The sequence below is a fragment of the Scyliorhinus canicula genome, chromosome 19 (assembly GCF_902713615.1).
Source record: "Scyliorhinus canicula chromosome 19, sScyCan1.1, whole genome shotgun sequence".
NCBI lineage: Eukaryota > Metazoa > Chordata > Chondrichthyes > Carcharhiniformes > Scyliorhinidae > Scyliorhinus > Scyliorhinus canicula.
The window spans coordinates 64,648,246-64,792,424 of record NC_052164.1 but is presented as its reverse complement, the minus strand read 5'-3'; the positions used below and the strand labels follow the sequence as shown (position 1 = coordinate 64,792,424).

The following is a 144,179-nucleotide window of genomic DNA, read 5'->3' as shown; positions in this document are numbered from 1 at the left end:
ACAGCGCAGTACAGGCCCTGCTAAATTGCCCTTAGTGTCCAAAAAGGTTAGGAGGGGTTACTAATCTATGTAGTTAGTAAGAAGTCTTACAACACCAGGTTAAAGTCCAACATGCGTGTTTCAAACACTAGCTTTCGGAGCACTGTTCCTTCCTCAGGTGAATGAAGAGGTATGTTTCTGGAACATACTGCTTTAGGAGCAGTGCTCCGAAAGCTAGTGTTTGAAACAAACATGTTGGACTTTAACCTGGTGTTGTAAGACATTTTACTGTTCTCACCCCAGTCCAACGCCGGCATCTCCACATCTATGTAGTTGGACAACGGGTTACCTTCAAAATAGAAATGGTTCAGACACACTCGAGGCATATGCTTTCAAAAGGGAAAGGTAGGGCAAACAAATCCAGAGTTCCCTAGACGAAAAGGAAGGTAGAAATTAAGATAAGGAAGAAAAAATGTGCTTATGACAGGTGTCAGATAGAAAATACAATTGAGAACCAAGAAGAATACAGAAGATTCAGATTGGAGGTGAAAAAGCTCATTAGAAAAGCAAAGAGAATTTTGGGAAAAGACTGGCAAACAGCATAAAGGGGAATCCGAGAGTCTCATCCAGGCAAATAAATAGTAAAAGGCTGGTAATTGGAGGGTTAGGGCTGATTCGGGCCCTAAAAGGGAATTTACACCTTGAGGCAGGGGCCAGGGCTAAGGTGCTAGAAGAATAGTTTGCATCCATCTTTACCAAGGAGGTAGGCGCTCCCAAGGGCATGGTGACAGGTAGGAAATCCTGTCCCTTGGAGGGTTCAAAATTGATCAAGAGGAAGTGTTGAATGGACTGTCGGCATTATAAATCAACAAGGCACCAGGGTCGAATGAGATAGAGCCAATAATATTGAAAGAAGTGAGAATGGAAATTACAGAGGTGCTGGATTTAATCTTCCAGTCCTCTCTGGACTCAGGGGAAGTGCCAGAGGACTGGAGAATTGCAAATGTTACTAGCAATTACAGACCAGTCAGTTTAACATCAGTAGTGGGCAAGCTTCTGGAAATAGTTATTCGGGATAGAATTAGTAGTCACATGGAAAAATGTGGTTGATTGAAAGAGCCAGCATGGTTCTAACTTGCTGGAGTTTTTTGATGAGGTAACAGAAAGGGGCGCTGAGGGTAATGCTGTTGATGTGCTGTATTTGATGTGCTGCATTCGATATGCGGATGACACAAAAGTTGGAAGTATTATAAACAGTGAAGATGAAAGTGTGGAACTTCAATAGAACGTAGGCAAGTTGGTGGAGTGGGCCGATAGCTGGTAGATGAAGTGTGAGGTGTGAGGAAAAGTGTGAGGTGATGCATTTTGGTGGGAAGCACATGGGAAGATAATTTAAAATAATGGTTAAAATTGTAAAAGGGGCACAGGAGCAGAGAGACCTGGGGCACGATTCTCCGCAAATGCGGAGAGTCGTAAAGGCTGCCGTGAAACTGACCGTGTTTCACGGCAGCCTCCGCGCCCCCTCCTGGGACCCGATTCTCCCCCCCGGTCGGGGCTAGCAGCGCGGCCCCGCGAAGCACGTCATCGCAGGCTTAGCGACCGTCGCTAAGCCCGCGCGCCAAGGGTCATGGCGGCTGACGCGCACGATGAAGTCAGCCGCGCATGCGCGGATTGGACGGCTCCAACCCACGCATGCGCAGATGACGTCATAGACATAGACATAGAATTTACAGTGCAGAAGGAGGCCATTCAGCCCATCGAGTCGGCACCGGCTCTTGGAAAGAGCACCCTACCCAAGGTCAACACCTCTACCCTATCCCCATAATCCAGTAACCCCACCCAACACGAAGGGCAATTTTGGACACTAAGGGCAATTTATCATGACCAATCCACCTAACCTGCACATCTTTGGACTGTGGGAGGAAACCGGAGCACCCGGAGGAAACCCACGCACACACGGGGAGGATGTGCAGACTCCGCTCAGACAGTGACCCAAGCCGGAATCGAACCTGGGACCCTGGAGCTGTGAAGCAATTGTGCTATCCACAATGCTACCGTGCTGCCCTTTCACACATCACGCATATGCATCAAACCCATGCATGCGCGGGCCGTCATGCCCCTCAGCCGCCCGCGGACTGATCCTGCGGGGCGGCGGAGGAACAAAGAGTGCGCGGGTTTCGGACCCGCTGCCCGCGATCGGTGCCCACCGATCGCGGGCCCATGCCACCCTTCCGTGCTAATCCGTGCCATGGTTGTCGGGAACGGCACTTTGCGGCCATTTTCACGAACGGTGAGAGCAGGTGTGTTTTGCGTTCGTGAAAACGGCCGTAAAGGCCTGGGAACTCAGCCCATCGGCTAGGGGAGAATCGCTGTTCGCCGTAAAAAACGGCGAGCAGCGATTCGTGTCATGGGGTGGCCGTGGGGGGGGGGGGGGGGGGGAGGGGAGAATAGCGGGAGGTCGGGAAAAATGTCGGGAAGGCCCTCCCGCTATTCTCCGACCCGTCGTGGGCAGCGGAGAATCGCGCCCCCGGTGTATTTGTGCATAGGTCACTGCAGGTGGCAGGACAGGTGGTAAGAACAGTTAATAAAGCATATTGTATTTTGGGCTTTATTAATAGGGGCATAGAGTGCACAAGGAGGTTATGTTGAATTTATGCAAGACCCTATGTTAGACCTCAGCTGGAGTATTGTGCACAGTTCTGGGTACCACATTATATGAAGGATGTGAACACATTGGAGAGAGTTTAGATGAGGTTACAAGAATAATTCCAGGTATGAGAAACTTCAGTTATGAGGATAGTTTGGAGAGGTTGGGACTGTTCTCCTTGGAGAGAAGATGATTTGGAGTTGGGGACCAAGGGCAATGTGTCCAAGTTTGCAGATGACACTAAGATGAGTGGTAAAGCGAAAAGTGCAGAGGATACTGGAAGTCTGCAGAGGGATTTGGATAGGTTAAGTGAATGGGCTCGGGTCTGGCAGATGGAATACAATGTTGACAAATGTGAGGTTATCCATTTTGGTAGGAATAACAGCAAACGGGATTATTATTTAAACAATAAAATATTAAAGCATGCCGCTGTTCAGAGAGACTTGGGTGTGCTAGTGCATGAGTCACAGAAGGTTGGTTTACAAGTGCAACAGGTGATTAAGAAGGCAAATGGAATTTTGTCCTTCATTGCTAGAGGGATGGAGTTTAAGACTAGGGAGGTTATGTTGCAATTGTATAAGGTGTTGGTGCGGCCACACCTGGAGTATTGTGTTCAGTTTTGGTCTCCTTACTTGAGAAAGGACGTACTGGCGCTGGAGGGTGTGCAGAGGAGATTCACTAGGTTAATCCCAGAGCTGAAGGGGTTGGATTATGAGGAGAGGTTGAGTAGACTGGGACTGTACTCGTTGGAATTTAGAAGGATGCGGGGGATCTTATAGAAACATTTAAAATTATGAAGGGAATAGATAGGATAGATGCGGGCAGGTTGTTTCCACTGGCGGGTGACAGCAGAACTAGGGGGCATAGCCTCAAAATAAGGGAAGTAGATTTAGGACTGAGTTTAGGAGGAACTTCTTCACCCAAAGGGTTGTGAATCTATGGAATTCCTTGCCCAGTGAAGCAGTTGAGGCTCCTTCATTACATGTTTTTAAGGTAAAGATAGATAGTTTTTTGAAGAATAAAGGGCTTAAGGGTTATGGTGTTCGGGCCGGAAAGTGGAGCTGAGTCCACAAAAGATCAGCCATGATCTAATTGAATGGCGGAGCAGGCTCGAGGGGCCAGATGGCCTACTCCTGCTCCTAGTTCTTATGTTCTTATGTTCTTATGGCTAAGAGGAGATTTGATAGACATGTTGAAAATCATCAGGTGGACAGAGAAATTTCCCCCTTGTAAAAGGATCAAGCACCAGAGGGAACAGACTTAAAGTGATTTATAAAAGAAGCAAATGTGATGTGAGAAAAAACTTTTACCCACAACAAGTGGTTTGGGTCTGGGATGCATGGCCTGGAAGTGTGGTGGAGGCAGGTTCGATCGAGGCATTCAAGAGGGCATTGGATGCAGGGGTACGGGGATGCTCATTCGAAAAGCCAGTGCGGACTCGATGGGTCAACTGGCCTCTTTCTGCGATGCAACAGTTCTATGATTCTGTGGGTGCCAGAGTTGAGTGCTGACTCCCCAGTGGAGCATTCACAGAGGGGACCATTTCTCAGCGATGAAAATGCTGAGATTCCCCAGCCAGTGCTCCCAGAATGCATTCTGCTGGACGGAAAAACCCAACTGGTTAACCCCAACCCAGTAAGCCTGGGGCGAAAATCACCGAAGTCCATCGTGACGCCCTTGACCGGCGGCCAAAAACGGCGCTGGTGACTCAGGCGTCGGGGCCCGCTTATCAGCCCGAAATCTCCCGTCCCGAAAGGGCCAGCAGCGGAGTGACGCTGTACGCGTCAGTTTCACCCGCTGCGGAAGTGGCGCGTCGGTTGACGTCGGGCGACATCATCAACGCCGCCCGGCGAAACATGATATAAATAGCGCCCCCCCACCCCACCCCCCCACCCCAATGAATGGTGGAGCAGGCTCGGAGGGCCGAATGGCCTCCTCTTGCACCTATTTTCTATGTTTCTATGTTTCCAAAACAACAGCTCTTTAACTGGAAACATCTAAAGGTGCTTTTCATGGCAGTTTAAGGAAGTAAATAAAAAATAGGATGGGGTGGCACGGTACCTCACAGTGCCAGGTATCAGGGTTTGATTCCAACCTTGGACGACTGTCTGTGTGGAGTCTGCACGTTCTCCCTGTGTCTGTGTGGGTTTTCTCTGGGTGGTTTGATTTCCTCCCGCGGTGCAATGATATGCTGGTTAGAGGGATTGGCCATGCTAAATTGTCCCTTAGCGTCCAAAAATATTAGGCAAGGCTACAGGGATCGCACTGGTGCTTGGGCCTAGGTAGGGTGCTCCTCCGGCGGGTCGATGCAGACTCAAAGGGCTGAATAGCCTTCTTCTGCACTGTATGGATTCTATGAGATAAAAGCAGAGTGAAGGTGCTGGGAAAGGTGAATGCAAACCTGGTCCAGAAGGTGGGTTTTTATACATTGAAGGAACAATTGGCTCTGGTTGAAATTTCGGTCAATTCTCCTTCTTGCTTTCTTCAGCCGGGCGGTGGATCCCGCTGGTGGTGGGTGGGGGGGTTCCTGTAGGTAGTGATGCACTTTCTGCAGTGTGTGCGCTGCAACCATTACAGCCGGAATTTAATGTTTTTTTTCAAAGTGTTGTCTCGAGCGGGAAACGAGGAGGGCTGCCTTGCTGACATTTCCCATCAAACTTTCAAGTACTTTGAAAAAAGATGGAATGGGTGGGACTTACAGCCCTGAACCTGTCCAATGGAAGATCCCCCTGGACTTCCCCCTGGCACAGCTCCGAGCAATGCCCAGGCGCCGACAGGGGCAAAGGCAGGGTACTGCTTCAGCATTTTCTACCAACAAGGCGTCTCATCAAACACTTTCTCAAGATTCAAACACAGCATTTCTTTCTGTCATCCAATGATCACTTCTCCTAAAACATTTAACAAATTGTTTCTGCCCTGTACCTCTGAATATTTGCTCATTTGTTTTTTTTTCAAACTCCGATGTGAGTCTGAAGATATTAAATGTCAGAATAAGTGATCTGCAACTGCTTACTTAAAAATAAATTGCTTTTGCAACTCACCGGTTCCACAGAATAAGGCAAGACTGAAGGATTGTGGGGCTGGAGTCACTGCTATCTCCTGTCTGATGCCTTTCAACAGCCTAGGGTTTCAGGGAACAGGGCCTGGTGACTTTGATCTCTGCTAATTTTTCCAGAACAATCCCTCGTTATGTCTGTCAATTTTTACTTTCAGTAGATCACAGAAACTTTAGAAATCATACAGTGCAGAAGGAGGCCATTCAGCCCATCAAGTCTGCACCAACAGGAAGAGCAGCCTACCCAGGCCCACTCCCCCACCCGATCCCTGTAACCCCACCTAAGCTTTGGACACTAAGGAGCAATTTAGCATGGCCAATCCACCTAACCTGCACATCTTTGGGCTGTGGGAGGAAACCGGAGCACCCGGATGAAACCCACACAGACACGGGGAGAACATGCAGACTCCACACAGGCAGTTACCCGAGGCCGGAATCGAAACCGGGTCTGTGGCGCTGGGAGACAGCCGTGCTAACCACTGTGCCACCATGCCGCCCAGACCAATTCCTTTCCCTTTTATATGCGAATTCCAACAACTTGCAAGGTGTGAGAAACAATTTCAAACTTCAAATGACATGGCATCTGATTGACTTCCTCGATTGCTACAATCAAACACCCCATCAAAAAAGCTCCTACTAAAATTGTCAGAAAAGATTTGCCTTTAACCAAGTTGCACTGACTGCCCATGAGGTAATTTTCTGTTCACAACACTTGAGCATTTTGCTTCCTCCCAACTCTGGGCCTGTCTTCTCCACACCGCCATCGCCAATGTCTGATTCACACCACACCTTCCGCGCCCCGCGCCCCACCGTCATTGCCCTTCAACTGAGTGGCTTGCTCGGCCATTTCAAAGACATTTTCGGAGTCAAGCACATTTCTCTGGCTCTGAGTCACATGTCAGCCAGACCAGGTAAGAAGGACAGTAGTGAACCAGATGGGTTTTTAGAACAATCGATTATAGTTATCATGATCATCATTACCGAGACCAGTTTTTTTCCACATTTATTAATTGAACTTAACTGAAAATACAACCCTCATTCAGTAACAACCCAATGCTGATGAACTCTCTCTCCAGAAACAACTTCTTTCTGTACCTCTCATTCTGAGAGACTTTCTTTAATTTGAATATACAGGGATTTGGGAGATGGGTCAGGCTGTATGGGCAAAAGTTAATGGGAGACGTATTTAATGCCACAATGATTTTCACGAATGTTTTAACCAGTGACCTCTACTGCCGAGAAGGTCAAGGGCAGCAAATTCATGGGAATATCGCAACCTCCAAATTTCCCTCCAAATCACACACCAGTGTGACTTGGAAATATATCGCCATTCCTTCACTGTCACTAGCTGAAAATCCTTGAGCTTCCTCCCTAGCAACACTGTGGGTGTACCTACACCACTGGGATGGCTACAGTTCAAGAAGGCAGCTCACCACCACCTTCTCAAGGGGGCAATTAGCGATGGGCAACAAACGTTGGCATAGCCAGTGATACTCACATTCTGTGAAAAAATTAGAAAGAAAATGTGGCTTGGATTGTGAGGAGCTGCGGTTAATAATCTCTCCAATTCAGTTGGACCATCAGTCGAGGATAAAGTAAAAAGCAAAACTGTATATGATTTAACAAAGTGCCCCAGTGCATTCGGTTGCTCACTAAGCCTGGTGATTGATTACGTTGGCACTCCAACCCTTTAAATACATCGAGTACTCCCTTCTCCACTGCCATTGAAACCCTTGGTGATGGGACAGCACCTGCGGTTATTGAGACCCGGGTAACTCGAATGCAAAAATTAGTGTTAGATAAAACAATCTGCCATCAACCGATCAATCATTCGCTGATCATGTGGTCAGTCACACAGCACATCATCTTTTACACATGTTGAACAGATTTCCAAGGACAATTTTCACTCTGTTGCTGGGGCTTTGCCTGAGCATCACTGAGTGAGGGATTGACCTCCAGGGCCATTCACGGTAAACCCTTTCAAATTGCATCATTCGATCAGAAGGAACCAGCTCACAATATTCCCTTCCTTAATTAGGACCTTTAATGGAATGATTTTGCTCATATTGCTCTTAGTTCGGGTTGGCCAGTTCAAGAGAAATCTGTGCACGAGGGCCCATTTACTTAGTGACAAGTCACCACTGTTCACTGCTCCACTGCAACCCCTCATAAATCGGCAAGAGACTCTGCGCCGAGTGTAACTACTTTGAAGATTTACATTTCAGAGTGGAACCAGGGGAGCTCGTCTTCAGTTCAAGAAGGAAAACTACTGAATATCTACAAAAATCTGAGGCGGGATTCTCCGTTAGCCGACGCCAAATCGCAATGCCCCAGCACCTCGACAGCGGCGTCAATGCGTTCTGGAACGCAGGTACAGTAAACACCGTTTGCAAGTCATTAGCTGGCCCGATCCAGTACTCTCCAGGGCCTCCACGATTCTCCGCCTCCGATGGGCCAAGTTCCAGATGGCGCGGGCACTTGCGCTTTTAAAAATCGTGAAACCGTGGCACTGAGGGAGAGAGAGGGTGTAAGGAAAGTGTCCAACGTCGCCATAATGTGCTGACAGTTATGTTGCTGGCCATGGGGCTTCTACCAGGGCCGGGGTGTGTAGCAGTGAGTAGCCAGAGATGGCTGTGGGCTCTGGGTGAATGGGCATGGAACACCATTGCATCTGCGCACAGCGTTAACAGCCCATTTTGAACTTAGTGCCACGGGTCGTATCGGTGTCCCGGGCGCTCTCTGGTCCCAGCCGACCCATCAGCTGTCTGATCGCCCTCCAGCACAACCAATGCCAACTTGTTGGCTGGGATAAGTGTCTGTGGGAGTGTAATGTGTATATGCGGCTGCAGCTTGTCAGCCTCCTGAGTGTCAATCGCGGACCCACCGAATCACGCACCGTTTTTCATTGGCATCAATTGTGTTCCATTCAGCACCGGTGCTGGTCCCTTAATAGTAGCAATTGGTCCTGGTGTAGTGCCAGATTTTCTGTTGTGAAAGTTCACGAATTTTGCGTTGTCGTCAACATTTAGTCTCAGAAACGGAGAATCCCGCCCTTGGACTGTAAAGTTGCCCATTAAAGATTGGGTTGTAGTGTATAGGCAGATCCAGCAGGTGGTGGTGTGGCCACATGTACCAGGAATACTGGTCTCAGAATGACAGCAAACACACATTCTGATCAATATAAAGCTGTCACTGTGACAGACCAACTTCAGCCCCACAGAGACTCAGAGCTCAACCTCCAATCAGACCCTGCCCCGATAAACATAACCTTGTGTTATTTAGTGATTGCTTAAATTGAGTCAATGCAGTCACAGGATTAGTGACAGTTGAAGAATAAAGTACCTGGTAAAGAGCAGGGAGGGAGGGAAGAAGGAGTGAGGCAGAGAGTGAGAGAGGGAGAAAGAAAGAGAGAGAGCGAAGGAGAAAGAGAATGGGTGGGGAGAAGTGCAAGTGGGGGAGGTGAGGAGGGGGAATGAGACAGGGTGGGATTTTCCTGTCAATGGGCATTTTTCTGGTGATGGGCCCTGTCAGAAAAACCCTGGCCAGAGTGTGGAGAGAGGGACTTGTTGTGGGGCGGGGTTTGTGATTTGAGGTGAGGTTGGTGTTTGGGGACAGGTTGGTGTTTGGGGAGAGATTTGTGTTTTGAGCTGAGGTTGGTGTTTTGAGGTGAGGTCGGTGTTTTGAGGTGAGGCTTGGGTTTAGGGACAAGTTTGTGTTTTGAGGTGTGGTTGGTGTTTGGGGACAGGTTGGTGTTTGGAGACAGATTTGTGTTTTATGGTGTGGTTTGTGTTTTGGGACAGGTTTATGTTTTGAGGTGTGGTTTGTGTTTGGAGACAGGTTTGTGTTTTAAGGTGTGGTTTGTGTTTGGGGGCAGGTTTGTGTTTTAAGGTGTGTTTTGTGTTTGGGGACAGGTTTGTGTTTTGAGTTGTGGTTGGTGTTTGGGGACAGGTTTGTGTTTTAAGGTGTGGTTTGTGTTTGGGGAAAGGTTTGTGTTTTAAGGTGTGGTTTATGTTTGGGGCCAGGTTTGTGTTTTGAGGTGTGTTTGGTATTTGGGGACAGGTTTGTGTTTTGAGGTGTTGTTTGTGTGCCAGGAGGTCTCCATCCAGGAGGATTTAGTACTATTTCCCCAACAATGATTTCACAGGCAGGAGACACATGCATTTCTTGGATGTGATTCATATAAATTTTTACCCAGCAGTTTCACACTGTTGTGAGAATATTGAACATTTTGGGAGATAAAACTGATGTTTAACCCGTGGTCAATTCTAAAAGACCAGCTGGATTTGTACAATCGCTCAGTCGCCCATCCCTGTTCTCCCAAACCACACTCACCCTCACCAGTGCTGAGACGTGGCCTTCTCCACTTCTTCACTGCCAGAATTGTCTTCAACCACCTTGATTCTTTGTTCTCTTGTTGACAAGTCCAGAATTTGTTGCCCATCCCTGATTGCCCTTGGACCAAGTAGCTTGCCAGGCCATTTCACAGGGCAACTAAGCATCTGCCAAAGTGCTGTGTGGTCTGGAGTCACATGTAGGTGACCAGGTAGACGGATGGCAGGATTCCTTTCTTCACGGACGTGGGTGAACCTGCTGGGTTTTCGCGACATTTGATAATTACTGTTATGAAGACCAGATTTACACTCGTGGTTTATTAACTAAATTCAAATCCTACCAGCTCCACTGGTGGGTCTTGAACCCAAAGCATTAGTGAGGGCTTCTGAATTATGTATCCAATGACATTATCACTCTGCAGCATCTCCTGAATAGGGTGCCACACACTGGGCTCCACTCCACAAAACCTGCTTCCTTCCCCTCCCTCCTCTTCTCACTCTTACTCCTTTGACTGAACGCATTGGTCTCTTCCTGAATTTTCCGCCTTTGTTTCACTCTCTATTTATTTTATGCCTTTGTGAAATGCCTCAGGATGCAATTCCAAGCTGAAAGTGCTGCAGAAGTGCAAGCTGCTTTTGTAGAGTGTTTAACTTGTTGAAAATCCATTTGAAAGCGTGGAAGGTGTCCTGTGGGAAATGTTGGAGCCCCAATGTGCCTCTGTGAATCCAGGTCTTCAGATTTTTTAAATATAGAATCCCAACAGTGCAGAAGGAGGCCATTCGACCCATTGAGTCTGCACCAACCCTCCAAAAGAGCACCCGACATATGCCTATTCCTGTACCTTATCCCGATAATCCCACCTAACCTGCACATCTTTGGACTGTGGGAGGAAGCCGGAGCACCCAGAGGAAACCCATGCAGGCATGGGGAGTATGTGCAAACTCCACAGTGTCAACCAAGGTGTGAATCTAGTAGACAATCTGAGTGGAGGGACAGATTACCAGGGCAGCAGTTTTTTTTTGGGGGGGGGGGGGGTACCCTACAGGAAGACCAATATGGGACCACTTATCAGAAGCTTGGTTGGGGGTAGGGATGGGGGGGTGTCAGAGGAAGGTCATACTAGAAGGAACATTTTGAAAGTGAGAATTGAGAATGAACATTAATAACTGGAGCCCGTCACGTACGGAAGCTGTTTTTTCTGCTGATGTGGATCTAAGTTTCTTCAATGAGTTCGAATTTTTAATCTAAGTTGGTCAAGTACTGATTCAGTAGTATTAGTGATGAAGCCAAACTGACTTAACTGCAGTGTACGTGAAGGTCCAGCAGGTGGTGGTGTGGCCAAATTAACCAGGAATACTGGTCTCAAAATGACAGCAACCCACATTCTAATCAATATAATGCTGTCACTGTGACAAACCTTCTCTACAGGGACTCAGAGCTCAGTCACAAAACAGACCCTGCCATGTCATAACCTTGTGTTAATTGGTGATTAACTGTTCAGAAAACAGAGCACCCGGAGGAAACCAACACAGACGGGGAGAACATACAAACGCCATGCTACGGCCGGTATTGAACCCGGGTCCCTGGTGCTGTGAGGCAGCAGTGCTAATCACTGTGCCACCGTGCTGCCTGTTTACAGAGTGATGCCGAATGCAATATTATTATGATTGCTGGAGATTCCCTGGAATACAGCTAATTTATGGGGCAGATGTGTTTAGTCCTAGCTAATCAGGGCATGGAACGGAGTGGAATACAGATGATGTAATTAATGGGAGGAGCCAGGTATGTAGCAAGCAGTTTCGGCTGTCGGATTTGTTAGTCTGACAAAAACAGAGGGCCCTGCAGGCTCCTAAAAGGGTCTCTCTTTCTCTCCAAGCAGTCTTTCCATGAAAACTCTGCACAAGTGTTTGCAAGTATCCCTGGGTTTGCGAACTTTACTAACAAGTGGCTTATGTATTCTAATGGAATTTGCTTAATTGGAGATGGAGAAGACATAAGTTAATGGTTAAAGTGTTTCCTTTTTATTTTAACAATTGCTTAACTGTTAATTGAAAAGTTATTTTCTGTGATGTTAATATAGTTACCCCTGTGTTAATAAAGTTTGTTTTAATATAAAATATCCCTATGTCAGCGGAATCACTCCTGGAGCGAAGTATCCTTTCCTCACAGTTTACAAATTGAAACATTGTTGGGGTTTTGTCCAGTTTCCTAATATAAATAGTTTTCTGGTCCAGGTACCATAACACCATCCCCTGAACCCCTTGTTGAGTCAGTCACAATCATCCCTGGGCCAGAAACAGGGAATGAACACCCAGCCAGGGTTCCTGCTCCTGAAACTACAAGGTCAACCTGTCAGTGAAAACCGAGAACAGTGCAAAATGAATGACTTGTACAGCAGCTGTGTTTCAGAATAAGAACAGAAAATGCTGGAAACACGCAGCAAATCAGGCAGCATCTGAGGAGAGAGGAACAGAGTAAACATTTCAGGTCAAGACCTTTCATCAGTATCGGGAAAAGTTAGAAAAATAACTGTTTGTGTGCAAGACGAGGGTGGGAAAAGAACAAAATGATGTGGCCGTCACTGGTGCAAGAGTGGAGAGGTTAAACAATAGAAGATTTAGACCTGCAAGTTTAAAGAGACTGATAACAGGGCAGGTAAAGGACAAAGGAAATGTCTGGAGCAGGTGCCTTTTGCCCCATGAGCTCTAGTTAACGCCTTCTTGAAATTGCACATCGTTTCGGCCTCAAATACGTTTTATGATAGTGAATTCTTCAGATTCGCCACTCTCTGGGTGAAGAAATTTCTCCTCACCTCAGTCCTAAAAGGTTTACCCCTTATCCTCAAACTATGACTCCTAGTTCTGGACACCCCCACCATCGGGAACATTTCTTCTGAATCTCGCAAATCTAATAGGAAGATAAAATTGGCACCAGCTGAGTGACTAACTCTTCTGCCATTTAATCTCTACTGTCTTCCACCCCATCACAAACATTCCCTTTTGTTATTTTTTCCCTTATCTCTCCCTTTCACTTGCTCACAAACTGTTACATTTCTAACTTTTCCCAGGACAGACGGAGGTCCGTTGCCAGACCTGCTGTGTGTTTTCTGTTTCTATTGCAGATTTCCGATATCCACAGTTATTTATTCGTCTGTGTTTGGAACTGTTCCGCGACAACAATCAAGTTTCCTTCAATTCTTTATGCTCAACCGAAACTAGGTCAGAAAAATTTAGGAGCCATAGTGCTACCAACAGAGGCAAACTTACATGGGCAGCAATTTGTTAATGACACACTTTAGCTTGAATGCTCCTCCTCTACAATGACCCAATTCTGTACCATAACACACACGCTAGCGCGGGTGAGTGGCCGACTCGGCAACACCCAAAATCACGTGGAAAGGCATCCGGTGCACATCCTGGCATTATCACACGAGATCCAGATTCTACAGGTCTACGCGAGGTCCCTGGGCAGCTTGCACGCTGCCTACATACTGCGTCACTCACAAATCCCAAGGCTATTCAGTACTCCAGCTCACCTTGAAGGAAGGTTGCTGGTTGAAATGCCAACCTGGTGTAGTGATATGCATCACTGTAAATACACAAGGGGCTAATTTAAATACATTACGACTAAGTAAACACTAGGGGACACAGCAGAGACGTCATGACATGCAGACATTCAGCTCATGAACACATAGAATAGGACACGACCAATGGGCAGTCAAGACACCCAGAGGTGACACTACCACAAGGGGGCATTACACAACCCATATATAAGGACAGGGCACAAATGCTCTTTCTTTTTTTCACAGGCGACACTTAGAGAATAGGACAGGGGCAGATCAGAAGCATCACATCCACCACGTGGCTTAGAGCAGACTAGTTAGTTAGACTGAGTTACTATAGCACACACTCATCCTCGTCGAATGCAGAAGATCATGGAACCTTTTACAGCACTGTATCTACGTGTGTGGCTGCACATTGTACCTACTGACCTTGGCTGCCACCCCTGTCCAGGCCTCCTTGGTTTGGTGGGGTGGCCTCCTCTTGCCATCCTGTGGCATTAGGATGCCATGCCTGGTACTCACTGCCTCCACGAGAGCGCACAGGCAGTCATCTGAAAACTGGGGAAGGTGGGGCTGACTGCCCTCACGCATGGCCCACCCACCCGGCATATCCTCTGGATGCTGCTGCCTTACTGACTCCCTGTACCTCTTCCGATGTCTTCTGCGGCTTGACTCAGCCGCTTTTAAACTTCCCGGCAAGACCCATTGAACCTGCCCTCCCGCCAATGCCTGGATGAATTTCCCGCAGGACGGCCCTCGATTGGCCCTCAATATCACACCTTGCAATTAATCGAGGGAGGAAGCGCTTCCAGTCTCAACCACTTTGCTTGTCGGGCATGGGTAAACATTAAAACATTGTGTCTCATCTTCTATTAAAGCAAGGCCCAGTGCCAGCTGTTGTCTCTCGCCATTGGCACTCAAGTTTTCCCCCTGGTGCCACCATTTTCATTTCCTTGCTATAGACATTTGAAAATGGTTAGTCTCAAGCTGCACCATTTCTTCGCCAAACCCCAAGAATCCTCACATGGCACCCAGATCCTCACCATTCAGTCCCAATCCTCGTTGAAAAAATCAGTGATGGTACCACATCCATCTCTGGTGGTCTTACTGTCCAATTCCTCAGTGAAGATTAAGGCGAAGTTGATTGTCCTAAAAATCCATCTGGTTCATTAATGTAAGGAAATCTGTTGTCCTAACCTGGTCTTGCCTACATGTGACTCCAGACTCACAGCAATTTGGTTGACTCATAAATGCCCTCATGGTTGGGCAATAAATTCTGGTCCAACAAGCGATGCCCATATCCCTTGAACGAATAAAAAAAACTAATTTAGTATCTGACATTGTCCCACTTATGAAGATTATTTCACTCATATCAGTGTTTCTTGCCCAACTTGTGCATCTGCTCACAACTAATGGGTCTAAATGGGTGAATTGGGGAGGGCGTAGGTAAATAATAATAAAGAGAGGCATTTTTAAATTTATTCTTTCAGAGGATGTGGGTGTCTCTGGCAAGGCCAGCATTTATCTCCCACACCTAATTGCCCTTGGGGAGGTGATGGAGAGCTGCCTTCTTCAAACGCCGCAGTCCCTGTAAGCTGTTAGGAAGGGAATTCCAGGATTTTGACCCAAAATAAACAAACTTATTTATTGCTAACGCGACACTAAAAAAATAGCAAAATGTTTAAGATTAATACAGTTGGAAATAATGGTCTAACGCTAACTTACACGAAGATATTACAAAACTACTCTAATATGCAACTGCTACAAACTCCTTAATAGCTCCTTCTCCTGGTACACATGGGGCAAAATTATTTGTTTCCCAACGCTGATTTCGTAATCGTCGATTGGGCGGAGAATCCACTTTTACGACGGAATCGGCACCTGTTTTATGCAGGTCTTGCAATGCTCCGCCCCCTCTAAAACAGCGTAATTGCACCGCACGGCATTGCGACGGCCTCAGGACATCACCTGAACACCCTCCCCCGATGCTCCGCCCCCGATAGGCCAAGTTCACGATGGTGCGGGGGATGTGTGGTCCCAGCTATGCAGGACCCGGTATGGCAGCTGCGGACTGTGTCCAGAGCCACCACTGTCAGGCGGGAGCCTTGCTGCTGGCCAGGGGAAGCTTCCACGAGGGCTGGGGGGACTGGTGGGGGTGGTCATGGGGGGTCCAGGGGGGTGTCCAGGGGGCCACTATCTGGCAGGTAGGGTCCGCGCTCGGCTGGCGCCATGTTGTACGACACGACCGCTGCAGGTCGCTCCCCTCCGCATGCGCGGCCACGGGCCCGGCAATTCTCGTGGATGCTGGCCGTTTTACGTGGCGCGAATGGTGGCCCTTCACCAGCCGCAGCATCGGTGAGGGGATGCCGCCAATATTTTCCAGATAAAACGCCATGGATCCTCCGTATTTAACCATTAATGAGATGGAGATTGGCCTTTAAATTGATTTGTTCTCGACACGCCGAGGTGAGTTCCGGATTCCGCCGATGAGGGCAAGCCATAACGATTGCAAAACCCTCCTGTCCAGGTGAGCAGATCTTGCAGAACGTATTCTGTTTGAAGTAATCTTTGTATAAAATGTAGGCACCCGATGCTGGATCACAAAACCCTGACCTGAACAGAAGCTGGTTACATTGGCAGGTGGAGGATAGGAAGAGGCAGAGGTTTGGACAGGAAAACGTGAAGGTCTGTCTTTTCCTCCAAACTTTGGAGCTTTAATTAAACTGTGTGTGTCTTTTGTCTTTGCCTGGATCCCTGCCCAGGGGTCAGGCTGATTGACAGAATTGGCTTCCAGTCTGGTGAGGAAGATCCCACAGCAGGTTGTTGCTATTTGGAGTTTGGGATTCCAAACCATTACCCAGAAGCTGACCCATTTTGTGGGGAACTCTGATCTCTGGGAAGGGACAATGTTCCAATCTCTGACCTCTCCACACCAGGGGATGACATGGTGTTGGGTTTGTGTGGTGGGGAGGTGTGTGACAGGAGGAGGTGTCGGGGTGGGGGGGGGGGGGGGGGGGGGGGGGGGGTGCTGTAATCTGTTGGGAAAGTGTTCAATCCTAGGGAGAAAGTTAAGATTGGTGGGGGAGCCAGGAAATCACTCCTTCTCCTGGCCCACGAGAAGTGCTGTAAAGTTCTTTTACCTTTTCCCTGAAGTGCTCCTCAGCTCAGCTGCTGATTTTCCAAGAGCCTGGAAAACCCAAGTCCCGACTGTAATACATTGAAATGTTTACATTGCCAACGTGCTTTCTGGAAGTGGTTTGTACACCCCTCATCTCACCTCTGTTGAACTCAGAAATGGGCAGGTTGGAGACATGGTTGAGACTTCTGAAACATTTAACATCTCCCCTGACCCAAAGTCATCCATTTATGAAGCTTAAAATTCACTTAGCATCATAGAGCTGCACATTTCACAATAGTGAATGTGGGAAATAGGATGGACAGACTCTCTTCAGAGACAGTTTTCCTGAGCCTGGTGAAGTGGAAAGTAATTATTTACACAAGTTACGGGTACACTCTCCATTCCTTGTTCTCGCTATTCTGTTCCAGAGAGACTGACACGAATCCAATCAAAATTAGGTAAGAGCCAATTACACATTATCACATTGGTTAGGGCACAAGGGAAAGAGACAATGGCTCTGATTAAACTGAACACAGCATCAGGCAGAATTAGTAAACGGGTACATCTAATATTTCCACTTCTTTACTTTTCTCTCCTTTTATTCCTCTTCTTTCATTCCTCCTTTAATTATTTTGTCTTTTCCCATTCGGAGTTTCTGGGAAAGTCAGGGCGGCATGGTAGCACAGTGGTTAGCACTGTTGCTTCACAGCACCAGGGTCCCAAGTTCGAATCCCAGCTTGGGTCACTGTCTGGGAGTAATCTGCACGTTCTCCTTGTGTCTGCGTGGGTTTGCTCCGGTTTCCTCCTACAATTCCCAAAGATGTGCAGTTAGGTAATTTTGACATTCTGAATTCTCCCTCCGCGTACCTGAATAGGAGTCGGAATGTGGCGAGGAAGGCCTTTACACAGTAACTTCATTGCAGTGTTAATGGAAGCCCACTTGTGACAATAAAGATTACTATTATTATTATTACCCGGCCGCTCACTGAATCAATGCTGCTTTCTTAAAAGCCTTATCTGTTGAACATAGAGACAGCGTGGCAGTTTAGGGGTGCCCCATTGTCATCAAGTGCCAAACACACAGACTGGTACAAAATATATTGCCATTCCTTCAGTGTCACTCGGGCAAAATCCTGGACCTCCCTACCTAATAGCACAGAGGGTGGACCTGCACCTCAGAGACAGCAGCGGTTCAAGAAGGCAACTTACCACAACCGTCTAAAGGGCAACTAGGGGTGGCAATAAATGCGAGTGCCCGCATCCTGCAAACATCGCAGCTCAGATCTGAAGATCAGTGCGACACAATGGAATGAGGACTGGATATGGATAGTTAAATGAAAAATGTCGTAAATTCATCTGAAGTATTAAGTAAAAATGTAAATAAAAGTACAATTCTGAGTAATCTTGGCAGCAAGATTGTGTATTGGATGGATTCCAGTCAAAATCTCTGTCGGATTCTATTTAACTGTGATTAGCTCAGATAGGATTTATGCACAAATTCTATATGCTGGTTTGGTTTTAAGGATGAGATCCTCTCTTGCATGTAGTATGTTCCGGAGCCCTCGATACCCACAACCAGGAATGTTCTCGCTGGACCTCTGCATGCAAGGAGCTGTTGAACCGTCGGATTGATTGTTGAGAGTTACAAAGGAGGTTGGAGTTAGCCCGCGATCTCCGACACTGACACCGTTGAGATGGAGTGACGGATTGAGGCTTGAGCTCATCCGAAACTCTGTTGGCAGTGTTGTTACTCACAGCAATCCCCATTCCCACTCATCCCTGTGCTCACTGACTTAGATTAGCTCCTGGTAAATGGTATCATGCTACTTTTCAGAGCCCTCTGTGGCTGCGCTTCTCTGTAATCTCCTGCTAAAACCTTCCAAAATGTCTGTGCCACTTTAATTCTGGGCCCTCATCCATCCCCAATTCGAATCATTCCACAATTGGAATTGTTTCCTTCAGTTGTCTTCGCACTAAGCTCTGGAATTCCCTCCCTAAACCTCAGCATCTCTCGCTCTCTCTCTCCTTTAGGATAGTCTCCTTTGACCAAACCTTTGATTATCCATTTTAATGTAACCTTGGGCAGGATTCTCCGTTCCTGCAACTGCTTGATTCTCAGTGGCGTTCGCTGGCGGCGGGAGTCTCCACTCCTGTCGCTTGAAATGAAATAAAAATCGCTTATTGTCACGAGTAGGCTTCAATGAAGTTACTGTGAAAAGCTCCTAGTCGCCACATTCCAGCACCTGTTTGGGGAGGCTGTTACGGGAATCGAACCGTGCTGCTGGCATGCCATGGTCTGCTTTCAAAGCCAGCGATTTAGCCCAGTGTGCTAAACAGCCCCTTGTCAATGTGATTTCCCCTTGAAGCCACCCTACACCACCAGGAAGCCCGCAGGCGGGGGGGGGGGGGGGGGGGGGGGGGGGGGGTGCGCTGCCGGCGGGAAAAGAGAATTCCAACAGCCGGAGAATTATAGTCCTTATGTGGCTCGGTGTCAAATTTAAGCCATAGAACCAGGGAAAGGCAGGGAGAGGCCATTCAGCCCATCGTGTCTGAACCATGAAGCAAATTGTGAAAGATTTTACAACACTAAAGGCACTATCTGTCATAATATACATCCAGGTATATAATGGAGTGCAGACAGGCAGTGATTGACACACAGGATGACCAGTGAGCACACAGAACACAGCAGCCAATCACCAGACAGGACACGGCCACTATAAAGTCAGAGGGCACCAGTTTACCCGCTCTCTGGGGATCCAGCCTCTGAGACAGTCAGAGCTCGTGAGCAGCAGCTAGTACAAACACCATGTGGTAGTCAGTTAGTCTGGTCAGGCTAGCCTCAGGTCTCCAGTCAGTATAATGTCAACCCACAGTTAAGCATGTATTATAGTTAGTTGTTCGATAAAATCGTGTTGCATCTCATCAAATGCTGGAAGCCTGTCTCTCTCTACACTGCATCAAGCGCAATCCACATAGACCCAGCCAGCGCAGCACATCACTATCTAAGTGTAAGTCGTTACTGTTACGAGGATTCTCCTGTCTAATTGTCGTCACTTTGCAGGGCACTGTGGGAATTCCAGGCAGACGGTCCACACCATTCTCCCGGGGTTTATGACAATTCTCCACTGAAGCAACCAGAGGAGTAGGAGAATTCCAAATGAAATTCATCCCCATCCCACAGGAGCAGGACCCAGCCTTCACATCAGACTGAATGAGGGGATGCTCTGCAATCAATTTGAAAACAATATTGAGCATTTTTGTGCCAATGTTTTGAATGACGTAGATATTGCAGCAAATACGGTTTCGGCCAATTGTTTGATTGACTCTCTGGATTGGCAACATTGTCCTCCTGGTAGGGTGGTGTGGAACTATGTGCTGGTAGTGTTTCCACAATGAGGCGGGTAGAGAGATTATGTTTACTGACCCTTTTTCCCTGTTCCCCATGCCACTAACCCCATTAAATTTAAAGAACTCATGATGAAACCAGGCCAGCTTTAAAGCAGGTTTCCTACAGGCTCTGCCTGCAGCTATAACTAGTTAATTAAATAACTGGCTTAAATGTGTTTTCAGAGGTGGGATTCAGATAGTATAAAAGCAAGCCATCTTATCGTGCTCACTTTTATTCCACTGGAGTGCTACTTTGGGCTGCAGCAAAGTGCTTAAATTGGAGTTTAGTGACTGAGGGAGTTTGGTGAAGAGGAAGTGAGGTGTTCCTTTCATTTCCTATCTTTCCTCAGAAACCATCGGGACCACCAACAGCACCATTCTATGGTGCTGTCATAGTTCAGAGAGTGACGTAGGACCAGTGGGGGCACCTCATTAGTGAGTAAGCCCTGGTTGGTATTTTCAAACTAGATTAAATTGTAAGTCATTGTTTTAGCAATGGTAGGGACTTAATTGATTTAAAAAAACATGTCTTCTGGAGCTTTTATCTCAAAGGGATTTAGTCATAGCGGGAGAGCTCAAAGCAGTGGTTTGCTCCTCCTGCTCTATGTGGGTAGCTGTGCACATTTCCAATTCCCGTTACCAAAATGTGTTCAGGAAGTGTGTCCAGCTACAGCTCCTGGAATCTCAGGTTTCAGAGCTGGAATGGTGTCTGGGGACACGGTTGGAGTATCCATGAGTCTGAAAGCATCATCAATCACATGTTTAGACAGGTAGTCCCACCGCAGCTGAAGGAGACTTGAGGAAGGAATGGAAAGGTTGAACACCAGACAGTCCAAGAGAAACAGGCAGGTCGTTCAGGAGTCTCCTTGGGACCCATTTCCAAATGGGTACTCCATTTTGGAGACTGATGATGCTGGTTCCTCTAGGGAGTGCAGACAGAGCCAAGCTTCTGGCACCACAAGCATCCTGTCTATACAGGTGGGGGGAGGGGGAGAGAGGAAAAGCAATAGTCATAGAGGATTCTATAGTCAGGGGAACAGATAGGTGCTGCTGTGGCCATCAACGTGACTCCAGGATGGTCTGTTGTCTACCTGGCGCCAGGGTTCGGGATGTCACTGAATGGTTGCAGGGCATCCTGAAGGGGGAGGGCGATAAGGCAAAGGTCATGGTACATGTGGGTACCAATTACATAGGTAGAAAGAGGAATTCAGAGAGCTAGGCAGTAGACTAAAAAGCAGAACCTCTTGGGTTGTAACCTCTGGATTATTCCCAGTGCCATGTACAAGTGAGCACAGAAATAGGAGAGTAGCACAGGTGAATGGTGCAGGAGGGAGGGTTTTAGATTCCTGGATTACTGGCACCATTTCTGGGGAAGGTGGGACTTGTGCAAGCAGACGGTCTACATCTGAACCAGAACGTGACAAATATCCTTGTGGGCAGGTTTGCTCGTGCTGTTGGGAGGAATTTAAACTAATTTGGCAGGGGGAGGGGGACACACTGTTAGCAGATTAGGGACACAGCATAACACAGAAAAACAATCGGGTCAGAGCGAGTATAGCAGTGTAAGTTCACCACACTCTACAGTTTCTTGCGATCTTGGACCGAGCAGTTGGCATACTAAGCTGTGATGCAGCCGGATAGGATGCTCTTTCTGGCACATCTGTAGAAGTTTGTGAGAGTCGATGCAGACATGCCAAATTTATTTAGCTTCCGTAGGAAGTAGAGACGTTGTTGGGCTTTCTTGGCTCTTGCATCAACGTGGGTGGACCAGAACGGACTGTTGATGATGGTGACCCCCCCAGTTACTTAAAGCTATCGACCATCTCCACTTCGGAGAAAGAGCACCCCACTTAAGCTCACACCTCCAACCTATCCCCATAACCCTCTAGCCCCACCTAACCTAAGGGCAATTTAGCATGGCCAATCCACCTAACCTGCACATCTTTGAACTGTGGGAGGAAACCGGAGCACCCGGAGGAAACCCACGCAGGTATGGGGAGAACGTGCAGACTCCGCACAGACTGTGACCCAAGCCGGGAATCAAACCTGGGACACCTGTGAAGCAGCTGTGCTAACCATTGTGCTATTGTGCCCCCCAAGAGGTTGTTCTCGGTGCACCGTGCAACCAAGTGATTTATCTCCCTTCTGCAGTCTGATTCATCATTGTTTGAGATACTGGCCACCGCAGTCGTATCATCCACAAACTTATAGATTGAGTTGGAGTTAAATACACAGTCATGTGTGTATAGGGAGTACAGTTGAGGACAGAGCACACATCCTTGCGGGGTCCCGGTGTTGAGGACTATTGAGGAGGAGGTGCTGTTGCCTATCCTGACAGATTGCGGCCTGTTGCTGAGGAAGTCAAGGATCCAGCTGCACTGGGAGGGGTCAAATCCAAGATTGCAGAGTTTGGTTCTAAGTCTTCTCGGGATAATGGTGTTGAAGGCGGAGTTGTAGTGTATGAACAGCAGGCTTACGTAGGTATCCTTGTTGTCGAGGTGTTCGAGTGTTGATTGTAGAGCCAGGGAGATAGCATCTGCTGTGGAGCGGTTGCGGTGATAGGTGAAAATTGGCAGGTGGATCCCGCTGCTGGAAAGGACGTGCCCCCCAGGAAAACACAGCTGGTGGACCGGAGAATCCCGCCCGATATCTTGGAGGGGGCATGGAATTAATCTTTGTGGACAGAGTTCAGGGTTAAAAAAAGGGACAACCACATTGCTGAGTGTTTATTATGGATCCACAGATAGTCAGCGGGAAATTGAGGAGCAAATGTGTGCGCAATTCATGGAGGTTGTGTAAAAATAACAATAATAGGTGAGTTCAACTTCCCCAACATTAATTGGATAGGCATAGCTTTTAGGTCAGTATGTGGAGGGCCCAACAAGGGGTGGTGCAGTGCTGGACCTAACTCTATGGAATGAAGCTGGACAAATGGAGAAGCATTTTAGTGGCCACAACATGGTACAATTTAAGCTGCTGACAGACAAAGAAATAGACATGTTGCAAAAAAGGTTTTGGATTGGGAGGGGACGGAGTTTAGTAAAAGAAGGCAGGAGCTGGCCAAGGTACACTGGGAACAACTACTTGAGGGAAAATCTAGAGAGTTCAAACAGGAAAAGGGGAGCGTACAGGACCAATATGTTCCCTCTCGGGTAATAGGAAGGTGTAAAAAGGTCAGAGACTGATGGATGCCCTGAGATATTCAGGAGATGATGAGAAGAAAAAGGAGAGGCTTTTAGCAAGTACAAGGGGAGTAAATCAGCAGAGGTATTAGTGGAGTACAGAAAGTGCAGGGTGGGGCTTAAGAAAGTAATTAGGAGGGCAAAGAGGGATATGAGAAAGCTCTGGCTGGTAAAAGTAGGATAAATCCCAGGATATTCTATAAGCATATCAATGGGAAGAGGATAACCAGGGAAAGAGTCGGGGCCATTCGGGACCAAGGGGGAAATCTGTGGGTGGAGCCAGAGGACATTGGTCGGGTGTTGAACGAATACTTCACATCCATCTTCGCCCAGGATAATGAGAATGTTGGTATGAAACTCAGGGAGAGAGACTGTGAGGGCCTTGAGCAAATTGACACAGGAAGCGACAAGGTATTGGAGGGGTTGGTAGGCTTAAAAGTAGATAAGTCTCCAGGTCTGGATGAATTGTGTCCCAGACTGGGAAGTGAGGGCGGAAGTTGCAGGGGCTCTGACCCAAATTTTTAATTCCTTTCTGGCCATGGGTGAGGTGCCAGAGAACTGGAGAACAACTAACGTGGTTCCACTATTTCAGAAGGGTTGGAGAGATAAACCAGAGAACTACAGAACAATGTGTCTCACGTCAGCATAGGTAAACTATTGGAAAATATTCTGAAGCAGAAAATCTATCTCCACTTGGAGAGGCAAAGTTTGATCAGGGATAATCAGCATGGCTTTGTCAGAGGGAGGTTATGCTGAACAAACTTGTTACTGGAGGGAATAAGGTGTATTAATGAGGGTAGTGTAGTTGATGTAGTTTACATGGATTTCAGCAAAACCTTTGACAATGTCCCACATGGGAAACTTATAAAGAAGGCAAATGAACATGGAATACAGGGTGATTTGATAAGGCGGATTCAAAATTGGGTTATTTGTAGGAGACAGAGGGTGATGACAGGTGGATGCTTTAGTGACTGGAAGCCAACGTCCAGTGGCATACCACAGGGATCTGTGCTGAGTCCCCGATTATTCGTCATTTATGTGAATGTACAGATGACTATGTGGGGTCCATAGAGAAAATGCTGGAAAATCTCAGCAGGATTTGAGATTTTTCAGCATTTCCTCTTTGGTTTCCGATTTTAGCATCCGCAGTAATTGACATTTATGACTATGTGGGGAGGTAGGATCAGTAAGTTTATAGATGATACAAAGATTGGTCAGGTTGTTAACAGTGAGGTTCAGTGTCTTGGGTTACAGGAAGATGTAGACGGGATGGTCAAATGGGCAGATTAATGGCAGATGGAATTTAACCCTGAAAAGTGTGAGGTGATACACTTTGGAAGGAGTATTTGACAAGGAAGTATTCAATGAAGGGTCTGACACTGGGAGGTTCTGGGGAACAAAGGGTCCATAGATCTCTGAAGGCAGATGGGTGGATTAATAGGGTGATGAAAATGGATATGGTACACTTGCCTTTATCAATTGAGGCACAGATTACAAAATTGGGAATGTCATGTTGGAGGTGTATAGAACTTTGGTGAGGCCACAACTGGAGTACTATGTTCAGGTCTGGTCGCCACATTATTGATTGATTGATTTATTGATTTATTGTCACGTGTACCGAAGGGGAGTGAAAAGTATTTTTATGCGGCCAAGGGAACGCACACAGTTTGTACATAGTAGACAAAAAGAATAATCGACAAAGTACATCGACAAATAGTGATTGGTTACAATGCGGAATAAGGGCCAGACACAAGCAAATACATGAGCAAGAGCAGCATAGAGCGTCACGAATAATGTTCTTATAGGGAACAGATCAGTCTGAGGGAGAGTTGTTGAGGAGTCTAGGAGCTGTGGGGAAGAAGCTGTTCCTATGTTTGGATATGCGGGTCTTCAGACTTCTGTATCTTCTGCCTGATGGAAGGGCCTGGTCATGGTACATGTGGGTACCAATTACATAGGTAGAAAGAGGTGGCCCCCCCAGAAACTTAAAGCTATCGACCACCTCCACTTCGGAGCCATTGATGTAGATGGGGGGGGTGATGTACTATATCTCCTGAAGTCGATGATCAGTCCCTTGGTTTTGCTGACATTTAGAGAGAGGTTGTTTACGGGACACCATTCAACCATGTGATCTATCTAACTTCTGCAGTCTGATTTGTCGTTGTTTGAGATACGACCCACCACAATCGTATCATCTGTAAAGTTAAATCTTGCCATACCGTCGTGTGGGTATAGGGAATACAGTAGATGACTGAGCGCACATCCTTGTGGGGCCCCAGTGTGAGGACTATTGTGGAGAAAGTGCTGTTGCCTATCCTGACAGATTGCAGTCTGTTAGTGAGGAAGTCAAGTATCCAGCTGCACAGAGAGGGGTCAAATCCAAGATTGCAGAGTTTGGTTATTAGTCTTATCAGGATAATGGTGTTGAAGGCAGAGCTGTAGTCTGTGAACAGCAGTCTGACATAGATGTCCTTTTTGTCGACGTATTCGAGTGTTGATTGTAGAGCCAGGGACATAGCATCTGCTGTGGACTGGGTGCGGTGATAGGTGAACTGCAGTGGATCGAGAATGTCTGGGAGGCTGGCGTTGATCCTTCTCATGACTAGCCTCTCAAAGCATTTCATGATAACAGATGTCAGGACCATTGGTCGGAAGTCGTTGAGGCAAGCTACCTTGTTCTTCTTTGGTACTAGTATTATGGTGGTCTTCTTGAAGGAGATGGGAACCTCGGAGCAGAGAAGTGAGGTGTTGAAGATGTCTGCGAATACACTCGCCCGCTGGTCTGCGCAGGATCTGAGTGCTCACCCAGGGACTCTGTTGTGGCCCGTCGCTTTCCGTGGGTTCATTTTCAAGAAGGCAGCTGTTACGCCTGAGGCTGTAATAATGGGTATGGGTGTGTTCAGGACTGTTGGGGTGGGTGGCACTAATGTATTAGCTGTCTGTTCAAAGTGGGCATAGAGCATGTTCAGTTCATTGGGGAGGAATGCTCCAGCCCCAGAGATTCTGCCTGGCCTTGCTTTATAGCCCGTAATCTCACATGAGCCCTGCCATAGACTGCATATGCGCAGTTCCCAAGGTGCACCACACATGCGCAGTTCCCAATGGACACCGCACCTGCACAGTATATTCTGAAATCCAAAAAATTCCCAAATCTGATATACTCTCAGCCCCAACCATTTTGGATAAGGCATTTTCAACCTGTAGTAGCAATAGGGTGCATGAAGAAGGTTTAAAAGCCATTAATTCATAACTTTCTACTTTGAAAAAACAGCTTTATCTACAGCGCCATAAAAGTGTTAATCAATCAGACTCATCACTAGCAGAAACTGCAAGCACTTGACAGCTCTTTAGCTGAATGGAGCACTTTACAAAATATATCAAAGGACAAGAACAATCAATCAAACAATGTCTTCCCAGGGGCACAGCTGTTTCAATAGTCTCATGGAAGATGGGCTCGAAGCATAGCTTTGTTATGCATTTTTAGTTTGATTGACTGGTCGATTACTTGATTAAAAATCTCTGATAAGTTATGTCAATTGCACAATATGCATTTCTACAAAAGAAATGCTTGCGGTTTCTGCTATTGATAGAAAGTTCTGAATGAATTATGCTTTTTTAAACATTCTTTGACATTCTCGGGTTCATTTATTCTGTACAGAGTATACAGCGGCTGAATGAGCATGAATGTGCCATAAGTTGGCACTGAGGGTATGGGGAGCCATGGGGGTTGGGTGGAGGGCGTAGGATGGTAAAGATCTTTTAATGGATCATGCGGGATGGGGATGAAGTTGGCATTGATGGTGCATGTGGATTATGTCGGGCTGAGAGGGTATGTGGGGTGAGGGCTATTCTTTGTTGTGCTATTGTTATTGCACTGGGACAAAGGTGGTCTGTTTCAAAAGCCTACCTCAGTCCAGGTTGCTGCCTCCAAACTCTTTCTGGGGGTGAGTGGCTCAACTTCTACGATAAGACCCACCCCCCCCCCCCCCACCCCCCTCCGCGACCAACCCCGGACCGGAAATCCCAACTCCTGTTGTCCGCCTCTTGGATGAATATCCAGCCCTAGAATTCCGAAGTACTTCACTGGCTTTGGGACATCCAGAATTTGCAGAAGCTGCTGAATAAATGTGAACTGTTACACAAGAGCTGCTTTCAATACCCAAATTAAAGTAACTACGCTATAAGGATCACAAATTAACTTTGTATAATTACTGGCGAAAAGAACGTTAAGCGTGACTAATCGATTCATTCTTTTTCCTCATTATGGATTGAGATTCCCAGGAATATGAGTCTGAACTGCTGCTTAGCATTAACCAAACCAGTCCAAAAGATCGGGCAATTTCAAGTGCAAATTATGTCCAGTGTAAACTGAGTTTTCAATTATCGTTTACAATGGATTGATGAACATTGCAGCAAAAACCAGCCCTGCCTACAAAATCTTGACACTCACCCTATCCCATTAATGATCATTGGGAGTTTCCAGTGACAGTGGCCAGTTGAAGCCTTTGAACATTTCTGGGCGCAAGGACACTGGGGGCGGCAGGGTGGCACAGTAGTTAGCACTGCTGCCTCACAGCGCCAGGGACCCGGGTTCGATTCCAACCTTGAGCGACTGTGTGGAGTTTGCACATTCTCTCCGTGTCTGCGTCAGGTTCCTTTGGGTGCTCTGGTTTCCTCCTACAGTCCAAAGATGTGTAGGTTAGGTGGATTGGCCGTGCTAAATTGCCCCTTAGTGTCCAATGATTAAGTGGAGCTACGGGGATAGATTGGGGGAGTGGGCCCAGGTTGGGTACTCTTTCGGAGGGTGGATGCAGACTCGATGGGCTGAATTACCTTTTTCATCACTCTAGGGATTCTGTGATGATCTTTTTTAAATGCTGCATTTAAAAATACTAACATTTTTATCTACCTAGAAACTGACTGACACCCATGAAATGAGCGAATGTATCTGCCTAAATGATACAGTATCAGATTACCCAGAGCTGGTGGACACTGAATAACATGCTTTTCTGTGATAATCCCCCTTCCAGCTTTATTCAAAAATACTGCACCAGGTTACATATCTTAAATATTTCAAAGGATATTTGTGAGTGGGTATCTGCATAATTTTATTTCCAGATCACCAATCGCATCTGAACCAGAAACTTTACCTTGTGGTGTTTGGTTTCAAGATGACATTTTGCAAAGTTATGTCAGAGTACCTGTGAGCAGTAAGTGTAACTCAATCCATCAAGGGCAACCCAAAGAAAGGAGGACAAAAGATTTTGTCTGCTCAACGTTTTCATTAACATTGTAAAATAAGATATAGTGAGAACAGCTCCCGTGTGCATTTTCTGATGGGGCACCTTCATAACTAGCAGCTGACTGACCTGTGGGGCAAGTGACTCATACATAGGAGGCCTTGTTTAGTGCTTTGCCCTGGTGGTTTTTGAGAAAGCACTGCAGCTGTGAAGAGATGGTACTTTCTGCCAACACTCAACAATGAGTCGTCTGGGCAGCCACACTGGTGAAAAAAGATATACATTTCCTGTACGTCAAGGAAGCAGTAATCACGGGAGCAGACAGGGTCAAAACAAGTCCATCAGGACAAAAATCTAGAGCCCGCAAGATTCAGTGTAAACAGAAAATGGGTGGAGAGTGAGACAGTCTTTAATGTCAGCCAACAACTTGAAGGCAAATCTCCCCCGCTTTAAATAACACACAAATGAGGCTTTTAAAGAATTACCTGATTGAGTTTACAGAGGCACACTAAAGAGGCAGAAATGTAAACATCTCTTTCTGGCCTCCTCTCATGACTCTGTATAAACACATGATTATGTTTAGAATTTAATACATATTTTAAATATTTGTGGAGTCTTTAATTGCACTAACCTCCCCCTACTACCCTCTCCAGCCACACTGGCTGCGCAATCCCAAACGATAAAGGGAATTTGCCATTTTATCTTGCTTCTGCTAAATCAACCCCACCCCGTCGGTCCACAATTTTCTGTGATAGTGCTTGTTTATTCCAAAGTGACCAAGTGAAGGCTTTGAAGTGGAAATGAAGATTATCACTCTGCTGCTGAAAGAATGAAACAACACATTGCCACAAATCATGTGCCGCTCCCAATTCTTCCTCCCAGATGGTTTCTCCAGATCAGACCAATTCCACCTTCATGAGGTGGCCGCCACACCCATTGCCCACATCCGTGTTTGATTGCGGTGGCTGGGCGGGAGATGTGAAGGTGATTCCTGCAACCCCATTGGAGAAAAGTGGAGGGTGCAGTGGCCGTCTCGGAATCAACCCTCTCTGGAATTTCTGTCAGTTCGCTGATGACTTGATGGGGAACTGCGCCCATTACATTTACCTTAAACAGATGATTTGTATTTGTTCATGCTATGTGGGCTTTGCTGGCTGGGCCCAACATTTATTACCCATCCCTAATTGCCCTTGAGGAGATGATGGTCAGCTGCCTTCCAAATCATGTGGGGTAGATACTCTCACTCTGGGATAGGGAAGGAGTTTTTGACCCGCGATAGTGAAGGAACGGTCCTGGTGAGGAAGGCAAGTTTGAGCTGCACCACTGACTGAGGCTGGGAGTTGTTCAGTCTTCAGTGCAGACTAGAATTCTGCTCCAGTATTTGGTCACATGTCTGGCATTCCTTAAAGTCTTACTTAATCCTTTACTATCATAGGGCAGAACGGTAGCATAGTGATTAGCACTGTGGCTTCACAGCGCCAGGGTCCCAGGTTCGATTCCCTGCTGGGTCACTGTCTGTGAGGAGTCTGCACGTTCTCCCTGTGTCTACGTGGGTTTCCTCCGGGTGCTCCGATTTCCTCCCACAATCCAAAGACGTGTAGGTTACGTGGATTGGCCATGCTAAATTGCCCTTAGTGTCCAAAAAAGTGAGGAGGGGATGTTGGGTTAGGGGGATAGGGTGCTTAAGTGGGTCGGTGTTGACTCAATGGGCCGAATGGTCTCCTTCTGCACTGCATGTTCTATGTTCTATATTGAGGCATGAGCAAATACCCCTTATGTTTGTCTTTATCCGTGATGGCAGTAGCAGTTTGCGGGAAGGGAAGGAGGGAGTGTGATAGGGGCGCGTGGGGGCATAGCTATGAGGTGGAGCCAGAAGTCTGTGTCTATTTTGTGTTGGCCGTTGTTGGCAGTGCGGTTCTCCATTGCCGCTGCTGGTCACTGGGATTTCCCATTGTAGCCAACCAACGGGGCTGAGAAACCCTCCTGCTGGGCCTGCTGGGTTTATCCAGCACTTTCTGTTTTTATTTCAGACTTCCAGCACCCTCAGTATTTTGCTTTTACATTTGTTCCCCATGTTAAGCAATATTGGACTTTTTGTACACAGTAGGCAACACACAAATGCAAATCATTTTTGTTTGACACATCTGCAGATGCACCTGACACCTCATGGTCGATCCCAATATGAAAGTTTAGATTGTGTGGAGAAGTTGGGCACGATCCAATGGCTGAGCTGCGCCCGAAAAGCATCTCGCAGCGGCGCAGCGTGGCCGATAGAAGCCGGGAGATTCCGCTCCCCGGCTCGCAATGCCTTGCGAGATCCAACACGATCTTGTGAAACGTTGCGATGTAAATCCCGCCCAGTGTGGGCAGGATCACATTCTTGGCAAATCTACATATTAAAGCGAGACAGCTAGTCTCACTTTGATGTGCAGATTCCCGAGGTACGCGAGGCGTGTGGTCTATCTCCTTTGCTTCGGGACCTTGGGTGAGCGCCATTCAGCAGCACTGGTCTCCACAAACGCAGTCCAGACCGAATGGCACTCATGTGGGTCTCCCAGGAGATCGGAGTTCCCCAGGTGTTTACCCTGTCAACCATTGTGTGAGGAATCCTCGGCTGAGGGAAAAGGAAGATATGTGAGAGGCGCCAGTATGGAAGGTTGTGACGACAGGGGCAAAGAAACTGAAAGAGTAGCATAGAGCCCTTATAATAATAATAAGAATATTCATTAGTGTCATAAGTATGCTGATATTAGACTGCAAAGAAGTTACTGTGAAACGCCCCTAGTTGCCACATTCTGGCGCCTGTTCGGGTACACGGAGGGAGAATTCAGAATGTCCAATTCACATAATGAGCATGACTTTTGGGACTTCTGGGAGGAAACTGGAGCACCCGGAGAAAACCCACTCAGACACGAGAAGAACGTGCAGACTACGCACAGAAGTGACCCAAGCCGGTAATCAAATCCGGGTCCCTGGTGCTGTGAAGCAACAGTGCTAACCACTATGCTACAGTGCCGCTCCAGGAAGTGGGAAGTAGGAAGTAGAATGTGAGGAAATGTGATTGACAAAGCTGTGAGAATCCGCCAGCCCCTATTTTCAATGGAGTATACTCTCCAGGTATATAAAGGCCATCAAATTGCTAACTTTGCTTCCACCTCCACATTTCAAAACGTAAGCACGTGCTTGACCAATCTTCTTCAACTTTTTCACAGCGTCACTGAAGAGAAAACAAAGAATAATGCAAAAGTTGTGTGATACAGGGACCAGTATTTATTATTTGTTTTCCATCCCTAACTACCCTTGAGAAGGTGGTGGTGAGCTACCTTCTTGAACCACTGCAGTCCATGTGGTGCAGATACATCCACAGTGCTGTTAGCAAGGGGGTACCAGGGCTTTGACTTAATGTCAGTGAAATTATACTGTTTTAAGTCTTTTTAGGTGTGTGTCTTTGAGGGGAACTTGTAAATAGTGGTGATCCCATGGATCTGCATGTATCCCTTGTCCTTCTTGGACAAGAAGTCCCAGGTTTGAAAGATGTTGGCGTGCATATTACAGATGGTACACACAGCTGCCACTGTGCATCAGTGGTGGAGGAAGTGTTTGTTGAAGGTGATAGTTGGGGTGCCAATAATGTGGGCTGCTTCATCCTGTATGGTGTCAAGCTTTGGGGCGGCACAGTAGCACAGTGGTTAGCACTGTTGCTTCACAGCTCCAGGGTCCCAGGTTCGATTCCCGGCTTCGGTCACTGTCTGTGCGGAGTCTGCACGTTCTCCCCGTGTCTGCGTGGGTTTCTTCCGGGTGCTCCGGTTTCCTTTCACAGTCCAAAGATGTGCAGGTTAGGTGGATTGGCTGTGATAAATTGCCCTTTGTGTCCAAAAAGGTTAGGTGGGATTACGGGATAGGGTGGAAGTGTGGGCTTAAGTAAGGTGCTCTTTGCAAGGGCTGGTGCAGGCTCGATGGGCCAAATGGTCTCCTTCTGCACTGTAGATTCTATTATCTATAAACATGCAGGTACAGTTGGCAGCTGGGAAGGCAAATACTATTTCTAGAGGGCTAGAATACAAGAGAAGGGATGTACAAAGGAGGCTGTTTAAGGTTCTGGTCAGTTCCCATTTGGAATATTGTGAGAATTTTGGGCCCTGTTTCTAAGGAAAGATGTGCTGGCCTTGGAGAGGGTCCAGAGGAAGCTCACAAGAATGATTCTGGAGGGCTTGTCATATGAGGAGTGGTTGAGGTCTCTGGGTCTGTACTCAATGAGTTTAGAAGCATAAGGGGGAATCTCATTGAAACATACAGAATACTAAGAAGCCGAGGTAAAGTATAATAATAATAGCTTATTGTCACAAGTAGGCTTCAATGAGGTTACTGTGAAAAACCCCGAGTCGCCACATTCCGGCGCGTGTTCGGGGAGGCTGGTACAGAAATTGAACCCGCGCTGCTGGCACTGTTCTGTATTACAAGCCAACGATTTAGCCCAATGTGCTAAACCAGCCTGACTGGTGGATGCGGAGAAGATGTTTTCACTAATTGGAGAAACTAGAACCTGAGGGCACAGAGATGAGGAGGAATTTCTTCAGCCAGAGGATGGTGAATCTGTGGAACTCATTGCCGCTGAAGACTGTGGAGGCCAAATCACCGAATGTCTTTATGACAAGGATAGACAGGTTCTTGGTTAATACGGGCATCAGGGGTTACGGGGAGAAGGCAGGAGAATGGGGATGAGAATGGGAAAATGAGCAGCCTCGATGGGTCGAATGGCTTAATTCTACTCCTATATCTTATGTTCTTATGGTCTAAGACCTGGATAACAAGTTTGAGATTAATGCAGCAAGTAATATTCGCCCTGCAGCAGTAACAAGCAATGACCATTGGCAACAAAAGAGTCTAACTATCTTCCATGAGATTCAATGGCATTTGTATCATTGAATTACCGACCATCAACAATCTGGGGGTCACCATTGACTAGAGGCTGAACTAGATCAGTGATATAAATACTGTGGCTCCAAGAATAGGTCTGAGGCTTGGAACTTTGTGACAAGTAACTCACCAAAAGACTCTCCAAAGCCTGTCCACCATCTACAAGGTACAAGTCAGGAGTGTGATGGAATAGTCTCCACTTGCCTCCTGGATGAATGCAGTTCCAAAAACACCAAAGATGCTCACACCACCCAGGACAAAACAGCCCACTTGATTGCTACTCCTTCTATTAACTCCCTCCACCACCGTCACGCATTAACAGCTGGATGTACCATCTACAAGATGCACTGCAGGAACTCACCAAGGCTTCTTGGACAGCACCTTCCAAATCCACGAGCATGACCATTCGGAAGGAATAGGGAAGCAGTACATGGGAACACCACAACCTGGACATTACTCTCCAAATCACTCATGACCTTTGTAAAAATCCTGGCACTCCTTTCCTAACAGCATTGTGGGTGTACCTACACCACAGGGACTGCTAGGGTCCAAAAAGGCAGCTTAGCAGCACCACTTTCTCAATGGCAATTCGGAATGAGCAATTGATTCTGACCTAGCCTGCCCACATCCTATTAATTATTTTAAAAAAGAAGGTTGAATTTTCAGTTCAGGGGTGATGGTAAAAATGGCAGTCATGGTAGACACCCTCTAAATACGTTAGGGGCTGCTGGCTGCAGTGTTGGGCTGAGCAAGGGCGGGCTAGGCACCAGGGTGGGCTGGGCACATGGGAGAGCTGGGTGTAGGGACGGGCTGGGCACAGGGGCAGGCTGGGCAGAGGGCGGGCTGGGTGCAGGGATGGGCTGGGCGCCGGGGCAGGTTGGGTGCAGGGATGGGCTGGGCGCCGGGGCTGGCTGGGTACAGGGGTGGGCTGGGCGCAAGGGCGGGCTAGGCACCAGGGTGGGCTGGGCACATGGGAGAGCTGGCTGCAGGAACGGGCTGGGTGCCGGGGCTGGCTGGGTGCCGGGGCTGGCTGGGTACAGGGGTGGGCTGGGCACATGGGCGGGCTGGGTGCAGGGACAGGCTGGATGCCGGGGCTGGCTGGGTACAGGGGTGGGCTGGGCACATGGGCGGGCTGGCTGCAGGGACAGGCTGGGTGCCGGGGCTGGCTGGGTACAGCGGTGGGCTGGGCACAAGGTGGGCTGGGCACATGGGCGGGCTGGGTGCAGGGACGGCCTGGGCACAGGGGCAGGCTGGGTACAGGGACGGGCTGGGCACAGGGTGGGCTGGGTGCAGGGACAGGCTGGGTGCCGGGGCTGGCTGGGTACAGGGGTGGGCTGGGCACAGGGTGGGCTGGGCACATGGGCGGGCTGGGTGCAGGGACAGGCTGGGTGCCGGGGCTGGCTGGGTACAGGGGTGGGCTGGGCACAAGGTGGGCTGGCTGCAGGGACAGGCTGGGTGCCGGGGCTGGCTGGGTACAGGGGTGGGCTGGGCACAAGGTGGGCTGGGCACATGGGCAGGCTGGGTGCAGGGACGGCCTGGGCACAGGGGCAGGCTGGGTACAGGGACGGGCTGGGCACAGGGCGGGCTGGGTGCAGGGCGGGCTGGGTGCAGGGACAGGCTGGGTGCCGGGGCTGGCTGGGTACAGGGGTGGGCTGGGCACAGGGTGGGCTGGGCACAGGGCGGGCTGGGTGCAGGGACAGGCTGGGTGCCGGGGCTGGCTGGGTACAGGGGTGGGCTGGGCACAGGGTGGGCTGGGCACATGGGCGGGCTGGGTGCAGGGACAGGCTGGGTGCCGGAGCTGGCTGGGTACAGGGGTGGGCTGGGCACAGGGTGGGCTGGGCACATGGGCGGGCTGGGTGCAGGGACGGGCTGGGCACAGGGGCAGGCTGGGTACAGGGACGGGCTGGGCACAGGGCGGGCTGGGTGCAGGGACAGGCTGGGCACAGGGGCAGGCTGGGTACAGGGATGGGCTGGGCACAGGGGCGGGCTGGCTGCAGGGACAGGCTGGGTGCCGGGGCTGGCTGGGCACAGGGGCGGGCTGGGTGCAGGGACAGGCTGGGCAAAAGGCCACTCTCGGTGCTTTGGCACTTAGTCAAAGCTATTAGAATAAACAATAAAACATGAAGAGACCCTCACCCTCAAACTCCCTCAGCCCCACAAACTCCCTCAGCCCCACAAACTCCCGTGCTCCATTCATGCCAACCCATGTCACCTCATGACCCCCACCCAGCCCCATGATCCTTTATCATCATTTTGCCAACTTAGTGCTAGTATGCCAATCCCAGCCCCTTTGCTTTTACATCTCCAGTACCAACTCACCCAGTATCTACCATGAGCAGACTTCAGGACACATGACATTAAATAAAACTCTTCAGTGCCGACTGATGAATTCACTGTTTCAAAGAAAGGAACACTCTCATTGATAAAAAAAACATTTGCTATATTTAACTTTCTTTAATCCCTTATGAAAACAAGCATTTGTATTCATAGTCCCACTGCAAGAGTTGTTTGATGGTCGTGAGGCAATCAGACACATGAATATAAACTTTATGTATGGAGAAGTATGATTGATGATATGTGACACACAATTCCTATATGCTATAGAGACATTGTAAATGCAAGAAATGTCAGACATTTAGTTATACAGAGAAGCAAGTTGACTGGAGTCATTATCCACATGAGGTTACTTTGAGTCAATTCCGCTTCTCAGTTTCAATGGGCAGAATCTTAATGTATCTTTTCAAAGTGTCAGACTCAGACTGAAACCTGGAATGTAGCTCTCCGGCTCCTCAGATGCTCAGACCAGTTTTCTATCCAGATCTTGAGTTTCGCTGTGTAAAACAAAAATGAACGGGTGTGGTTTACACCATCTCTCTGACGGGGTAGGGCCACATACTCAGTTCACTTCAATACTCTCCACAGAGATCAGGGCGCCATCTTTAAAGGGCACCGCAATCAGCACTGAAGTATCTGTGACTCCGTCCCACCCAGACAATCATTGGGGGTCTTCCCCCACTGCACAGTCTTTGGGGGCTCCTCCATTGCACGTTGGAAGCATTGCCGATGGTTCCCCCTCACTGCCCACTCTCCCTTGTGCCTGCAAGTTCCTTCCTCACTACCCACTCTCCCCCCTCTCACCCCACCATACTAACTGGAATCCCCCACGGGGCTGCCACGAGGGCCCACCCTGGGCACTGTCCTTTGGCACAGGTTGGCACTGCCAGGTTGGCACTGTGCCAAAATGACTGCAAACCTGGCATTCCCGACTTGTGCCAGGGCACTTCCCAGAAACATTTCTCTACCCAATTCTATACTATCTTTGCGAACCTGGATGGATGCCTTCGACTGAATCTGATCTTTCTGAACCTGTTGTACACCTCGCTGACGTGATGTCATATTAGTGAGGTTTGAACATTCAGTGTCCGGGGGGGGGGGGGGGGGGGGGGGGGGGGAGTCATGTGGTCATGTGGTAGAGGAGCTGGCTAATTGTATTAAAATTTAAAGAATGTCCATTAAAATTAGGTTTTCGCCCTTTGTGGGTGTAAACCTCATGATGTCTCCGGCAAAGGGCGTGGAAAATCGGGAAACAAATTCTCTCTGGATTTTCTACCCGTGTTCTCTCTGACGATGAACACGGGCTGAATGTCACCCCCTAGCCCTTGCTCTATTTTCACATGTAGCAAAACAGTGGTTAGCTCTGCTGCCTCACAGCGCCAGGGACTGGGTTCAATTCTAGCCTGGGGTCACTGAGTGGAATCTGCACGTTCTCCCCGTGTCTGTGTGGGTTTTCTCCAGGGTGCTCCACTTTCCTTCCACAGTCCAAAGATGTGCAGGATAGAAAGGTTGGCAGTGTTAAAATTGTCTCTTCGTGTCCACAAAATGTGCAGGTGAGGTAGAGTTATGGGATTGCAAGGATAGGACGGGGGTGTGGGCCTCTTTCAGGTGCTCTTTTAGAGGGTCAGTGCAGACCCGATGGGTTGAATGGCTTCCTTCTGCACTGTAAAGAATTGCATGAAAACCTAACAAGATGCAGCTCCCATGGACATTTACCCCTGTCCCTGTTAATACTACCACTTAAATTCTCAAGGTAGTTCTCACTTTAATTCTCAGTTCTGCGTCATCATATATTCAGGATAAAGCTGCTGAATTGTCTGCAATGTCAAATACAGTGCAGGAAAGACAACATTGCGGGAGAACCTGTGACTTAAACATAATTTCTTTAAAATGGATTGAGTTATGGAGTCCAATGAGTAATTGAGAAATCCCAGCAATCTGGGAGACGGCTTATGATTGTGGTTCTGATAAGTTTCTGTAGCTAACCCGGTGACTCCTAACTCCCTTTGATGTCTGCCTGATATCAGACGTCACACCCTGATAGAAGCTCAGCTTCTAAGCATTCCTAGAATTTGCTTAATTGCTCTACTGCGTGAATTGTTGAGGACCATGAGTTTTATGAAAGTAAACATGTGTCAGCACAAGGAGGAAAATCTGACTGGCTCCACAAGTAAGCATTCCTGCACATAGAGCATTACTATCCAACCCAAATTTAAACCAGAGAGAACAACGCGCTTTCAAAAAACATCATGAGATTGGAAAGCTCCTGCATGTTTTCCTTGGAAGCAGCGTCTGCATATTTTAGCCATGTGTGCCTGAGGAAAAAGACTCTTGTTTTTTTATTCGCTGAATCTGGCTGATGTTGGACACCCCGTAGAAAGTGGGTGTGTGAAACAGTCACACAGTCAAGCTGCGGAGAGCCGGTTAAAACAAACTGCATTCAAAGGCTCAGCAGCCAGTCATATCAAATGGGAATGATGGCAGGAATCTGCTGGATCTGCAGTTCATCTCCAAATGCTGCTCATTTTTCTGATGCTTTCCCTCCTGAATGACACACACTGGGGTGCTACAACTCTATCAATGGTCCTCGACCTCCGCTCAGTTGAGCGATCGCCCAGATGCTCTGTCCTTGTGGACAATGAGAATCACGGTTGACTCCACATCCCACCCTTATCCTTGAAAACCCCTCACTGGTGTATGAGGGCTGGGAGACAAACAACGGGGATGCTGATGAATTCTACCTCTCCCTATAATCACCATACTGTGTTCAAGTAATCGTCCAACCCAGCTGCAAGCAGCTAATTTATCCCAGGCCAGGGATTTAAGCAGGAACCTTCTCATTCTGTGTGACTCAGTATCATGTGACATAGTTACCTACTCAGCAAAAGTACAGAAGGAGTTCAAAACTGTATAATGTGCAACAGAGCCGCCATTCTCAATCACTGAACATCGATGCATGAAGACAATTGACGTATTTCTGGCTGAATCTATTTTTAAGTTGAGCTACAAATTATATGGTCTTATTGGATGATTGCATTGACATCGTGACCTTGACAGAGAACTGGCTGAGGTGTGGTGACACCTTCCCTCTGAATGAAGCCTCTCCACGTGGCTCTACCTTCCACCCTTTGCCCCATCCAGGCTGTCACAACAGCTGTGTGGATTTGATCACCCAACTGTGCCCCCACCTCTCTGGTACTTTTCTGAGTTTCTCACTGTGTTCCACCACCTCGTGATTCTCATTTAAAACCCTTGTCTTCTGCTGCCCACTCCCAAAATCATAACAATGTTACCACTGAGGTATCTTCAATGTTTCCATCTCAGCCTCTGAATGTCAAGGTTATCAACCTTCACGTCAGCTCATTATGTTCTGTCCCTTTGAGTTCACATCTTCCTATCCTCCTTAATCTCTCCTGCCATCCATATAAACTCCCCAACCATTTTTCATAGACATGCCCTTCACACTGCCATCTCACGTGGCCTCCCTAGACACATTGTATCAATAATTGATCAGGCCAACTGTGATCACTTCCTTGTACCACTCTGCACTACACATCCTCCTCAGCTCAATGGAATTGAAGGGATGATGATTGCTAAAGTTGCCAGTTGGGGCTCAGGAAAACCCAAAGGCACATTCAGTGTCTTAGCTGAGAAGATGGATTGATGCCTGTGTTTAGACACTAGAGCGTGCAGCCTGGTCAACACTAGGGGCACCCAGTCTCAGTCGGAGGTTAGCTCAGTTGAAAAAGAAGACAAGAAAGAATGGCATAGGAGTACATTTGAGGGAGATCTGGAACAGTACGCCTTTTGGGCTAAGATTATACCGTGGAGCTCGGGTAGATTAAAGTTGCCGTAGCTAGCACTTTGAAAGAGAGAATCTGAAATCCCTAAGAAGCAAGAGAGAGTTTGAAAGATATTTTGTGGTTCACTGACCTCTGGGTGAGTTACTGAGTAAATTCGGATGACCTATCTTGGTTGTTTCTGCCATGTAATGTCCAGTTTGTGGAGTGTTCAAGCGCAATTCGTCTGTTGTTTCATGTTCATTCTGGATATGAGAGGATAAGATACAGAGTATTGTCTATTTGCTTTGTTAACTCATGTACAGTAACATTTCTTCTTGTTTAAACTGGAATTTTATGGCTTTATTCCTTTGGTGAGTAACTGGGATTTAAAATTGGGTCTATTTTCATAATAAAACGTTTCTGGTTTGTAACCAGATTGTGACATATTTTGGGGTCTCATCTGGATTTGTAACAAATTGTGGGTATCTGACCTGGGATTGTATTAAAGGCTATGGCTAAGTGGGTTAGCCATTCATTTTCAGATTTGATTTGACCACACAAAGCATTGCTACTCACTACCAAATCTGTGCACAATTCTTGGATCAACCAGCCTTTTTTTTCTACCACCTTTTAAATCTCTCTTGACCCTCCACTGTCTCAAAAGGGGCCAGTTTAACTCACAACAACTGGTTTGTGATGCAGAGCAAGGCAAATGGCATGGGTTCAATTCCCGTACCGGCTGAGGTTATTCATGAAGCCCGCCATCACAACCTTGCCCCTCGCTTGAGGCGTATCCTCAGGTTAAATCACCACCAGTCAACTCTCACCCTCAAAGGGGAAAGCAGCCTATGGTCATAATAATCTTTAGTACTGTCACTGTAATGAAATTACTGTGTAAATTCCCTAGTTTCCACATTCCGGTGCCTCTTTGGGCACTCTGAGTGAGAATTCAGAATGCCCAATTCACCCAACAAAAACGTCTTTCCAGGCTGTGGGGGGCACCTGGAGAGGTTGAGTAGACTGGGACTGTACTCGTTGGAATTTAGAAGGATGAGGGGGGATCTTATAGAAATATTTAAAATTATGAAGGGAATAGATAGGATAGATGCGGGCAGGTTGTTTCCACTGGCGGGTGAAAGCAGAACTAGGGGACATAGCCTCAAAATAAGGGGAAGTAGATTTAGGACTGAGTTTAGGAGGAACTTCTTCACCCAAAGGGTTGTGAATCTATGGAATTCCTTGCCCAGTGAAGCAGTTGAGGCTCCTTGATTACATGTTTTTAAGGTAAAGATAGATATTTTTTTGAAGAATAAAGGGATTAAGGGTTATGGTGTTCGGGCCGGAAAGTGGAGCTGAGTCCACAAAAGATCAGAATTGAATGGCGGAGCAGGCTCGAGGGGCCAGATGGCCTACTCCTGCTCCTAGTTCTTATGTTCTTATGTTCTTATGAAACCCAAGTAGACACGGGGAGAAGGTGCAGACTCCGCACAGACAGTGACCCAAGCAGGAATTGAACCTAGGTCCCTATTGCTGCGAAGCACCAGTGCTAACCACTGTGCTACCATGCAATCCAAGAGTTGACAAGGGGGCACCAGTGGATGTGCCTTATTTGGACTTCCAGAAGCCTTTCAACATAGAGATTAGTGAGCAAAGTTAAAGAGCATGGGATAAGGTGGTATTGAAAAGGATGAAAACTGGTTGGCAGACAGGAAACAAGGAACAGGAGTAAATGGGTCTTTTTCCAAATGACAGGCAGTGTGTAGTGGGGTACCACAGTGATCGGTGCTAGGACCCAATCTATTCACAATATATATTAATGATTTAGATGAGGGGATTAAAATCTCCAAATTTGCATATGCCACAAAGCTGGGTGGGATGGTGAGCTGTGAGGACGATGCAGAGATGCGTCAGTGTGATTTGGACAAGTTGGGTAAGTGGGCAAATGAATGGCAAATGCAGTATAATGTGGCTAACTGTGAGGTTATCTGCTTCAGTAGCAAAAACAGAAAGGCAGATTATTGTCTGAAGGACCACAAATTGAGAGAGGGGAATATGCAACTAGATCTGGGTGTCCTTGTACATTAGTCATTGAAGGTGAGCATGCAGGTGCAGCAGGCGGTATAGAAAGCATATGCTATGTTGGCCTTCATAGCGAGAAGATTGGAATACAAGAGTCGGGATGTTTTGATGCAATTATGTAGGATTTGGTGCCCACACCTGGAGTATTGTTGGCAGTTTTGGTCTCCTTATCTGATGAAGGATGTTCTTGCTGTAGAGGGGGCACAGCAAAGGTTTACCAGACTCATTTCTGGGATCGTGGGACTGATGTGTGAGGAGAGATGGAGCCGGTTAAGATTATATTCGCTGGAGTTCAGAAGAATAAGGGGGGGTCTCATAGAAACCTATAAAATTCCAACAGGACTGGACAGGGTAGGAATGTTCCCAATGGCAGGAGTGTCCAGAACCACTGGTCATAGTTTGAGGATATGGGGTAAACCATTTAGGACTGAGGTGAGGAGAAATTTCTTCACCCAGAGAGCGGTGAGCCAGTGGAATTCACTACCACAGAAAGCAGTTGAGGCCCAAACAGTGTGCGGGATTCTCCATCCAGCCATGCTGGAATCGCGAAGCGCAATTGGGTGGAGAATCACGCGTTATCTGAAAAATGAGGTCGGTGTCGGGCGCCCAAAGGAATGCTATTCTCCAGTGCCTCGACATTGCCATGAATGCATTTCATGCTGCATGCACAGTAAATGCTATTGGCGTACCATTAACAGGTCTGCCGGTATTCTCTGGGCCTCTTGCAAAGCTCTACCTTTGTCAGGAGGAATTACTGATGACAAGGTTCACTTGCGGTATTTAAAAGGAAACATGTACCTCGGCTGCTGAAGGAGAGAGAGGAGGTAGGACGTGTTCCCAAAGGCTGACTGGGGGTATCTCCCAGGGTCGGGGGGAGTAGTGGAGGGTGACCAGGGAATGGGCCATGGAGCCGGGGTATCTCCATGGGACTGAGGTGCCCAGGCACAGACCACTATTGCCGCAGCCTGCAAGGCAGCCATCTTGCTAAGCAATGTACTGATTGCCGACCGTGGCGTGTGGTTAAGCAGGGCGACATCCGGCGGCTCAGTGGTAGCACTGCTGCCTACGACGCTAAGGACCCAGGTTCGATCCCGGCCCTGGGTCACTGTCTGTGTGGAATTTGCACATTCTCTCCATGTCTGCGTGGGTTTCACCCCCACAACCCAAAGATGTGTAGGTTAGGTGGATTGGCCATGCTAAATTGTCGCTTAATTGGAAAAAAAATAATTGGGTACTCAAAATGTGTTTTTTAAAAGCAGGGCAACAGCAGCAGCATGGGTTCCCCCAAACTGCCCGACCCACCCCCCCCCTCCCCCACACCACACCACCACTACAACTACCACCTCAGCACCACACCCCCCCCCCCCCTCACCCACAACCCAGCACCACCCTTTGCAGGGTATCACGCAGCCCACCCAAGGGGGATGCCTGCAGTAGCTCCGGCGTGAGAGCACCAGATGGGGGCCGCGGAGTGTACTGCTGGCATGGGTAGCACCAGCCACCAATACTCTGCCGACAGGCAAGGGTGCTCGGGCCAGAGATCCCGCCGCCGTGCCGGGCACCGACGGAGCCAAGGGTGCTGTGCAGAGGGCAGAGTGCTGGGGGAATGGCAGGGGGTGGGTTTGGTAATGGGAGAGGAGGGAGGGTGGGGGGAAAGGAACATACAGTAGCAGGGGCTACAATGCAGCAGGGGCCACCATGTAGCCTGTTGGACACAGGGGTATGCACCATGCTAAGATGTCTTTCATCCCATGAAGACAGTAGATTTCAGAATTCAGCTAGGAATCATTAGCATCTGCCTCGCCGCCGCAGTCCTGGGCGATGCACTGAGGCTGTACAAGCAGGATCTGCTCGATGAAGGCCCTGCAGCAGTGGAGCTTGAGGAACAGGAGCCAACCGGTAAGGATGGAGAGCCGGCCATCCATCAGCCAGGAAGGAGGGGGGAAGGAGGCGCTGCATTGGGCCTCGTGTGTACCAATTGGATCATAGCACACCTGGATCCACGGGGGTCTGGAGAGGACACCTGTTCCCAGTGGCCGCCAAAGTGAACTGTTCCACCATGGGATCCTTCCAGGCAGTGGATGGGGACCTGTCTGGGATCTCGCAGATGTCAGTGCATCCGCGCCATCACGGAGACCCTGGGATGGATTCTCCGATTTTGAGGCTATGTTCAGAAGGGGTGTCTAGTTTTACAATGTAAAAGTCGGCGCCGCCCCGCACCGATGCTCCGCCTGGTAGGGGGCTAGCAGTGGCGCCAGTGTTCCCGACATAAACAGCCGGAGAATTGCTGGGTCCGTGGCCGCGCATGCACACGGCGATGTCCTACCATACAGCATTGCGCCCTAGAGCATTGCGCCGTACATTATTGCGGCGTACATTATTGCGCCGTACAGCATTGCGCCGTACTTTATTGTGCCCTACAGCTTGCGCCGTACATTATTGCGCCGTACATTATTGTGCCGTACAGCATTGCGCCGTACAGCATTGCGCCGTACATTATTGTGCCGTACAGCATTGCGCCGTACAGCATTGCGCCGTACATTATTGCGCCGTACATTATTGTGCCGTACAGCATTGTGCCATACAGCATTGCGCCGTACATTATTGTGCCGTATAGCATTGCGCCGTACAGCATTGCGCCGTACATTATTGTGCCGTATAGCATTGCGCCGTACATTATTGTGCCGTATAGCATTGCGCCGTACATTATTGTGCCGTATAGCATTGCGCCGTACATTATTGCGCCGTACATTATTGTGCCGTACAGCATTGCGCCGTACATTATTGTGCCATACAGCATTGCGCCGTACATTATTGCGCCGTACATTATTGCGCCGTACAGCATTGCGCCGTACAGCATTGCGCCGTACATTATTGCGCCGTACATTATTGCGCCGTACAGCATTGCGCCGTACAGCATTGCGCCGTACATTATTGCGCCGTACAGCATTGTGCCGTACAGCATTGCGCCGTACATTATTGTGCCGTACAGCATTGTGCCGTACAGCATTGTGCCGTACATTATTGTGCCGTACATTATTGCGCCGTACATTATTGTGCCGTACAGCATTGCGCCGTACATTATTGTGCCGTACAGCATTGCGCCGTACATTATTGTGCCGTACATTATTGCGCCATACATTATTGTGCCGTACATTATTGTGCCATACAGCATTGCGCCGTACATTATTGCACTGTACATTATTGTGCCATACAGCATTGCGCCGGCCGCACACGTACCGGACGGCCAAATAATGTTCCCCTGGACCCCCCTCGCCACCATGGACCGCAACCCACCAATCCCCCCATCCATCTAAAGCAACCCCTGCCAGCAGCATGGCTTCGCCCCCCCCCCCCCCCCCCCCCCGACTGTGGCAGTGCTGGGCACAGTCCGCCCGCAGCCGCCATGCCAGGTTTACGAAAACGTGACCGTGTCGTCATGAACTCGGCCCATCGGGGGAGTGCCTCAAAGCGTTCTGCTGATGCCGTCGCAACATTGTGAGGATCGCTCCTAGATGACGCCGATTTGGAGGGGGCAGAGCATCCGAAAAAACGGCACCGGCCCCTATTCGGTCGCAAACAGGGATTCTCCACCCGATTGCCGAATATGATTCCGTCGTTGGGCAACGTAGAATCACGCCCCCTGCATGGCTGGTCGGTAAACTATATCGACTTTGATGTGGACCGAATCTACCAGGTTGCCCGGGCAGCGGGGTTGTAACCATTGCTGGAATGCCCCAGATCCAAGGAGTGATCGGCGGGATGCATGTCACCCTCTGGGCACCTGCACATGAGGGGGTGACCTTCACAAACCGAAAGCCGTTCCTCTCAATGAAATTGCAGCGGGTGTGTGACCGCGAGATACACATCATGCGTATATGTGACTGATACCCAGGCACTGTGCATGGTGCCTTCATCCTGGCACACCCATCACCTTCAAGGTGCACCCCCAAGTGAGGGGTTGACTCTTATGCGACAGAGAATATCCGCTACAGTTGTGGCTGACGATGCCTATTCGAAGGCCACAGACCAATAGAACATAGAACATAGAACAGTACAGCACAGAACAGGCCCTTCGGCCCTCAATGTTGTGCCGAGCCATGATCACCCTACTCAAACCCACGTATCCACCCTATACCCGTAACCCAGCAACCCCCCCCCCCCCTTAACCTTACTTTTATTAGGACACTACGGGCAATTTAGCATGGCCAATCCACCTAACCCGCACATCTTTGGACTGTGGGAGGAAACCGGAGCACCCGGAGGAAACCCACGCACACACGGGGAGGACGTGCAGACTCCGCACAGACAGTGACCCAGCCGGGAATTGAACCTGGGACCCTGGAGCTGTGAAGCATTTATGCTAACCACCATGCTACTCTACGGCTCCACCAATGTGGAGACCCGCGACAATGACGCCCATGCAGCGACCAGGGCCATGATCGGATGGTACATTGGTGTCCTGAAGATGCAGTTCGAGTGCCTGAATCGCTCCGGAGTGGCCCTACAGTATGGTACTGGGACGGTCGCTGGCATCGTGGTGGTCTGCTGCATCCTCCACAACATCGCGCAGCAGAGAGTTGATGGGCTGGAGGAGGGAGATGAACAGTAGGTTTTGTCCGATGAGGAAGATGTGGAGGAGGGCTGGGATGAGCAGGGGCACAGGCAGACACAGGAGGTGGCACAACATTTGTGCCAGGGCCGCTGCACACAGGACACTATAATCACCTCCAGGTTCACCGCCGAGGGGGCCTGTCTGGCACGGACATCCCATCCCACTCCCACAACCTCACCCTTCCCCCGGGCGACTGATGCTTCCACGTCCACCCTCCCTGCTCCAATACCAGCTCTTGCAGCTGAAGGGATTGAAGAACATGGGTGGGGGGAAGCAGGAACAGGTTACTGAGTTGGATGATTAGCCATGATGATAATGAATGGTGGAGCAGACATGAAGGGCTGGATGGCCTGCTCCTGCTCCTATGTTTCTATGTTACCAGGGTGATGTGGTGATGCAGTGGAAGTAATTGATCTGGGTTTTCCAAAGGCTTTGATAAGATGCCCTATAATAGACCAATGAAAAGGGCCAGAGAATGTGGAGTCAGGGGGCAAGTGACAGAATAGATTGCTAGCTGTCCCAGGGACAGAAAGCAGAGATTGGGAATAAAGGGTAATTATTCAGAGTGGCAGAAGGTGAGGAGAATTGTCACAAGGCTCAGTGATGGGGTCATTACTGTTCATAAATTACATTAACAGTCTGGACTTTAAAATCAAAAACACAGTTTGTACATTTGTGGATGGCAGCAAATTGTTGGGTTGGGGTGGGGGTCAGAGGAGAGGGGTTATTTCATACTGAGGAAGAGAGCAACAAACTACAGGAGGATATTCATCAACTTGCTGAACGAGCAAATAATAGGCACATACAGTTCGACACAAAGTAGAAGTATTTTGGCAAGAATAACAGAGAGAACACTTGCCATTTGGGAGGTGCAAATCGCGATAGATTAGAACAGGGGTGGGCAAACTTTTCCATGCAAGGGCCACATTCAGAAATTCACAATTCACAAAGGGCCGCATAGTATATTAAGTAAAATAATTACTTCACCCGGTTATGATTCTGGGCGCCTCATATAGAACATAGAACAGTACAGCACAGAACAGGCCCTTCGGCCCTCGACGTTGTGCCGAGCAATGATCACCCTACTCAAGTCAACGTATCCACCCTATACCAGTAAGTAACCCAACAGCCCCCCCCCCCACCCCCATTAACCTTAAAAAAAAAATTTATAAAAAAAAAATGTTTTAAAAAAAATTTTTTTTTTTAATGACTTGGTGGGCCGCAGAAATACCTTTGGCGGGCCGCATGCGGCCCGCGGGCCGTAGTTTGCCCACCCCTGGATTAGAATGAGGATCAAACAGGTACAATTACATTAATCACTAAAAACTGTACGACAAGTGAGTGAGGCCATAAAAAACAAGCCAAGCATAAGTTTCTTTTCTTGAGAGATTGAATTGAAAAGTTTGGAATTTATATTAAAGTTGCTTTATTAAAGTTGGATTAAAGTGACCAATTACTTATTTGTCAATGTATTTGGTGGATTATTATTTTTGTCTACTGTGTACATAATGTATACGTCCCCTTGGCCACAGAAAAATACTTTTCACGGTACATATGACAATAAACCAATCAATCAATCAATTTTGAGCTTTGGTTTGACCGTGCTTTGAGAGTACCAGGGTGATGGCTGGGAAACACCCCATGGACCCCTTTGAGCGACATGGTGAGTTACGGCACCAGATTGTCTGCTTTTCAGCTCATTTGAGATGTATGAATGTTCCATAGAACTATTAATTCCATAGAATCTTTACAGTGCAGAAGGAGACTGTCATGATATGCAAACATGCAACCAATGAACACTAAGAATAGGACACAACCAATGGGCAGTCAGGACACTCAGAGGTGGCATCACCACAAGGAGGCATGGCATAAACACTATAAAAGGGATGAGGCACTCACACCCTGCCTCTTTCCACAGGCAGACATCTAGAGAGTTAGACAGGGTTGATCAGCAGCAGCACACACCAGCACGTGGCTTAGAGAAAGCTGGTACAGTTAGACTGAGTTACTACAGTTAGATTAGCAGAGAGTGGAACTCATGTGAGAACTGTGTTAATAGTTCAATAAACACGTTGAACTAATTTCAGAGTCTGGAGCATCCTTTAGTTAAGACTGCATCAATTGGCAGCATGTGTTATCTGAAGCAGCATAACACAACAGAGACCATTCAGCCCATCAAGTCTGCACTGACCCTCCGAAAGAGCAGTCTACATTGGCCCAATCCACCCCCACCCCCGCCCTATCCCCAGTAACCCGTAACCCCACCAAACCTGCATATTTGTGGATACTGAGGGGCAATCCAGCATGGCCAATCCATGGCCGACTTGCATACCTTTGGACTGTGGGAGGAAACCCGAGCATCCCGGGGGAAACCCACGTAGACACGGGGAGAACATGCAAACTACACACAGTCACCCAAAGCCGCATTCGAATCCGGGTCCCTGGTGCTGTGAAGAATCAGTGGTAACCACTGTGCCTCCATGCCACCCAACATGAAGCAAATCGTGTCTTGTGGTGGGTTAGGCTGCGATTCGTCTACCTTGCCGAGACCTCAATGGATCATCTTTCCAGTTGCCTTATTGAAACCGCAACCCTGCACATCATTCACTCTCTGCAGCCCAGGAATCTTGTAGTGAGTGATATCCCAAAAGAAAAGAATCTGACTGCCTCCAAGTTCAGTGACGATATCCATCGCGGACTTATGGATGTAGTGGACACATTCTGGGAGATCCGGGACTTCCACCCAGAGCAATAAGAGAAAGGATGTTCTCATCCGCTCTGCCAGGGTAAGTCAACCTTCTCCTCACTTTCAGCTCTCTCTCACAAGCCCATTAGACACTCACAGGGCGAGATTCTCCCAAAACGGGAGAAATCGTAAAGCTGCCGTAAAACCCAGGCGGGTTTTACGGCAGCGCGCCCCTTCCCGACCGGGGACCGATTCTGGTCCCCGGTCGGGGCTAGCAGCCCGACGCCGTAGGCTCCGGCAAGACGGGCTTAACGAAAATCGTTAAGCCCGCTTGCCGGAGTTAGCGCCGGCTGACGCGTCATATGACGTCAGCCGCGCATGCGCAGTTTGGAAGACTCCATCCCGCGCATGCGCGGGTGACGTCATCGCGTTTTTGCGCGAAACCCGCGCATGCGCGGGCCGGGTTGCCCTTCAGCCGCCCCGCGAATGGATACTGCGGGGCGGCGGAAGGACAAGTAGTGCGCGGGCATCGGGCCCGCTGCCCGCGATCGGTGCCCACCGATCGCGGGCCCATGGCACCCTTGGCACGGCCGTGGTACTGCCGTGCCAATCGGTGCCATGGTTATAAAAAGCGAGTTTGTGACGCCGTTTTTACGAACGGCAAGACCAGGTGTGTTTGCCGTTCGTAAAAACGGCGGAAAGGGCTGGGACTTCGGCCCATCTAACAGCTGAGAATCGCTGCCGGCCGTAAAAAAACGGCGGCAGCGATTCGGGTCGGGACTTCGGCGGGGGGGTGGGAGAATAGCGGGAGGGCGGCAAAAATGTCGGGAAGGCCCTCCCGCTATTCTCCCACCCGTCGTGGGGGGCGGAGAATTTCGCCCTCAGAGTCTCACTCCACCTGCATGTCACACACCATTATGGCAAAGGGCAGTATCGCTGAGCCTCTCGCACCTTTGACATCTTCACACATCTCTCATCCTGTGAAGCTCTCATGCTCAGCCCCGACAGAGGTCCACACAGCACACACAGTCAGGCATTCTTACCATCAGCCTTGGCATTGGCCTTGCAAGCAGCCTGCCCATTTGTCTTTCTGCAGGAGACGATCATCCACAATAGGGAGAGATCCCAGGCTGGAGGGGGGAATGCCTGAGCTCAGGCCCCTCACAGAGGTGGAAAAGGATGCGGCAGAACTGGCCAGCGAGGACCGGGACTGCATCTGCATCCGTGATGAGACTGACGTGTCTCAAGCCAATGAGAACCCATCACCAGCTCCTCTCCCATCCATCCCAGCCACTGACAACACTGTGAATGTATTGTAATGTTGTTGACTGTGCAGCCAATCACTAATCATCTCTTTTTTATCATAGATTTACAGTGCAGAAGGAGGCCATTCAGCCCATCGCGTCTGCACTGGCTCCTGGGAAGAGCACCCTACCCAAGATCAACACCTCCACCCTATCCCCATAACCCAGTAACCCCACCCAACACTAAGGGCAATTTTGGACACTAAGGGCAATTTACCATGGCTAATCCACCTAACCTGCACATCTTTGGACTGTGGGATGAAACCGGGGCACCCGGAGGAAACCCACGCACACACGGCAAGGATATGCAGACTCCGCACAGACAGTGATCCAAGCCAGAATCAAACCTGGGACCCTGGAGCTGTGAAGCAATTGTGTGATCCACAATGCTACCGTACTGCTTCTCTCTTTGACAGGCACCAGCAGCAGAAGGAGGAGGCTGAATGGCCGCCAGCCCATCAACCCCAGCTCCCAGGCCACCTCAGATGAGGATCCTGAGGGCACAAAGGATGAAAACCGGTCACAGTTCAGCACCCTCCAGCAGTGCAGAGGCACCCAACATGGTAAAACCTAATTGTCATGTAGTCTCGGGGTAACAATCTGGTGTAGATTCATGTCAGCAATGAGTGGAGGCAGGGACACCCAAGGTCACCAGCACTCAGAGAACCGCTGGAGGCCAAGCTTCTGCAGAGTCTGAGTCAGATGATTAACCTTTGGACCTGGTCATAACACAGATGATGGAGCTGCAAGGACAGACCGGGAACATTCGGCAGAGTTGTCAGGTACCATCATCAGGTTGCAATGAACGATGGAGGGGTTGGTCTGTGTTGTCTGGTGTCTTAATGCTCCTATGTCACCACACCAATGTCAACACTGGGTGGATGGCAACCAGAATGGAGACCTTGGTTCAGGACACTGAGTGCAATCTGTACCAGGAACTGAACTCCATCACACTAAGCAGAGGCTGCACCATCTTGACACTGCTCACAAAACCTCCTGTTGCAGTTATCCTCCCATTACAGAAATACCACACATTATCTGCTCATTCCCTACTCAAACAGCTCAGCTGAATTGCATCATCTGTTGTATTATGTCTGTATACCTATCCGGTAGAATGGCTACTCACTACTTGTACCTTCTCTCCGGGATCCTACAACCTGTGACATTATTATTTTTACAACAATGAGAGATGATCTTATTGGAATATGGAAGACCCTGAGACCACTTGGCAGAATGGATGCTGAGGTGATATTTCCCCTTGTTTGGGCCTCTGGAAACAGGGTGCACAATTTAATAATTCTGTGTCTCCCATTGACTGAGATGAGGAGACTGTTTTTACTCGAAAAAGATTGTTAGTCTATGAAACTCTTATCTCCAGAGAGCAGTAGAAGCTGGAATATTGATAATATTAAGGCTGACTGAGGCAGAATTTTGATTGACAAGGCAGTCAAAGTGTATGTGAAGCAGTCAGGAAAATGCAATTGAGACCACAAAGGGATGAGCCATATCATAGGATTGAACAGGCTAGAGGGGCTGAATGGGCTACTCCTGCTCCTAAATCTTGTGTTCTTGTAGGAGGTAAGTAGCAGAGAACAGGGTAGCGGTGGAGAGAGGCAGTGGTATACAGGGGAATGATGGAGAGGAGCAGTGGGGGAGTGGGGGAGAGGGACAGTGGGGGAGGGGGCAGTGGTGGAGGGGGACAGTGGGGGAGGGGGCAGTGGTGGAGGGGGACAGTGAGGGAGGGGACAGTGGTGGAGGGGGACAGTGGGGGAGGGGGCAGTGGTGGAGAAAGGCAGTGGTATACAGGGGAATGATGGAGAGGAGCAGTGGGGGAGTGGGGGAGAGGGACAGTGGGGGAGGGGGCAGTGGTGGAGGGGGACAGTGGGGGAGGGGGCAGTGGTGGAGGGGGACAGTGAGGGAGGGGACAGTGGTGGAGGGGGACAGTGGGGGAGGGGGCAGTGGTGGAGGGGGGTAGTGATGGAGAGAGGCAGTGGTGGAGTGGGGTAGTGGGGTGAGGGGCAGTGGTGGGAAGGGGCAGTGTTGGAGTGGGGCAGTGGGGAGAGGGGCAGTGGGGGAGAGGGGCAGTGGTGGGAAGGGGCAGTGGGGGAGAGGGGCAGTGGTGGAGAGAGGCAGTGGGGAGAGGGGCAGTGGTGGGAAGGGGCAGTGGGGGAGAGGGGCAGTGGGGGAGAGGGGCAGTGGGGGAGAGGGGCAGTGGTGGAGAGAGGCAGTGGGGAGAGGGGCAGTGGTGGGAAGGGGCAGTGGGGGAGAGGGGCAGTGGGGGAGAGGGGCAGTGGGGAGAGGGGCAGTGGTGGAGAGGGGCAGTGGGGGAGAGGGGAAGTGGGGGAGAGGGGCAGTGGGGGAGAGAGGCAGTGGTGGAGAGAGGCAGTGGGGGAGGGGGCAGTGGGGGAGAGGGGCAGTGGTGGGAAGGGGCAGTGGGGGAGAGGGCAGTGAGGGAGAGGGGCAGTGGGGGAGAGGGGCAGTGGTGGGAAGGAGCAGTGGGGGAGAGGGGCAGTGGGGGAGAGGGGCAGTGGTGGAGAGAGGCAGTGGTGGAGAGGGGCAGTGGTGGAGAGGGGCAGTGGTGGAGAGGGGCAGTAGGGAGAGGGGCAGTAGGGAGAGGGGCAGTGGTGGGAAGGGGCAGTGGGGGAGAGAGGCAGTGGTGGAGAGAGGCAGTAGGGAGAGGGGCAGTGGTGGGAAGGGGCAGTGGGGGAGAGGGGCAGTGGGGGAGGGGCAGTGGTGGAGAGGGGCAGTGGTGGAGAGAGGCACTGGTGGAGAGGGGCAGTGGTGGAGAGGGCAGTGGGGGAGAGGGGAAGTGGTGGAGAGAGGCAGTGGGGGAGAGGGGCAGTGGGGAGAGGGGCAGTGGTGGGAAGGGGCAGTGGGGGAGAGGGGCAGTGGGGAGAGGGGCAGTGGTGGAGAGGGGCAGTGGTGGAGAGAGGCAGTGGTGGAGAGGGGCAGTGGTGGAGAGAGGCAGTGGGGGAGAGAGGCAGTGGTGGAGAGGGGCAGTGGGGAGAGGGGCAGTGGTGGAGAGGGGCAGTGGGGAGAGGGGCAGTGGTGGAGAGGGGCAGTGGGGGAGAGGGGCAGTGGTGGAGAGGGCAGTGGGGGAGAGAGGGCAGTGGGGGAGGCAGTGGCTAGTGGTGGAAGGGGCAGTGGGGGAGAGGGGCAGTGGTGGAGAGGGGCAGTGGGGAGAGGGCAGTGGGGGAGAGGGGGCAGTGGGGAGAGGGGCAGTGGGGGAAGGGGCAGTGGGGGAGAGGGGCAGTGGGGGAGAGGGCAGTGGGGAGAGGGGCAGTGGTGGAGAGGGGCAGTGGGGGAGAGGGCAGTGGGTGAGCTGGGGCCAGTGGTGGAGGGAGGGGCAGTGGGGAGAGGGCGTGGGAGAGGGGCCAGTGAGGAGAGGGGCAGTGGTGTGAAGAGGGCAGTGGGGAGATGGTGGCATTGGGGGAGAGGGGCACTGGTGGAGAGGGGCAGTGGGGGACAGAGGCATGGTGGAGAAGGGCATGTGTGGAGAGGGGCAGTGGTGGGAGAGGGGCAGTGGTGGAGAGCGGGGACAGTGGGGGAGAGGGTCAGTGGTGGAAGAGGGGCAGTGGGGCGAGAGGGGCATGTGGAGGGAGAGGGGCACTGGTGGAGGATAATGGGGGGCAGTGGGGGACATGAGGGCCAGTGGGGGGAGCGGGCAGTGGGGGAGAGAGGGACAGTGGGGGGAAGAGGTGCAGCCGTGGTGGAGAGAGGCGAGTGGTTGGATGAGGGGCATGTGGTGGAGGAAGAGCAGGTGGTGGAGAGGGGCAGTCAGGGGGGAGAGGGGCAGTGGGGGAGAGGGGCAGTGGTGGAGAGAGGCAGTGGTGGAGAGGGGCAGTGGGGGAGAGGGGCACTGGTGGGAAGGGGCAGTGGGGGAGAGAGGCAGTGGTGGAGAGGGGCAGTGGGGAGAGGGGCAGTGGTGGGAAGGGGCAGTGGGGGAGAGAGGCAGTGGTGGAGAGGGGCAGTGGTGGAGAGGGGCAGTGGTGGAGAGGGGCAGTGGGGGAGAGGGGCAGTGGGGGAGAGGGGCAGTGGTGGAGAGGGGCAGTGGTGGAGAGGGCAGTGGTGGAGAGGGGCAGTGGGGGAGAGGGGCAGTGGGGGAGAGGGGCAGTGGGGGAGAGGGGCAGTGGTGGAGAGGGGCAGTGGTGGAGAGGGGCAGTGGGGAGAGGGGCAGTGGGGAGAGGGGCAGTGGTGGAGAGGGGCAGTGGTGGAGTGGGGCAGTGGGGGAGTGGGGCAATGCGGGAGGGGGCAGTGGGGGACAGAGGCAGTGATGAAGATGGGCAGTGGGGGAGAGGGGCAGTGGTGGAGAGGGGCAGTGGTGGAGAGAGACAGTGGTGTGTCATGATATGCGCTCAGGCACATAATGAGATACAGACAGGCAGTGACAGACACCCAGTACAGCCAATCAACACACAGGCCAGAACACAACTAATCACCAGGCAGAACACTAGAAGGTTGTCTCCCGCTAACCACTGTGCCACCGTGATGCCCCCGTTCCCCAGCATTTTAATCAGAAGTGGACGGTTTACAGGCTGGGCTGGAGAGTAGTTTAATCACCAGCCTTAGCTGGTGGAAAGAATGTTTTAAATCGCCATCCTTCTGAACAGAGATTAGGCTTTTACAGACCTGACCGGAGCCTGTCTGCAGCCTATTGATTAGAGATGACACTGGCACGGGGCTGGCTGGATAGAATGCCGGGCTGACAGAGACAGTGTTTAAATCAGCTTCTGCTGCTTCCTAGGTTTTCACAGAACTGAGATTAAATGGAACTTGCATTCTGTTCCAGAATTTTCTGAAAGGCTCTAACAATTGCAATTGAGAATAGAAGTTGTCCCGGAATTGAAAAAGACGGGATTGGCTACCAGCCAAGTCCGTCAAACTGATATCACAGACTATGCCACAGAGCATACTGAATCAAGGAGTCTTCCTGGGCCAGTCTAAATAGCTGTTTGCAGTGGAGGGGGGGTTTCAGTTCGGCAGCAAATATCTGCGGTTTTAAAAACATTGGCTGGAATGCTCCGAGCCTCCGTGCTGAATTTGTGCTTGGTGCAGGGCGGAGAATGGGGCTTCAGACCCGCGATCGGGTCCGAATCCTTCCCGCGATTCTCCACGGACTGAAGAATTTCTGCCAGTCGCGCACGCGTGGTCGACATGACGCCGGTCGGGGGCCATTGAAAGAGCCCCCCGTGGCGATTCTCCACCGGCAGCTGGCCGAGTTCCTCACATGGTTCCATCCGGTGGGCACTCGGAGTGGCGGCTGCCTCGGCCACCCTGGTGGGGGGGGGGGGGGGGGGGGGACCCATCACCGAGGTGGTTCTTCAGGATGCCCAGGGTTCTGATCGGGGGGGCACCGATCGGCGAGCGCGCGATCTGGGAGGGAGGGGCTATATTGTTGGGGCCAGCTTGCTGTGTGGGACCGCTATATTGCACGGTGGTCGGAAGTGTAGGGCAACGTATCGACAACCGGAGCTGCGCGGAACACTCCGGCATCAACACTTAGCTGCCGTTTCGGAGAATCCCGCCCATGGTCTGCAATCCTGAGGCAGCCAGAGCAAGGCAGGAATTAAAAAGGAAAAACAAGGATTATAAAAAAGTTCATTTAAATACAGTGGCTAAGGATCAGCAGGTTGTGGTTAGGTTGACAATGATAGAGAAATGAATTCCAGGTTGGGGCAGTAAAGTGGCAGTCAGCCAAAATGGCAGATTCTTCCTCCATATGTATATCACTACCTGATGTACCATCAATTCAACTCAATACACAATTAGGATCTGAACTGTGGCTTTAATCAGGCTAGTTGTTAGCCCGGTGGTCGACTACAGAGAATGGCCGACCGCCAGGAACTCTGGGTACATATACCCCGCCTCGGAGGCGGGGCCTACTTGCCTCTCGACCAATTGGGGAGCAGTCACATGACTAGTCCCAACCAATCGGACGAGAGGCACAGGACCAGCCAGAGCCAATGGGAAGCCAGTGCTCTGCACCAATGGCAATACTCACAAGAAAGTCCCATGGCCGCAGGACACGATCAGCCTGTCGGGTGCCCGTGGTGTTCTAGAGGACCGTCGCAGTGGAGCCGGTGACGTCGGGCCGATGGTCGTCCTTGCCTCTGGAAGCGTCGGTCGTAGATGTGTCTCCGAACCCCGGGCCAGTGGTGGAGACACTGTAATCGGGGGAGGGGGGGCATGTGCGCTGGGTCGTGGGGGAGCGGGGGGCGCTGGGGGGAATTGGGGTTGGGGGTAGGTGTTGATGTAGGGGGAGAAGGCCGCACGCCGGCGGGTGCCAGGTCCCGAAGCGAGACCGTATCCTGCCGACCGTCAGGATACTCCATACACATATTGCGGGTTGGCGTGGAGTAACTGGACTCGCTCAACCAACGGGTCGGACTTGTGCACCCGCACATGCTTCCGGAGCAAGATGGGCCCGGGGGTGGCCAGCCAGGTCGGGAGAGGGGATCCTGAGGATGACTTCCTGGGGAAAACAAGGAGACGTTCATGAGGTGTTTGATTAATGGTAGTACAGAGGAGAGACCGGATTGAATGCAGGGTGTCAGGAATGACTTCTTCCAATGGGGAATAGGGAGATCTCTGAACCGTAGGGCCAGCAGGATGGTCTTCCAAATGGTGCCATTCTCCCGCTCGACCTGACCGTTACCCCGGGGGTTATAACTGGTCATCCTGCTAGAGGCTATGCCCCTGCTGAGCAGGAACTGACGCAGTTTGTCACCCATAAAGGAGGACCCCCGGTCGCTGTGGATGTACGCGGGGGTAACCGAACAGGGAGAAGATGGATAGGAGGGCCTTTATGATGGTTGTTGTCGTCTTGTCGGGACAGGGAATGGCGAAAGGGAAGCGAGAGTATTCGTCGATAACACTCAAGAAATATGTGTTACGGTTGTTGGAGGGGAGGGGACCCTTGAAGTCTATACTGAGACGTTCAAAGGGGCGGGATGCCTTGATCAGATGCGTTCGTTCGGGGCGGTAGAAGTGCGATTTGCACTCGGCGCAGACGTATATCAGTCCCTGGTGACTGTCCTGACTTCCTCGACGGAGTAGGGCAGGTTGCAGGTCTTAATAAATGGTAGAAACGGGTGACCCCTGGATGGCAGAGGTCCGTGTGGAGGGAGCGGAGGCGGTCAATCTGCGCACTGGTGCAGGTACCGCGGGATAGGGCATTGGAAGGCTCGTTGAGCTTCCCAGGATGATACAAGATATCATTGTTGTACGTGGACAACTCGATCCGCCACCGCAAGATCTTGTCATTCTTGATCTTGCCCCTCTGTGCATTGTCGAACATGAAAGCTACTGACTGTTGGTCTGTGAGAAGGGTAAACCTTCTGCCGGCCAGATAGTGCCTCCAATGTCGCACAGCTTCGACTATGGCCTGTGCCACCTTTTCCACCGAGGAATGGCGGATTTCGGAAGCGTGGAGGGTTTGTGAAAAGAAGGCCACAGGTCTGCCCGCTTGGTTCAGGGTGGCCGCCAGAGCTACGTCAGACGCGTCGCTCTTGACCTGGAATGGGATAGCGTGCATCGTGGCCTTCGCGATATCCGCTTTGATGCGGCTAAAGGCCTGGCGGGCCTCCATCGACAGGGGAAAGGAGGTGGACTGGATGAGGGGGCGGGCTTTGTCGGCGTAGTTGGGGACCCACTGGGCGTAATATGAGGAGAAGCCCAGGCAGCGTTTGAGGGATTTGAGGGAGTTGGGGAGGGGAAGTTCCATCAGGGGGCGCATGCGTTCGGGATCGGGGCCTATCACTCCGTTACGCACTACATAGCCAAGGATGGCTAGACGGTCAGTGCTAAACACGCACTTATCCTTATTGTAAGTTAAATTAAGGAGTTTTGCGGTTCGGAGGAATTTTTGGAGGTGGATGTCGTGGTCCTGCTGGTCGTAGCCGCAGATGGTGACGTTATAGAGATACGGGAAGGTGGCCCGTAAACCGTGCTTGTCGACCATTCGGTCCATCTCCCATTGGAAGACCGAGACTCCATTTGTGACACCGAATGGAACCCGAGAAAGTGGTAGAGGCGCCCATCTGCCTCAAACGTGGTGTACTTTCGGTTACTCGCGCGGATGGGGAACTGGTGGTAGGCGGACTTAAGGTCCACCGTGGAGAAGACTTTGTACTTCGCGATCCTGTTAACCAGGTCAGAAATTCGGGGGAGAGGATACGCGTCCAGCTGCGTAAACCTGTTGATGGTCTGACTAATCGATGACCATCCGGTTTTTCTCCCCAGTCCGAACGACCAGCACTTGGGCTCGCCAGGGACTGTTGCTGGCCTCGATAACTCCTTCCTTAAGGAGCCTCTGGACCTCGGACCCGATGAAGGTCCGGTCCTGGGCACTGTATCGTCTGCTCCTAGTGGCGACAGGTTTACAATCTGGGGTGAGATTAGCAAACAAGGAAGGGGGGTCCCCTTTGAGGGACGCGAGGCTGCAAACAGTAAGAGGGGGAATAGGGCCGCCGAATTGAAAAGTCAAGCTCTGCAGGTTGCACTGGAGATCCAGGCCCAAGAGTGCCGGAGTGCATAATCGCTTGCAGGGCCTTTCGTGTTGGCCCAAGATGGCAGCGCCCAGGACCCGCACGTGGAGTCGGGGTCCCAAGATGGCGGCACCAATGGCCCACACATGGCGTCCGGTGCCCAAGATGGCGGCGCCCGTGGGAGCCTCGTGGTGGCTGGGGGCAGTGTCAGCGGCGTCTGCGGGCCGGTCGAGGCAGCTGGGAGCACGGGTCAGGAGGACCGTGGGGCCGTTGCGGGAGCCGGGAGGCGGGCCGGAGAGGTTGGTGCGCGGCGTGGGGCCCTGGGGGGGGGCGGCGATCCGTGGTCGCTGCGCGGGACAGCAGCGACCAACTTGGTCTGGCAGACCACCGCGTAGTGGGCCTTCTTCCCGCAGCTCTTGCACAGAGCAGAGCGGGCTGGGCAGCGCGGGTGGGGGTGCTTGGAGAGACCAGAAAAGTAGCAACGGGGCCCCGCTAGTTTATCGGAGCGACCCGCGGCGCAGGCTTGGGGGGGGTCGGGGTCCACAGAGGACGGGGTGGTGCATGCCATGAAGTCCAGGGGTTGCTGCGCGGCCGGGGGCGTAGGCGCAGGCGTTCAGGTCAGCAACCTCCAGGGAGGTTGCAAGAGTCCGTGCCTCAGCTAGGCTGAGGGCGTTCTTCTCCAGCAATCATTGGCGGATAGAAGGGGACTGCATGCCAGCAACGTAAGCGTCTCTGATTAAAAGTTCCATGTGCTCAGTCGCCGAAACTTGGAGACACGCGCACGTTCTCCCTAGAGCTGCGAGGGCCTGGAAAAACTCGTCGAGTGACTCACCAGGGAACTGTTGTCTAGTTGTCAGGAGGTGCCGTGCGTATACTTTGTTGACCGGCCGGAGAAAGTGTCCTTTGAGAATCTCCATGGCCGCATCATGATCGCTTTCGTCCTCAATCATTGAGTAGATCGATGTGCCCACGCATGAGTGGAGGATGTGGAGTTTCTGCTCTTTGGTGGGCTTGCCGGCTGCAGTCGTCAGGTAGCTATTAAAACACGCCTGCCAGTGTTTAAAGATTGCAGACGCATTTGCAGCATGCGGGCTGGTACGGAGGCAGTCAGGCTTGATGCGTAGATCCATTCCAAAATTCTAGCTGATTAAATTGATGTACCATCAATTCGACTCAAGACACAATTAGGATCAGAACTGTGGCTTTAATCAGCTAGTTGTTAGCCTGGTGGTCGACTACAGAGAATGGCCGACCGCCGGGAACTCTGGGTACTTATACCCCACCTCAGAGGCGGGGCCTTCTTGCCTCTCGACCAATTGGAGAACAGTCACATGACTAGTCCCAACCAATCGGATGAGAGGCACATGACCAGCCAGAGCCAATGGGAAGCCAGTGCTCTGCACCAATGGCAGTGCTCATATCCATACCACCACACTACCTCTCAGGCAGGATGAGGGAGATGAATCTATTTGGATCCCTCTGGTGGCATAGTGGTTAGCAGTATAGCGTCATAGCACCAGGGACCCTGGTTCGATTCTGACCTTGGGTGACTGCCTGTATGGAGTTTCTCTTCGTGACTCCGTGGGTTTCCTCCGGGTACTCCGGGTACTTTGGCAGCAGGGTAGCATGGTGGCTAAATTGCCCGTAGTGTCCTAATAAAAGTAAGGTTAAGGGGGGGGGGGGGTTGTTGGGTTACGGGTATAGGGTGGATACGTGGGTTTGAGTAGGGTGATCATGGCTCGGCACAACATTGAGGGCCGAAGGGCCTGTTCTGTGCTGTACTGTTCTATGTTCTATGTACTCCAGTTTTGTCCCACACTCCAAAAATGTGCAAGTTAGGTGGATTGGTCACGCTATTGTACTTTAATGTCCCTACTTGGGGTTACTAGGTTATGGACCTAGTTAGGGTGCTTTTGTGGAGGGTCGAAGGGACGAATGGCCTCCTGCTGCACTGTAGCGATTTATGATTCTCAGAGAAAAAGGCCGAGGGGCAGGTCAGGCTGTATGAGAGATGCACGAGACCTACACACTCTCTCAATGGCACTGACAGTCAAATGGGTGCCTCCTGAAAATGTCAATACAGAACGAGGCACAGCAGAGAGATAAATGCAGAGCTATTCCATCTGTATGGATATCACCATAATCAAAACCTAAAAGCAAATTATCTGGTCATAATTGCATTGCTGCTTATGAGATCTTTCTGTGCAGAAATTGGTTGCTGCATTTCCTGCTTGAAAATAGTAACTGCATTAAAAAAAGTCCTTAATTGGCTTTAAAATTGAGATGTCCCAAGGAGTGAAAGATGCAGGGCGCGATTCTCCGCAAAGGCAGAGAGTCGTGAAGGCTGCCATGAAAACGGCCGTGTTTCACGGCAGCCTCCGCGCCCCCTCCCGGGACCCGATTCTGCTCCCCGGTCGGGGCTAGCATCGCGGCCCCGTGAACTACGGCATCACGGGCTTAACGAATTTCGCTAAGCCCGCACGCCAAAGTTAGCGACGGCTGACGCATATGATGACGTCAGCCGCGCATGCGCGGATTGGACGACTCCAACCCGCGCAAGCGCGGATGGCGTCATCCGCGCATATGCGTCAGACCCGCGCATGCGCAGTCCGTAATGCCCCTCAGCCGCCCCGCGGACTGATCCAGCGGGGCAGCGGAGTAACAAAGAGTGTGTGGGGTAAGTACCCGCTGCCTGCGATCGGTGCCCACCGATCGCGGGCCCATGCCACCCTTGGCACGGCCGTGGTGTGTCCGTGCCAATCGGTGGCATGGTTGTGAAGAACGGCACTTTGGCGCCGTTTTCATGAACTTGTATAGCAGGTGTATTCAAATTCATGAAAACTGCCGTAAAGGCCTTGGAAATTGGCCCATCAGCCAGGGGAGAATCGCTGCTCGCCGTAAAAAAACGGCGAGCAGCGATTCGTGTTGGGGGGCGGGCGTGGGGGGGGGGGGGGAAGAATAGCGGGAGGGCGTCGGACCAGCGTCGCCGTAAAAATTTGCGCCGCCCGCTATTCTCCGCCCCGTCGTGAGTGCGGAGAATCGCACCCGCAGTTTATGCTTTGAAGAATTAAAGGAGGAGGAAGGTAGGGACCATAAGGGCTTAAACAGAAACCTCAGTTGGGATAAAAACAGAAGGTGGGGTGGCACAGTGGTTAGCACTGCTGCCTCACAGCGTCAGGGGTCCGGGTTCAATTCCCACCTTGGGTGACTGTTTGTTTGGAGTTTATACTTTCTCCCCCTGTCTGCGTGGGTTTCCTCCGGGTGCTCCGGTTTCCTCCCACAGTCCAAAGATGTGCAGGTTAGGTGGATTGGCCGTGCTAAATGGCCCCTTAGTGTCCAAAGGTTAGGTCGGGTTACGGGATAGGGCAGGTGGGCTGCTCCTTCAGAGGGTCGTGGAGACTTGATGGGCCAGATGGCCTCCATCAGCACTGTAGGGATTCTGTGAATGCATCTGTGAAAAACACAGCAGGCCTGGAAGCATCTGTGGAGAGAGAATCAAAGTTAATGTTTCGAGTCTGCATAACCCTTCTACAGGTGGGAAATCTGTGTGATTATTCTGACCCCAGTCACCCACCTAAAGGAAAGATCCCTCAGCCATACCGAGGCATTTGATGGAGAAGCTGACCTCCACTCCAACAGCACCCTCCTGCATTTGTTAATGCACTTGCCTGCAGCTCCGGTAGATCTGACACCCTAAATATGGCCACCGAGGGCCTGGGCTCTAATTCCATCTGTAGAATCACTGACATGGTGCTGAAGAAGGAAACCCAAAATTTCACCAACTCAGGACATGCCCAAGACCTATGCACATAATTTTCTGGGCCCTTCCCACACACTCAAGCTTATCTTTCACCCTCTCATACAACCAACTCATCCTAGCCCTAGTTAAGTGCACCCGATGTACCGCCTTCAACTGCATCAGCCCCAGGATTGCACACAATGAAAAAGCATTGACCCTACACAATGCCTCACACCAGACCCCCTCATCTATTTTCAATTCCAACCCCTCCTCCCACTTGACCTTAGTCCCCGCCAGTAATGCAGTATTCTTTGCCATTATCCTGTCGTAAATTCCCGAGTTGTTCCCCTCCTCCATCCCGCAAGCAACAGAACCCTCCCCAACAATAAGACTGGTGGTACCCTGGAAACGATGGGAAGGCCTTCCGCACAAAGTCCCTCACATGCAGATATCTAAAGTTCTCCGACAGTGAAAGCGTAAACTTCTCTGATATCTCCTCTGAACTCGCAAACCGCTCCCTTGTCCACCCAGCCCCGAAACCTGGCATTCAATCTTGCCAGCTTAAATATGAGGTTATCACAAATTGGCGCCAGCTTTGATAGCCTACCTAATTTAAAATGCAGCTGGAATTGCCGCCATATTTCCAACGCCGCGACCACCATGACTGGAGAGAACGGAAGAGGAGCCCTCAGCAGTGCCCGCAGACCCAATCCCTTACATGAACCCGATTCCCTTCTCACCCAAATTGCCTCCTGGTCCCCACACCAGTCCAATACCTTCTCCACATTTGCCACCCAATGGTAAAAGCTCAGACTCGGTAGCGCCAAACTACCCTGATTGCCGGTCCTTCTACAGGACCGTACGCTGAATCCTACCAACCTTACCCACCCAAATAAAGGACAAAATCGGTCCCTCTATCTCCACAAAAATCGCTTTGGGCAAAAACAAAAGCAAGCATTGGAATAAGTACAGAAACCATGGCAGAATGTTCACCTTCACAGACTGCACTCGGCTGGCCACCTCTGTAGGCCAGCCTTAACCCTACCCACCAGACTCTGAGTGTAATTTCCAAGCCCAAACCCGCGCTACCTACACCCAGAGTACCTAAAATGCATCCCCACCAAACAAAATGGCAACCCCTCCACCCCAGATTAATTATCTTCTCAGGCAGGTTGATCAAAAAACACTCACTCTTCCTAAAGTTTAATTTGTACCCAGAGAATGCACCAAACTGCTTCAGCTGCACCATTGTGCCCCCCATTGTAGGGACCGGGTCTGAGAATTACAATAACATGTCATCAGCACACAGGGACACCCTATGCTCCACCCCCCCCCCCCCACCCCTCAGTATGCCCCCACATTATTCCGCGTATTCTCTGTGTCTGCGTAGGTTTCCTCCAGGTGCTCCGGTTTCCTCCCACAGTCCAAAGATGTGCAGTTAAGGTGGATTGGCCATGGATTGTGGTGGGGTTACAGGGATAGGGCGGAGGAGTGGGCCAAGGTTAGGGTGCTCTTTTGGAGGGTCGTGCATACTCGATGGATCAAATGGCCTTCTTCTGCACTGTAAGGATTCTATGGATTCTCCAGCATTGCACTGGGTTGTCAGTCTAGATTAGCCATGCTCCAAACACAGCGAGAGAAATAATTTCTCCTTCCTGGCACTCAATGGGCCAGATTTCACAGTGCCAGTAGCAGTGATGCATTTAGCATTTGGAGAGAGTCCACAACTTCTGGAGTACACATGATATAGTGAGTTCATCTGAAAACTGCAGTCAGCCAACAAGCACTGATCTCAACGTTTCACTTCTTCAAACATTAAGTCAAGAGCCAGCATGGCTTTGGGCTGAATGCCCACTAATTATAAGTTAATTAAACTTCTAAATTCTAAGCCTGTATTTTCAGGCATAAGGGGGCTCCCCTCAATTCTCAAATACTTAATGAGTAGGCCAAGCCACTTTAAAAATTAAAATAGATTAAATTTTTACATAAATCCTTTTAAAATTCGGATAAATCTTATTAACAAGAAAAATCGATGACATTTTTGCATGATTTATCAATCTAGTCAAATCTCTTTGGACGGATTCTCCATTCCTGAGACTAACGGCTGGATTCTCTGATTTTGTGGCTAAGTGCTGGCATGGGAACGGTGGCGTTTTACAACGCCAAAATCGGCGCCGAACCCTCACCGATCCTGGGACCGGTGAGGGGCTAGCAGCGTTGCCGGGTAACACTTGGCTTCTGCGCCAAAAACAGCCGGAGAATGGCCGGGTCCATGGCCACACATCCGCACGCCGTCGACCTGCAGCGGTCATGCTGTGCAACATGGCCCCAGCCATGTGTGGGCCCGACCTGCCAAATACTGACCCCCTGGCCACCTCCTGGCCAACCCCACCAGACCCCCAGCCCTCGCAGAAACCTCCCCGGCTGGCAGAACGTCTCCCGGCTGACTGTGGTGGTGCTGGACAAAGTCCGCAGCCGCCATGCCAGGTTCCCAACAATTGAGACCACACGTCAACCGCGCGGTCGGGAACGCGGCGCATCGGGGGAGGACCTTCCGATGACGCGCCAATGCCACTCCAATGTCGTGTCGTGCGCGACGTGATGATGCCATTTTGGAGGGCACGGAGATGCAAAAACCGGCGTTGCACCGGTGCCGTCCCCGATTTGCACGTCGGAAGGGATTTTCCGCCCAATCGCCGATTACGATATCGGCTTCGGTCAATAGAGAAGCCCACCCTACGTGTTGACGCCGGTGCAGGATTCGTGGAATTCTACAACAGCAAAACTGGTGGCGTACCTGGACTGATTCAGCGACTGTGGAGGGACAAGCATGGGCACCACTTGGAAAACGATCAATTCCAATTGAAAACGGTGTTGGATTTGCCGTGGTTGGGATTGACACTCGGGAGGCTGACAAGCTGCTGCTGCATATTAGCTCTCCAGTCCCCATACACACTCATCCCAGCAAACAAGATGGGACTGGAGCACACTTATCCAGTTGATGGGTCGGCTGGGGCCAGAGGGTACCTCAGAGGGGTGGCCTGGGGGGTGGCCTGGGGGGTGGCCCCGGTATGACCCGTGGCGCTAGGCCCACAGTGGGCAGTCAGCGGCATGCGCACTTGCATGGCTGCCTGGTAGGATGCGGCAATGGTGCTCCATGCCCGTCCACCTCAACCCTACGGCCCACCTCCAGACCACTCCCTGGTACTCCTGCGGCCCTGACAGAAGCCCCTCGGTCAGTAACACAACATTCAGCACACTATGGCGATGTGGGACACTTTCCACACCCCTTCATCAGCCACGGCGCCTACTTCACGATTTTTAAAAGCACAAGTGAACCTTGCTGTTGGAATTGCCCCCCCCCACGCCCCGCCCCCACCCCCGCCCCCACCCCGGTGGAGGATCGCGGGGAACCCTGCAAAATACCACGTCAGGCCCCCTAAAGATATGCCAACTGCATTCACTATACGTGCAGAGTGGAACACATTAACGTCACTATCGAGGCTCCAGAGAATTCAGATTTGGAGTGAACCCGGCGGCAGCCACGACTTCGGCATCAAACCGATTCTCCGCATCACATTCCGCGATTCCGATTCAGATTAACTCTGTAATATTAGCTGTATGGTTACAATGATTTTGCAATCCCTCTTTTACTGTGTATTCCCATGTCGATGCCAAAACTATCCGTTGTTTACCCATTCATTCCTGTGGCTGCTGTCTCTGACTGTAATTCATGCCAGAATGAAATCCGCCTTTTATCATAGAATCCCAACAATGCAGAAGGAGGCCATTTGGTTCATCAAGTCTGCACCAGATGTCCGAAATGGCATTCCACCGAGGTCCACACCCCGAACAACCCCACCTCAACCCTGTAACCTAACCTGCACATCTTTGGACTGTGGGAGGAAACAGGAACACCCAGAGGAAACCCACATAGTCACGGGGAGAATGTGTAAACTCCACACAGACTGTGGCCTCAGAATCGAAGCCCGGTTCCTGGCTGTGTAAGACAGCAGTGCTAATCACTGCGCCACCATCCCGCGAGGTACAAAGAACAAAGAACAATACAGTACAGGAACAGGCCCTTCAGCCCTCCAAGCCTGTACCGGTCATGATAGCACCCTTGGCCAAACCCTCAGCACTTCCTAGCACCCTATCCCTCTAAGCTCATCCTATCCATGTATTTGTTGAGATGTATTTTGAATGTCGTTAATGTATCTGCTTCCACAATCTCCCCTGGCAGCGCATTCCAGGCATTCATCACCCTCTGGATAAAAAAACTGCCTCGCACATCTCCTCTAAACTTTGCCCCACAGACCTTAAACTTACGCCTCCTAGTGACCGACCCCTCCACCCTGGGAGAGTGCCTGCCCACCCATTCTATTCATACCCCTCATAATCTTGTAAACCTCCATCAGATCGCCCCTCAACCTCCGTCGTTCTAATGAAAACAGTCCGTGTCTATTCAGACTCTCCGCATAGCTAACACCCCCCAGACCAGGGAACATCCTGGTAAACTTCCTCTATACCCTCTCCAAAGAATCCACATCCTTCTGGTGCTGTGGCAATATTCCAAATGTGGCCTTGCCAAGGTTCTGTAGAACTTTAGCATGACTTGCCAGTTTTTACACTCATAGCCACGTCCAATGAAGACAAGCATTCCATATGCTTTCTTGACTACCTTGTCCACTTGTGTTGCCACTTTCAAAGATCTGGGGACCTGCATGCCCAGATCTGTCTGACTTTCTATATTCCTAAGAATTTTGCCATTTCCTGTATATTTCCCCTCTATGTTAGACCTACCAAAATGCCTCACACTTTTCTGGATTAAAATCCATTTGCTATTTCTCTGCCCAAGTCTCCGACCGATTTATGTCCTGCTGTGTCCTCTGACAATCCTCAAAACTATCTGCCACTCCACCAACGTTGGTGTCATCCGGCAACTTACTAATCAGGGGCGAAATTCTCCGACCCCCAGCAGGGTGGGAGAATCGCCTGGGGCCGCCGAAAATCCCGCCCCCGCCGTAGCAGAGATTCTCCGCCACCCGGGAAGTGGCGGTGGCGGGAATCTCGCCACTCCGATCGGAGAGGCCCCTGCGGTGATTCTCCGGCCCAGATGGGCCGAAGTCCCACCGCTGGGAGCCCTCTCCCGCCACCAAGGTTTGAACCACCTCTGGAACGGCGGGATCAGCGGCGCGAGCAGGCCCCGGGGTCCTGGGGGGGGCGAGGGGGCGATCGAACCCGGGGGGGGGGGGGGGGTGCCCCCACGGTGGTCTGGCCCGCGATCGGGGCCCCCCGCTGAGACTCCGGGCCAGTGCCCTGGGTGCACTATTTTCCACCACGGCCGCCACGGCCTTCGCCATGGTGGAAGCGGAAGAGAACCCCACATCGCGCATGCGCCGGCAGTGACGTCAGTGGCCAGCTGCCGCTGACGTCACTGCCGGCCAATGCGCCGACCGGCGAAAGCCTTTCGGCCAGCCCCGCTGCCGGAGGCGCCGGTTTTTTGCGCCAGTCTTCTGGTACAAACCGCTCTGGCACGGGGCTGGCCCCCAAAGGTGGAGAGAATTCCCCACCTTTGGGGAGGCCTGACCCCTGAGTGGTTGGCGCTACTCCCCTACGCCGGCACCCTCCGTCACGCCGGGTAGGGGAGAATGCCGCCCCAGATCAGCTACATTTTCCTCCAAATCATTTATGTATACTACAAACAACAGAGGCACCAGCACAGATCCCTGTGGAACACCACTAGTCACAACCTTCCATTTAGAAAAACACCATTCTACTGATACTCTCTGCCTTCTACCTCACCTCTGATCCCGTGTGACTTCACCTTTTGTACCAGTCTGCCATGAGGCACTTTGTCAAAGGCTTTACGGAAGTCCATGTCAACAACATCCACCGCCGTCCCCTCATCAATCATCTTTGTCACCTCTGCAAAAACCTCGATCAAGTTAGTCAGGCTCGACCTCCCCTTCACAAAACCATACTGTCTCTCGCGAATGAGTCCATTTGTTTCCAAATGGGTAGAAATCCTATTGCTGAGAGCTCTTTCCAATAATGTATCTACTGCCAATGTGAGGCTCATCGGCCTATAGTTTCCTGGAGTATCCCTGCTACCTTTCTTAAAGAGCGGTACTAATTTAGCTATTATCCGATCCTCTGGGATCTCACCTGTAGCCAATGAGGATACAAAGATGTCAGTTAACGCCCCAACAATTTCCTCCCTTGCTTCCCTCAGTATTCTGAGGTAAATCCCATCTGGCCCAGGAGACTTATCCACTTTAATGTCTTTTAAAAGAATACCTCCTCTTATTGATGTCAACATGACCCAGACTATCCACACACCCTGCCCAAGAATCATCTAGCTGAAGCTGTCCCCACCAGGAGTGGTGAGTCGAATTGGGAAGAGATGTCAATGCTGAGCACAGCCACTGCACCACTGATCACTAGATCAAAGTCAATATTTCATAGAAATAACTGGCTTGGTGTGCATAAATCTTTTGGGCTTTTTTTGTTTGGAATAAACAAACTGAGTGTGTCAGAGTAGGCCAATCAGGCTGCCCATGAATTCTGCCCCTTAAAATGAGTGGCTGAAGATCATATCACAGAATTTACAGTGCAGAAGGAGGCCACTCGGCCATCGAGTCTGCACCGGCCCCTGGAAAGAGCAGTCCCCCCCCCAAGCCCACACCTCCACCCTTTCCCACACCTCCACCCTATCCCACACCTCCACCCTGTCCCTGTAACCCCACCTAACCATTTTTGGACACTAAGGGCAATTTAGCATAGCCAATCCACTGAACATGCACATCTTCGGACTGTGGGAGGAAACCGGAGCACCCGGAGGAAACCCACGCAAACATGGGGAGAACGTGCAGATTCCGCACAGGCAGTGGCCCAAGCCGGGAATTGAACCTGGGACCCTGGAGCTGCGAAGCAACTGTGCTAACCACTGTGCTACTGTGCTGCCCATGGTATCATGGGAAAGTTGCCTGTGAGTTTTCCGTGAGTTCTGTGAGTTGCCTGTCAGTATTTGAAGGAGAATCAGAGCCCAATTCAACAGATGATCAAAGGATGTGGGTCAGTGGCAGCAAAATGCCAGGTCTGATTCAAAAACAGTTTCTGGCTGATGGAATGACTTGGTTGAACACTGAACAAAGAACAAAGAAAAGTACAGCAGAGGAACAGGCCCTTCGACTGTCCATGCCTGCGCCGACCATGCTGCCCGTCTAACGTAAAATCTTCTACACTTCCGGGGTCCATGTCCCTCTATTCCCATCCCATTCATGTATTTGTCAAGATGTCCCTTAAATGTCACTATTGTCCCTGCTTCCACCACCTCCTCTGGCAGCGAGTTCCAGACACCCACTACCCTCAGTGTAAAAAACTTACCTCGTACATCTCCTCTAAACATTGCCCCTTGCACATTAAATCTATGCCCCCTAGTAATTGACACCTCTACCCTGGGATATAGTCTCTGACTATCCACTCTGTCTGTGCCCCTCATAATTTTGTAGACCTCTAGCAGGTCACCCTTCAACTTCCTTCATTCCAGTGAGAACCAAGCAAGTTTATTCAACCTCTCCTCATAACTAATGCTCTCCATACCAGGCAACATCCTGGTAAATCTCTTTTGCACCCTCTCTAAAGTCTCCACATCCTTCTGGTAGTGTGGCAACCAAAATTGAACACTATACTCCAAGTGTGGCCTGACTAAGGTTCGATACTGCTGCAACATGACGTGCCAATTTTTATACTCAATGCCCCGGCCAATGAAGACAAGCATGCCTTCTGCCTTCTTGACTACCTTCTCCACCTGTGTTGCCCCTTTCAGTGACTTGTGGACCTGTACACCAAGATCTCTCTGACTGTCAATACTCTTGAGGGTTCTACCATTCACTGTATATTCCCTATCTGTATTAGACCTTGTTCGGATTAAACTCCATCTGCCATCTCGCCGCCCAAGTCTCCAAACAATCTAAATCCTGCTGTATCCTCTGACAGTCCTCATCACTTTCCGCAATTTCACCAGCCTTTGTGTCGTCCACAAATTTACTAATCAGACCAGTTACATTTTCCTCCAAATCATTTATATATACTACGAACAGCAAAGGTCCCAGCACTGATCCCTGCGGAACACCACTAGTTACAGCCCTCCAATCAGAAAAGCACCCTTCCATTGCTACTCTGTGCCTTCTATGACCTAGCCAGTGATGTATCCATCTTGCCAACTCACCTCTGATCCTGTGTAACTTCACCTTTTGTACCAGTCTGCCATGAGGGACCTTGTCAAAGGTCATACTGAAGTCCATATAGACACATCCACTGCCCTACCTGCATCAATCATCTTTGTGACCTCCTCGAAAAACTCTATCAAGTTAGTGAGACACAACCTCCCCTTCACAAAACCGTGCTGCCTCTAGCTAATACAACCATTTGCTTCCAAATGGGAGTAGATCCTGTTTCGTAGAATTCTCTCCAGTAATTTCCCTACCATTGACGTAAGGCTCACTGGCCTGTGATTCCCTGGATTATCCGTACTACACTTCTTAAACAAAAGAACAACATTGGCTATTCTCCAGTCCTCTGGGACATCACCTGAAGACAGTGAGGATCCAAAGGTGCTGTCAGCTCCCTCTCCTCCAAGATTTGGGTGTCGTTTATATTCTAGTATCTCAAAATGCTTCTCAGCTAAAGATTTGCAGTTACTGTGGTTATATGGACAAACGTGGCACATGGCTTACACACAGTAAGGCCGTATAAACAGCAAATCAGATGAATGGTAATTTAATCTACTTCACTCGAGGGATGAACACTGCAGGAAATTCCAGCTCTTCAAATTATATCGGTAGATTTTTTTCCACCACCTGAATTGGCATCGAGGACCTGTTTTTAACACCTCGGGCAGAATCTTGCTATATTTTTTCAAAGTGTCAGGCTCATACTGAAAACTGGCGAGTAGCTCTCTAACTGCACACGCCAGCTTTCTCTCCAGATCTTGAGCCTCTTTAAAGAGATAATAATGAATGGTGAGGTTCATGTCATCACTCTGGCAGGACCTGATATGGCCGGCACCCGGCTCCACAGAGATTGGGTGCCATCTTGAAAGGGCGCCTGAACTAGCACCTCCACCCAGGAAATCAGTGTTGGCACCCCACCATCACTTCCGAACCAGGCAATCATCGGGGCTCCCTCTCCCTCCCCCCCCCCCCCAATTTCCCCCACACCACTGTGAAGTATCGCCTGTCTCCCCACTTCCACCCCCAGTGGCTGCAATCCCAGTGCCTGCAAGTTCCCACCTCACTGCCTGCGCTCCCCCGCCCTGCCACCAGCACAGAAATACATACCTGCCCTGTGGGCCTACCATGATGGCCCGCCCCAGCACCCCAGGCAAATACAGAGGGACCTGGCATGGTCCTTGAATGATGAGGCACATTCCTAAAGAGACGTGACACAGACCCCGTGCTCCATGGCCTCAAGTGTTGCGGCTCTGGCCGAGACAAGACCTCCAAAACTGGCAGCACCAGGCGATGGCAAAGCCCCCAGGGGCACCCTGAGGGAGGAGGTGGTGACAGGGCCTGTGCCGGTTACTCCCACAGGGGATGTGCTGGAACATAGCAGCGCCTCTGAGTCCACCCAACCTGGCCCTGGCGCATCGATGGGCAGCAGCAGAACAGATGGTACCATGCCACCTGTGATACCTGGAAGACTTCCGGGCCCATACAGGTTCTGTCGGGGGACAGGGCGGGAAATGTAACAGGCTGTCTCCACTTTTGATGCTCCGCCTGTGGACAGAGTATTAGGACACGTAAGATTAGAAAGGTAGACACTGTTATGTTCAAGTGCATGTGCTATGAGTGAGTCAGTGCACCAAAGAACATCTTGTTCTAGACTCGTCAAATTATTGTATTAACAAAACATGGGTTGGAAATTAATACTAACAACTGGAACAATCACAAAACACATCTATCCACAACAACTTCTTCTACAGATTCCCCGTAGACTGCAGTGTCACATGGTATAACTTGCCTGCCACCTAGTGGTCGGAGGCCAAACATATTTACATGTACAATTGCTTATGCACATCACTACATCCCCTTTCCTTGAGAATTAGAACACAAACATATACACATAATTTCGATAAATATTATATATGATATACATAGCACAATAATTTATATCATGTGCAGCTATATTGTCCAATTACAGATTCAGTCTTTCAGGTTTCTTACTTCTTAACTTCGTTAGATTTGATGAATCTGCTTAACAGTCTTGCAACTGGTATGACCACATCACAGTTCGGAACTTCTGACTGCACCATGATATTTGATTATTCCTCTGGTTGTGTTGGTTTTGAAGAATACAAGTTTTCATTGATACCGTCTGCTTGCAGTTGAATAATAGTTTGTTTGGGCGCGATTCTCTGCAAATGCGGAGAGTCGTAAAGGCTGCTGTGAAACTGGCCGTGTTTCACGGCAGCCTCCGCGCCCCCTCCCGGGACCCGATTCTCCCCCCCGGGCGGTCTAGCAGCGCGGCCCCGTGAAGCACGGCATCGCGGGCTTAGCGACCGTCGCTAAGCCCGCGCACCAAGCGTCACGGCAGCTGACGCGCACGATGACGTCAGCCGCGCATGCGCGGATTGGACGGCTCCAACCCGCGCATGCGCGGATTACGTCATCACGCATATGCGTCAAACCCGCACATGCGCGGGCCGTCATACCCCTCAGCCGCCCTCAGACTGATCCTGCGGGGTGGCGGAGGAACAAAGAGTGCGCGGGTATCGGACCCGCTGCCCGCGATCGGTGCCATGGTTGTCCGGGACGGCACTTTGCGGCCGTTTTCACGAACGGTGAGAGCAGGTGTGTTTGCATTCGTGAAAATGGCCGTAAAGGCCTGGGAACTCGGCCCATCGGCCAGGGGAGAATCGTTGTTCACCGTAAAAAACGGCGAGCAACGTTTCGTGTCGTGGGGTGGCTGTGGGGGGGGGGGGGGAGAATAGCGGGTGGTCGGGAAAAATGTCGGGAAAGCCCTCCCGCTATTCTCCGACCCATCGTGGGCAGCGGAGAATCGCGTCCTTTAACTTTCAGGAGAGCTCACCTATTTCTCCTTTGTGGTGGGCCACATATGGCTGTTGTACATATTATTGTATTTACTCATTGTTGATGTTGTTGTTGGCTCCGCCTGTGGCTCCGCCCCTCTGAGAAGGTATATAACCCATTGATCCGGGACAGCCTCTCAGTGTGGGAGGAGCTACTGGTGGGCACATTCTAGCTGATTAAAACCACAGTCCTTGTTAACTACTGGATTGATTGGTATCAATTTAATCAGCTAGAATTTTTTTAACATGGAAGCAGTTTTAAAACCAGAACACCTCGATCTTGACCCGCAGGCGCCGGAGGCTATGGAAATATTTGAGCATTGGCTCAATTGCTTTGAGGCCCACCTCAGCTCCTTCGCCGCCGAGGTCTCCCCGGAAATTAAACAGCGTCTCCTCGACGCCCGGGTGAGCCACAGGATTTTCCAGCTCATCAGAGACGCGGCCTCATACACGGAGACAGTGGAGCTGCTCAAACGACAGTTCGTGAGGCCGGTGAACGAGGTACTCGCTCGACACCTCCTGAACACGCGGCGTCAGCGCCAGGGTGAGTTGCTGGCTGAATATCTACGTGAGCTGAGAGTGCTCGTCCGCAGTTGTAACTGCAGGACTGTCACAGTGGTCGGGCACGCGGAGCTGATGGTCCGGGACATCTATGTGGCAGGTGTCCGGCACAGCTACATCTGGCAGCGGCTTCTAGTAAAGGGGGCCCTCGACCTCGAGGAGACTGTGAAGCTGGCTACCTCGCTGGAAGTGGCCTTCCAGAGCCTGAATGCCTTCCCATCCGACCACGCAGCATCCTCGGGGCCTTCGGAGGTGCAGCCATCACCCGACCCGGGCGTGCCTCATTCCTGCGCCGCGCGGCAGCCGTCCAGCTCCGGAGGACCATGCTGTTACATCTGCAGTCAGAGACAGCACCCCAGGCAGAGTTGCCCGGCTCGCAACTCCACGAGTGTGGCAAGAAGGGGCATTACGCTAAAGTATGCCTAGCTAAGCCTAAAAATCAAAATCAAAAACAAAAAGCCTGTCAAGCCCAGTCTGAGACTCACAGACCCCGCAGCGTGGCATCGTGCCTGCCCGGAGCGCCCTTTGCTGACGCGTCACTCGCCGTGTGCGATCCATGGGGGCCGCCACCTTGTCCCACTTCGTTGACGCTGCCATTTTGCGACCAGAACGACACTCATCGCCATCAACTCAGCTCCATTCAACTTGACCAATCCCGGCCTTGCCATCTTCAAAGCTCGCTGATGGCCATCAGCCTCAACGGGCAGGAGACATCCTGCCTCTTAGACACCAGGAGCACGGATAGCTTCGTCCACCCGGACATGGTAAAGCGCTGTTCCCTTCGGATCCTCCCCATCTCACAAGTCATCTCCCTAGCTTCTGATCACACTCCGTGCAGATCTGGGGGTACTGCACCCCCAACCTGGCAATACAGGGCGTCGAATACGCCAATTTCAAACTCTACGTCCTCCCCCATCTCTGCGCTCCTCTCCTACTGGGTTTAGACTTTCAGTGCAACCTCTGTAGTCTAACGCTGAAGTTCGGGGGACACCTGCCCCCTCCCACAGTCTGATGCCATGCGACCCTGAAGGTCGCCCCTCCCTCGCTCTTCGCGAACCTCATCCCAGCCTGTAAGCCTGTCGCCACCCGGAGCAGACAGGACAGTGCTCATGATAAGGCCTTCATCAGGTCAGAGGTCCAGCGACTCCTGAGGGAAGGGATCATTGAGGCCAGTAATAGCCCCTGGAGAGCACAAGTGGTGGTCATCAGGACTGGGGAGAAGAACCGGCTGGAAGTCGACTACAGTCAGACGATCAACCGGTACACGCTGCTTGATGCGTACCCCCTACCGCGCATATCTGACATGGTCAATCAGATTGCGCATATCGAGTCTTCTCTACGGTAGACTTGAAGTCCGCGTACCACCAGCTCCCTATCCGGTGGTAGGACCGCCAATACACTGCCTTTGAGGCAGATGGCCGTCTCTTCCCTTTCCTCAGGGTCCCCTTCAGCGTCACCAACGGGGTTTTGGTCTTCCAACGGACGTTGGACCGAATGGTCGACCAGTACGGGCTGCGGGCCACATTCCCGTACCTGGATAATGTTACCATCTGCGGCCATGACCTGCAGGACCACAACGTCAATCTTAGAAAATTCCTCCGCACTGTCCAACTCCTTAATTTGACATATAATAAGGAGAAATGCGTTTTACGCACATCCCGGCTAGCCGTCCTCAGCTATGTCGTGGAAAACGGAGTCCTAGGGCCTGACCCCGAATGCATGCACCCTCTCCTGCAACTCTCCGTCCCCCACTGCCCCAAGGCACTGAAAAGGTGCTTGAGTTTCTTCTTCTACTATGCCCGGTGGGTCCCCAACTACACGGACAAAGCCCGCCCACTCATTAAGTCCACGACTTTTCCCCTGACTGCTGAGGCCCGCCTGGCCTTCAACCGCATCAGATCCGGAATTGCCACGGCCACAATGCACGCCATGGACGAATCCATCCCATTCCAGGTGGAAAGCGATACGTCTGACTTTGCTCTGGCAGCCACTCTTAACCAGCCAGAAAGGCCTGTTGCCTTTTTTCCCGTACCCTCCAGGCCTCCGAAATTCGGCACTCCTCTGTTAAAAAGGAGGTCCAAGCCATTGTGGAAGCTGTGCGGCACTGGAGGCATTACCTGGCCGGCAGGAGATTTACTCTCCTCACAGACCAACGGTCGGTTGCCTTCATGTTCAACAACACGCAGCGGGGCAAAATTAAGAACGACAAGATTTTGCGGTGGAGGATCGAGCTCTCCACCTATAACTACGACATCTTGTATCGTCCTGGGAAGCTCAATGATCCCCCAGATGCCCTGTCCCGTGGCACCTGCGCCAATATGCAGGCTGACCGGTTACGGGCTATCCACAACGACCTCTGTCACCCAGGGGTCACCCGGCTTCTCCACTTTGTCAAGGCCCGCAACCTGCCCTACTCCACAGAGGAGGTCAAGGCCATGACCAGGGACTGCCAAGTCTGTGCGGAGTGCAAGCCACACTTCTTACGGTCAGACAAGGCCCACCTGGTGAAGGCCTCCTGCCCTTTTGAACGCCCCAGTATGGATTTCAAAGGGCCACTCCCCTCCACTGATCGTAACGTGTACTTTCTCAACGTTGTTGATGAGTACTCACATTTTCCTTTCGCCATCCCATGCCCTGACATGACCTCTGCCACAGTCATCAAGGCCCTGCACAGTATCTTCACCCTGTTCGGTTTCCCCACTTATATTCACAGCGATCGGGGATCCTCATTCATGAGAGATGAGCTGCGTCAGTACCTGCTCAGTAAGGGCATTGCATCAAGCAGGACTACCAGCTACAACCCCAGGGGAAATGGACAGGTGGAGAGGGAGAATGCTACGGTCTGCAAGCCCGACCTTCTGACAGTCTAGAAGTCTCCCAGTTGCCCGCTAGCAGGAGGTCCTCCCTGACGCGCTCAACTCCATCCGGTCACTGTTGTGTAGTGCCACTAACGAGACCCCTCGTGACTGTCTATTTGTATTTCCCGGGATGTCGATCTCCGGGGTCTCGCTTCCTACTTGGCTCACGACTCCTGGGCCGGTACTTCTCCGGAAGCACGTGAGAAACCATAAGGCCGACCCCTTGGTCGAGAGTTTTCACCTCCTCCATGCGAGCCCTCAGTACGCATACGTGACACACCGCGACGGGCGGCAGGACACAGTCACCCTCAGGGACCTGGCCCCCGCGGATACCCCTGCGCCAACCATCACATTACCACTTCCTCCTACCTCCCCATCTACCCCATCAACTGGTACCCCTGCACCCACCAGCACCTCACCGCTTCCTTCTACCTCCCCATCTACCGCATCAACTGGTACCCCTGCGCCCACCATCACCTCACCGCTTCCTTCTACCTCCCCATCTACCGCATCAACTGGTACCCCTGCGCCCACCATCACCTCACCGCTTCCTTCTACCTCCCCATCTACCGTATCAACTGGTACCCCTGCGCCCACCATCACCTCACCGCTTCCTTCTAGCTCCCCATCTACCCCATCAACTGGTACCCCTGCACACACCATCACCTCACCACTTCCTTCTAGCTCCACATCTACCCGATCAACTCATCCGGGGTCCATTAGCACCGCCCTGCGGCGTTACCCTGTCCGAGACCCTGTTGTGAGGACGACATGCTCCCGGAGTCGAAGGTCTCGACGCCAGCGCCTACACTGCAACGTTCACAACGGACAGTACACCCTCCTGTGAGACTGAACCAGTGAGCCCACTTCACCCCCGCTGGACTTTTTTTTAAACAGGGGGTGAATGTGGTGAGCCACGTATGGCTGTTGTATATATTATTGTATTTACTCACTGTTACTGCTGTTCTGTTGATGTTGTTGTTGGCTCCGCCTATGGCTCCGCCCCTCTGAGAAGGTATATAACCCATCGATCTGGGACAGCCTCTCAGTGTGGGAGGAGCTACTGGTGGGCACATTCTAGCTGATTAAAACCACAGTTCTTGTTAACTACCATTTCGACTGGATTGGTACAGTATCATCCTGACTACCTGTCTTTGCTCTGTGATTACAGTGTAAGATTTCCGACCTATTTTCTGTAATATTGTTGCACATTTTCACCAGCCATCCGGAACCTCTACCCTCACAACACCATTCAGATTGAAAGGTTTCAGAGCCTTGGTTGACTTGTCATCGTAAGTCTTTTGCTTTTGCTTTTGAGATTGCAGCTGATTCTGTATCTTGGGACTTACTTGCCGTTTGGCATGGCACAACAGAGTGGTTCGTAGCTTTCTGATGGCGACTAACTACTCCTTAAAGGTGATGCTTGATAGCTGAGCAATGGTAGATATAGATCATCTTGACTGTCCATGGACTTTTTCAGTAGTTGTTTAACTATCTGCATATCTTTGTCTGCCTTTCCATTAGACTGAGGGTACAATGGACTCGATGTTACAAATCTGAAGTCATAATGCTGTGCAAATGCCTTCCATTTGTTACAATTGAACCACGGACCACTGTCACTCATGACGACCTGAGGAATGCCATAACGTGCAAATATTACTTTTGTGTGCGTAATAACACAATTGGCTGACGAGCTTGACAACTGTGCTACTTCAAGGTAGAATAAGCCTATCCCCACTTTTTGCCAAGGAATTGACACAATTTCACCCACCTCCATCGGTTCCTTTGCTTGTCAATATTGGTATATTTGACAAGTGGTACACTGTTCCACCATTGTCTGTATATCTTTATTTATTCCTGGCCAATATATAGTATCTCACACTCTTCTCTTGCATTTCTAGATCCCTAGGTGACCCTCATGAATCTTTTGCTGTATTTCATGGCGCAGAGACTGTGGATTAACGATTCTCTATTGTCTCAGTTAGAAACCATTTGCTACACTGAGCTCTGATCGTATATTATCATACTTGTGGCATGAACCTTTCAGCCATCCATTGTTAAGATTATGTATCACCATTTGTAGAACTTTATCTTTTTTCGTTTTTGCAACAATCAGCTTTGACTTTGCATCTGACACTGTTAGTGTCTCTGCGATCATATCCACATGCAATTGCACATCCTTTCCCATGGAATTGCCATCCAGTATGGCTGTAGCTTGATTTTTGGTGATTCGTGCTTTCAGCGTCACTGAATGGAGAATCCACCCCATTATCTTTCATTTTATTCAGAATATAGATGGTAAGCACCTAATACAAATATTTAAATTACAAAACACAGGAGATGGCTATTCAGCCCATCACATTTATACTGGTGATAGCTCTCCAAGTGGAGTTGGAGAAACTGTCAAATTCTGTCGAGGTTTATTTGTTCACATCTGACATTCTAATTCTTCCTGCAAAACCATTGCCTCTCATCCGTGCCAATAACCATTGGAGGACTGTATATTACCCATTCCAAAACATAACCTGAGCTAAGATGATGAGTGGCTCCCATCGCATCCTCTCAATAATTTTTTTCCATCCATTTTCTGAGTTACTTCCTGAAGTACTAAATATGTGAAGCACCCCCAACAGAGACACCACATGGATCACACCATTCAACTTTGATTGAAGTCACTAAAATATTGCCACACAAAGTGAGGCACGAGACTCTGAAAAACTGCATTCGAGACTCAGAGTCAAAGTAACGTGTAACTCTCTCACCCATCTTCAGTGTTGGACATAGCTGCCTTTGGTTACAACTGGAACAAGTGGAAAGATGCTTAATGACAATGGAACCTCACCTCTCCAGTCTCCACCCCCCCTCCCCTCCCCCCACCAACAGTCGGCCACTTATGTATTGTAAATAATTTTGCCAGGTGTACAAAGTTGCTGCTGTTGACCTGGTGCACAATACCCTACCAGTTATTCTATTTTATTTTTTATTGTATTTTTAAAAAATTATTTACTATTTTCTTTCTTTGGTATGTTTGGGTGTGCCCTTCTCTTCTATATATGTGTGTATATATATATATATATATATATATATATGTGTGTGTGTCTCTTATCCTGTGTACATAACGGTAAATATACTTTGTTCAAAAACCCAATAAAAAACATTTATTAAAAAAAAGGAAGGGATAATCCTTGGAAGACTCCTTTCTGTATTTGTCAGTGGGATATGGGAATCACTGACAGGGACAGCACTGAATTTCCTTGAACAGAAAGGTTTCCTTGGCCATCCCAGATGGCAGATAAGAGTCTACCACATTGCTGTGGGTCTGCATCACATGCAGGTCAGACTGGGTAACAACGGCTGACTTCCTTCCCGAAAGAATATTAGTGAACCAGATGGGGTTTTCCAACAATCAGTGATAGCTCCATGGTCAATATTGCTATGACTCAGGTGTTTATTTTCCACCAGCTGCCATAGTGAGCTTTGGACCTTTATCCCCATACTTGTGTCTCTGATCACTAGTTCAGTGACATTACCACATGTCACCAACTCCCCCTTTAGAAACAGATGTCAGCCATCTCACTCAAGAACTTGCTGTTCTTTTTCTCAGACTATGGATGTGGGCTACAGAGACATTCCAATTCCAATCCTCTTTCCGCACCTAGTGGTGTATTAAGGCAGAATTTCATGTTTCCATAGCCACTACCAGGACTAACAGCTTGAGGGGCACCTCTCCACATCAAGTGTGGATAATCAGGAGTCTCTCCCGCCCTTACCACCAGACATTGGTATGTTAGAACATTTTTGGCCACGTTTTGATCGCACCTTCTTTGACCATCAATTCCTGGGGTCTGACAAAAACCTGGGGCGTGATTCTCCGCACCCGGGAGAAATCGTGAGGCTGGCGTCAAAAACGGGCGGGTTTGGCGCCAGCCTCCGCCCCCCCTGACCGGGAACCGATTCTGGTCCCCGGTCGGGGCTAGCATCCCGCGGCCGTGAACTCCGGCATCGCGGGCTTAACGAATTTCGTTAAGCCCGCTAGCCAGAGTTTGCGACGGCTGACACGTCACATGACGTCAGCCGTGCATGCGCGGATTGGAAGACTCCAACCCGCGCATGCGCGGATGACGTCATCATGCATTTGCGCGAAACCCGCGCATGCGCGGGCCGGTATGCCCCTCAGCCGCCCCGCGAATGGATACAGCGGGGCGGCGGAAGGATAAAGAGTGCGCGGGGTAAGTACCCGCTGCCCGCGATCGGTGCCCACCGATCACGGGCCCATGGCACCCTTGGCACGGCCGTGGAACTGCCGTGCCAATCGGTGCCATGGTTCCCCAGATCGGGACTTTACGGCCGTTTTTACGAACGGTCAGACCAGGTGTGTTTGACGTTCATAAAAACGGTCGTAAAGGGCTTGGAATTCGGCCCATCGGCCAACTGAGAATCGCTGTTCGGCGTAAAAAAACGGCGGGCAGCGATTCGTGTCGGGAGGCGGGCGCGGGGGGGGGGAGAATAGCGGGAGGGCATCAGACCAGCGTGGCCGTAAAAATTTACGCCGCCCGCTATTCTCCGCACCGTCGTGAGTGCGGAGAATTGCGCCCCTGGAGTTTCTGGCTCAGTGGCAGGGATGGGACCCACTGTGCCACAGGATCGTCCTACAGAGGCATGGCAGTTTTTTTCATTGGACATCCCAATATAACCTGGCAACATTGTGAGTCAACTGCTTTAGCATGTAACTGGAGTCGCATGTGCGACTGGAGTTGTACATAGGACTGAGCAAGTAGGTGGGGCAGGTTCCTTTCCTTGAAGGATATCAGAGTGAGTTAGGAACAGGGATCAAGCAGGGAGAGAGGTAGAACAAGATGGTTTAATGAGCCCAGTCACCATCAGATGGAATGATGGGTTTCTGAATTCTCCTCAAGGGACACAGCTTGTCCTTTTCAGTCAGACTTGAACAGAGCAAGTCCTTGTTGTGTATATTCTGAGCGTCAGGACTGTAAAGTTGTCATCAGTTGTCAAAAGAATCTTTTTTTCTATGAACTGAAAATTAGAAACTGCAGCAAGTGTTAGCTTACCATTGCCATGGGTGACATTGGCCACTGTAACCAATGATCCTGCTTTATGTCTTCAAGGGGCTTGACGTGCTGCCAGGAATTTGAAAGGAATGTTTAAAAAAAACTACTGGATCCACTTAAAACAAACTGTTCTCTCTCGAGAGGACCATTTGTCACACTTTTAATGAGGCTTAGTTTATGAAAACAGAAAAATGAATCACGCAGTTTACTTCAAATGAAAGCTTCAACCTTACGACTGGAAAACACACAGACAGCCATGTCAGATCTACAGGATTAGGGAAGAGAGTCTTTAACCAGAAGAACATCGAAATGTGACGCCCTAGCCTGTTATTAATTGTGAGATTTCACCCACGTCAGCATTAATTTACATCTAGCACTGGCTCCTACTTTGGGGTCTGTTTATCAGCGTAGGTGGAGGTCGAGCATCATCCTCAGCTCACCAACTGAGCGAAGGGAAGATAAGACAATTGGACTTGGAAAGCTTACAACGTTGAGCTGACATTTTTACGTTTTCTTTTTTTTTTGTTTTTTTATAAATTTAGTGTACCCAATCATTTTTCCAATTAAGGGGCAATTTAGAGTGGCCAATCCACCTAGCTTGCACATCTTTGGGTTGTGGGGGCGAAACCCACGCAAACACGGGGAGAATGTGCAAACTCCACACGGACAGTGACCCAGAGCTGGGATCGAACCTGGGGCCTCAGCGACGTGAGGCCGCAGTGCTAACCCACTGCGCCACCGTGCTGCCCCATTTTTACGTTTTCAAGGCAATTCACAAAACTGATCCAGGGAACCTGAATAGTGTGGCAAAGGGAGACAAATCGAGCCACCAACCGGGGGGGGGGCACTATTTTGTGGGCCGGGTCCATGAGGGGCTGGCGACATGTAGCACTGCATGGCCTCTGCAGGCCACCGCCGTGCGCATGCGCGGCCATGGATCCGGAAATTCTCCGGGCCGTATCGATAGCTAGAGCCGGGTGCTCTACGCTGCCGTCCTGCTAGTCGCCCCCCGCCAAACGGATGATCGGTGGCTGTTTTACGCCATGTTTTCTGTCATAAACGCCACTGTTCCCACGCCGGCCTTTGGACATAGCCCCAGAATCGGAGAATCCAGTCTCGTATGTTAGGCACTAAATGTATTTATAAAGGATTCCTCTCTTTAGTATTTGCACCTTGATTATTATTACACTCTGACAGGAAACCAAACACAGGGAAATCTTCAAACCTGGATTGCCAACTTAAAGCACAGTGATGAAGGAAAGACTTGTATTTATGTGGCATCTTTTGTGACCAGCAGATGTCCTAAAACACATATTACAGAGTAGTCACTGCTGTAATAAGGAAAATACAACAGTTAAATTGTAATTGTCTCCCACAAGAAACAATGTGATAATGACCAGAGAATCTGTTATCTTTGATAGTGAAGGAGGGATGAATGTCAGCCAGCACACTGGGGGTAACTCTGTTCCTGCTCTTTGAAATCCGAACTAGGAACAAGAATAGGCCACTCGACTCCTCGAGCCTATTCCACTATTAAATAAGGTCATGACTGATCAGATTTCAACCTCAGCTCCGCATTCCTGCCCACCCCAGGTAACCTTTTACCCCTTGTGCCGCATTTCTTAGACGTCCTCCTGAAATGGGAAAGCAGCTCCATGGTCCAATGTCTCACCTCAACCACTGCCAACAATACAGCACTCCCCCTCAGTACTGCACAGGAGTGTCAGCCTTGATTTTTATTCTTCAATCCCAGAGTGGGACTTGAACGCACAGCACTCTAATTTAGAGTATGAGTGTTAATGTCTGAACCATAGATGACAAGTCAAACATGTAAGAACTGTTTTTTTGTCCATGAGTCGGGTGCAAAGTTGGGAGAATTCCCGGCTCAGTGAGCACAACTTCTAAAAGTGACTGCCTGGATATCGGATTTTGGGTCGGCGGGTGGGGTGGGGCAGGTTTCATTATGAGTTGAGCGGGTGGTGGGGGCGGGGGGGGGGGGGGGGGGGGGTGGCGCAAGGGAAGAACAAAGGAGTCTTTTTGTCTATTTACTACATTTTCAGTCCTTCAACTACATAAAACCTTATACTGTATCAACAAGCATTTCATCAACGCACATAATCCCTTTTAATAAGAAGCATTGAAATTCATAGTCCCACTCCAAAGAGCCTGTTACCACTTCTAGCAAGCAATCAAATTGTGAAATGGCAAGCACCTACTATGATAATGGACGGCTGTTAAATCAGTCATGCAGCTGTAATCCAGTGATGAAAGCCCTCAATTTTATGTCATCAAGTGGAATGAAATAGCAAGCAATGATTTTTAAAAAATGTTTCAGACTTTATTTTCAAAGATTTAAAGAGCAGGACTTTTAAATGTCTATGAAAGCTCGACACCTCTCTTTGATAGGTCTTCTTGGCAGTTCTTCTTGACACCTCCAACAGTTTATTTTGACAAGTCTTGACAACTCCAATGAACTTGATAGCTAACACGTTTATGCATGTTTACATCCATTTTTGCCTACATTTAACAGCTCAAAAGGACACTTTATCTTCCCCAAATGCATCCTTGGACCAGATCCAAAGGGGTACCTTACATTCTGTTATGGACCAGAGTTCAGAGAACCCCAAAGTGTATCATGGAGTTCACCTGACCCACAACTTTTAATAGATTGTGGTTATGGGGAGCACACGATCTAGGTGGGTCCCCAGGCATTACATCAGAATTGCAGGCGGCCTGCTGAGTTTCCTGCTCTGTGACCTGGGTCCCCTTTGGCAGCCGTACTCTGGAGCGACCGAACCTGGCAGTCTTCCATGTCTCACTGGTGGCATGATATCACCATGCTCTGCCCGCTGCCCATCAGATGTGCCAGGGACTTCGGGAGGATTAAAAGGCGCTGCGATGTTCCAGCACTTCTCCTGCGAAGGTCACTGAAACAATGCCCTCCTCCTCCCTCAGGGTGCCCAATGGCTCCCGAGATATGGCTACAGCCAGAATGAGCTCTGGGGACTCCGCTGTCACCTGGCACTGCTAGTCCTGGAGATCTATGCTCCTCTTGACCAGAGACGCTTTGATCACAGCAATGGAGCACAGGGACTGTCCCATGTGCTCTGGGACTGTGCGACATAATTCAGTGCCTGTACCAGGTCCCTCTGTGCCTAATTCAGGTCAGCCAATGCCAGGCCAATATGACTGGGCCACACTCTGCAGCAATGTCCACATGGCCCTGGTATATAGCTGCCTGTGACATCGTCGCCCTGTCCTGTGTCTTGGCCACCACCCGCACACTGTGCGCCAGGCCTTGGACATCATGACTCATAGTCGATACCTTCTCACTCGAGGCTTCCACCACAGCCACTACCGGTGCGGTGTTGGGCTGGGTGGCATGCATTGTAGGCACCGCCTCCTGCTCCTGCAGGTGGTTGGACTCCTCCAACTCCACGTGCAGGCACTGGATGGTTGCTGACACCCCCTCATGTAGTCCCTGACTCTGCACCTACATCTCCAACATTGAAGGGACCGCCCTTTCCAGAAGCGCGAGGCCTATCTGGATGGCAGCTAGTCCCTGGGGACGGGCTGCTCTCTGTCCATCTGCCCCCTCGGGGGTTCCTACATCCACCTTGATTTGCTGGGTATGTCGTCGTCCGTAGTTGTGCTGGGGACAGGCCAGCGGACAAGGGAGTCGCCCTGTAGGCTAGCAATGCGAGGTTAAAGTCTGAACCCGAATCAGCCGCTTTACACAACAGTCGTTTGACAATGTGTGCCCCCTTTTCAGCTTTCCCATTTGACTGGGGGTAGTGGGGGCTTGAGATGACGTCTCGAGATGTCGGGCAAAATCGGCTCACTCCTGACTGAAGAAGCGCGGGCCATTATCAGTAATGACCGTGAGCAGAATGCCATGACGGGCAAAGGTCTCTTTGCACGCCCTGATGACTGTTGCAGTCTGACCACCTCAGGGTAATTAGAAAAATAATCCACAATGAGGGCATAGTCCCGGCCTAGCGCGTGGAAGAGATCAATGCCAACCTTGGTCCATGGGGACGACACCAGTTCATGCAGCTGCAAAGTTTCTTATGGCTGAGCCAGCTGGAACCGTTGGCACGTTGGGCAATTGAGGACAATGTTGGTGATGTCCTGATTGATGCCAGGCCAGTATACTGCCTCTCGGGCTCGCCAGCGACACTTTTCCACCCCCAGGTTACCCTCGTGGAGTTGACCGAGGACAAACTCTTGCATACTCTGTGGGATTACTATCCTGTCCAATTTCATCAGTATGCCATCAACCACTGCCAGATTGTCTTTTATATTGTAGAACTGTGGGCACTGGCCCTTTTGCCACCCATCTGTGAGATGGCGCACGAGTAGAGGATCCCTGGCCGTTTCATGACGAATCTGTACGACCCTTTCATCAGTGGCCGGAAAGTTGGATGCGCAAAACTCAACATGGGCATCGATCTGGCAGACGAAGTCCGACTGATCGCACGGCGTGGTGATGGAGCGAGAGAGTGCATCGACTATAATGAGCTCCTTGCCCGGGGTGTAGACCAGGTCGAAATCATAGCGTCTGAGTTTGAGGAGGATGCGTTGTAGGCGTTGCATCATATTGTTGAGGTCCTTCTGTATCATGTGAACCAGTGGCCTGTGGTCCGTTTCGACCATAAATCTGGAGAGTCCATACACGTAGTCATGGAATTTGTCAATCCCCATGAGGAGGCCCAGGCACTCTTTCTCGATTTGAGCATAGCGCTGCTCAGTAGGTGTCATGGCTCGAGATGCATATGCGACTGGGGCCCAGGAGGAGGATTCTTCACGCTAGAGAAGTACTGCCCCAATGCCAGACTGGCTCGCAACAGTGGAGATCTTCGTCTCCTTGGCAGGGTCGAAAAACGCCAGTCCCGGGGCCTTGGTGAGTTTCGCGCTGAGCTCACGCCACTCTCGCTCATGAGCAGGAAGCCACTAGAAGTCCGTGGTATTCTTTACAAGATTGTGGAGAGCTGTGGTGTGAGATGCAAGGTTGGGGATAAACTTCCCAAGGAAGTTGACCATCCCTAGGAAGCGGAGGACCGCCTTCTTGTCCTCCGGTGTCTTCATAGCATCGATCGCCGACACCTTATCTGCATCTGGCTGCACACCGAGCTGCGAAATATGGTCGCCGAGGAACTTTATTTCTGCTTGACCGAACGAGCATTTGGCTCTGTTGAGTCGGAGGCCATGCTCGTGGACCCTCTGGAACACTCGCTTGAGGCGATCGATGTGTTCCTGCGGAGTCGTGGACGAGACAATGATGTCATCGACGTACACTCGCACCCCCTCATTGCCCTCCATCATTTGCTCCATTATTCGGTGGAACACCTCCGAGGCGGAGATTATACCAAAGGGCATCCGGTTGTAACAATACCGGCCAAACGGGGTGTTAAAAGTGCAGAGCTTTCGACTGGATGCGTCGAGTTGTATCTGCCGAAACCCCTTGGAGGCATGCAGCTTCGTCAAAAACTTGGCGCGAGCCATTTCGCAGATGAACTCTTCACGCTTTGGGATAGGTAGTGTTCCCTCATGATGTTACGGTTCAAACCTTTGGGGTCGATACAAATAGAACATAGAACATAGAACAGTACAGCACAGAACAGGCCCTTCGGCCCTCGATGTTGTGCCGAGCAATGATCACCCTACTTAAACCCACGTAACCCGTATACCCAGTAACCCAACAATCCCCCCATTAACCTTACACTACGGGCAATTTATCATGGCCAATCCACCTAACCCGCACATCTTTGGACTGTGGGAGGAAACCGGAGCACCCGGAGGAAACCCACGCACAAACGGGGAGGACGTGCAGACTCCACACAGACAGTGACCCAGCCGGGAATCGAACCTGGGACCACTGGAGCTGTGAAGCATTGATGCTAACCACCATGCTACCGTGAGGCCCCTAGTTACCCTGATCAGTTACCCTGACGGTTTTTTGACACAAACCATGTAGCTAACCCAGTCCGTGGGTTCCGTGACCTTAGAAATGATGCCCTGGTCCTGGAGTTCTTGCAGCTGCTGCTTGAGGCGGTCCTTAAGGGACCCGATGGGGTGCATGAACCACAGGTGTGGCATTCGGTTTCAAAAGAATCTTGAAAGTGTAGGGGAGTGTGCCCATCCCCTCGAAGATGCTGTGGTATCGTGCAATTATGTCATTTAATTGGATTTGGAAGTTGGCATCTGGCGAGGCTGATGCCTCAGCGGGCGACATGGAGTGAACCCACTCTACAAGATTCAGGATCTTGCAGGCCTGAGCTCCGAGCAAGGAAGCTTTGTTGGACCCTACAATTTTGAAACGCAGGGTGGCTCTTAAAGAACGGTGCAATACCACAAGCTGGCATGAGCCACTAGCAGCAATGGCATTGCCATTGTAGTCGAGAAGCTGGCAGGCCGATGGTAGGATGTTCGGCTTGACGTGGATGTTATCCAGGTCAGACTGCGAAATGAGGTTAGCTGAAGTGCCGGTGTCCAGCCTGAAGCGTATGCGAGCCTTGTTGACCGTAAGGGTGGCACACCACTCATCGTCCGGATCAATGCTCATCACTGGGAGGGGCTTGGCCTTTTTTGAGGAAAGCATCGTATACTTGGTGATGATGCCCACCCGGAATGGGGATGTGAGATCCTTGGTGTCGGGGTCTGGAACCATGTCGGAGTCAGAGTCTGCAATGGGTTGCTGCACTGACCGGACGTTCCTGCGCTGCTGCTGGGATTGATGGGTGGTGGGCAATTGAGCAGATCTGCACACGGCTGCGTAGTGTCCAAGCTTCCCACACTGGAGACAGCGTCGAGGTTTCGTGGGACATTGCCGCTTTAAGTGGGAGGAGCCACAGTTGTTGCACGTCATGGCGCCGCGTCAGTACGTTCCGTGCACCACCGCGCATGCGCGGTGCGGTCGAACAATGTACGCACCTGCACAGTTCGGTCCTCGGCCTCGCCGTCCCCTCGGTCGTTGCGCGCCTGCGCAGGAGCCCGGGAAAAGTGCACAAAATGGCTACCCTCATCTAGACTCAGGCCCTGGAGCTGTTTTACGGCCTGCACCCGCTCCGCATCGTGGGGGCCTTGCCGCGCCATCTCTGCTGCCTTGATGTGGGAGTACCAGTTATCAGCGTGCTCATGTAGGACACAGGTCTCGATGGCGATGGCGAGGGTGAGCTGCTTCACTTTAAGGAGCTGCTGGCAAAGGGGGTCGGAGTGGACCCCGAAAACGATCTGGTCGCGGATCATGGAGTCGGAAGTGTAGCCGAAGTCACAGGATTGCGCGAGGATACAGAGATGGGTTAAGAAGGAATGAAAAGGTTTATCCTTACCCTGAAGCCTCTGCTGGAACACATAGCGTTCAAAGCTCTCGTTGACTTCGATAGAGTATGAGAGTAAACTTGCTCAGAATATAAAAACAGACAGTAAAAGTTTTTACAAATATATAAGACAAAAAAGAGTGGCTAAGGTAAATATTGGTCCTTTAGAGGATGAGAAGGGAGTTTTAATAATGGGAGATGAGGAAATGGCTGAGGAACTGAACAGGTTTTTTGGGTCGGTCTTCACAGTGGAAGACACAAATAACATGCCAGTGACTGATAGAAATGAGGCTATGACAGGTGAGGACCTTGAGAGTCTTGTTATCACTAAGGAGGGAGTGATGGGCAAGCTAATGGGGCTAAAGGTAGACAAGTCTCCTGGCCCTGATGGAATGCACCCCAGAGTGCTAAAAGAGATGGCTAGGGAAATTGCAGATGCACTAGTGGTAATTTACCAAAATTCACTAGACTCTGGGGTGATCCCGGTGGATTGGAAATTAGCAAACGTGACGCCACTGTTTAAAAAAGGAGGTAGGCAGAAAGCAGGAAATTATAGGCCAGTGAGCTTAACTTCGGTAGTAGGGAAGATGCTGGAATCTATCATCAAGGAAGAAATTGCGAGGCATCTGGATAGAAATTGTCCCATTGGGCAGACGCAGCATGGGTTTGTAAAAGGCAGGTCATGCCTAACTAATTTAGTGGAATTTTTTGAGGACATTACCAGTGCAGTAGATAACGGGGAGCTGATGGATGTGGTATATCTGGATTTCCAGAAAGCCTTTGACAAGGTGCCACACAAAAGGTTGCTGCATAAGATAAAGATGCATGGCATTAAGGGTAAAGTAGTAGCATGGATAGAGGATTGGTTAATTAATAGAAAGCAAAGAGTTGGGATAAATGGGTGTTTCTCTGGTTGGCAATCAGTAGCTAGTGGTGTCCCTCAGGGATCCGTGTTGGGCCCACAATTGTTCACAATTTACATAGATGATTTGGAGTTGGGGACCAAGGGCAATGTGTCCAAGTTTGCAGATGACACTAAGATGAGTGGTAAAGCGAAAAGTGCAGAGGATACTGGAAGTCTGCAGAGGGATTTGGATAGGTTAAGTGAATGGGCTCGGGTCTGGCAGATGGAATACAATGTTGACAAATGTGAGGTTATCCATTTTGGTAGGAATAACAGCAAACGGGACTATTATTTAAACGATAAAATATTAAAGCATGCCGCTGTTCAGAGAGACTTGGGTGTGCTAGTGCATGAGTCACAGAAGGTTGGTTTACAAGTGCAACAGGTGATTAAGAAGGCAAATGGAATTTTGTCCTTCATTGCTAGAGGGATGGAGTTTAAGACTAGGGAGGTTATGTTGCAATTGTATAAAGTGTTAGTGCGGCCACACCTGGAGTATTGTGTTCAGTTTTGGTCTCCTTACTTGAGAAAGGACGTACTGGCGCTGGAGGGTGTGCAGAGGAGATTCACTAGGTTAATCCCAGAGCTGAAGGGGTTGGATTATGAGGAGTGGTTGAGTAGACTGGGACTGTACTCGTTGGAATTTAGAAGGATGAGGGGGGATCTTATAGAAACATTTAAAATTATGAAGGGAATAGATAGGATAGATGCGGGCAGGTTGTTTCCACTGGCGGGTGACAGCAGAACTAGGGGTCATAGCCTCAAAATAAGGGGAAGTAGATTTAGGACTGAGTTTAGGAGGAACTTCTTCACCCAAAGGGTTGTGAATCTATGGAATTCCTTGCCCAGTGAAGCAGTTGAGGCTCCTTCATTACATGTTTTTAAGGTAAAGATAGATAGTTTTTTGAAGAATAAAGGGATTAAGGGTTATGGTGTTCGGGCCGGAAAGTGGAGCTGAGTCCACAAAAGATCAGCCATGATCTAATTGAATGGCGGAGCAGGCTCGAGGGGCCAGATGGCCTACTCCTGCTCCTAGTTCTTATGTTCTTATGTTCTTATGTTCTTATGTTACAGTGACTGTCGAACTTCAGCAGGACTGTATTGAACTTTGTCTTGTCCTCACCTTCAGCAAAGGTGAGAGAGTTAAAGATTTGGATAGCGTGGTCCCCGGCTGTAGAGAGGAAGAGAGCGATCTTCCTGGCATCCGATGCGGCTTCGAGGTCGGTGGCTTCAAGATATAGCTGGAACTTCTGCTTGAAAATCTTCCAGGGAGCACCGAGGTTGCCGGCGATGCGGAGCGGCGAGGGAGGGCAGACGCTGTCCATTTTACCGGATGGATGATAACTGGTTGAAGGCAGACTATCTCAAGGTAGGTCCGTCAAACTCTAACATCATGCACTGGCACCATGATGTGTTGGGTATGCTGGGTCTGCGAGGACTGCGTTTACCATAGCAGTGAGAGAGACAGGCTTCCAACACTTGGAGAAATGCAACTCGATTTTATTGAACTCTTAACTATTAAACATACTTTAACTGTGGATTGACACTATGCTGAGTTGACTGGAGACCTGAGGCTAACCTGATCAGACTATCTTACTCCCACATGGTGTATGTTCTAGTTGTTGCTGACGGGCTCTGACTGTCTCGGAAGCTGGATCCCAATAGAGCGGTAAAACTAGTGCCCTCTGGCTTTATAGTGGCCGTGTTCTGTCTGGTGATTGGCTGCTGTGTTCTGTATGTTCATTGATCATCCTGTGTGTCAATCAATTTCTGTCTGTGCACCATCAGATACTTGTGTGTATATTATGACACATCTGACATACCATTGCATGTGTGTGTTGTGCACCAGGTAGTGCCCCAGGAGCCTCTTCACTAAAGGGCCCATCCGAAGTGAGTGCCTCTGGGATGGTTGAGGGTATCGGTAACAGCAGTAATGAAAGGTTAGTGTCGTCCCCGGACTTGTCCTCCAGGGTGCTGCGGGGTTGCGGCGAGGAGCGTAGGATCCCGGATGGTCCCAACAGGGGGAGGGCCGCCATGTGAGATTATGTGGGGGTGGGACAGCTGGGCTATTGGTGACCAGTCGGTGAACCTGGAGCTGATTAGGTTATCCTGTGCAGGGCGGCCAGCCGCACACTTCATGCACCCTGTTCTGCCTGCCCGGTCACCATACCATGCCCTTTCTGCCCCTCCTCTGCATGCTTCCAATTGGATGAGGCCTACCGTACATCCTCCTCACTGCTGTGCGATGTTGTGGAGGCTGCAGCAGGCCAGACATTCCCAGGGCTGTTTTGGAGTGGTCCAGCCACCTGAACCACACCGTAAGGACACGGATGCACTGCTGGATGACACCCCTGATTGCAACATGGGCATCATTGTAACAGGTCTCCACGTCCGGTGGTCACACACCAACTGCACGTTCATGGAGTGGAAGCCCTTGCGGTTGATGAATGGCACACTCTCATGGAGTGATGCTCATAAGGGGACATGTGTCCCTACTATTGTCCCCTGGACCTGGGGACATGGCAGCCAATGGTCCTTGTGGGCTAGCTGATAGTGCCACTGATGGGGCATCTGCCCTGAAAGGGGCAGCGTACCAGTGTCAGTGGCAAAGGCCACACTGCATGCGTCAGCTGTTCAGGGTGTGCTCTGCTCTCCCCCTGTTCCCCCCTACAGTAGGGCAGTACCTCAGATGGGTGCATTGAGGAGTGCCAACAGCTGGTGAGCCACTGGCTGCACTAGACCACGGCCATCCCATTGGTGGGGTGGCTGGAGTTTGAAGATTCCTGCGGGGTGCCAGGTTGGAGGGGGGACCCATACAGCCAGTGGCACTCTGCACCTTTACGGGATACAGTGGTCAGTCGGCGGAGTGCGCAGTCAAATGGATACCTTGCAGACTGCGGCAATGGTGGTCCGGACACCCCAGTCCCGGGGGTACACCACAGCCCCACAGACCATCTCCTGCTCGTCCTACACGGACCATCTCCTCTCTCCCTCACCACTCTCTGAGCGAAGAAATTTCTCATTTCAGTCCTAAATGGTTTCCCCCATATCCTGAGACTGTGACCCGTTTCCACACTCCACCATCATCCAGCTCCTATCTTCAATGTTTCTAAGAAGACGTTAAACATAGTTCTTGGGGTTAAAATGGTAAAAGGATTGGGGGGTAAGTGGGAATAGGTTACTGAGTTGGATGATCAGCCACGATCATAGTGAATATTAAAATCTTGCAACGACCCTGTTTAGTTAGAATTTTACAGGTTTCTCTGAGATCCCCCCTCATTCTTCTAAACTCCAATGAAAATAACCCTAACCGACTCAATCTCTCCAAAAGCTTCCTGCATCAGAAACAAAAGTGTTACTAACTGAGGCATTTGATGTTTAATCAATGGCCGTTTCATGTTGTTTGAAGTTCTTATATTATTAAAGTTTGGTTCAATTGGGATTTTATATTTATGTGGCTGAGACTCAATCATCAAGTAGCACAAATCACTGCAGTCATAGCATGTTGTCATTTAGAAAGTGAGACTAACATCGAACTAGTGTTGAGAATAAACTTCTAGATTCAAGTAAATTTATTACAGGTCAAACATTTTCATCACACATGACAAAGTGACAAGACATTTTAACCTAAATACTCAATGCTGCTGTGCTTCTGACATGGGACCAGCAGTCTTATCATCAGCTTAATCCATTTTCATCCATTTAGGATGTCACAGCGGCACAGTGGTTAGCACTGCTGTCTCACAGCTCCAAGAACCTGGGTGTGATACAGACCTTGGGTGACTGTCTGTGTGGAGATTTCACTTTCTCCCTGTGTCTGCGTGGTTTTCCTCCAGGTGCTCCGGTCTCCTCCCACAGTTCAAAGAATGTGTATATTGCAGGTCAGGGTTTAGAGAACACCAAAGTGTATCATGGAGTTCACTGACCCATAACTTTAATAGATTCTGGTTATAGGGAGCACAAGAGCCCACTTTACAGGTGTGGTGCAACAAAGAGCTAAATTATGTTTAAACAAAAACAATGTTTATTCAGTTAACATTTTCAAACAGACACAGTAAACATCTTAGAACTATCAACTCAAATATTCCTTCAAAGAATACAGTACTCTATAAGTAACCCTTAATCTTTCCTTGCGACACCCATAAGACAAAAGACCCTTTTTTACAGAAAGACAGCAGGTTTAAATTCTCTACTGAAAGCAGTTAGCACTGTTAAATTAGCAAGTGAACTGAAGGCATTCTTTTCATACAGAGAGAGATCAGAATTACACCTTGTTTCTCTGGATGCAGCTCCCAATCTGCAAAATGATACCAAACACACCCTGTAGCTGCCAGCCAAAGCGAAAGTAAAGCAGACAGACAGTTCAGCTCCACCCACACTCTGACATCACTGCAGCTATTTGATCAACCTCATTTCTTAAAGATACACCCACTACAGCTATTTGATAAACACCCATTTCTTAAAGGTGCTCTCACATGACAGTGTAGGTTAGGTGGATTGGCCATGATAAATTCAATTGATTCCCCAAGTTTTTGCTCACATTGATTAAAATGCACTCATTCACTCACTAAATTTTGCTTCGGACTAAAATAAGTGCCAAAGGCTTTAGGAATGGACTCAAATTTCGCAGTAGATTCCTGCACACCCTGCCTTAGGAAAATGTCACCTGCTACTAGATCTACAACATAAAGAAACTTATTTGATGATTTGGTTTGTTTTCTTGAAGACCTGATGCTGCTCAATGTTCGAGAGAATAGAATTTCCAAACCTCCCATTGTTGTCTCTCTGCGGGTTCCTCAGAACAGTCACAAAGATGGGATAAGAGCAGAGACCGATCACCAAGTACCATCATCATTGTTGTGCTGTGCCTCCTCCTACTACTAAAATTCCTCAAACTGCTTTCAAAGGTTTCTTCACTCTGTGGTTCCTTTGATGACACCAATTTGTCTTTTTTACATTGATGTTTCCACTGTTGTCACCTGAAATGGCCCCTCTATTCAGTCCTCTCTGTATAGGACTTGATTCTTAGAAAGACTGTAGACAGACTTATGCAGACGGGGTGGCACGGTGGCACAGTGGTTAGCACTGCTGCCTCACAGCTCCAATATCGGCCTTGGGTGTCCTGTCTGTGTGGACTTTTCACATTCTCCCCATGTGTGCGGGGGTGTCTCCGGGTGCTTTCGGTTTCCTCCCACAGGCCAAAGATATGCAGGCTAGGTGGAATGCCCATGCTAAATTGTCCCTTAGTGGCCAAAGGTTTTTGTGGGGTTACGGTTGTAGGGTGGAGGCGTGGGCTTAAGTAGGGTGCTCTTTCCAAGGGCCGGTGCAGACTCGATGGGCTGAATGGCCTACTTATGCACTGTAAATCCTATGATTCTATGATCTGCTTAACACTTGTTTATCAGCACTACAGGTAAACAGGTAACAGAGTAGACACGGTATGATTCCAACCTCTCTTTCTTGAGTGTAACACATTACTGAATGACAGTAGTACATGTAAGGAACTTGTAAGGGACAGACTTATGCAGAATTTGAAAGAGGTAAGCAGAACAATTTAAATAGATGGGTGCGAGCACTGGGAGTTGAGACTACCTATGAGGCTCTGAGTGAGGTTAATCTCTTAGGGGAGTTTAAGAATTCATTACTTTTGTGAGGGCCACGAAGAATCAAGCATGAAGGATAGAAAGGAATAACATGTATTTACAATAACATATATATATATACAACAGCAGCAGCAGCTCCCTTGCTGCTCACTCTCCTCTAGCCGGTTCCAAACTGGCCAGCCTTATTTATGCAGAGAATCTGCTAATGATTTATCCCCCCCCCCCCCCCCCCCCAATTGGGGAAGCTCATACTCCCAAAGGATTGTGGGATTGCCATTAGTCCCCAGCCAGGGTAAGCAGGCAGTTTATGACACTTACCTTCAATAATAAGAACCCATGTTGAAGACCAGAGGATTATTTAAACCTTGTTCCATCACCCCCATAATTTTGAACAGGTTAGAAAGTGGGAGAGTGAGAAGAAGTCAGGTAGCCAAGGTAAGTTGGATATCTGGGAAGGTTCCGAGATCTCCTCCTCGGACCAAAAAGGAAGGCACTGAGGGTGGAAATTTGGAAGCCTAGGTGTTACCATTGTAATAAGGTGGGACACATTTGGTCAGCATGTTGGAAGTTGCAGGGAAAGCCCATGGGACTTGTGGGGGTTTGGAAGGAGGATTCTGAGAAGTGAGTGAAAGTGAAGAATGCTGTGATACAGATGGTAGCGTTAACTGGACTAAGAAGACCTAAGATGAACACTGCTGTGGGAGCAGATGTAAGGAATGAGGTCGATGAGAAATATGCTGGTTTCGTGTCTAAGGGGTAGGCCATCCCATTTTCCTCGTCAGAGGTAGCCAAACCCGTAACAATTTTAAGAGACACAGGGACTAGTCAAACTCTTGTGCTGTTTTTTCCTCCAGACATCTCAGTGAAAGCTGAGGTATTTGTGAATGGGATGGGTGGAAGTTGTATCCCAGTTACATTATATACGGTGCAGTTGGAGTGTGATTTTGTGTCAGGTCCAGGAGTTGTTGGAGTGGTTCAGGAATTCCCAGTGGAAAGAGCAGACATAGCTTGGGAAATGATTTAGTGGGAGTGAGGGTGGTAGCTTCACCCAAGATGACAGGCAGTCTGAAGGAAATACTGCAGTTAGCACCTGAAATGTCGGCAGTGGGGCATGATGGAACAAGGAAAGTTCATTGGGCAGTAGAGGACTTAGAGAAAGATAAGTTGACAGCTGTTGATCACATTTCAATTGCCCATGGTAGTGAACCAGATCCTGAGAATTCTGAGGCTGAGGGTGACCAGGACCTTGATTTCACTTTTGGTTCTGATTATGAGGTACAGGTAAACAGTTGTTACCGAAATCTTGGTAAGGAGGGATCAGGTGAAAGTTTTGACTTTGATCTCGGTTCTGATTACGAAAGTTTGGTAAACAGTTGTTGCAAGAGCGATGGTAGGGAGGAAGAGTCAGGTGACAATCTTGACTCTGATTTTGGGTTTGACTTTGACGCGATGATAATCAATTGTTCCTGAGTAGACTTGTCACCAATTCAACTTGGACCATAAAGGAGGCAGCAACTCAGAAGAAGTAACTGAATTGATCTTGCCTAAAAGTCATTTGTAACGGCCTCTTGCGATAAACCCATTGCCGTTCCCTTCAGGTGAAAGAAGTTCCCAAAGCAGGCTTGCTCTGACAGAAAGTACCCCTGACTGCCCGGCATCAGTTAGCCAGGACAAGGGCAGCAAAGACCGGGGAGTGATAGCAAGTGAGCGGTTGGCTCACGCACAGCATTTTGAAGACTTGCAGCACCCCTTCGAGGTAGCATAAATAGATAACGAGGAAGGTGAAGTAGTTGGCCATCAGTCCCTTTTGAGGGTTAAGGAAAAGGTGGATGGAGAATCCTGGAGTGACTCTACAACCTTAGAGGCTAGCAAACCCAAACCATTTATAGAGTCATCCTCTGATTCTGAAAGTGGAGATGCAGCCGGTGATTACAAAATATTGTAATCACATTGTCATTACAATGTTGTAATAATGTTGCGGTAAAATGTTGAGGTAAAAGTTGTAACCCCGGGAATAGTGTCTCTCCAGCCAACCAACCCTGAGAGGACCGACCCCTCAGCTGAACTTATTGCTGAAGGTGGCCATGTGAAGGCCAGGAGAAAATGTAAAGTTGGTGGGTTTGAAAAAGGTTTATTGGTCAGATGTGAACCCAATACTTCTGTCAGGATTGGCAATCATACTGGTACTAGGGAGGTAGAGGTTTCCCAAAATTTGATTGGGCACTCATTAGATAATCAGGAAAGCCTAGTGGCAGTACCTGAGGGACAGAAAGAGGCAAATACAGTGAAGGTACTAACGGAACACAGGCAAAGTTGTAGGGAAGGGCCAGGGGGCACCTGGTTATCAGCCTATGGTGTGGACCTCCAACCTGTTGAACCACCTCCGTCTCGGACAACAACAAAAGACTGGCTCTGTTAGAGGCTGAAACACAGTGCATGTTGGACATGTTGCAGAAACAAGCAAAACCATTTTGGTCCACAGAATGCCAAGGAGAGTCTGAGATCGACAGCTATGTTGGAGGATAAATCAGTGTTGGCCACCCTGGCATTTTCCGAACTGCAAACTACTTGTGTATGTAAAGAAATTTAAAACCCTAGCATGCAAGATTTTCTCTGTCAAAGTTGTTGTTTCAGTTATTTGTTGTAAAGATTGTATATATTTCCTGAAAATGATACTATGTTTGTAAGTACTTTGCCATGTGTTTAAGAATTAAATCATTACTGATTTCAAAACAGGGCAGGTGAATTGTGTAATGGGACTAGTTTAGTCAGCTATGTGTGGGTGTTTGTGTATCTTGCATACTTCATAATGAAACATTTGCGTCCTGATTTTTCACTCTTTTAGGGGGCGGAAGTGTGTAAAACTTTGCCTGTTTCATGTTTCTCTGTTCAATCCCTGTCCCTGCAACAATGCAGTTTTGCTTTAAAATGCAGAGCTTGGTCAAATTGGTCAAACCAAAAACACCCCTGGTCAAATGTACTGGTCCAGATCTTCCCTTTATGCTCTGTGGCACAGTTTGTCAGTTTGACGGACATGGCAAACAACCATAAGTGCATCGGAAATTCTGACACATCTCCTGTTCTGACGCATGAATGGTGGAGGCATTCAGAAACTTCTGGAAGAAAGGCGGGTCATGTGAAGAGCTGCATTTTGTCCTCAGGTCTGTGAAAGATCCAGACATGAAGCAGCTTCAAAACACACTCTCTCTCTCAGTTCTCTCTGCCTGGCGATTTAAGAGGCTTCCAGCCGGTCCTGTGGAAGTCACCCCTGTTTAAAAGACTGCAGGCAGTAGCCAGACCTGTGAAAGACATTATTGGTTTAAAAGGTTGTGAGCAGCTTCTCCCAGCAGGTCTGTAACAGCTTAATCCTGTGTCTGAATGGCTGGGAAAAGCCCAGTCTGAGATCTCTCTACATGATACAGCCAGAATCTCTGCACAGAGATCAGATAAGCCATTAAAAGAGTGGATGTAGAATCTGCTGTAAGTGAAGAGATCATTCTATAGCCTGCAGGTTCTAGCTGAAGACACCATGAGGAGATTGGTGGCTACAAAGACCACTGCCTTGGCAGCAAAGATCCATCTCATACTTCTTAATCCTTTATTTTTGAATGTTTCCCCCCTCTCCACCATGTGTCTGGGTAGAGGGTGGGATGGAGTTTAGAGAATAGTTAGATCAGCAGACAATTGTTCCATTCTTACCACTTTTTCCTTGTTATAAATAAACAGTTTTTAAATGTTTTACTTATAAATCTGGTGCCTATAACTCATTGGAGCAGTCAAGGTTTAAAGATCTCATGAAAATACACAAATTATTGGTTAATTCACTTGTGTTGGGACTCCGGGGTCTGTGGGTCTGCAATGACCGCACACTCGCCCAGGGTGTCATAACAATCATCACCTACATCATATAATAACTGATCTCTTATGTTAACTCTTTATTCTACACTAACCTGTTGGGAACTTGGCCCTTTCTTAGCCCTATTGAAGCCGATAGGTGGTGACTTAAGTGCCTGATTCTAACCGTGCCTGTATTTTATCTGCACCGGGGAAGCCCTGCAGCTTTAGCTGTGCAGGATGGTGTTGGGCAATGCAAGGCCCCCAGTCCCACTGGAGGTACTTCTGCCCAAGGTCACCCACCCCCTTTAACCCACCTTCTTTGACCTGGCTTCTTAAGGCCCATCCCCTACCCCATCACCTCGCAACCCCTTCACTGAGGCTCATGATTCCGGACTGACCTGGCCTTCTTGGCATGGCGGCTCTGTGGTCCCAGCCACTTCCAACTGGCACTCACGGGACACAGCTCTGACTGCCTCCTGAGATAGGGGTGGAAACCTCACCCCTGGAGCATTTTTGCTCCTGATATTAAATGGCTGTGGGGTTGCCATCCTAATTGCGGGTGCCTCCACATTCACTTGATAAAATAGGGTGAGAGTGGCTGGGACTGTTGGGAAAAGATTGGGAATGGTCACAGTGAGGAACGTTGCGCATATGTTTTTTATGGCGGCTGTGACACTCAGTGAGCATTCTCGCTGTGATCGTTACCTGTTCTCAACCAGGCTCCGCACAACCAGTGATCCTGAGAAAATGGCCGTTTTTCCCTCATCCTTTCCTCACCTTGGCTTCAGCCACATGCTGGAGACACTTTTGGTTCCATCCTGAGGTTTAGCAGGGTTTAGCTTTTGCCATCCCATATTTACAGTATTGCCATGCTAACGATGGCATGGAGACCGAAAGAGGCTCAGGGCTGCTGAGGAGGGAAATGAATGATTCAGTCGCAGAGATATCGATATGTTCACATAGCTTTCTGTCTGATAGGTGACTGCACAATGAGTTCCCTCAGATGTTCTGTGCCCCTTTTCAGCTGTTTAACTTCAGCTACTCACAGAGGTCGCCAGTGCTCTCGAAGGGAGAAACTAATGAAATGCAGAAAAGTGTCATAACTTCAATATATTTAATCGAGCTAATGGAACGAGGGGAGTCAGCAGAGTATCAGACAGAACATGGTCTCATTGATTTGTATACACATTGGACTTGATGTGTGGCAGCTGCTCGGGTCTATTTCGCCTGATAGTACTTTGGTGTCTCGGGAATATTCTCCCAGTGAAAGATTTTGACAGGAACATTAGTATGTGCAGGGTTAGAATGTTTGAATATGTCTGGTACAGCATCAATGAAAACATGTAAAATGGAAATTTGATACGGTTAACTAGACTTGAATGCCTGTATCTAGAGAGAGATGTACGCCTGTAGCACCAATGCAGATACTGGCTCCCTCCCTTCCTACCAATCATACCCTGGGTAATAACTGATTAGACAACATTAAGGAGGCATATAAAGCAAAGTAAAAGTTATAAACATTGTGCAGAATATCTACTGATTGTTACTAAAAATTAACACAAAATAAAAGTGCAAGATAAAAAGAAAAGGAAATGGGGGGGGGGGTCACGTGATATCAGCACAGAAGCAGATTTTTTTCACAAACTCTGACGCTACTCATATTTTAAGCCCTTTTTTATCCTGATGCACAACCTATAATTATTTGATCCTGGTGTGCATGACCTGTTCCTGGACGAGTAAAGTTGTGGACAATGGTCTTGGCTCCTCGGTGCATGTTATTTGTGCCCACATTGAAGAACTGCGAGATATCTCAAAGAGAATAGATGAAGTGGAGAAGGGAACCTTGTCAGTCGATGGGGAAGTCTCCTCACCTTTAGCCCTTGGAAATCCTGCTGTGAGCTGAGGTCGGATTCCCGGCCCAATTTGAGAACTGGCTCCCTTGCTTCCATGATCTCGATTTGAAGGCCGAGCGTTTTGAGTTCGATGGAACACTTTGTTTCCTGTCTTCGTTAATCCTTGGATATCTCGCCTCTCTTGGGTTGGTCTTTTATATTTACTTAGGGTGGTGACAGTGGTCACTTGATTAGGGCAGTAGTAACTGTTGAACTGAGTCAGGTGGAGGGTATTTTTGGTAGTGCAGTAGATCCCCTTCCCCTGAGATGTCTCCTTTTGGGGGGCTCCTGGGCTGCTCTCCTTCTTGAGATTCAGTTCCCCTGGAGCAGTGGTGAGGGGGGTTGGGGGGCAGAAGTGCAAGGGGATGGTGGCTAGCATCCTGTTGGCTGCAGAGGCTAATTGTGAGCATGAGTGCTTCTGTTCAGCGTTGTTAGCATCTTCCTATGGTCGAAGGTTATGCTGGATGGAGGAGTAAGTCGCCCTCCTCACAGTGGTCTTAAATAGGGTCTTCCTTATCATCCTCCTTCTTGAGGCTCAGGCTCCTCTGGAGGTGCATTGTCCGCTTTCTTATGAGGTTATGCTGTTCTGTCCCTGGTATCTTTTTTGTGAAACATGCGTTGCTAGACCTTGTCGGATGACTATTGGCTAATCCTTGTGTTCCTCTCTCCCTGGGGTTTCCTCATTTCAGCTGGATACAAAAGACTCTGATACAGGCTCTGATTTGTTATATTTAATCCTGGGGGGTTTCCCTTATCCTATCGGGAGGAGGAAAGTAGTGCTCCGAGATATCCCGTTGGTGGGTGATTCTTCTTGTTGGTGGTGTTTACTTGGTGGAAATGGTTTAGGTTTTCCGGTGATGGTGGGGCCTGAACGGTGGCTGGCGAGGAGTGAGTGTTTTGTAATGAATTTGGTGTCAGAATCTTTGGCTTGCTAGCTCCTGTACACCACCAAGCCACGTCTTGTCATTCCTGTCGTTACCCCCTCCCTTTCTCCTGGGGTATCCTTTCATTGCTTGGATGTCTTGTGAAACTTTGCAAGGGTTTTTTTCATCAAATAAAGATACTTATATTTTGTGGAGCTTTGTCTTTGTTGTCCTTTGGAGGAGATGTGCACCATAGTATCCTGTTATCCTGAGATCCCTCAATCCAACTGTGTTGGGTTTTTTTCTGTCTTTTTCTGCATTTATTTACGCAGAAGCATTTACGCTGCACTGTACCAGGTTTGCGGGTTTGTTGAGTGATTTTTAAAAATGGACTCATAATGGATATCATAAAATATATATCAAGAAAGGAAATAAATAACAAAAAGTATTAACCCAATAAATCCCATTCACACAGGATCCTACTACTGGCAAGTTTCAGGTGATTGACAGTTAACTGTCACACAGACAGTTGTGTCGTCTACTTTTTCAACCTTTTAACTATACCAGTGTTTTTCAAATTTCTTTTCCAGGGTTCCATTTTTATGAATCCGCCAATCTTCATGACCCACCATTTTCTCTTACCTTTAATGCGACAGATGAGCCTACTTGGTCCTCACGTTCTCACTTGCTTTGTCATTCAATGTTACATCTCATGTTCATCAGAGGCCCTGGAGCTCACGCCAGCACAGCTTTGTCCTGCAGATTCCCCTGAGCCACTCTCTCCAGCAGGTTTAGCTGTTAGATCCTGGCCTGTTTGTCTTTCTTATTACAAAATGATCCATTTTAAATTTTACAATCCTGTTGCTTGTTTGCTATTGACAAAATGGAGGAATCGCAATCGCGCCCAGAGCATGTCACATCAGTGTTAAGGGTGCGTGACCTGTTCTTTGCCATTCCTTCAGGCAGGAAGACTGCATTCAATCAAAACAAAAAATCTTCTCCTGGGTCAGCGCGCTGACGTCAGGAGGAGGTGGTGTTTCTTGCTGGACTCCGGGCCTGCACACTGATGAGCGGGCATGCATGTGCAGCGTGCCCGCGTTCTGAAAGCCAGTCGTGCCCATCAGAAACACGCGCCTTTGAAACGGTCCAAAGTAATCAACATGTACCATTGCCAGGCTTCTTCAAGCCATTCCCAGATACTCAATTGAAGTTTGGAAAAATTCACATTTGTTTTTTGGACTCTTGATCCATAATCTTCTTCTCTCTGGAGTGTGACATCTAGATTGTGGAGATGTTCTTCTTCATTCGTCCCAGTAACATAAATGTCATCCAAGTAACACTAGACTCATTCTAATCCGTTTAAGGTTTGCTCCATAGCTTGATGGAACATTGCTGGCGCTGAAGTGATGCTAAATGGTAATCTTTAGAAGCAAGATAACCTTTTGTGTGTTATAATCGTCAAGAACTGTTGTGAATTTTGGTCCATGTTCATTTGAAGATTTGCTTGACTGAGGTCGATATTACTGAAGTGTTGGCCTCCAGCCAAACCAGCGAAAAGCTCATCAATTAGGGGTAGAAGGTACTGCTCTGCACACAGTACAAGATTAATAGTGACTTTAAAACCACCAGAAATGTGTACAGATGCATCTTTCTATCAACACGGATAGCCCAATCACTCACTTTAATGGTTACAAGGACTCCCATTCTGACCAGGCATTCTAATTCTGCCTCTATCTTATGTCTCATTGCGTACGGCACTGATCTAACCTTTATGCACCTGGCTTGACTTTCTTCCTTGTTCTTCTGGGGTGTCCTTCCCGTTTCTCAGCTCACTGTTTGAGACAATAGTATGTTTCTTCAAGATTTTGGGTAGGCCTGATTCGGAATCTGTCATGAGATTTATCTCGGTCCAATTTAAACTGATATTTTATAGTTAAGTTCTTCCCATTAGTGCCGGGTAATTTCCGTTCACTATGCGCAAGGACAAATCTGCCGTTTGTCCATCTAATTGCAATGTTACATCAGTACGGCCCCAAATGGAATCACTTCTCCGGAGTAGGTTTTTAACACTTTCTTTGAGGGTTGGAGAGCAATATGCCAGAACTTTTCTTGATAAACAGTCTCTTGCACCAGTGAAGATGGCTGCCCCACTGTCCACCTCCTTCTTCAGTGGCTGATCATTCTCTAATGGAGTAACCCAATATTGATTTGCTGCACCAGCAATAGCTAGTACATTTAACAGCAGTTCATCTCTGGATTGTGAATCGAGTTACTTCTCACGTCCTTTTTGTACCACATGGACACTTGTTCCTTAATTCAGTTTGTCATTTTTTATTCAGCTCTTGCTTCCTGCAGCTTTTGCCTGAAGCTTGTTCCTTTTTCAACAACTGATGCAATGTGGCTGCCACGATTTCTGTACAGGATGTCTTTCCACCGGTCTGTTGCTGAGTACCCAGTGTTTGAACACCTATGGCAAGTGCGAGTCTTTATTTGCGTACGAGTTTCAGCTGACATCTTGTGAATTCTTGTGCTTGAACTCAACTGTTGAGCTTCTTTGGCTGTGAATACCATGCATACAGCAACTTCCAAAGCTCTCTTTAAGGTCACGTTGCTTTTGGATAACAGTTGCTTTTGAATAGCTTTGTTCCTTAAATCACAGACTAATCTATCTCTGATGGTGGCGTTTAACACATCCCCGACCTTGTAGTGTTCAGGTAGTCTTTTCAGGGTAGCTACAAACTGTGAAATCGATTCACCTTTGTTATGGAGTGTTTTAATAGAGTTTTAATAAACATCTGCCTATTTGATTCTGCATATGGATATCTTTTTAAAAAGTGGATATGCTTGTGCGACGCCATTGGGAACACGGGCTGGTGCAGGTTTTAAGTTTAGCCGTGATGAGCTTGTATATAGATGCGTTTAGCTGCTGCTGGTGTTTGGAGCCAAACTACATTATTACCTCAATGTTTTCCGAAGGAAAGATTTGATTTTCACAACTTGTTCGGCTGCCTTTTTTGTGACGAAGTTACCACAACCTGCTTCTTGGTTGTGCTTTTAAACCTAAACCTTTCTGTAATGACCAAAGATTTGGGCGAATAGTGGCCCTACAATGTTTCCACTATTTCTTTGTATGTTTTTGTGCCTCGCTTTCCCAGCTCTGCCAGGCTTCTCAGGAGGTTAAATGTCCCCCCACTCCCCTGCCCCCCACTCCACCCCACCCAGGATTATGCTCAGGAAAGTTGGGACTGATATGTACCTGCTGCTATCTTGTTAGCTTGAACAAAAAAGTCGAATCATTCTGTATATGACCTCCATCGCTCTGTATTCTCAGCAAATGGTCCCAAGCCGCCAAAACGTCCTGCCTGGTTCATCCGTGGAAGGATCTGCGTGTGCACAATATGCCACAATTTTTTTACGGTTACCGACTTGTTTTCTCCCCAAAACGCGCCATGGTAGCACAGTGGTTAGCACTGTCGCTTCACAGCGCCAGGGTCCCAGGTTCAATTACCGGCTTGGGTCACTGTCTGTGTGGAGTCTGCACGTTCTCCCCGTGTCTGCGTGAGTTTCCTCTGGGTGTTCCGGTTTCCTCCCACAGTCCAAAGATGTGCTGTTAGGTGGATTGGCAATGATAAATTGCCCTAAGTGACGAAAAAGGTTAGGCGGGGTTATTGGGTTACGGGATAGGGTGGAAGTGAGGGCTTAAGTGGGTCGGTGCAGGCTCGATGGGACGAATGGCCTCCTTCTGCACTGTATGTTCTATGTTCTATGCTGGCATCGAGAATTGCGATTGGGTGTAGAATAGCGCGCAATAGAAAAATTGCAATTTGAGCCCTGTGTCGATTCTGTTACTACACTCCGGTCTCTTGCTGGCGGCCATATTAAAGTTTTCACCCCATGCTGGTCGGTCCATGTAAAACTGGTTATTTGCATTAATTTAAATATCATTAGTGGGTTGGACACTTCATGTTCTATCCCTCGACAATGCTCCGCCCCTCACAGGCGCGAATTGATGCATGTATTTACAAGCGGGGCCTGGGCCCCATGGCTGTTAAGGGGGAACAAGAGGCTAAAAAAGCTCACAAAAAGCCTCAAGTATTGTTCTGCTTGTTGCGGTGTGGCTGCCCAGGCCAGGGGCAGTAACAGGGAATGATGTGGTGCCAAGACTATGGATGTGAGGTGTCCCCCTCGGGATCGGGATGGCCTGGTTCACACTTCATTGTTGCAGTCTATGGATTTAAATGCACCCCTTGGGTGCTATTTACAGGCTTCTGGCTGTGAATGTTCAGGGAGCCTCGAGTGATGTGGGAGCCCACCCAGGCTGGAATCCCTCATACCCTAGAAAAAGGCGTTAGGAGAGCTAAGAGAGGGCATGAAAAATCTTTGGTGTGTAGGATCAAGGAAAACCCCAAGGCCTTTTACACATATGTGAGAAACATGAGAATGACTAGAACGAGGGTAGGTCCGATCAAAGACAGTAGCGGGAGATTGTGCATTGAGTCTGAAGAGATAGGAGAGGTCTTGAACGAGTACTTTTGAATGAGAGGGGCCATATTGTTGGAGAAGACAGTGTGAAACAGACTGGTAAGCTCGAGGAGATACTTGTTAGGAAGGAAGATGTGTTGGGCATTTTGAAAAATTTGAGGATAGGCAAGTCCCCCGGGCCTGACGGGATATATCCAAGGATTCTATGGGAAGCAGGAGATGAAATTGCAGAGCCGTTGGTAATGATCTTTTCGTCCTCACTTCAACAGGGGTGGTACCAGGGGATTGGAGAGTGGCAAATGTCGTGCCCCTGTTCAAAAAAGGGAATAGGGATAACCCTGGGGATTACAGGCCAGTTAGTCTTACTTCGGTGGTAGGCAAAGTAATGGAAAGGGTACTGAGGGATAGGATTTGTGAGCATCTGGAAAGACACTAATTGATTTGTGAGGGGTAGGTCTTGTCTAACAAGTGTTATTGAATTCTTTGAGGAGGTGACCAAGCACGTGGATGAAGGTAAAGCAGCGGATTTGGTGTACTTGGATTTCAGTAAGGCATTTGATAAGGTTCCCCGTGGTTGGCTTTGCAGAAAGTAAGGAAGCATGGGATAGTGGGGAATTTGGCCAGCTGGATAACGAACTGGCTAACCGATAGAAGTCAGAGGGTGGTGGTGGATGGCAAATATTCAGCATGGAGCCCAGTTACCAGTGGCATACCGCAGGGATCAGTTCTGGGTCCTCTGCTGTTTGTTATTTTCATTAATGACTTGGATGAGGGAGTTGAAGGATGGTTCAGTAAATTTGCAGACAATACAAAGATTGGTGGAGTTGTGGATAGTGAGGAGGGCTACAAAGAGACATAGATAGGATGCAGAGTTGCGCTGAGAAGTGGCAGATGGAGTTTAACCCTGACAAGTGTGAGATTGTCCATTTTGGAAGGACAAATATGAATGTGGAATACAGGGTTAACGGTAGGGTTCTTGGCAATGTAGAGGAGCAGAGAGATCTTGGGGTCTATGTTCATAGATCTTTGAAAGTTGCCATTAAAGTTATAGAGCTGTGAAGAAGGCCTATGGTGTGCTAGCGTTCATTAGCAGAGGGATTGAATTTAAGAGCTGTGAGGTGATGATGCAGCTGTACAAAACCTTGGTAAGGCCACATTTGGAGTACTGTGTGCAGTTCTGGTCGCCTCATTTTAGGAAGGATGTGGAAGCTTTGGAAAGGTGCAAAGGAGATTTATCAGGATGTTATCTGGAATGGAGAATAGGTCTTACGAAGAAAGGTTGAGGGTGCTTTGCCTTTTCTCATTAGGCATGATGTGGAGATGCCAGCGTTGGACAGGGGTGAGCACAGTAAGGAGTCTTACAACCCCAGGGTAAAGTCCAACAGGTTTGATTCGAACACAAGCTTTCGGAGCACAGCTTCTTCCTCAGTTGATTCATTCCTCAGGTGACGCAGGTTTTGTATCCTCTGCCCCCTCCAAAATGGCGTCATCATGTTGCATGCCGGGGAGTCAATGGATGTGGTATATCTGGATTTCCAGAAAGCTTTTGACAAGGTGCCACACAAAAGTTTGCTGCATAAGATAAAGATGCATGGCATTAAGGGTAAAGTAGTAGCATGGATAGAGAATTGGTTAATTAATAGAAAGAAAAAAGGAGGGATTAATGGGTGTTGCTCTGGTTGGCAATCAGTAGCTAGTGGTGTCTATCAGGGATCAGTGTTGGGCCCACAATTGTTCACAATTTACACAGATGATTTGGAGTTGGGGACCAAGGGCAATGTGTCCAAGTTTGTAGATGACACTAAGATGAGTGGTAAAGCAAAAAGTGCAGAGGATACCGGGGGCGGGATTCTCCGACATCCCGCTGGGTCGAAAAATCGCCGGGGGGCAGCGTGAATCCCACCCCCGCCAGCTGTCAAATTGTCTGGCACTGGAGATTCGGCGGGGGCGGGAATCGGACCGCGCCGGTTACAGCGGGCCCCCCCCCGACGATTCTCCGGCTCGTGATGGGCCGATGTCCTGCTGGTTCTTTGCCAGTCCCGCCGGCGTAAATTAGACTAGGTCCCTTACTGGCGGGACCTGGCGGAGCGGGCGGGCTCCGGGGTCCTGGGAGGGGGGGGGGCGTGGGGCGATCTGGCCCCGGGGAGTGCCCCCACGGTGGCCTTGCCTGCGATCGGGGCCCACCGATCCGCGGGCGGGCCTGTGCCGTGGGGGCATGCTTTTCCTACGCGCGGCCGTGTCAGCCTCCGTGATAGCCAACGCGTAGGTGAACCCCCCCCCCCCCCCGCGCATGTGTGGGGATGACGTCATCAGCCGTTGACGCTCCCGCGCAGGTGCAGACCTGCGCCGGCCGGCAGAGTCCTTTCGGGCCAAAGGCATTCCACGCCAACCGGCGGGGCGCAAACCACTCCGGCGCCGGCCCAGCCCCTGAAGGTGAGGAGAATTCTGCACATTTTGGTCGGGCTGACGCCGGAGTGGTTCACGCCACCGTCCCGCAGGGACCCCCCGTCCCGCCGGGACCCCCCGCCCGCTGGGTATGGCAGAATCGCGCCCCGGAAGTCTGCAGAGGAATTTGGATAGGTTAAGTGAATGGGCTAGGGTCTGGCAGATGGAATACAATGTTGACAAATGTGAGGTTATCCATTCTGGTAGGAATAGGGGCTGGTTGAGCACACTGGGCTAAATCGATGGCTTTGAAAGCAGACCAAGGCTGGCCAGCAGCACGGTTCAAGTCCCGTACCAGCCTCCCCGAACAGGTGCCAGAATGTGGCGATTAGGGGCTTTTCACAGTAACTTCATTTTGAAGCCTACTTGTGACAATAGGCGATTTTCATTTTTCATAACAGCAAAAAGGATTATTATTTAAAATATTGAAACATGCCGCTGTGCAGAGAGACCTGGGTGTGCTAGTGCATGAGCCACAAAAAGTTGGTTTACAGGTGCAACAGGTGATTAAGAAGGCAAATGGAGTTTTGTCCTTCATTGCTAGACGGATGGAGTTTAAGTCTAGGGAGGTTATGCTGCAATTGTCTAAGGTGTTAGTGAGGCCACACCTGGAGTATTGTGTTCAGTTTTGGTCTCCTTACCTGAGAAAGGATGTGCTGGTACTGGAGGGTGTGCAGAGGAGATTCACTAGGTTAATTCCAGAGCTGAAGGGGTTGGATTACGAGGAGAGGTTGAGTAGACTGGGACTGTACTCGTTGGAATTTAGAAGGATGCTGGGGGAATCTTCCAGAAACATATAAAATTATGAAGGAAATAGATAGATGTGGGCAGGTTGTTTCCACTGGTGGGTGAAAGCAGAACTAGGGGGCATAGCCTCAAAATAAGGGGAATTAGATTTAGGACTGAATTTAGGAGGAACTTCTTCACCCAAAGGGTTGTAAATCTGTGGAATTCCTTGTCCAGTGAAGCAGTTGAGGCTCCTTCATTAAATGTTTTTAAGATAAAGATAGAAAGGGTTTTGAAGAATAAAGGGATTAAGGGTTATGGTGTTCGAGCCGGAAAGTGAAGCTGAGTCGACCACAGATCAGCCATGATCTCATTGAATGGCGGAGCAGGCTCGATGGGCCAGGTGGCCTACTCCTGCTCCTAGTTCTTATGTTCTTATACTGCTGGATGCCGTTCAGGGGAGGCAAGATACCCTGTTCTCTGGGGTGGGAAAGAGGTTGCCATTTGTCGACGTCAACCAGGCCTGGGCGCAGGTGACAGAGGCAGTCAGCGCCGTGGGCCCCAGCGCAAGGCCTGAGCAGCAGCAGAGCTGGAAAAAGCTGCACAAATCCCTCAGGGTGGCCCGGGTGGGTTACCATCTCCATGCCCCATCCCACCCACCCCCCACCCCATCCCCCACAGCCCCACCAAGGGAAACAGCACCGCACCTGCCGGCAGCCCCCTCACACCCCACCCTGCTCCACATGCCAACACCCGTACTGCCCACCATGGCCGGGTGCCCCTCAGGCACATGCCGCCAGCTGTGGACCCTCTGCGCTGCCCATGTCCAAGTGTCTCACACTGTGCATTGTCTGTCTCCCCAGGAGAAGACAGCCCACAACCACAGGGAGAGATAAAAATGCTGAGGGGCCCTCCACCTAACCTGCACATCTCTGGACACTAAGGGGCAATTTGTCATGGTCAATCCACTTAATTTGCACAGCTTTGGACTTTGGGATTGTGGTAGTCACCACTGTTTGTATATAGTACGTATATGAGAAGTAATACGGTCAGGCTCCTGTATTACAGGTACGGGGTGGATCTGTGCCTGTTGGCTCTGCCCAGCAGGCGGAGTATAAATGTGTGTCCTCACCGAGCTGCAGCCATTTCGGCTGCAGCTGCAGGAGGCAACACATCTCTGCTTAATAAAGCCTCGATACTCTCTACTCTCGTCTCATTGTAATTGATAGTGCATCAATTTATTATGCAGAGATTTTACAGCGATGGTCCTCCGCATTAAGCCAGATTGCCTGCAGCTGCACCCTCAAGCAGACAACGCCATGTCGGCCTTTGCCCACTGGCTAGCTTGCTTAGAAGCCTACATCGGATCTGCGAAGGAACAACCCTCAGAAGCTCCAGATCCTGTATACAGGGCTGAGCTCCGATATATTTCCCCTTATCTGGTACACACCCACCTACGCTGAGGCCATGGTGCTTCTGAAAGAGAACTACACCGGGCAGACCAACAAACTCTGCACCAGGCACCTCCTGTACACACGGCAACAACTCCTCGGTGAGTCATTGGAACATTTCTGGCGTGCCCTGCATGCGCTGGCGAGGGACTGCGATTGCCAGGCAGTTTCGGCTGTTGGAATTTCCGAACTCCTAATCAGGGACGCTTTCATTACAGGCATATGGTCGGCGTACATCCACTAGCGCCTCTTAGAAGGGGCTACCCTCGACCTCGCGCCGACCAAGAAACTCGCGACGTCACTAACGGTGGCCTCCCGTAATGTACAAACGTACGCCCCCGACCGCACAGCGCCCCCCTCCTGGACATTGTGGACCCCACGAGCGACCGCCCCCAGCCAGCCCCAAGCCTGCGCCGCGCAGCAGCCAGCCAACCCCGGGGGGCACAAGTGCTATTTCTGTGGGCAGACAAAGCACCCCCGGCAGTGCTGCCCGGCGCGGAGCACAATATGCAAAGCCTGCAGGAAGAAAGGACATTTCGCTGTGGCGTGCCAGGCCCGGTCAATTGCCGCTGTAACCAGGCCCGTTGTTCCTGCACCCCGCCACGTGCGACCCGTGGGCGCCACCATTTTCATCCCCGCAACCCACGTGCGGCCCATCGGCACCACCATCTTCCTCGCATCAGAACACGTACGGCTGTGGGCACCGCCATCTTCCCCCCCATCAGACCTCGTGCGGACCGGGGGCACCGCCATCTTTAACACCGCCATCTTTGGCGCCCCAGCTCCCCTGCTCGTCGGGCACCTCATCGGGCTGCTCATCACCCGCAACCGCTGTCGACCAGCCCAGGGCCACCAACACCAGCCGCAGCTCGCCTCCATCTGGCTCGACCAGTCCCGGCCGCACAACCTCGCAACCGTGTTGATGACGGTAAAGGTCGATGGGCACAAGACATCCTGCCTTCTTGACTCTGGGAGCACGGAGAGCTTCATCCACCCCCATACGGTGAGGCGCTGCTCCCTCACGGTACACCCCATTACCCAACGAATCACCCTGGTCTCTGGATCCCACTCCGTGGCGATCCGGGGGTACTACACTGCCACCCTCACCATCCAGGGCGTAGAGTTCAGCAACTTCCGGCTCTACGTCCTCCCCAACCTCTGCGCTGCCCTGCTACTCGGCCTGGACATCCAGTGCAACCTCCAAAGTCTAACTCTGAAATTTGGCGGGCCCCTACCACCCCTTACTGTATGCAGCCTCATGACCTTTAAGGTCAACCCACCTTCCCTGTTTGCAAACCTCATCCTGGATTGCAAACCTGCCGCCAACAGCAGCAGACGGCACAGTGCCCAGGACAGGACCTTCATCAGGTCTGAGACCAGCAGCTACTGTGGGAAGGCATCATCGAGGCCAGCAATAGCCCCTGGAGAGCCCAAGTGATAGTTGTGAAGACTGGGGAGAAACACAGGATGGTCGTTGACTACAGTCAGACCATCATCGGTGCACGCAGCTCGATGCCTACCCCCTCCCATGCATATCTGATATAGTCAATCAGGTTGCACAGTACCGGGTCTTCTCGACAGTGGGCCTGAAATCTGCCTACCACCAGCTCCCCATCCGCAAGGCGGACCACCCATACACTGCGTTCGAAGCAGACGGCTGCCTTTACCATTTACTTTGGGTTCTCTTCGGCATCACCAACGGGGTCTCGGTCTTCCAACAGGAGATGGACCGAATGGTTGACCGGTATGGACTGTGGGCCACCTTCCCGTACTTGGATAACGTCACTATCTGCAGCCAAGAACTGCAGGACCACGATACTAACCTTTCCAAATTCCTCCATACCGCCAAACTCCTGAACCTTACGTATAGCAAGGAGAAGTGCGTGTTCAGCACCAAACGCTTAGCCATCCTTGGCTATGTGGTGCAAAATGGAGTTCTAGGGCCCGACACCGATCGCATGCGCCCCCTCATGGAACTCCCCCTCCCCCACTGCCGCAAGGCCCTCAAACGATGCCTGGGGTTCTTCCCGTACTACGCCCAGTGGGTCCCTAACTATGCGGACAAGGCCCGCCCACTCATTCACTCCACCGCTTTCCCCCTGTCGGCCGAGGCTCACCAGGCCTTCAACCGTATCAAGGCCGACATCGCCAAGGCCGCGATGCACGTGGTTGACGAGACGCTCCCCTTTCAAGTCGAGAGCGATGCATCAGACGTCGCTCTGGCCGCCACCCTCAACCAGGACGGCAGACCCGAGGCATTCTTTTCACGCACCCTCCATGCCTCTGAAATCCGGCACTCCTCCGTCAAAAAGGAGGCCCAAGCCATCATAGAAGCTGTGCGGCATTGGAGGCATTACACCACCTCCTCCTGACGTGTGATAAATGTTATCAGTACCTTACTTTTAATGCATTGGCCCTTTAAGACCGTGCTTAGAACCCTGGGGGACTCCGCCTCTGGCTCCGCCCCCAGGAAATGGTATATAAGATAAGGCTCACTCAGGCAACATGTGATGAGCACACTTCTCGGCTGCTGTACAGTTCTAAGCTGATTAAAGCCTTTGAATCATCTATCTTCTCTCGTGTCGTGATTGAGGGTATCTCATGACATCAGCGCGCTGACCCAGTAAAATACTTTTTTTATAATTCAATGCAGTCGTCCTGCCTGAAGTGACGGCAGAGAACAAGTAACGCACCCTGAACAATGATATCACGTGCTCTGGGCGCGACTGCGATTCCTCCATTTAAAAAAAATAAATTTAGAGTACCCAATTCATTTTCTTCAATTAAGGGTCAATTTTGCGTGGCCAATGCACCTACTTGCACATCTTTGGGTTGTAGGGGTGAAACCCACACAGACACAGGGAGAATGTGCAAACTCCACTCGGACAGTGACCCAGGGACGGGATCGAACCTGGGACCTCGGCCCCCTGAGGCAGCAACGCTAACACTGCGCCACCATTCTGCCCTACGATTCCTCCCTTTTGTCAGCAGCAAACAATCAACAGGACGTAAAATTTAAGATGGATCATTTTGGAATAAGGAAGAGAGGGCCAGAGACACAAACAGGCCAGGATCTTACAACTAAACCTGCTGGAGAGAGTGTCTCAGGAAAATCCACAGCAGGACACAGCAGCGGTGGTGTGAGCTGTTCAGGAGCATCCACAACAGGACAAAGCAGTGCTGGTGTGAGCTCGAGGACCTTTGATGAACAACCCATACAAAAATGTAACATTGAATAACAAAGTAAGTGATATTGTGAGGACCAAGCAAGGCTCACCCGTCACATTAAAGGTAAGCGAAAATGGTGCGTTGCGAAGATTAGCCGGCGTGGGTCGCAGCGCTCAGCCGGCATGAGTTGGCCGATTGGTAAAGATGGGTCCCCGGAAAAAAAGTTTGAAAAACACTGATCTAGAACACTGTTAGAAACACATTTTTGAACTGGTAACTCTAAACTGTGTAACTTTAGGGGAACTAGGAGGAAATGGTGTTCCCATGGAGCTTGTTTTGTTGCCCTTCTTGATGGTTGAGCTTTGGGAGGAGCTGGCAGAGAAGTTGTGGAAAGTTGCTGCAGTACATCCAGTAGACCAGATGGAGGGGTTAACATGTCTGGCTCTGGATGGTGAAGTTCCACATCTGCCACATGGGGAGCGAAGAAGAAGTTTTGAAAATTCATGGGAGCCTCCAATGTTTCGGAACATTGGCCCAGAATCTTTTGCGGCTGTATCTCATGTTGCAGCTATACTGGCAGATCAGGGAATTTCACTGCAACTTTCACATGTTTGGAGTGAATTCCTGACCACTGGACGAAACAAGTCTGAAGAGCATTTGAGTCTCCTTTCTCTGCCTAGTTACTGATAGACCTGCTGTACAGTTCCAGTAATTGCTGACTTTTATTTTATTTTAGTGGTAGGAACACGCCCACGCTGATCAAGTCGAAAAGTGCAAATGTGGCCAAGATGACCAGAGGTCAAGGAACAAACATGTTCAAGTTTTAAAGAATTACTTCTGAATTTTTTTTTTGCCAGCTTGAGAATAGTAAAATGTTCACTATTTACACCAGCCCCTTTTGCTCCATGCTTCTGGAACTTTGTTGACTGGTTTTATTAGCACGGCAGGGATCAAACTTCGGTCACACACAAAGGCAGCTCAGTTCAGCTGTTTCCTTTGGAACTCGATTCTGCTCATTCAAGACATGTCCAATCCGAACTCATAAAAAAGCTCCTGTTGCAAAATTTGCAGCTCAACTTGTCAGAAAAAGGCTCTTGCTTCTGTCCATTCCGATGAGGCTTGGTTGGATAACGCTGTGATATAAAACTCTCACCCACAGCCTCACTCGGAAGATTATTGATTCCAGAATAAACATCAGACTGTCTGTTGTCAGTTTGCTGAAAGTGGAAGACAATTAGTAACAATCGAGGCTCAAATTTTCAATCTTTAACGAGTACGTTTTTTTTTAAAGAAATGGGATCTGAAAGAACTCACTGCAGTCAGATGCCCCCCATACTGAACAGACGATTCCTTGAATGAAGTTTTTCAATGGCATACGTTCACCACAGATTTAATGGGCCCTCTGGTCGGGCAGAGTAAATTTCAGACAGCCTTCCCATTTAACCCTGGATAATTTAAAACATTGGGGTGACCAAGATGGGATCTTGATATGTAATGCAAATTCACCCCTCTGCTAGGGAAAGGAATTTAACCACAGGCTATGAATTGTTGTTCAAGGACTGTTAAAGCTCTTACTGACAATTAAATTGGCCTTCATACTCATTCAAGACTTTGGAGCACACTTTGTCCAGATTTAACCAACATGTTTTCTGCAATTCTCTGAGAGTTTTATCGCAAAAGATTGAGACCTGTGCTGCCACCTTAATAGACACTGTGGGAGGAGGAGCTGAGGTCAGCCAGAGCAACAACAGCTACAGGAGGAGAGAGGGCCAAGAGGGAAAGGGGAGGGAGGATAGTGAGGAGGGTGAGGAGAGTGAGGAGGGAGGGGAGAGGGAAGATTGTGAGGAGGATGAAGAGGGAGAGGGAAGATAGTGAGGATGATGAGGAAAGCAAGGAGCATGAGGAGAGTGAGGAGGGTGAGGAGGAAGAGGAGGAAGAGGAGGGAGAGGCGAGGGCAGATAGTGAGGAGGGAGGGGAGAGGGAAGATGGCGAGAAGGATGAAGAGGGAGAGGGAAGATAGTGAGGATGATGAGGAGGGCAAGGAGGATGAGGAGAGTGAGGAGGATGAGGAGGAAGAGGAGGGAGAGGAGAGGAAGGATAGTGAGGTGGATGAAGAGGGAGAGGGAAGATAGTGAGGAAGGTAAGGAAGGGCAAGGAGGATGAGGAAAGTGATGAGAGGGAGGAGGGTGTCTTGGTAGATCTGTTGGTCACCGTTTTCATGTTCATGGAACAGACAGAGGATGGTAAAAACTTTTTCGGTGCAGCTGAAATGGCAGAGGCTGCTCTCATGGTTGACGTGTTGACAGTCTTTGTGAGGTTAAAGAAGGCCATGTTCCTCCATTTCTCCTGTAATTGCCACGCAGTGATATCATGTTCATTAAGCCCTTTCGTGGGCAGAATTCACATTCTGACCCTGGGGGGAGCTCTTCAGCCACAGGGGGAAGGCAATTAAGGAGGATTCTTGTGATGACCTTACCAGTGGCTGTCAATAGGGAAATGCCCCTGTAGTTACTGTTATGGGCCAGGGTTTAGAGAACCCCAAAGTGTATCATGGAGTTCACCTGACCCACAATGTTTACTAGATTGTGGTATGGGGAGCACATGGCCCACTCTACAGGAGTGGTACAGCAGAAATGAAAATGTATTTTTTAAAGCAAAACAATGTTTATTCTATGAACTCAAGTTAACCTTTTTAAAACATACAGTGAACATCTTAGCAACCATCAATTCAAATACAACCCCCAAACAATACAACACAAAGTAATCCTTAATAAATTCCCAAAAAACATCAAGAAGACAAAAGACCCTTTTAACAGAGATCAGGTTTAAATTCTCTCATGAGATCAGTTATCCCTTTGAAATCACACAAATAAACACTCTTTATCTTGTAGAGAGATCCATGCACATCTGTTGGCTTTCACTGCAGCTCTTCTCTCTGAAAACAAAACTAAAATATCACTCTATAGCAGCCTGCTCAAAAACGAACGTAAAGCAGACAGACAGCCCAGCTCCACCCACTCTCTGCCATCACTGCAGTAATAAACACCCATTTCTTAAAGGTACACCCACTACAGTTATTCTATCAAAAACACCTACTTCTTAAAGGTACTCTCACATGACATTACAGCAGTCGGATCTGTCATCTTTTTTGATGATGGTTATGGTGTCTCTGAGATCTCGTGGCATATTCTCCTCCTTCCACAGAAGTGAAATTAAGTCATGTATTTACATCATGTCTTAGTGCTTTGGCAGTGGTTCCACCTGCTCCAGATGCCTTGTTGTTCTTTAGCAGGCAGGTGGCCTGTTCTGCCTCATGTTGGAAAGGGACTGTGCTGACATGATGGTGGGTAGCATGCTGTGGGATGGAGTCCAGGGCACTCACATTGAAGACAGCCTCTATTCAGGATTGCTCCTTCCAGCATGTGCTGTCTGCCTCTCTCTTCTTGATGAGCACCTCTCCGTTCTTGGACAGCTTTGGGGTAGGCCCATGGGTAGTTGAGCCATGGATGGACTGGATTTGTTTATTGCCACGTGAACCGAGGTACAGTGAAAAGTATTTTTCTGCAAGCTGCTCAACAGATCATTCAGTACATGGAAGAAAAGGGAATTAAACAAAATTCAAGAAAATACATGAGAATACATAAAAGGGCAACACAAGATATACAATGTAACGACATAAGCATTGGCATCGGTTGAAGCATACAGGGTGTAGTGTTAATGAGGTCAGTCAATAAGAGGGTCATTTAGGAGTCTGGTGACAGCGGGGAAGAAGCTGTTTTTGAGTTTGTTCGTGTGTGTTCTCAGACTTCTGAATATCCTGCCCGATGGAAGAAGTTGGAAAAGTGAGTAAGCCGGGTGGGAGGGATCCTTGATTATGCTTCCCGCTTTCCCCTGGCAGCGGGAGGTGTAGATGGATTCCGTGGATGGGAGGCAGGTTCGTGAGATGGACTGGGCGGTATTCACGACTCTGAAGTTCCTTGCGGTCCTGGGCCGAGCAGTTGGCATACCAGGCTGTGATGCAGCCCGAGAGGATGCTTTCTATAGTGCATCTGTAAAAGTTGGTAAGGGTTAAAATGGACATGCCGAATTTCCTTAGTTTCCTGAGGAAGTATAGGCGCTGTTGTGCTTACTTGGTGATAGCGTCGACGTGAGTGGACCAGGAGAGGTTTTGACTGCGCATCATGGCTGTTGGCTGACAGCTGGCTCTCCTGCACTTTCTCCACCCACCAACTGTTCTTTAGGTTGTGGGATTTTTTTTGCTGGACTTCAGCCTTCAGCCATCTGTAGAGCTGCCTTCATGCTCTCCAGTTGAGTCGCTCTTTCGGATTCACAAAAGCCGAATGGCTGTGACTTATCAGATCCAGGATCTCCTGGTCGTTTTCATCAAACCAGTTCCCCTGGTCGAGTAACCAGGAGTTTCTTCACAGGTGTCGACACGGTGAGTATTCAGCGCCAGTGGGAGACATCAGACTGGCAGGGAGGCACTGGCTGAATCGGGCTCCCTTATCAGAGATTTGAGTGCCTCATCCTGCGGTATTGTTTCTGTTACCGTTATTAATTTGGCGCTACATTGATGTTGATCATAGAACGGATTAGACAGTGATACGTCCAGGGGTCATCAGCGCCTGTCATGGATGCTCCTCTCTGGCTGTTAATGGTCCTGTTGCTCTTCCCTCACTTTGAGTGGTGCCGTTGCTTCCCACTCACGGTTAACAGTCCCATTGCTCCTCTCTCACTGTGAATGGCCTGATTGCTCCTCTCTCACTGTGAGTGGCCCCATTGCTCCTGTCTCGCTGTGAATGGCCCCATTGCTCCCCACTCACTGTGAATGGCCCCATTGCTCCTCTCTCACTGCTCATGGCCCCATTGCTCCTCTCTCACAGTGAATGGCCCCATTGCTCCTCTCTCACTGTGAATGGCCCCATTGCTCCTCTCTCACTGTGAATGACCTGATTGCTACTCTCTCACTGTGAATGGCCCCATTGCTCCTCTCTCACTGTGAATGGTCCCATTGCTCCTCTCTCACTGTGAATGGCCCCATTGCTCCTCTTTCAATGTGAATGACCTGATTGCTCCTCTCTCACTGTGAATGGCCCCATTGCTCCTCTCTCACTGTGAATGGCCCCATTGCTCCTCTCTCACTGTGAATGGCGCCGTTGCTCTACGCTCACTGTGAATGACCCCATGGCTCCTCTCTCACTCCGAATGGCCCCATTGCTCCTCTCTCACTGTGAATGGCCCTATTGCTCCTCTCTCACTGTGAAGGGCCCTATTGCTCCTCTCACTCCAAATGTCCCCATTGCTCCTCTCTCACTGTGAATGGCCCCATTGCTCCTCTCACTGTGAATGGCCCTATTGCTCCTCTCTCACTGTGAAGGGCCCTATTGCTCCTCTCACTCCAAATGTCCCCATTGCTCCTCTCTCACTGTGAATGGCCCCATTGCTCCTCCCTCATTCTGAATGGCCCCATTGCTCCTCTCTCACTGTGAATGGCCCCATTGCTCCTCTCTCACTGTGAATGGCCCCATTGCTCCTCTCTCACTGTGAATGGCCCCATTGCTCCTCTCTCACTGTGAATGGCCCCATTGCTCCTCTCTCACTGTGAATGGCCCCATTGCTCCTCTCTCACTGTGAATGGCCCCATTGCTCCTCTCTCACTGTGAATGGCCCCATTGCTCCTCTCTCACTGTGAATGTCCCCATGGCTCCTCTCTCACTGTGAATGGCCCCATTGCTCCTCTCTCACTGTGAATGGCCCCATTGCTCCTCTCTCACTGTGAATGGCCCCTTTTCTCGTCTCTCACTGGGAATGGTCCCATTGCTCCTCTCTCACTGTGAATGACCCCATTGGTCCGCTCTCACTGTGAATGACCCCATTGCTCCTCTCTCGCTGTGAATGGCGCCGTTGCTCCTCTCTCACTGTGAATGACCCCATTGCTCCTGTCTCCATGTGAATGGCCCCATTGCTCCTCTCTCACTGTGAATGGCCCCATTGCTCCAGGCTCACTGTGAACGGCCCCATTGCTCCTCTCTCACTGTGAATGGACCCATTGCTCCTCTCTCACTGTGAATGGCCCCATTGCTCCTCTCTAACTCTGAATGGCCCCATTGCTCCTCTCTCACTGTGAAGGGCCCGATTACTGCTCTCTCACTCCGAATGGCCCCATTGCTCCTCTCTCACTGTGAATGGCCCCATTGCTCCTCTCTCGCTGTGAATGGCCCCATTGCTCCTCTCTCACTGTGAATGGCCCCATTGCTCCTCTCTCACTGTGAATGGCCCCTTTTCTCGTCTCTCACTGGGAATGGTCCCATTGCTCCTCTCTCACTGTGAATGACCCCATTGGTCCTCTCTCACTGTGAATGACCCCATTGCTCCTCTCTCGCTGTGAATGGCGCCGTTGCTCCTCTCTCACTGTGAATGACCCCATTGATCCTCTCTCACTGTGAATGACCCCATTGCTCCTGTCTCCATGTGAATGGCCCCATTGCTCCTCTCTCACTGTGAATGGACCCATTGCTCCTCTCTCACTGTGAATGGCCCCATTGCTCCTCTCTCACTGTGAATGACCCCACTGCTCCTCTCTCACTGTGAATGGCACCGTTGCTCCTCTCTCACTGCGAACGGCCCCATTGATCCTCTCTCACTGTGAATGACCCATTGCTTCTCTCTCACTGTGAAAAGCCCCATTGCTCCTCTCACTGTGAATGGCCCCATTGCTCCAGGCTCACTGTGAATGACCCATTGCTCCTCTCTCACTGTGAATGGCCCCATTGCTCCTGTCTCGCTGTGAATGGCCCCATTGCTCCTCTCCCTGTGAATGACCACATTGCTCCGCTCTCACTGTGAATGGCCTCATTTCTCCTCTCTCACTGTGAATGGTCCCATTGCTCCTCTCTCACTGTGAATGGCCCCATTGCTCCTCTCTCACTGTGAATGGCCCCATTGGTCCTCTCACTTGAATGGCCCCATTGCTCCTCTCTCACTGTGAATGGCCCCATTGCTCCTCTCTCACTGTGAATGGCCCCATTGCTCCTCTCTCACTGTGAATGGCCCCATTGCTCCTCTCTCACTGTGAATGGCCCCATTGCTCCTCTCTCACTGTGAATGGCCCCATTGCTCCTCTCTCACTGTGAGTGGCCCCATTGCTCCTCTCTCACTGTGAATGGCCCCATTGGTCCTCTCACTTGAATGGCCCCATTGCTCCTCTCTCACTGTGAATGGCCCCATTGCTCCTCTCTCACTGTGAATGGCCCCATTGCTTCTCTCTCACTGTGAATGGCCCCATTGCTGCTGTCTCACTGTGAATGGCCCCATTGCTCCTCTCTCACTGTGAATGGCCCCATTGCTCCTCTCTCACTGTGAAGGACCCCATTGCTCCTCTCTCACTGTGAATGGTCCCATTGCTCCTCTCTCACTGTGAACGGCCCCATTGCTCCGCTCTTACTGTGAATGGCCCCATTGCTCCTCTCTCACTTTGAATGACCCATTGCTCCAGGCTCACTGTGAATGGCTGGCTTGCTCCCCTCTCACTGTGAATGTCCCCATTGCTCCTCTCTCACTGTGGATGGCCCCATTGCTCCCATCTCTGTGAGTGGCCCCATTGCTCCAGGCTCACTGTGAATGGCCCCATTGCTCCTCTCTCACTGTGAATGGCGCCGTTGCTCTACGCTCACTGTGAATGACCCCATGGCTCCTCGCTCACTCCGAATGGCCCCATTGCTCCTCTCACTGTGAATGGCCCTATTGCTCCTCTCTCACTGTGAAGGGCCCTATTGCTCCTCTCACTCCAAATGTCCCCATTGCTCCTCTCTCACTGTGAATGGCCCCATTGCTCCTCTCTCACTGTGAATGGCCCCATTGCTCCTCTCTCACTGTGAATGGCCCCATTGCTCCTCTCTCACTGTGAATGGCCCCATTGCTCCTCTCTCACTGTGAATGGCCCCATTGCTCCTCTCTCACTGTGAATGGCCCCATTGCTCCTCTCTCACTGTGAATGGCCCCATTGCTCCTCTCTCATTGTGAATGGTCCCATTGCTCCTCTCTCACTGTGAATGACCCCATTGGTCCTCTCTCACTGTGAATGACCCCATTGCTCCTCTCTCGCTGTGAATGGCGGCGTTGCTCCTCTCTCACTGTGAATGACCCCATTGCTCCTGTCTCCATGTGAATGGCCCCATTGCTCCTCTCTCACTGTGAATGGCCCCATTGCTCCTCTCTCACTGTGAATGACCCCATTGCTCCTCTCTCACTGTGAATGGCGCCGTTGCTCCTCTCTCACTGTGAATGGTCCCATTGCTCCTCTCTCACTGTGAATGGCCCCATTGGTCCTCTCACTTGAATGGTCCCATTGCTCCTCTCTCACTCTGAATGGCCCCGTTTCTCCTCTCTCACTGTGAATGACCCCATTGCTCCTCTCTCACTGTGAATGGCGCCGTTGCTCCTCTCTCACTGTGGATGGACCCATTGCTCCTCTCTCACTGTGAATGGCGCCGTTGCTCTACGCTCACTGTGAATGACCCCATGGCTCCTCTCTCACTCCGAATGGCCCCATTGCTCCTCTCACTGTGAATGGCCCTATTGCTCCTCTCTCACTGTGAAGGGCCCTATTGCTCCTCTCACTCCAAATGTCCCCATTGCTCCTCCCTCATTCTGAATGGCCCCATTGCTCCTCTCTCACTGTGAATGGCCCCATTGCTCCTCTCTCACTGTGAATGGCCCCATTGATCCTCTCTCACTGTGAATGGCCCCATTGCTCCTCTCTCACTGTGAATGGCCCCATTGCTCCTCTCTCACTGTGAATGGCCCCATTGCTCCTCTCTCACTGTGAAAGTCCCATTGCTCCTCTCTCATTGTGAATGGCCCCATTGCTCCTCTCTCACTGTGACTGGCCCCATTGCTCCTCCCTCATTCTGAATGGCCCCATTGCTCCTCTCTCACTGTGAATGTCCCATTGCTCCTCCCTCGTTCTGAATGGCCCCATTGCTCCTCTCTCACTGTGAATGGCCCCATTGCTCCTCTCTCACTGTGAATGGCCCCATTGCTCCTCTCTCACTGTGAATGGCCCCATTGCTCCTCTCTCACTGTGAATGTCCCATTGCTCCTCTCTCATTGTGAATGGCCCCATTGCTCCTCTCTCGCTGTGAATGGCCCCGTTGCTCCTCTCTCACTGTGAATGGCCCCATTGATCCTCTCTCACTGTGAATGGCCCCATTGCTCCTCTCTCACTCCGAATGGCCCCATTGCTCCTCTCTCACTGTGAATGGCCCCATTGCTCCTCTCTCGCTGTGAATGGCCCCATTGCTCCTCTCTCACTGTGAATGGCCCCATTGCTCCTCTATCACTGTGAATGGCCAGATTGCTCCTCTCTCACTGTGAATGGCCCCTTTTCTCGTCTCTCACTGGGAATGGTCCCATTGCTCCTCTCTCACTGTGAATGACCCCATTGGTCCTCTCTCACTGTGAATGACCCCATTGCTCCTCTCTCACTGTGAATGGCGCCGTTGCTCCTCTCTCACTGTGAATGACCCCATTGCTCCTGTCTCCATGTGAATGGCCCCATTGCTCCTCTCTCACTGTGAATGGCCCCATTGCTCCTCTCTCACTGTGAATGGACCCATTGCTCCTCTCTCACTGTGAATGGCCCCATTGCTCCTCTCTCACTGTGAATGACCCCATTGCTCCTCTCTCACTGTGAATGGCGCCGTTGCTCCTCTCTCACTGCGAACGGCCCCATTGATCCTCTCTCACTGTGAATGACCCATTGCTTCTCTCTCACTGTGAAAAGCCCCATTGCTCCTCTCACTGTGAATGGCCCCATTGCTCCAGGCTCACTGTGAATGACCCATTGCTCCTCTCTCACTGTGAATGGCCCCATTGCTCCTGTCTCGCTGTGAATGGCCCCATTGCTCCTCTCCCTGTGAATGACCACATTGCTCCGCTCTCACTGTGAATGGCCCCATCGCTCCTCTCTCACTGTGAATGTCCCATTGCTCCTCTCTCACTGTGAATGGCCCTATTGCTCCTCTCTCACTGTGAATGGTCCCATTGCTCCTCTCTCACTGTGAATGGTCCCATTGCTCCTCTCTCACTGTGAATGGTCCCATTGCTCCTCTCTCACTGTGAATGGCCCCATTGGTCCTCTCACTTGAATGGCCCCATTGCTCCTCTCTCACTCTGAATGGCCCTGTTTCTCCTCTCTCACTGTGAATGGCCCCATTGCTCCTCTCTCACTGTGAATGGCCCCATTGCTCCTCTCTCACTGTGAAGGACCCCATTGCTCCTCTCACTGTGAACGGCCCCATTGCTCCTCTCTCACTTTGAATGACCCATTGCTCCTCTCTCACTTTGAATGACCCATTGCTCCAGGCTCACTGTGAATGGCTGCCTTGCTCCCCTCTCACTGTGAATGTCCCCATTGCTCCTCTCTCACTGTGGATGGACCCATTGCTCCCATCTCTGTGAGTGGCCCCATTGCTCCAGGCTCACTGTGAATGGCCCCATTGCTCCTCTCTCACTGTGAATGGCGCCGTTGCTCTACGCTCACTGTGAATGACCCCATGGCTCCTCTCTCACTCCGAATGGCCCCATTGCTCCTCTCACTGTGAATGGCCCCATTGCTCCTCTCTCACTGTGAATGGCCCCATTACTCCTCTCTCACTGTGAATGTCCCATGGCTCCTCTCACTGTGAATGGCCCATGGCTCCTCTCACTGTGAATGGTCCCATTGCTCCTCTCTCACTGTGAATGGCCCCATTGATCCTCTCTCACTGTGAATGGCCCCATTGCTCCTCTCTCACTGTGAATGGCCCCATTGCTCCTCTCTCATTGTGAATGGCCCCATTGCTCCTCTCTCGCTGTGAATGGCCCCATTGCTCCTCTCTCACTGTGAATGGCCCCATTGCTCCTCTCTCACTGTGAATGGCCCCATTGCTCCTCTCTCACTGTGAATAGCCCCATTGCTCCTCTCTCACTCCGAATGGCCCCATTGGTCCTCTCACTGTGAATGGCCCCATTGCTCCTCTCTCACTGTGAATGGCCCCATTGCTCCTCTCTCACTGTGAAGGACCCCATTGCTCCTCTCACTGTGAACGGCCCCATTGCCCCTCTCTCACTTTGAATGACCCATTGCTCCTCTCTCACTTTGAATGACCCATTGCTCCAGGCTCACTCTGAATGGCTGCCTTGCTCCCCTCTCACTGTGAATGTCCCCATTGCTCCTCTCTCACTGTGGATGGACCCATTGCTCCTAAATCACTGTGAATGGCCCCATTGCTCCCATCTCTGTGAGTGGCCCCATTGCTCCAGGCTCACTGTGAATGGCCCCATTGCTCCTCTCTCACTCCGAATGGCCCCATTGCTCCTCTCACTGTGAATGGCCCTATTGCTCCTCTCTCACTGTGAAGGGCCCTATTGCTCCTCTCACTCCAAATGTCCCCATTGCTCCTCTCTCACTGTGAATGGCCCCATTGCTCCTCTCTCACTGTGAATGGCCCTATTGCTCCAGGCTCACTGTGAATGGCCCCATTGCTCCTCTCTCACTGTGAAAGGCCCCATTGCTCCTCTCTCACTGTGAATGGCCCCATTGCTCCTCTCTCACTGTGAATGGTCCCTTTGCTCCTCTCTCACTGTGAATGGCCCCATTACTCTAGGCTCACTGTGAATGGCCCCATTGCTCCTCTCTCACTGTGAATGGCCCCATTGCTCCTCTCTCACTGTGAATGGCCCCATTGCTCCTGTCTCCATGTGAATGGCCCCATTGCTCCTCTCTCACTTTGAATGGCACCATTGCTCCTCTCTCACTGTGAATGACCCCATTGCTCCTCTCTCACTGTGAATGGCCCCATCGCTCCTCTCTCACTGTGAATGGCCCCATCGCTCCTCTCTCACTGTGAATGGCCCCATTGCTCCTCTCTCACTGTGAATGACCCCATTGCTCCTCTCTCACTGTGAATGGCCCCATTGCTCCTCCCTCACTGTGAATGGCCCCATTGCTGCTGTCTCGCTGTGTATGGCCCCATTGCTCCTCTCTCACTGTGAATGGCCCCATTGCTCCTCTCTCACTGTGAATGACCCCATTGCTCCTCTCTCACTTTGAATGGCCCCATTGCTCCTCTCTCACTGTGAATGACCCCATTGCTCCTCTCTCACTGTGAATGGCCCCATCGCTCCTCTCTCACTGTGAATGGCCCCATCGCTCCTCTCTCACTGTGAATGGCCCCATTGCTCCTCTCTCACTGTGAATGACCCCATTGCTCCTCTCTCACTGTGAATGGCCCCATCGCTCCTCTCTCACTGTGAATGGCCCCATCGCTCCTCTCTCACTGTGAATGGCCCCATTGCTCCTCTCTCACTGTGAATGACCCCATTGCTCCTCTCTCACTGTGAATGGCCCCATCGCTCCTCTCTCACTGTGAATGGCCCCATCGCTCCTCTCTCACTGTGAATGGCCCCATTGCTCCTCTCTCACTTTGAATGCCCCATTGCTCCTCTCTCACTGTGAATGGCCCCATTGCTCCTCTCTCACTGGGAATGGCCCCATTGCTCCTCTCTCATTGTGAATGGCCCCATTGCTCCTCTCTCACTGTGAATGGCCCTGTTGAAGAAATGTAATTCAATTAAATCGTAGTTTGGGAGTCACAAACATGACTCAGTGGAATTCTCCGCTGGCCAGATCCTCCGGTCTGCTGGCAGTACCTCCGCGCCTGTGGGTTTCCTGGCAGCATGGGGTTCCCCATTGACCAGCTGTGGGAACAGAGAATCCCGCTGCCGGCCGGGACGCTTCTCACAGGAAAACACGGCTGGTGGGCCGGAGAATCCCGCTGCCGGCCGGGACGCTCCTCACAGGAAAACACGGCTGGTGGGCCGGAGAATCCCGCTGCCGGCCGGGACGCTCCTCACAGGAAAACACGGCTGGTGTGCCGGAGAATCCCGCTGCCGGCCGGGACGCTCCTCACAGGAAAACACGGCTGGTGGGCCGGAGAATCCCGCTGCCGGCCGGGACTGTCCTCACAGGAAAACACGGCTGGTGGGCCGGAGAATCCCGCTGCCGGCCGGGACGCTCCTCACAGGAAAACACGGCTGGTGGGCCGGAGAATCCCGCTGCCGGCGGGGACTCTCCTCAGAGGAAAACACGGCTGGTGGGCCGGAGAATCCCGCTGCCGGCCGGGACTCTCCTCACAGGAAAACACGGCTGGTGGGCCGGAGAATCCGCCCATGTTGTTGTAGCTTTTTCTCTTGCTGTCATGAGGAGAATCACAAGAACGCCAATGTCAAGGGAAGCAACAACTTTAGGCTGGGTGAGAAGAGGGTGCTGATTGGTTGGTCCGTGGAAATTGACAGTATTTAGCATGCTTTAACTGGTGAGCTTCGGTTAACCTGGGAAACCCGTGAATCGAATGGTCCTCAAAAATCAATGTCACTTTGACTCCAATTGAACGATAACGAATGTTCATTTCTCGTGCTGCCTCTCTCAAAGTACTGCAGCAAATACTGGAAATTGATTGGTGGACTTTGCCGCCAGTTTCGCCCCTTTAATTCCCCAGCCACTCAAAAGCTGCGCACTCTGTCATAATGTACACATTAGTATATGATGGTGCACAGACAGACATTGATTGACACACAGGATGACCAATGAACGCACAGAACACAGCAGCCAATCACCAGACAGGACTGCAGAAAAGTGTGAGGTGATTCATTTTGGAAGGAATAACAGGAAGACAGAGTACTGGGCTAATGGTACGATTCTTGGTAGTGTGGACGAGCAGAGAGATCTCGGTGTCCATGTCCATAGATCCCTGAAAGTTGCCACCCAGGTTGAGAGGGTTGTTAAGAAGGCGTACGGTGTGTTAGCTTTTATTGGTAGAGGGATTGCGTTTAGGAGCCATTAGGTCATGTTGCAGTTGTACAAAACTCTGGTGCAACCGCATTTCGAGTATTGCGTGCAGTTCTGGTCGCCACATTATAGGAAGGATGTGGAAGCATTGGAAAGGGTACAGAGGAGATTTACCAGGATGTTGCCTGGTATGGAGGGAAGATCTTATGAGGAAAGGCTGAAGGACTTGAGGCTGTTTTCGTTAGAGAGTAGAAGGTTAAGAGGTGACTTAATTGAGGCATACAAGATGATCAGAGGATTAGATAGGGTGGACATTGAGAGCCTTTTTCCTCAGATGGTGATGTCAGCATGAGGGGACATAGCTTTAAATTGAGGGGAGATAGATATAGGGCAGATGTCAGAGGTAGGTTCTTTACCCAGAGAGTAGTAAGGGCGTGGAATGCCCTGCCTGCAACAGTAGTGGACTCACCAACACTAAACGCATTCAAATGGTCATTGGATAGGCATATGGACGATAAGGGAATAGTGTAGAGGGACTTTAGAGGGTTTTCACAGGACGGCACAACATCGAGGGCCGAAGGGCCTGTACTGCGCTGTAATGTTCTATGTTCTATATGTTCTAGGACACGGCCACTATAAAGCCAGAGGGCACTAGTTTTCCCGCTCTCTGGGGATGCAGCCTCTGAGACAGTCAGTGCCCATGAGCAACAACTAGAACATACACCATGTGGTAGTAAGATAGTCTGGTCAGGTTAGCCTCAGGTCTCCAGTCAACTCAGCATAGTGTCAACCCACAGTTAAAGTATGTATGATAGTTAAGAGTTCAATAAAATAGAGTTGCATTTCTTCAAGTGTTGGAAGCCTGTCTCTCTCACTGCTACAGTAAACGCAGTCCTCGCAGACCCAGCTTACCCAACACATCACACTCCTCTCTACCTTATTCAAATTGGAGTGTCTGCCAATTTCAGAGGGATCAGCACCGAATTGTTGGGAGTGAGTGCAAACCTACGCCAACAGCCATCCGTGTTTCAGTTGTGGCATCTATTATATCTCTTTAAACTGTGCCCAAAAGCTGAATATTCAGATCAAGACCTAAAATCCGTGCAGTCCAGGTGTCTGTTAATTGTCAGCTATTACCTGCACTGAGTCTGCTCTGTGCCTGCATCTTATCGCTGTAAACGTCATTCCATTTAACAGTAACAGAGAACAGCTGGCAACTAACTGAAAAAGCATGTGCAAAAGCGAAGAGAATCTTTCGTACCTGTGTTCATGTTTCTGCATTCTATCGAGCACACCAGAGGGAAATAACATGTTGAAAGACAGGATTTGATGTGGAGTTAAAGCAGGTCTGTCAATCAATTGTGATTAAAATCCAATGTGACTGACAGTGCAAATGAGCTTCAACAATCACAGCCCTGGAACCTGGTTAATCACTGAATACTCACGGAGTGCACAGCTCCATACGTTTGGCACCAAGTGGGTATGAGATGCGATGGGACACTCCAGCACCTTGTCCAGGGACGGGTTGCTGTGTAATTTCAAAATGGCAAAGAGGAAGATTTAATCATTTTCATCAATTTCTGAAGAAAATGCCCAACTAAACAATTCCTGTCCTCAAGCAACCAATCTCACACTGTCACTCTGACACACTCCCCAAACACTCACTCTGACACACTCCCAAACACTGTCACTCCGACCCACACCCAAACACTCACTCTGACACACTCCCTGAGCACTCACTCTGACACACTCCCAAACATTCACTCTGACACACTCCCTAAACACTGTCACTCTGACACACTCCCTAAACACTGTCACTCTGACACACTCCCTAAACACTGTCACTCTGACACACTCCCTAAACACTGTCACTCTGACACACACCCAAACACTCACTCTGACACTCTCCCCAAACACTCACTCTGACACTCTCCCCAAACACTCACTCTGACACACTCCCAAACACTCACTCTGACACACTCATGAACACTCACTCTGGCACACTACTGAACACTCACTCTGACACACTCCCAAACATTCACTCTGACACACTCCCTAAACACTGTCACTCTGACACACTCCCTAAACACTGTCACTCTGACACACTCCCTAAACACTGTCACTCTGACACACTCCCTAAACACTGTCACTCTGACACACACCCAAACACTCACTCTGACACACTCCCAAACACTCACTCTGACACTCTCCCCAAACACTCACTCTGACACACTCCCAAACACTCACTCTGACACACTCATGAACACTCACTCTGGCACACTACTGAACACTCACTCTGACACACTCCCAAACACTCAGTCTGACACACTCCCAAACACTCACTCTGAAACGCTGCTGAACACTCACTCTGACACTTTCTAAAACACTCACCCTGACACACTCACTAAACACTCACTCTGACACACTCTCAAACACTGTCACTCTGACATACTCCTAAACACTCACTCTGACACACTCCTAAACACTCACTCTGACACACTCCTAAACACTCACTCTGACACACTCTCAAACACTCACTCTGACACACTCCCAAACACTCACTCTGACACACTCCCAAACACTCACTCTGACACACTCCCTAAACACTGTCACTCTGACACACTCCCTAAACACTGTCACTCTGACACACTCCCTTAACACTGTCACTCTGACACACTCCCTAAACACTGTCACTTCGACTCACTCCCAAACACTCACTCTGACACACTCCCAAACACTCACTCTGGCACACTCCCAAACACTCACTCTGACACACTCCCTGTGGTAGTATGACTAGAGGTACTGCGGTACCTGGGAGTGTGAGCTGCTACTGGTGAAGAAGGTTCGCTGCCCATTGGCCCAAGTGTTGGCTTCTCATTGGTCGAGAGGAAGGTAGCTCTGCCTACGAAGCGGAGTATAAGATACCGTGTTTCCCAGAAGCCGTCGTTCTTTCTGTACTCCTGCTGCTGGGCACACTTCTTGGAGATTAAAGCCTTTGATTCGGAGTAATCCTTCGTTTCTGTGTTCATTAATCGCGCATCAATTTAATCTACAAGATTTTAAATTATGGAGCTCCGCATCAAGCCGGAGTGTTTACGACTCAGCTCTCACGCAGCGAATGCAACAGCCACATTCAAGCACTGGCTGGCTTGTTTCAACAGCTACCTTAGTACGGCGGAAAACGTTCCGACGAAGGATCAGAAACTACACATCCTCCACTCGTGCATCGGCACTGCCATCTACACGCTCATCGAGGACACGACCGACTACGACGCAGCCATGGACCTGCTCAAAGGAAACTTCGTCCGGCCGGTAAATCAAGTCTACGCTCGGCACTTACTAGCCACAAGGCAGCAGATCCCTGGTGAGTCACTGGACGATTTTTACCGTGCCCTCCTTGTACTGGGGAGGAACTGCGGCTGCCCACAAGTGTCTGCTAATGAGCACATGGAACTCCTCATCCGAGACGCCTTTCTTGCAGGCATGCAGTCCCCACAGATCCGTCAGAGACTATTAGAAAGAGAAACCTTGAGCCTCACGGAGGCACGGTCCCTCGCTACCTCCCGAGATGTCGCAAACAGAAACGCACGCTCATACACCCCCGACCGCACGGCAGCCCCTGGGCAGCATAGAACGCAGCCCACGGACTTGGACTCCCCCCAGGCCTGCGCCGCAGGGCGCCCCGAAAAACCCGCGGGGCTCCGCAGCTATTTTTGCGGCCAGGCGAAGCACCCCCGACAACGTTGCCCAGCCCATTCTGCAACCTGCAAGGGCTGTGGGAAGAAAGACCACTTTGTGGCCGTCTGCCAGGCCAAGGCGGTTGCTGCGGCCCCGGGCAGCGACTGTGGGACTCCCCCTTCTTTCTCTCTAGGGGCCCCGTGCAGCCCGCGGACCTCGCTGCCCCCATCCCCCAACCTCTGGGCGCCGCTATTTTACGCCTCCGATGCCATGTGCGACCCCCGGGCGCCGCCCTTTTATGCCTCCAATGCCACGTGCGACCCCCGGGCGCCACCATTTTGTTCACCCCTCACCATGTGCGACCGACAGGCACCACCATCTTGGATCGGCTCCGAGGACCCCGCAGGTGACTACTCACTGCCCGATGAAGACTCCGACTATCTGCCACAACTTGCTTCAGTCACTCTGGACAGTCTCAACCCCGCACCCACTCTACGGCAACAACAAGGATACTGCTCAACGGGCATGAGACGACCTGCCTGTTGGACTCCGGGAACACGGACAGTTTCGTCCACCCCACCACGGTAAGACACTGCGCTCTCCCTGTCTACCCGGTCAAGCAAACAAATCGCCCTGGCCTCTGGCTCCCATTCAGTGCAGATCACGGGGTGTTGTATAGCGGACCTCACGGTCCAGGGCAGGGATTAAAAAAATTACAGACTCTACGTCCTCCTCCACCTCTGCGCGGCCGCACTCCTGGAGTGAGACTTCTCATGTAACCTCCAGAGTCTAACATTTAAATTTGGCGGCCCTATGCCTTCCCTCACTGTCTGCAGCCTCGCGACCCTCAAGGTCAATCCCCCGTCCTTGTTTGCAAACCTCACCCCGGATTGCAAACCTGTCGTCACCAGGAGCCGACGGTACAGTGTCCAGGACCGGACCTTCAGCAGGTCCGAGGTCCAACGGCTTATGAAGGAAGGGGTCATCAAGGCTAGTAACAGCCCTTGGCGAGCACAAGTTCCGGAGAGAAGAATAGGATGGTCATAGACTACAGTCAGACCATCAACAGGTTTACGCAGCTGGACGCGTACCCTCTCCCCCGTATATCCAACCTGGTCAACAGGATCGCGCAGTACAAGGTCTTCTCCACGGTGGACCTCAAGTCTGCCTACCACCAGCTCCCCATCCACGCAAGCAATCGCAAGTACACTGCCTTCGAAGCGGACGGGCGGCTCTACCATTTTTTAAGGGTTCCCTTCGGTGTCACAAACGGGGTCTCAGTCTTCCAAAGATAGATGGACAGAATGGTCAACCAATACGGTTTACGGGCAACCTTCCCGTATCTCGATAATGTCACCATCTGCGGCCATGATCAGCAGGACCACGACACCAATCTCTGCAAATTCCCCCAAACCGCAAAGCTCCTGAATCTGACTTACAACAAGGACAAATGCATGTTTAGCACCGACCGTCTAGCCATCCTCGGCTATGTAGTGCGAAATGGAGTGATAGGCCCCGAACCGGAACGCATGCGCCCCCTGATGGAGCTCCCCCTCCCCCACTGCCCCAAAGCTCTCAAGCGCTGCCTCGACCTTTTCTCAAATTACGCCCAGTGGGTTCCCAATTACGCCGACAAAGCCCGTCCCCTCATCCAAACAGCCATGTTCCCCCTGTCGATGGAGGCCTGCCAGGCCTTCAGCCGCATCAAAGTGGATATTGCAAATGCCACGATGCGCACTATCGCGAGTCCCTCCCCTTCCAGGTCGAGAGCGCTGTGTCCGATGTAGCTCTGGCAGCCATTCTCAACCAAGCGGGCAGGCCCGTGGCCTTCTTCTCCCGTACCCTCCATGCTTCCAAAATCCGCCACTCCTCGGTCGAGAAGGAAGCTCAGGCCATAGTAGAAGCTGTGCGACATTGGAGGCACTGTCTGGCTGGCAGGAGGTTCATCCTCCTCACAGACCAACGGTCAGTAGTCTTCATGTTTGACAACGCACAGGGGGCCAAGATAAAGAACGACAAGATCTTGCGGTGGAGGATTGAGTTGTCCACCTACAACTACAACATCTTGTATCGTCCTGGGAAGCTAAACGAGCCTCCCGATGCCCTGTTCCGCGGCACCTGTGCCAATGCACAGGTGGACTGCCTTCGATCCCTCCACGCGAACCTCTGCCACCCGGGGGTCACCCGCTTCTTTCACTTTGTAAAGACCCGCAACCTGCCCTACTCCATCGAGGAGGTCAAGACAGTCACTAGGGGCTGCCACATCTGCGCGGAGTGCAAGCCGCACTTCTACCCTCCCAAAAAAACACATCTGATAAAGGCTTCCCGCCCCTTTGAACGCCTCAGCATGGATTTCAAAGGTCCCCCCCCCTACCAACCGCAACACGTACTTCCTCAATGTGATTAACGAGTACTCCCGCTTTCCATTCGCCATCCCCTGCCCCGACATGACCACACCCACCATCATTAAAGCCCGACACAGCATTTTCTCCCTGTTCGGATTCCCCGCGTACATCCACAGCGATAGGGGGTCCTCCTTTATGAGTGACGAACTGCCTCAATTCCTGCTCAGCATGGGCATTGACTCAAGCAGGACGACCAGTTACAACCCCTGGGGTAACGGACAGGTCGGGAGGGAGAACGGTACGGTCTGGAAGACCGTCCTGTTGGCCCTATGGTCCAGAAATCTCCCAGTCTCCCGCTGGCACGAGGTCCTCCCAGCCGCCCTCCACTCAATCCAGTCACCACTTTGCACATCTACCAATCAAACGCCTCATGAACACCTTCTTGTCTTCCCCAGGAAGTCTTCCTCAGGGAGCCTGCTCCCGACCTGGCTGGCTGCCCCCGGGCCCATCCTGCTCCAGAAAAATTGATGCGCGATCAATGAACACAGAAGCGAAGGAGTAGTCCGAATCGAAGGCTTTAATCTACAAGAAGTGTGCCCAGCAGCAGGAGTACAAAAAGAACGATGGCTGCTGGGAAACACGGGTTCTTATACTCCGCCTTGTAGGAGGAGCTACCTTCCTCTCGACCAATGAGAAGACAACACTTGGGCCAATGGGCAGCGAGTCTTCTACACCAATAGCAGCTCACACTCCCAGGTACCATAGTACCTCTAGTCCTACTACCACACTCCCTAAACACTGTCACTCTGACACACTCCGTAAACACTGTCACTCTGACACATTCCTAAACACTGTCACTCTGACACACTCCCAAACACATACTCCGACACACTCCCCAAACACTGTCACTCTGACGCACTCCCTTGTTAGGACTCCCTGGGCGAGTGTACGGTCAAATTCCAGCCCCACAGACCCCGGAGTCCCAACACAAATGAATTAACCAATAATTTGTGTATTTTCCTGAGATCCTTAACCCTTGACTTCTCCAATGTGTTACTAGCACCAGATTTATAAGTAAAACAATTAAAAGCTGTTTATTTATAACAAGACTAAAAGATGAACATCTAAGGAAATAATGGAACAATGGCCGACTAATCTAACTATTCCCAAAACCCTGATCCACCCTGGATCCAGACAAAACAAGACAGGCACATGGTGGGAGTAGGAAAGGACAAAAAGTAACAGGATTAAAAGGTGTGAGATGGTTCTTTGCTGCTGAAGTAGTGGTCTTTTTAGCCTATTGGTGGTCTTTAACCAGAACCTGCAGGCTATAGAATGCTCTCTGGTAAGTTATTTTCACTGTTAACAAGCGGTGTTTTCACACTGAGAAATCCGCCTTTCAAACAGAGTTTTTACCCTTTCCCCGACCTGGCCTTTTTAGACAGCTTCGCTTCTTAAGCCACACACTAGTCTATCTCTCATGGTGTCGTTCAAGACATCTCTAAATTCATAGGGCGAGATTCTCCAATAATGGGGCTATGTCCCCAGGCTGGCGTGAAAAGCGGCGCCAACCACTCCGCCGTCAACGGTCCCCGATAATGGGGAATTCCCCCCTTCCTAGGGGGCTAGGTCGGCGCCGCAGTGGTCCCCACTGCTCCAGCTGATGCAGAACAGCTGATGTGATTCATTGCATGCGTGCTACGGCCGGTGTATTTCCGCGCATGTGGGGGTTCCCTTCTCCACGCCGGCCCCCGGCCAATACGGCGGAGCCCTACAAGGGCCCAGAGCGGAGGAATATAGGCCCCCATGGAACCATCCCGCCCGCCAATCGGTAGGCCCCGATCGCGGGACAAGCCAACGTGGCCCCACCCCCCCAACCGGGGTCGGATCACTCCCGCCTACCCCACCCCCTCCAGGAGGGCCCTCGCAGACACACCTTCCAGGTCCCGCAGTATGGACCTGAGTAACCAACGCTGGCGGGACTCATCCAAAGCTGTTGGCCACTCGGCCGCTGACCGGCGCGGCGGGAATCCTGTGGGCGCCTGAAAATCGGCAGTGGAGAATCGGTAAGCCGCCATTGGGGAGGCGGGGCACAATTTCCGCGTTCCCCCCCAGGGATTCTCCAACCCGGCGCGGGTTTGAAGAATCCTGGCCATAATATTCAGCTCATTTATTCAAAGTAGCTACCATGATTGATTCATAGAATTATAGAATCCCTGCAGTGCAGAAGGATGCCAGTTGGTCCATCCCGTCTGCACCGACCTTCTGAAAAAGCACTCTATTTAGGCCCACTCCTCACCCTAATCCCATAACCTGCACATCCATGGACAGCAAGAGACAATTTAGCATGGAGAATCCACCTAACCCGAGTACCTGGAGGGAACCCATGCAGACATGGGGAGGATGTGCAAACTTCACACAGGCAGTCACCCATGGCCAAAATTGAACCCGGGTCCCTGATGCTGTGAGGCAGCAGTGCTAACCACTGTATCATCATGCCACCCATCCACCTTCTTGTTGGTTGTGTTGATGGACTCTGAACCTCTCAGTAATGACCAAATGTTTTGTGAGAAGTAGCCTTGTAATATCAGCACAAAGATAGGTTTTCGAGGTGGCTTTTCTGACTGATCAAGACTTTACAGGAGGTTGAATTTAATCACTGCGCCCTCCCCCCCCCCCCCCCCCCCCAACTCCCCACCCCCTGCCATTGTATTCAGGAAACTTGGGACGTCAATATTTGCTACAATGTTATTTGCTTGGTCAAAAGAATGTAATCTTTCATTTTATGAGCTCCACCACTCAGTGTTCACACTAAACAATCCCACGGTGCCAACAATTAGCACCATTTTTACTGTGGAAAGGGCTTGCATAAGCACAATGTGCCACAAAGCCTTTAGCATTACCTCACTTCATTTTTCAGGCAAGGTATCCCTGAGCTCAACCTGTTTTCTTCTGAATTTTGGAACACCCCCAGCTCAAAACTATTGTTGCAGGGTGCCTGTTCCTCACAGTACTCCCTGTACTGTTCCAGAACTCTCCGGGCAGAGCATGTGGCAAGCTTTGTCAATGTTGGTTCCTCCGAAACCGAAGTTTAAATTTAGGTTCCTTTGATGTTCGATACCCCTCCATCACCAACTTCGGTGTCACGAACATTTTAGCTCCTTAATCCTTTTCAGATATCTGCGCACCGGTCGACAATTTTTCTAATTTTTTTTACTTCCCCGGGCATTTGCCAGCGTCGTTCCAACCTGCTCAGCACCAGTTTTCTTTGTGGTATTTTTAAAGGGTAAGATTTCAGACCACAAACAAATAAATAAACCAGAGCTTTATTGGAAAGGTGTTAGCTCTACAGACTGGATAGACTGCACAAAGGTCTGATGACATCATCAATTCGTCACGTGATTGGACCACGAACAAACACGAGTAAACAACACTCTCCATGGGAAAAGCCATAAGAAATAAAAATTAAGACTTGCATTTCTGTATCAGTTTTCACAACTACTAGATGTCTCAAAGCACTTTGAAGCCAATTAAGTCATTTTGAATTGTAATGTAGGAAATGGAGCAGAGTCAGCTCCCACGGACAGCAATGTTCATTTATAAAGTTGATTGAGGGAGAAACATTGGCCAGGACAACAGGAATAAGTCCCCTGTTCTTCCTCAAAATAGCACAGTGTGATCCTTAACATTTACATCAATGGCATGGTAGCACTGTGGTTGGCACTGTTGCTTCACAGCGCCAGGGTCCTCGGTTCGATTTCTGGCCAGTATCTGTGTGGATTTCCTCCGGGTGCTCTGGTTTCCTCCCACAAGTCCTAAAAGACGTGCTTATTAGTTGAATTGGACATTCTGAATTCTCCCTCAGTGTACACTGAAGAAAGGAAGCTAAAGAAATTCGGCACACCTGCATCGACTCACAAACTTCTACAGATGTGCCATAGAGAGTATCCTATCCGGCTGCATCACAGCTTGGTATGTCAACTGCTCGGCCCAAGATCACAAGAAACTGCAGAATGTGGTGAACTCAGCCCAGCGCATCACACAAGTTTGCCACCCCCACGTTGATTCTGTATACACCTCCCGCTGCCTCAGGAAGGCAGGCAGCATTATCATAGACCCCTCCCACTCAGGCATTGGCTTCTTCCAGACCCTTCCATCAGGCAGAAGGTACAGAAGTCTGAAGACCCACACATCCAGACATAGGAACAGCTTCTTTCCCACAGCTACAAGACTCCTCAACAACTCCTACTCGGACAGATCTGTTCCTTGTATGAACACTATTCATGATGCCCTATGCTCCTCTTGCTCATAGATTTACATAGAATTTACAGTGCAGAAGGAGGGCATTCGGCCCATCGAGTCTGCACCGGCTCCTGGAAAGAGCACCCTACCCAAGGTTAACACCTCCACCCTATCCCCATAACCCAGTAACCCCACCCAACACTAAGGGCAATTTTGGCCACTAAGGGCAATTTATCATGGCCAATTCACCTAACCTGCACATCTTTGGACTGTGGGAGGAAACCGGAGCACCCGGAGGAAACCCACGCACACACGGGGAGGATGTGCAGACTCCGCACAGACAGTGACCCAAGCTGGAATCGAACCTGGGACCCTGGAGCTGTGAAGCGATTGTGCTATCCACAATGCTACCGTGCTGCCCATAATTTGTCCATCATGTATTTACTTTGGTTGGCCTCTTGTTCCACACTGTAACCAATCACTGTTTGTCGATGTACCATTTGCCAATGTACTCTGTTGATTATTCTTTTTGTCTACTCTGTACATACTATTTACGGTCCCTCGGCCGCAGAAAAATACTTTTCACTGCACTTTGGTACATGTGAGAGTAAATCAAATCAAGCAATCAAAAAACCCAAACAGGCGCCGGAATATGGTAACTCGGGGATTTTCAGAGTAATTTCATTGCAGTTTTAATGCAAACCTACTTGTGACAACAATAAAGATTATTATTATTATTAACCTGAATAGGCAAAAGTGACCTCAGTTTAACGTCTTATCAAAAAGATGGCTCCTCCAACAGAGCAGCACATTGTTAATACTGTCCACACCTTGATGCTTCTGCTCAATTTTCTGCAATGTGATTTGAATCCAGAACCTTATGATTTACAGGCGACAGTCCCACCAATTGAGCGACATATGGCACAGAATAAGATCTGGGCCACTTCACCCATTTAACACAATAAGATCCGGGCCATTTGCCCCATTTAACACAATAAGAGTTGGACCATTTGCCCCACTTCACACAAGAAGAAAGAAATACAGGGCTGAGGGAATTCCAGGCCTTATGCAACTAAAGGGTTGGTTGATGGAGCACTGAAAATCAGAGATATAGAAATGCTCAGAGACTTTGGGAATAAGGCTGAAGGAGATCACAGAGATTGCAAGGGGCAAGGTCATGGAGGGGTTGCACATAAAAATGAAAGTGTTAAAATTGAGGCATTATGGACAGAGAGCCAATACATGTCAATGAACCCAGTTTGCAACTGCGAGGCGTCCCGGGTGGCACTGCCTGAGTGCCCAGGTGGTACTGTCTAGGTGCCCGGGTGGCACCACCAGAGTGCCTGGATAGAAGTGCCAGAATGCCCGGTGGCATTGCCTGGGTGTCCAGGTGGTGCTGCCAGGGTACCTGGGTGGCACTGCTAGGGTGCCAACGGCTCCCAGGGTACTACCCTGCCCTGTGTCCAGCCACCGAGGTGTCGTCACTCCTGATCTACGCTTGTGGAAACCAGTGCTAATCGATGCCCATGCAGGTGTGGCCGTTCACACCTGGGCGCCAGGTGAATACAACATTGGGATATTTAAAGGAGGATAATGGTTCATTTAAACATAATTATCTCACTGGGCATGATCCATATCGCGCCGGGCGTAATGAATCAGGTGTCTCACAATCAGCATGGCATGGAGCTCTCCCAGGGTTCACCCATCAGGCCTGGTTCCCTGTCCGGCACATCACTGTGGCTGAATTGCGCCCTTGAAGTGAATTAAGTTCCAGATAATTGGGTTTTAGAGGAGCAAATGTTTACAGAATCTCCAAGTCCATCATTATTTTCCCCGTGTTCGTCTTTCATCTTTACCCTACCTAAGCCTCATTCTCCTGTTGTAGTTATTTCTTTAATTTGCTCCCTCTCGGTACTCTGCCACCCTCCCCCCCTCTCCCTCCCCCCGAAAATCCCAACACCAAACGTTTACCAATCCGTTGCAGCTTTCCCAAGCTTGACTCTCCATTGGTAAAGCTTAGGGACAGAATTCCCCATTTCTGAGACCACGGGCAGGATTAGGAGGGGTTATTGGGTTACGGGGATAGGGTGGAAGTGAGGGCTTAAGTGGGTCAGTGCAGACTCGATGGGCCGAATTGCCTCCTTCTGCACTGTATGTTCTATGTTCTATGATTCTCCTTGTGCCGATGCTGAAACTGTATTCGGCGATCAGGCGGAGAGTTCCTTTTGACGCCGAAATCGGGGGGTGGCGTCTGTTTTCGGATGCTCCACCCCCTCCAAAACAGCGTCATTGGTGAGTACTCCTCACCCCATTGGGATGGCCTAAGGATGTCACCTGAAGGCCCTCCCCCAATGCTCCACCCCCGCCCCTGATGGACCGACTTCCTGATGGTGTGGGACACGTGTGCTCTGGGTTTTCATCAACCTCGAGTGGCAGTTGCGGACTGTGTCCAGCGCCTCCACAGTCGGGCGTGGGAGCCGTTCTGGCCGGGGGAGGGGCTGCGATGGGTGCTGGAGGGACTCGTGTGGGGTGGCCCGGGAGTGGCAAGGGAGGTTACGGGGGACACTATCTGGCAGGCCGGGTCCGCATGCGGCGGGCACCATGTTGTACGATGCAACCGCTGCAGGCCATCGCCATGAACATGCACGGCCAGGGACAAGGCAATTCTCCGCCCGTTTCTGTTGGGAACAGCGGGAGTTTTACGTGGTGTGGCTGCTAGCCTCCCACCGGGCGGAGCATCGATGGGGGGGGGGGGCGCCATCGACCTTTTCATAGTAAAACTAGACAATTCCAAAGCCTCATAATCAGAGAATTCAGTCCTATGTTTTGACGCCAATTCGCGGACTTTCACGACAGCAAAACTGACGCCGAACCTGGATCGATTCAGCAACTGTGGAGGGGCTAGTACCGGCGCCACATGGAAGACAATGGATTCCAATGATAAACGGTGCAGGATTCGCCTAGTCCGTGATCGACACTCGGGAGGCTGACAAGCTGCAGCTGCATATACACAGTACAATCCGAACACACACTCATCCCAGCCAACATCTTACACAACCAGTGCCATTTTGTTGGCTGGGATGGGAACCTATTCTCCGCCTAATCGCATTTCGCGATTTCGAAGTCAGTCAATGGAGAATTCCGCCCTTGAGCTTTGTTCTATATTTCTCTCGGTATTGTCAAAAGGGAGCATCAAGCACTCACCACTGCCTCCCAAATACCCCAACACAAGCTTCCCCACCGAGCGCAACCAGTGGGGACTAGTCTTTTCACCCTACTTCCCATCCCATTCACCCTTCCCAGTTCGATCGTGTGGACACTGCCAGTGAGTCAATTATCTTTGCCATTCTCTCATCCTCCCTCCAGAATATCCACTCACTTTGTGACCAAGGCCCTTGCCACCTCTGAACTTAAAGTGCATGATTGCCTGATTGCACTGACATCATGGCCTTGTTGCAGGCCTGTCTGACAGGGTGATGACCCATTTCCCCTTAACAATGTCTCCTCTCCTGCTATAGCTTCCTCCACTTCCCTCGCTCAGATTCCCATGTTGGCAATTTTATCACCAAGTTAAACCTTGATCAAGTCCCTTAGTTTTCTAACACTTTCTCCTCCTTTAAGCATCTCACCATGACTTTTACCTCTCTTTAAAATCCTCATAAGGCCAACATCCCAACTCCCTTATCTAGATTCTCACCAAGTTCCCTCTATTACTTTCCTCTTTCTGCTCCAAACAGCTCCCCATCCTTGGTGACTACAACCCTTGTCTCAATTCATCATCTTCCATTATCTGAGTTCCCTGCCTCTGGGTGACAATGGTAAGCGGGGAAGGGGGAGGTGGAGTATCAGGTTATTTGGCATGAGTTCTGAGCACTGGGGAGTCAGGCTGGGTCCATGATGGGGGTATGATACACTGAAAGTAGTAGTTAGATACAGGTGTCATTGTGTGAGGTTAGTGGGTTTCTTCTGGCACTGCTGCCAGGAATTGACATCCGTGCCCGATTCCCTATGACATGGAGTTGCACAGTGGTTAACACTGCTGCCTCGGCGGCAGGTACCTGGGTTCAATTCTGGCCTTGGGTGACTGCCTATGTGGAGTTTGCATTTTTTCCCCGTATCTGTGTGGGTTTCCTCCGGGTGCTCCGGTTTCCTCCCACAGTCCAAAGATGTGCAGGTTAGGTGGATTGATTATGATAAAAATTGCTCCTTAGTGTCCAGGGATGTGCAGGATGCTAGGGTTAAGGGGATACAGTCGTAGATTGGCCTGGGTAGGGTGCTCCTTTAGAGGGCTGTTGCAGACTCGAAGGGCTGAATGGACTCCTCCTGCACTGTAGGGATCCTATGGTTCTATGGACAGTATCTTCAAGGTTTCCTACCTTCTTGTGGAACCATGACATCTCCCTTTTTCTCCTTCTCCACCGCTAAATATTTCGCCACCATGATCCCAGCACCCTCTCTCTGCCCTGATGTTTCATTTTCCTTCAGTAAAATTGTAGCAATTGCATTCAACAGCAGTTTGTGATTCAGTGCAGCTTCTCTTTCAGAGGGACAGACTGTATTGAAGAACAGAAGACTGTTCTGAATCACATGTTGTTGGCACATACAACTCACACACCCCCACCCCACGTGGGCTTAGGCAGTTATTAGGGTGGGAAACACTTGACTTAATGCTACAACCAGATAAGTGAGGAGACAGCACCAGCTTTATTTGCTGCTTACCTCCACCTTAATGGGAGGGGATAAGTCAGGAATCACAACCTCTGCACCCAGAAAATGACATGATTGATTTTTTTGCCCTTCATGTTATTGTGAGCACAAACAGAAAAGCTCAGAGACAATGCTTACCTTAAAAGATCTCATGACATAAAAATCTCCTAGTGCCTCAGCCAACATCCTTCCTTCAAACTACATTACTACAAACAATTGGTGTGAATTTTGCTCTGTGCAAATTGACTGGTGTATTTATCTTCCACACAGTCAATAGCCTTCAAAATGGTCCCCTGCCACCAAACCTGTCACTTGGGTGGGCAGTAACTAATGTTTTCTCAAATGGTGAGTTTAGTGATGTGGCCATTTAATCAGGTGGGTGCACGCTGACCCCCTCACCTTCCTGTCTCCACCCTGTTCTATGATTGTGGCAGGAAGGACGGTGGATAGCTATCCCGCCCCTCTACCAATTGAGGTCCTTATGGCCTATTGAGGACCTATTGGGGGGGGGGGGGGGGGGGGGGGGGGTGTGGGGGGTGGTTGGGGGGGGGGGGGGGGGGGGGGGGGACCCTGCCAGACATCAAATTGTGCTGCCTCTGAATGTCTGGCAGCTCTCGACGGGAAGGTCCCCCGCTGCCCTGTTAATTGCCTGATCGGAT

General features: G+C 50.2%; 1 long non-coding RNA gene across 1 annotated transcript; it reads right to left on the bottom strand.

Moving 5' to 3' along the window:
- Positions 1 to 36,029: 36,029 nt before the first annotated feature.
- Positions 36,030 to 130,077, bottom strand: LOC119954410. Its single transcript, XR_005458239.1, has 3 exons — positions 129,994 to 130,077; positions 39,687 to 39,798; positions 36,030 to 36,250 (listed from the first exon to the last, which is right to left on the bottom strand). It is a non-coding gene; the product is annotated as an uncharacterized LOC119954410 (long non-coding RNA).
- Between the last annotated feature and the right edge of the window lie 14,102 nt (positions 130,078 to 144,179).